At 39.7% G+C, this 118,331-nt stretch overlaps 1 protein-coding gene across 1 annotated transcript; it reads left to right on the top strand.

Moving 5' to 3' along the window:
• Positions 1–27,139: 27,139 nt before the first annotated feature.
• SUCLA2 (succinate-CoA ligase ADP-forming subunit beta) lies at positions 27,140–75,114 on the top strand. Its single transcript, XM_082675723.1, has 11 exons — positions 27,140–27,268; positions 34,059–34,239; positions 43,585–43,684; positions 43,878–44,040; positions 54,270–54,398; positions 57,318–57,456; positions 63,798–63,959; positions 64,054–64,196; positions 68,883–69,003; positions 69,731–69,819; positions 74,338–75,114. Exons 1-11 carry the CDS (start codon positions 27,179–27,181, stop codon positions 74,410–74,412), a joined length of 1,392 nt encoding a protein of 463 aa, XP_082531849.1. The 5' UTR covers positions 27,140–27,178; the 3' UTR covers positions 74,413–75,114.
• The last annotated feature ends 43,217 nt before the right edge of the window (positions 75,115–118,331 follow it).

Here is a 118,331-nt window from a genome sequence, read left to right as displayed (position 1 = left end):
CTTCTCACGCTCCCCACACTGAAAGTATACATACTCTGCCCAGTCAGCAGATGACTTACAGGTTCCCTGGCTATAAAAACAGACCAGAAACCCATGCTCATGGTCAACTTTCCCTGGCTACCAGGAATTCGGCCCACTGTTCTTGCAGCAACTCTTTTGAATAAACTATATCTTCCTTACATTCTGCCTTGTGTCTGGAAATTCTTTTCCAACCTGTGCTCGGACCATGATGAATAAATGTTAAAAAATTTTTTTAAAGTAAAATACTAAAAGGTAAATTTAGCAAAAGAGGTTCAAGACCTGTACACTGAAAACTATTAAACCTTACTGAGGGAAATTAAAGAAGATTTAAAGAAATGGGGAGAAATACTGTGATCATGAATCAGAAGACTCCATATTGTTAAGCTATCAATTTTCTTCAAATTGATTTGCATAAACTCAATGAAATCCTAACCATAATGCCAGAAGACTTTTTTTTTCCAGTAGAAACTGACAGGCTGATTCTAAAATTTGTATGGAAATACAAAGGGCTAGAAAAATCAAAACAATTAAAAATTTTTGGAGGATTCATACCACCTGATTTCAGACTTAGGATAAAGCCACACTAATCAGGAGAGCATAGTACGGGTAAAAGCATAGACACATAAATCAATGGAAAAGAAGAGAGAAACCAGAAATAGACCTATGGATTTTTGGTTAATTGATTTTTGAAAAATTTTCAAAGGAAATTCAAGAGAAAAGATAGTCTTTTTTTTTAACAAATGGCGCTAGAACAATGTGACATACAAATGTTAAAAAAAAAAAAAGAGCCTTGATCTATACCTGGCACCATGTATAACAATTAAAATGGATTGTAGACCTACATAAAAACAGCTGAAAGTATAAATTTTCTAGAAGAAAATATAAGAGAAAAGCTTTGTGATTTGGGGTTAGGCATAAACTTCTCAGATATGACACCAAAGGCATGATCCATAAAAGAAAAATTGTTAAGTTGGACTTCCTCAAAATTTAAAATTTACTCTCTCTGAGAGACATTGCTATGGACTGAATTGTATCTCCCCACAGACTTACACGTTGAAGGCCTACCCCCCAATATATCTGATTATGGAGCCTTTAGGAGGTAATTAGATTTAGATGAGATCATGAAGGTGGGATCCTCATGATGGGATTAGTGACTTGATAAGAAGAGACCAGAGAGCTTGATCTCTCTCTCCCCACCATGTGCGGAAACAGCCAGAAGGTGGCAGTCTGCAAGCCAGTAAGAGAGCTCTCACCAGGTGCTGAATCTGCTGGCATCTTGATCTTGGACATCTCAGCCTCCAGAGCTGTGAGAAATAACTGTCTGTTGTTTAAACCACCCAGTCTACAACATTTTATTATAGCTGCTGAGCTGCTAAGACAAAATAAGAAAATGAAAAGACAAACTACAGGCATGGGAGAAAATATTTGCAAAGCATATTTCTGCTAAAGGACTTGGATCTAGAATATGTAAGGAATCCTCAAAACCCAGCAATAAAGCAAACAAGTTAATAAGTAAATAGGGGAAAGAATTGAAAATATATTTCACCAAAAAGAAATATGGGTGGCAAATAAGCACGTGAAAAGACTCGAGTCATTAAAAACTTAAACTACACTGAGGTACCGGTACACATCCATTACAATGAATAAGATTTAAAAAAACCAACAACAACAGAAAAACTGGTATTACTCAGTACTACTGTGGATACAGACTAGTTTGAACTCTCATACATTGTTGGTAAGAATGCAAAATGGCACAAACACTTTGGCAAACAACTTACTATTTCATATAATGTTAAGCATATGCTTATCACACAACTCAGCAGTTCCATTCTTAGATATTTACCCAAGAGAAATGAAAACTTATCTTCATTCAAACACCTGTATGCAAATGTTACAGAGGCTTTATTTATAATCATCAAAAACTGGAAATAACTCAAATGTTCTTCAACTGGTGAATGGATAAATCTACTATAGTACGTTCATACAATGGAAAATGACAGCAATGTAAGGAGTGAACTTCTGATACACTTAACAACATGGATGAATCTCAATTGCATTATGCTAAGTGAAAGAAATCAGATATAAAAAGCTACCAGCTGTTTGGATCCATTTGTATGACATTCTGAAGGAGGTAAAACTATGGACACAGAAAACAGGTCACTATCTGCCTGGGGCTGAGGGTATAAGGAGGTTGACCACAAAAGGACACGAGGGATTTTTTTGGGTGAAGCAACTGTTCTATGTCCCGATTGTGGTGGTGGTAACATGGCTATGTGTTTGTTAAAACTCAGAACTGTACATTAAATGGGTGAATTTTACTATATGTAATTAAATCTCAACAAATCTGAGTTAAAAAAAAAAAAGAATAATGCACTGTGGACTTGAGAAAGGAAAAGTCAAGATGCCATTCAGCAGTGGTGAGATTCAAGACATCGCAGAGCTAAACTGCTCTTTTAACAATACCGGAAGTTGTCATCCTTGTGGGTGGAGTTGTGTAGATGATGATGTCTCCCAGAAAGCTAGCCTTAGGCTGGAGCTGAGGGGGAGACAGGTTCCTCCTCTCACTGGGCCTTAGAGGATTCAAGGAGCCTGAGCTCTGGGGAGGTGGGGAGTGATGTTCATGGTCACAGGCATCTCCTCTGTTAAGGAGAGTAGGCTACTCCTAAAACATAGTAGGAAGTCCGGGGCTAAAAGGAGTGGGTAGGTAAGGACATTGACATTCAGAAGTCACATTTAGTACAGTTTAAAGTTTTCCTTTACTACATTGTAATTCCATTTTGCTATCCTGAAACCTTCCATAAAGTCTAGTTATATGTTACAGCCTGGTCCTAACTTGCTTTGAAGGGTTGGGATGGGCCTGGGCTTACCCTCCCATGAAGAAGTGAAAAAAGAAAGGCATAGGGCCAGAGAGCTTTGAGGTCAAGGAGAATGTCTTTGATCTCACTGCCCCGTGTACTCAGAACAGTGATTAACACATGAGTACCCTATAAATGAATACTTGAACGAAAGCTTCTCTCATTATCATTTAAGCAAACTAGAAAACAACTTCTCTCAAAATCTTTATGCTGATTTATGTGAAATACAATGGTTATGAAAGGAAAAAGGCACCAAGCTGATGATGTTTAGGACTCCTACAAGAGAAACATAATCAACCCACATAGATGTTACTTATTCTAATTAGAGAATCCACACACCAAAATTCCTTTCTGCGGGACCCCCAACCGGTTGAACAGGGTATACCAGTAGTTATTGCAACATTAGAATCTGACAGAGCTTTTTATCACCACATCTCCTCCTAGTTTATCCAGATTGCCAGCTGAAGGGTAGGTCACTCAGGCCCAGGGGCCCCTCCCCTGCCCAATTCCGGGACTTTACCAGGAGAGCACCCTTCTCCTCCTGCCCATCCACATGGAAATATTGCACACTCAGCCTGGAGGGTTCCCAAACTGATTATTTTGTCAAGCTTCAGTACATCATTTTTTTTTTTCCCCACACTGCGCAGCATCTGGGATCTTAATTCCCTGATGAGAGATCAAACCCACGCCCCCTGCATTGGAAGCACAGTCTTAACCACTGGACTTCCAGGGAAGTCCCAGTTCATCCTTATTTTAATGAAAGCCTGTTTAACTTATTTTCCATACCTCTTCTATTTATTTATTATAATTGAATCAGCTTTTTACCAGAAGGTTATCTGATCTTACTTCACAATTTATACTTAGGCTGAGAATATTCCTAGCAATGAATTATGAAGTAGACCTTCCTTTATTTTCTGAAAAAAAAAATCTAATACAGTTAGGGCATAAGATGGAATGATACAGTTAAAGTAATGCTTTTTCCTCTTTCCTTCACCCGTAACTCCTACTCAGGAGCTTGATTTGGAAGAGAGAGCCCACTGTAGCTGGATCAAGTCCTTCACCCCACCCTGCCCTAGGCAGCCCTGTGCTGATTGGATGTCCTTAGTTCTTATCCCACACCCTTATGTAGTATGGTATGGTATGTATTGCAGAAGAATCACAAATATAACTCATACTGCAGCTCAGACGTGCAAAAATAATGACTTTCTTTCCCTCCCTCCCTCCCTCTTTCTCTTTTCCTTCTTCCCTCCCTCCCTCCCTTTCCCCCTCTCTCTCTTCCATTTTTCTCCCCAAACCTTGCTACTAGTTAGGGTATGAGTCTGTGCAGAGTTCATTAAATGTTCAATTTAATTCAAAACAGTTCAGTCTAATAAATTTAATCAGTCTCTTTAAATCGCGTTCAGGCTGTCTTAGTGTTTTTTTTTTTTTGGCTGCACCCCACAGCATGTGTGGGATCTTAGTTCCCTGACCAGGGATCGAACCTAGGCCCCCTGAAGTGGAAACACAGATCCCTAACCACTGGACTGCCAGGGAAGGCCCCAGGCCGTCTTAGCTTAAACAACTGACCTCTCAGTCAGCTTTCTCTTCTTTATTTCCATGGAAGATGTCCAGATGTATGAGGTTGATGTGTGTGGTTTGTGCCATATTGTAACATTTTTGGAAGACAGTTTTCTTGAATCCATGTGGACTCAACGTGGTGCCCAGGGATCAGGCAGGCAAGAAATCTCAAGTGTCCGCACAGAGGAACCAAGGGTGACTAACCCCCTTCTCCCTATCTACAATTACCAAGTATGCTTTGGTTCAAGGGACTCTTCAAGGCAACCTTCTCTCAAAGCCTCAAAGGGGAAGTGTGACAAGACTGGGGCAGGACAAAAGAATCTTCCTCCACCTTCACTCACTCCTTTCCTCTCTATTTCCAACTATCCTCAAGGGACAGAAAGAGAAGGTTGCTACCTTCCATTCTTTACAATTTATGGACTAGCCCTAGTCTTTCAGATTCTTAAGGAAGAGGTAAAGGTCTGATTTACAATATGATGTAAAGCATGGTGACATACTTCATGATTCTATTTTGAATGTTGGAAACTGAATATTCCATTGGTCTATCTCTTTGCATTCCTTCTGTAACACACACTAATTTTGTCCCCACAAAATGAATGTATCAGGTGGATATTACCTAGTGATAGATTAAAGATAGTATTAGCTAAATTCTTTGCTCTTCCTTCCATTGGGATGTGGAGTTTAATTTCCCTTCCTTTTTAGCTGGGCTAGCCTTAGCGACTTTCTTGACCAATAGAATGTAATAGAAATGATGTTCTGTGATTTCCCACGTGAGGGCGTAAGGATCCTTGAATTTTTTTTTTCCCCAGGCTCTTAGACTGCTCACTGTAGAGAATGCTGGGTACCATGTGAAAAGTCTGATTACCCTGCAACAAAAAGAGGCCACTTAGAGAGAGGGAGAGAGATGCTTGGCCATCCCTAGCTTTCCCAGTCATCCCAACACAGGCAACCAAATATGTGAGTGAAGAAGCTATCTCTGACATTTTAGCCCAAGCAGACATGACGTAGAGAACTGAAGAACCCAGCTGACAATGAGAACTGTGGGACTGACTACATATTTTGAGGGACCCAGTGCTAAATGAAACTGTGGAGCCCTTTTTAAAAAATTGTTCTGAAGTTCAAGATGGTGACAACCCAAGAATTAAACCAGGCATGATTTAATGAGTACGGGACCCTTTTATTTTTGAGTCAGCATAGGTCACACACCTGTGAACCCAGACCTTCTCCACATATATAAGCCATATAATGGCTTCTTCTGTTTGAAGCCATTCTAGCAAATCTCTAGCCTTTTGAGCCATCCTAGTTATTATAAATCAAGAAAAATTCCCTGCTGTGCCCTGTGCAAATTCCTTACCCACAAAACCATGTACATAGTAAAATGGCTGTGGTTTTATGCCACTAAGATTTAAGGTGGTTTTTTACATAGCATTACATTAGATACACTTCCATTACAGAATGATATCTGTCTGTCCCAAATGTTAACCTTTATGTGTATTTAACTAACAAAATACAAAATATTATAAAACCAGTTTGTAGCAATCATTAAAATGTTAGGCTGTGTTACAACACTGGATGACCCTTGAAAGCGTTATGCTAAGTGCAAGAAGCTAGACACAAAAAGCCACTTGTTGTATGACCCCATTTATATGGAATATCCATAAAAGAGAGATTCATAGAGACAGAAGATAGGCTACTGGTTACCTAGGGTTGGCGAAGGTTGAAGGGAAATGGGTAGTTATTGCTAATGGGTAGTGACTGCTTTTGTGGGCCATGAAAGTGTTCTGAAATTGTTGCACAGCACAACTCTGAATATACTAAAAACTATTGAATTGTACTGTTTAAATGGATAAAATGTATAATACGTGAATTATATATCAATAAAGCTGTTATAAAAATGTTTGGCTGGGCTTCCCTGGTGGCGCAGTGGTTGAGAGTCCGCCTGACGATGCAGGGGATACGGGTTCGTGCCCCGGTCCAGAGAAGATCCCACGTGCCGCGGAGCGGCTGAGCCTGTGAGCCATGGCCGCTGGGCCTGCGCGTCCGGAGCCTGTGCTCTGCAACGGGAGAGGCCACAACAGTGAGAGGCCCACGTACCACAAAAAAGAAAAAAAATGTTTGGCTGGTGGGAATTCCCTGGTGGTCCAGTGGTTAGGACTCTGCACTTTCACTGCCGAGGGCCCGGGTTCAGTCCCTGGTTGGGGAACTAAGATCCCACAAGCCACACGGCATGGCCAAAAAAAAAAAAAAAAAAAACCTCTACTACTTTGTATTCAGACCACATGCTCTTCCAGCTTCTTTGAGTGTCACTCAAGAATCAGCTCTGTTGCATATACCCTGCTTCTGCCACTTGTACTCAATGTAGTACTGGAAGACCAAGCCAGAGCATTTAGGCAAGAAAGAAGAAACATGGCATTCCAAATAGAAGGAAGAACTAAAATTATCTCTGTTCACAGATGACAGGATCTTATATGTAGAAAACCCTAAATATTCTATAAAAAAATGATTAGAACCAATAAATGAATTCAGAAAAGTTGTGGATACAAAATCAACGTGCAAAAATCACTTGTATATGAATACATTAAAAATGAACAATTTGAAAAGGAAATTAAGAAAATTACATTTACAATAGCATCAAAAATACTTAGCAATAAAACTTACAAAATGTTGTTGAGGGAAATTAAAGAAGACACAAATAAATGGAAAGAAATCCCGTGTTCATAGGTTGGAAGACTTAATGTGGTTAAAATGTCAATATTATCCAAAGAAATCTATAGATCCAACACAATCCTTATCAAAATGCCAATGTTGTTTTTTTGCAGAAATAGCAAAATCTATCCTAAAATTCGTAAGGAATCTTAAAGGATCACAAATAGCCAAAACAACTTGTAAAAGAAGAACAAAAGTTGGAGATCTTACATTTTCTGATTGCAAAACATATAAAACTATAGTTATCAAAACACTATTGTACTGGCATAAAGACAGACATATAGACCAATGGAATAGAATAGAGAACCAAGAAATAAACCCTTGTGTGGTTAGCCACATTGTCCAGCCGTTAGCTTCTTCAGGGTCTCCCCCCTTCAGTGTTTGGCTGAGGTCACATTCTTCTCATGGTGTTCCTCAGCCAGTGACTGAGGTCACAGTTAGAGTCAGAGGTACAAGGCATTTTTACCTCATGTAGAATTTATCTAACAGGCCATTTTTGCTCCAGAGTACCCTATTGGGTTAGCAGTCTTGTGGTCAGGTTATTGCTTGATGGTTCTCCTGCCCAATATTTCTCCCTCACTTTTTCTTAAGAAGCATCACTCTCCAATAAAGCTTTTGCACTCCTAACTCAATCTCTATATTTGCTTCCAGGGGAACCTAACAAGCACAACCTCCTTAGAGGGGCCTTCCCTGCTCGCTGGCAACTCTACATAAACTACAGCCCTTGCCCTAACCCCGTCTCTTTCTCCCATCCTACAAATTTCTGCTGTTGATACCTAATTATGTTGGTGTTCTTTATATCTCTTATCACAATTAAAAATAATAAATTCTTTGTGTATTATTTGTTGTTGCTTTCCCTCTAGCCGTGATACTGTAAGCTCTTAATGACAGAGGCTATTTACTTCTTGTTCAATACAGTGAAGGTAAACATAGTCAAGTGCCTGACATAAGCTAGGCTGGTCACTCATCAATATTTGTTACAAGCATGTTGCATGAATGAATGGCATGCATGACTTTTCAAGGTCCCTCTTCCACCCTAGAGAAGAAGTATAGCTTAGCAGAAAGAACAGGGGCTTTGGAGACAGACAGACTTGTACCCAAACTCCTTTCCTGTTCTCTCTTCCTGCGTTTTAGTTAGCTTTTGCTTCATAACAAACCACCCCCAAACTTGGTGACTTGAAACAACTATTTATTTAGCTAATGATTCTTAGACTCGCTGGATGGCCATCTCAGCTGGTCTCTACTGGGCTGTCTCATGCAGCTGTTGTCAGGTGGTGGTTTGTCTAGTGGCTAGATGATTTAGGATGGCCTCACTCACTTGTCTGGTCATTAGATTAGCAGGCTGTTAGTTGGAACAAGAGGAGCAATGAACCACATGTCGCTCATCTGGAAAGGTAGCCTGGACTTGTTCTCATGGCACGTGATTCAAGAGCAGCAAAAGGACAAGCCCCAGTGTGCAAGCACTCTTCAAGCTTGTCACATGTATTAATGTCTCATTGGCCAAAGCCAGCCACATGGCCAGCCAATCTGATTTAAGAGTGGAGAAATAGTCTCCATTCCTTAATGGGAAGATCTGCCAAGTGACATTGCAAGGTGTTGATGCAGGGAGAAGATTGTGGCCATTTTTACAATGGACCTTGGAAGAGTTAGCCAACTCCAGTTTTCTCTTAAATAAAATGAGAAAAATGAGTACCTATAATTCCTGAAAGTGTTACTGAAAGGCTTAAATGGGACACAGTAAGTAGAGGATCTAGTGTAGTATATGCCACACAGCAGGCACTCTGTGTAGCTCTGCACTGAGCTCCTAAGAATACAAATGATGTTTTTCATCTTCTCTGCATTTTTCCAGTTCTCACCATCATAGTAATTGCTCAGTAAGGGAATACATTTTGTGAGAGATTGTATTATTATTCCCAGATATCCACTGATCCCTTCCTTGTAAAATGATTATACACTTCTGCCTACTGCCATGTAGTGCATCCCTTGGAAGGAGTATAAGTCACTGCCTTATCACTAGGCTTAGCCATGTCTCTTTAACAATAACAACAACACAACAAAACCCCACAAAAACCAAAAACAAACAAAAGGAAGATTACAATATGCCAGTTCTTAGCAGAAATGTTAAGAGCCATTGTTGTTTCCCACTAACTCACGTAATATTTTCCTCTGCCATGAGAATGTCAGCTCCAGATAAAGACCATTCCTTCAGCCCGGGTCTTAAAATGAGAAGAAAAATGGAGCAGAGCCACAGCTGACCTGCAGCCCCTCACGTGTAACATGTATGAGAAATAAACTTGTTGTAAGCCATTGAGATTTTGAGGGCTGTTCGTTACTGCAGCATGATCTAGCTAAATCAAATACATATTTCTAGTTCTTAGTTGTGTTGGAATAATGGATGTATCCTTATAGGTACTTCAAGTAAGGAAAAATTCTGTTTTAATTTAAAAATTTCTCATCTAGTTTCAAACTAGTATCACTCTGAGACTATTTATAATAATAGCTATTTAGTTATTTTCCCTTGGGTAGCTTGTCATGCAGATTTCCTAAAATGTGTGTCTTTCTCCCATTAAAAGTAGCAAGGTTTCTTGTGGCCTTGAATCTTCCTTCTTGTACGCTGTAGATCAATATCAATATTAACTCAGCTGGTGTTTTGCATGTTGTTTGCTTTCCTAACAACTTTCATTTTATTAAATTTACTATGTATTGATTCTTCACAATTACTGCACCACTGCTGAAATTACTAGAAATAATTCCTTTTGAAGCCTTATAATCCCTTTAGTTTGCAACTAATTTTGCCCTAAAAAAAGATATTCTGGGCTTGTGAGAAATTTAGAAGAGGCATAATATATTTCTACAGTTTTTTCTAAGAAAATCGAAGTCAGATATATACAATATAGAATACGCAGACATGAAGAAATGTACAAAGAGGAAAAACAAGTCTACCAGCCAGAGGTAACTACTGTTAATATTTACGCTGTGTCTCTCTCCAGTGCCTCTCCTAAGATACTACTGGAAAATTAATAAGCATCTTATGTATCTACTGCTCCTTCTAACTTCATATAAAACATAGGATAAAATCAATACGGGCTTGAATTTCCATCTTTGAATTTAGATGAGTACTAGTTACACCCTCTTCTAATAGAGACAACGCTCTCTCTTTTTCTCTCTCCCCCATTTTAGTTACTGCTCAGCCTCTACTGTAGTACTTGAGAACTCATCTGGGGAGGAGGCATCCTGGGGTACAGTCCACTTCTGGAACAATGACTTCAGAAGTCAGGGGACAAAGGCACTTTGCAAAGCTTCTCTTGAGGGCATTGACTTTCAATCTCCTTTGTGCTCTATATCCACACCTTATTTCTAACTATGGAGGTTTCAAGTATTGCTGCTTTGCTCACCCATTTCCCTTCCAAACTACAACTCTAGTAATAGGAAGTTCATTCCTACTTTTAACTAATGTTATTTCAGGAACTTGCTCTCTGCTAGAGATAGTGCTGGGCCCTGGGGCGACAATGGTTAACAAGCCGCAGCTTGTCCATCCAGCTTTCAATCTAGAGATAAAACCTTAGAGTTTTCTCTTAAATGACTGAATGACTATTTATTCTACTGCACCCTTGGCTAATCCATAATCAGCCTTTCTCTGCCATTCCTTCCATCTCCTTGCCTTCACTGAAATCTGACTCTTCCTTAGGTCGGCACTTTCTCAGCCAAGGTCACAGCCAGTCTGGAGGGTGCATTCGGCAAATCTGAAAGACATGCCTTTGGGCTGATACAGTCCACTGGGGCACAGCTTAGGGAATGATTCTTCTAATGTGTCCCTTTCACTAGATTGAATGTTGACTGTTGATGCCCTTATACCCACTGTCCTCAGGAACCAGCATTAGGTTTTGTGTCTGCCTTCTTTCCACTGCTTCTTCCAGACCATTACTCCCTCACTCTCCTGCAAAAAAATCTCCTTTCCTATGGGTCATGTGTTGTCCCATCTGTCTTCAGGTCCCTGTCATATGCCCACCTTGGGGTTACACTCTATCATTCAATGAAGACGTTTATGCTTAACTCAGCCTTCTCTACCAAGTGTACCATCACCCTGCACGGATGACCCTCCAAGATGCTGAATTCCTCATTTCCAATGGCCTTTCTCCACTTCTGCCACCCACTCCCACAGCCATACCCCGAATTTTGTAACCATTTGAAACTGTCCAGAATAACGAATTTAAGCATTGATAAATGTGTAATGACCTGTAATTGGGTCCTTCCCTCCTCACCAGCCTAGTCAGGCTCCAACACTGGGGAGACGAAACCTGGGAGTGGGCAGGGTGTGGGCTGAGGTCTGGGGCTTATGCTAATGGTTGACGGCGGAGCAAAAGTGATGCTAAAAAAACACCACTCTTTTATCACTTTATTGATGGGTCGTGGCTCTCACTGCCTTGCTTTCATGCTGCTTCCTCTAATATATTTTCGTCATGTCTTAATATTTGATATTGTTGAAGAGGTTCTATGTTTGGAGGATGTGTTCAGGGATAGTCCCCCCATCCTGCCGTCTTCCAGCTGTGCTCTTGTCCGTCCTTCCAGCCTACTGTTCAATCACCCTCACTATAGTTGTTCTTCCATCTCCTTGGCAACTCCAGTCCACTGACACCCCTCCCCTTTTTCCAATTAATCAGGCTTCTCCTCTTGGATTCTGTGGTCCTTTATTCTTACCAATTATCCTCAACTCCCTTGACCCACTGGCACTTCCTCATCTCAATTTGGCAAATCCCCAACCCTGAATGAAACCAACTGTATGCTTTCTCTGTGGTTTCTGGGGGAAATTACACGATAGGCAGACTGTTGTTAGTATATAGTCACCATCACCTATCTCAGATGGGTTCTTCTTAACACACCCCAACCATTCTGCTGCATTTCTCAGTTGACTTGCTTTCCTGCAGTCCATGATGAAAGCTTCAAACCCTCTCCAGACTCTTTCAGATGTCTGACTTTCTCCTCTTCTGCCTTATTTCCAGTAGACAACTTTGACTCCTCTCCCTCAGAGAAAATCCAAGCTTTTGGACAGGACCTCATTCAATTTTCTGGTACAAAACCTGCCACCCCCCTACTTCTGTATCCACTCTCTCAATGTTCCCTCTTGTGGCTTTAGAAGACGCCAGTCCCTCCCTGAGGGGTGTAAGATCCTCCTTATGCTCTCCAGAAACGTGCTCTGTTATTTAATCCTTTTCTCTCCTGTATATTATTTAACCTCTTTCACTCACCTGAATTGTTCCCATCCAGTCTACATATACTCAGATCTATTCCATCTAAAACCAAACAAACAAATACAAACAAAATAAAAGAGATAAATAGTCTAGATCATGGTCATTTTTAAAAAAAATTAATTTATTTATTTTTGGCTGCATTGGGTCTTCGTTTGCCATGTGTGGGCTTTTTCTAGTTGTGGCGAGCGGTCTACTCTTCGTTGCGGTGCGCGGGCTTCTCATTGCGGTGGCTTCTCTTGTTGTGAAGCATGGACTCCAGGCGTCCAGGCTTCAGTAGTTGTGACGCATGGGCTTAGTTGCTCGCAGCATGTGGGATCTTCCCGGGCCACGGCTCGAACCCGTGTCCCCAGCATTGGCGGGCAGATTCTTAACCACTGCGCCACTAGGGAAGTCCCAATCATGGTCCTTTTTAACCGCTCTCATTAAACTGTGCTCCTTATTTCAAAGCACACATTTTAAATTTCTTTATTTTTTGGTTGCGCGGTGCAGCATGTGGCATCTTACTTCCCTGACCAGGGATCAAACCCACGACCCCTGCACTGGAAGCATGGAGTCTTAACCATTGGACCGCCAGGGAAGTCCTAAAACATACATTTTAGTTTCAGTTATTTATTCGTTACTATGGGTATTTAGCTCATGCCTCCTCCTCCACATGAGAGGTAACGCTGTGCTGATTTTTTGCTTGCCATTGTTTCCCCAGGTGCCCAGATCCACAGCTTCTAGAACAGACATTCAATCAATAGATATTTTGTGTTGAACTCCTTCATCCATTCAACATGTAATTTTTGACCAGCTGCCAGGCACTGAATTAAGCACCAAAGATAAAAGTATAGACCTTGCCTCAGAGAGCTCAAGTCCAGTGAGAAAAAAAGATCAAACACTTCAGTGATTTCGATATAATGCTATATGTGCTATGAAAAGACATATACAGTACAGGGGCTTCAGCCTCAGCCTGGGTGGGAGTGGGGAGTGAGAAAGAGCAGGTAGAGGCAATTGGGAAAGTGTTCCAAGAAGCGTTGCCCATTGTAGAGTCCTAAAAGCCAACTAGGAGGCAGTTGCCCACTGAGAGATGAGTAAGACAAGGAGCAGCATGTACACCGGCCCAGTGCCACGGCCTTTCATTGCAATATACTTTTTTTTTTTTTTTTGCGATACGTGGGCCTCTCACTGTTGTGGCCTCTCCTGTTGCGGAGCACAGGCTCCGGACGCGCAGGCTTAGCGGCCGTGGCTCACGGGCCCAGCCGCTCCGCGGCATGTGGGACCCTCCCGGACCAGGGCACGAACCCGTGTCCCCTGCATCGGCAGGCAGACTCTCAACCACTGCGCCACAAGGGAAGCCCTTTTTTTGTTTATTTTAAATTGATCTTGCCCTTGAAGGGCTTGGTTTTTTGTTGTTATTGTTTTGTGGTTTTGCTTTTTGGTTTTTTGGCCACGGGGCTTGAGGGATCTTAGTTCTCCGACCAGGGACTGAACCCGCACCCTCGGCAGTGAAAGTGGCGTGGAGTCCTAACCACTGAACCGCCAGGGAATTCCCAAGTCTAGTTGATATTTAACTGGTAACATTAGAATAGCTTCTCCCCAGGCCAGACAGTTAAATCTTCAGCTTGCCATCTTTCAACATTTATTAAAACCTCAAATGAGAGATAAATGATGTTCTAGGTCAAGAGATTAAAAGACCTACATTCAGTTCACCTCCTAATCCAGACTCCAAAATACATCCCTGCACTGGCCTGGGTATTTGGATTATCGTTGTATTATTCTCCCCACCTCCCCAACCTCTGTTTATTTTTGTTCTGTTTTTTTATTTTTTGTTTGTTTGTTTTAATATTTATTTATTATTTGGTTGCACTGGATCTTAGTTGCAGCAGGAGGGCTCCTTAGTTGCGGCATGCATGTGGGATCTAGTTCCCTGACCAGGGATCGAACCTGGGCCCCCTGCACTGGGAGTGTGGAGTCCTATCTGCTGTGCCACCAGGGAAGTCCCTACTTTTGTTCTGTTTTGTTTTTGTTTTTTAAGTTGAATTGACCTATGAATTGAGGACTATAAGAAACAGCTCTGGGGCTTCCCTGGTGGCGCAGTGGTTGGGAGTCTGCCTGCCGATGCAGGGGACACGGGTTCGTGCCCCGGTCCGGGAAGATCCCACATGCCGCGGAGCGGCTAGGCCCGTGAGCCATGGCCGCTGGGCCTGTGCGTCCGGAGCCTGTGCAGAGGCCACAGCAGTGAGAGGCCCGCGTACCGCAAAAAAAAAAAAAAAAAGCAATAACCAAAAACCCTCCACCAAATTCATAGAAAAAGAAATCAGATCTGTGATTATCAGAGGTGAGGACTGGGGTGGAATAGGGGTAGGGGGAATTGGAGGAAGGTAGTTGAACAAACTTCCAGTTAAAGATAAATAAATACTAAGGATGTAATATACAATATGATGACTATAGTTAACACTGCTGTATGATGTATAGGAAAGACATTAAGAGAGTAGATCTTAAGAGTTCTCATCACAAGGAGAATTTTTTTTTATTGTATCTATATGAGATGATGATGTTAGCTAGACCTATTGTATCATTTCACAATATATGTAAATCAAACCATCATGCTGTACACTTAAACTTATACAGTTCCTTCTAGGCAGAAGGAATGACAATTGTCAAAAGCTCAAGGCAGAAACATGCCTGATGTATTCCAAGAAGAGCACAGAGGCCAGTGTGCTTGGGGTGGAAAAAACAAGAGAGAGTAACAGGAGATACAGTCTTATTGGTTATCAGGTCTAGACCCATGGCTTTGCAGGACATTTTGAAGAACTTTGGCTTTTACCCTAAGATTCAGAGAAGTGGCACGATCTAACTTATGTTTTAAAGGACCATTTTGGCTGCTGGGAGCAAGGGTGTAGCTGGGATGCCAGTTAGGAAGCTGTTGCAATAATGCAAGTGAGAGTTAATAGTGGCTTGGACAGCAGTGTTATTAATGGAAGGATTGAGAAGTGGTTGGGTTCTAGATATATTTCGAAGGTGGAGGCAACAGAATTTGCTGATGGTTTGGATATGCAAGAAAGTGTGGGATGTGAGCAACTGGAAAAGTATACTTGATATTAAGTTTCAAGAGGAGCAGGCTTGGGAAGGAAACTCAGGAGTTAAGTTTTGGACACGGTAAGTGTGAAATGTCTGTTGTACACAGAAGTGGAGATGCTGAATGGGTGCTGAATAGGTGCTGAATATATGAGTTTAGACTCTGGGGCAAGAAAGAGCTGGCTTGGAGAGGGAGATGTGGGCATCATGATCATATTGATTATATTTAAAACTAAGAGGCTGAATGAGATCACCAAGGGCATGAGTGCATTTGGAAAAAGGGAATGGTACAAAACCTGAGTTTTGGTCAGAGAGATGTGGAGAAACCAACAAAGGAAACTAAGGAGATGCCAGAGAAATGGGAGGGAAACCAGTGGAACGTAGTATTCCAGAGACCTAGGGTACAGAGTGTTTCAAAGAGATTGATCAAATACTGCTGATAACCTGGTAAAGAGTACTGAGAAGTGACCCTTTGATTTAGCGATGTGGAGGTCAGAGGTGATCGTGATAAATGCAGTTTCAATGAAATGTAGAGGTGTGGGGAGGATCACCTTTGTGGGTACTAAAATCATGAAGAATTATCATTGGATGAGAGTGGGGAGGGGAACAGTGAACCAGGAACTAAAATCTTGAAGAAATAAGAGTGCATTAATCAGGGTAAAACACGGCTGTTATAACGGTGAAGGGGCTTAAACAATAAAAAAGTTTGTTTTTCTCATTTAATAGTCCCGATGTGAAACGTCTAGGCTGGTGGGGTACCTCTGATGTCTGGGGGGTCATCTAGGGATACAGATTGCTTACAAGCAGGTGTTCTGTCAGGTTCTAGAGCATCGTCATGGTCAAGGAGAAGAGCATTGAGTGGTCTGCTGAGATGTCTTCTGTTTACCATTTACCATCTTCATGGAGGCAATTTCTGCGATGTATCAATATTTTATTCCCTTTGGAGAAAATCTCCCAAACTTCAAGCCCACTCATGGGCCAGTTTCTGCAGTTCCCGATCCTGTCTCATATGTGAAGATTCCTGTTAAATTCAGCACGAGGCGTGGATTGGGGATGTGGATGAACAGAGGACAGGCTACAGACATATTAAGGAGGAAAAAGAGAAGCAGATCTTTGTTCCAGGGTAGAGCAGAGAGGAAATGTGGTATTGTGGGAAAAACTCTGCACTTGGAGTCAGAAAGTCTAGATCTGAATGCTAACTCCATCACTTACTAGCTAAGATGACAAGTTGTCATTTCTGTTAACTCAAAGGATGCTTCCCTATGTGTGTGAAAAACAATACCAGCTTCACCTAACACCTCAAGAGGGCCTTGTGAAGGTCAAATGAGGTAAGGCATGAGAAATTATGTTGTAAGTTCCTACATAAACACAAATTCTTATTTTGTCATTATCATTTATGGCTTGACTAGTTTATTTCCTTCTGCAGCCGTTAAGTCTAACAGATCCATGAGGCCAAAACTATTTTCATAATAATACAAAGATTTGTTTGGTTTGTTTTTACCTTGTGCTGATATCTGCAGTGTTGATCAAAAGCTATGGTGGTTAAAACTTTTAGAACTTAGTAAGAATCAAGGTATTGGCACAAAACCATAACGATAGTCATTAGTCTTTTAATTCTTCACCATGACACACATGTTATTATTAAAAAAAGAAAGCACAAGCCTTGAGAACATCCTTGATGAAGCAGTAGAAACTATTAATTTCGTTAAAACTCAACCCACGAGTACATGTCTTTTTAATATTCTGTGTGATGAAATGGGATGTGTTCATGAAGTGCTTTTTGCTGCAGCGGGAGAATGATGGTTGTCTTGAGGAAAAGCAATTGTGGGAATGGGGCTGTGAGCTGAACTAGCAGCTTTTTTTTGTGGCTCATCAGTTTTACTTCAAGGAAGGAGTGATAGACAAACAGCGATTTTCAGATTTGGGTATTTAGTACATATTGTCTCAAAAATGAATGAAGTGAACCTGTCACTTCAAGGTAAACAACTGATACTCTTTGTTGTTAAAATCCTACAATTCAAGCTTTCAAATTAGAATTTTGGAAAACTTCTTATCTGCCACCCTGAGCTGGACAGCTTCCCAATATTTAAAGGCTTTTCTGATGAAATAAGTGGTGATATTAACAAATGTCATTGTAAAAATATTTCATATGAATACGTCAATATTTGCAAATGCTACATAGCTCAGTGAACAAATACTTTTTCAAATGATCAATACATACTGGTACAAAGTCATGCATGGGTAAAGATTCATTCACCATTTACAATAGATCAGTGGATTTCAAAATGACAGGCTGAAAAGTTTGTTGATATAGTTTCAGATTGTACGTTGCAGCACATCTTTAAGAAACTACCACTTGTTGAGTTTCAGTACAGTGTCAAAGACAAGTATCCATAATTATCTGAAAAGGCTAGTAAAATACTCCCCTCTTACCCAACTACATATCTGTACATATTTTCTTCATACACTTCAACCAAAACACATATTGCAGCAGACGGAATGCAGAAACAGATATGAGAATCTTGCTGTTTCATGTCTTCTATTAAGCCAGCCATTAAAGAGATTTGCAAAAAATGTAAATGCCACTCTTCTCACTAATGTTTTCTGTTTTGGAAACAGTTATTTTTCACAAAAAAGTACACTATTTATGTTAACATGCAATAGGTCATTATAGTTATTTTTAAAGTAAATCTAAATTTTCTCAGTTAAATCAAAATTAAGATGGTAAACGTTGATAGATATAACCACATCAACAAAGACTCTTTCGGATCCTCACCAACTTTAAGGGTGTAAAAGCATTCTGAGATCAAAAAGTTTGAGAATTGCTGGTTTAGTCTGCTTTGCATAGCTAGCCTAGATTCTTACAATGATTATAAACTTACCTCCTTTGGAAATCTTGATCCTTATCAGGACCGGAGCCAAGGAGTTACGACTCACACCAGCTGGCATTGTTACTATTCATAGAAGATGGAGTAGACATTGGAGGCTTTCCCTTCACTTCTGTATCCTTCACTTAGGGTGCAATGGGCCGAAGAGTACAACAGCCCTTGACCATGGCCAGTAGCCAAAGGGAAGCCATTCTTCATGTTAATGAGATGGATTTCACCTTTTAAAACCAGCTGGAACTGTCTTATGGAGCGATTTTAGATAAGCTTTCCTAAACAAAGAAATTATTTCAAGGCTCATTTAGAATAGGATGTAGGTACAATTTTGATACCCCACACTCCAGTGAGGATTAAGTAAGCCTCTTTTGTCCGTTTTTCAATGGGGTTGTTTGTCTTCTTTTTCCTTTTAGTGCACTAATTATACAAATGTGTTAGAGTGCTACAGGTCAATCTACAATAATTAAAATTAAATTTAAGGTCTGAAGGAATTTATTTTCAAATGCCTGCTCACATCAACTGATGAGTATTATTTCATTTATCAAAGTTAGATACAACCTCAGAAAGGTAACGCAGAAGATGCAACAATTAATTCAGGTATATACTAGCTTCTATAGATTTGATAGAATATCATAGAAATGATACTTCTGTTTCACTTGATGCATAAATTCTATGAACAATTCCTGACCAATAGATAGGATGGCTGCAAACCATTTCTTAACAATTTTTCCCAATGCTTGGATCACACTTTGAAACACTTTGGTTATAATGCACTTACCCAAGGCCTTGCAATGCCATGATGAAATGTTCTACTATTTATCAGAGTAAGCTTTATAAAATTCTTGCTCAGATAATAAAAAGACAAGAAATTAAAATGACAAGTTTCCTTTACCAGTTAATTTCAAGATAAAATTCTTAAACTAAAAATTGATATTTACATTCAAATCAACAATCTGAAAATTATCCATGTGCCTGGCTAACCTGCTGTCTAATTTTAGATTAATTTCATTAATTAGGTCATTGACTTATTCAGTGAACATTTATTGAGTGTCCAAAATATGTAATTGACTCATAAACATCCTATGGTAATGAAAAAGACAAAACCCTCCTGCTTATGTTCTATATTCTAAGCATAATCATGTAATTCCTAAGTGGTTTATTTATTTGGAAACTTAGGACCTACAAATAAGAGTAATGATAACAGGGATTTCCCTGGTGGTCCAGTGGTTAAGACTCTGAGCTCCCACTGCAGGGGGCATGGGTTTGATCCCTGGTGAGGGAATTAAGATCCCGCATACTGCATGGTGTGGCCAAAAATAATAATAATAATAATAATGACAACAATAATAAGTAATATATTTTGAGAGCTATGTGCCAAGCACTGTTGTAAATGCTAAATATTTATGAATTTATTTGGCCCTCATGACAATCCACTGAAGTAGGTACTCAGCAGTCATCCTCAGCTTGTCAATGAAGACACTGAGGCACAGAGAAGTTAATGTCCAGCATCACATGGGTTTCTTTTTTAACATCTTAATTGGCATCACATGGATTTTAATGGTAGAGCTGAAATTGTAGCCCAGGTTGTCTGGTTTTGTAGTCCATGCTCTTCACTACGACATTGCTCTGCTTGGATGGGCACTAAATGAATGAATAAATGAATGAATGAGTATCTAGTTTAGCCCTGGTACATAGCCAAGAATTGCATACCTAAACCTGGCCAGCAATCTTGCAAATGCATACCTCAACTAATAAGGGCCTCAGGCCTGTTGTAGCGACTAGCATCATGGCCAGAGGATGGACAGTATGCTCTACTTTCAGTTGGCACTGTCATGTTTGCACAGGAAAGAGAACTCATTTTCTATATTCAATACCTATCTCCACCTAGGTGTGCCGTTCTCCTTGGACAATGTCTCTCAGGAGTGGGGCATTGTTTTCTCTGACAGATCACAGGGCAGGCTGGTCAGGAAAAAGAATGATCATTTGTAACATGTAATACTTTGGTGGAGCTTTTCCGAATTTGTTAAAGAAACAAAGGAGAGCTAGCAGGGGTTTGGAAAGCCTTGGATTTGAGGAAACAACTTTAGTTTGTCCTGTGTTGGTTGTTGGGGGAATAAGGGATAATTTATGATGGTTTACAGAATGGGAGCACTTTAGTACCCAGAAGGGAACCCAGAGGATACCTAGTCCATTCTCTCATGTTACACATAAGAATCTGAAGCATGAGGTGGTTACTTGACTGCCCCAAGTTTACATTGCTAGGTAATGGGAAAAATCTGTTACCATTGCCAGATCCTCCCCTCCCCTGCATCTTAAAAAATTACTTTTTGCTCTTTGGAGTCCTAGGACAACTTAACAGAAGACAAAGATCACTATGGCAGATACTCCCTTGGAAGATTTTATTTTCCTACACTCAAAGAACCACATGAGAAACAGCCATTCTAGTGAGCTAAGCTGGTTTCAAACGTGTACCTTTTTTTTTTTTTTTTGCAGTACGCGGGCCTCTCACTGTTGTGGCCTCTCCCGTTGCGGAGCACAGGCTCTGGACGCACAGGCTCAGCGGCCATGGCTCACCGGCCCAGCCGCTCCGTGGCATGTGGGATCTTCCCGGACTGGGGCACGAACCCGCGTCCCCTGCATCGGCAGGCAGACTCTCAACCACTGGGCCACCAGGAAGCCCTCAAAAGTGTACATTTTTGACAGACATTCAGCTCACAAGGAAATTCTTCTCCCAAAACATCACTGCACACTGTTCTAGTTTCAGCCTCTTCCTAACATCACACCCTCATTGTATCAGGGTGGGGGATGGAGGAAAGACAAATACTGTTCTTGCTGTGACTTCTGCCATTTACCCTGTATGTATGTGTGTGTGTGTGTGTGTGTGTGTGTGTGTGTGTTGGGCAGGGGCTGGAGAGGAGGGAGACTGGATTCCCTTTTTATCTTCTTGGGCATTTTTTGTATTGTATGCTCTTTCCCACTAACTCACATTTCTGGTTTTACTAGAAACCTCAAGTTAACTTGCCCTTAATACTGCCTAGGGGAAGGGCAAAGAGCACTGAAGACAATGGGAGTAGAGTTATTTATAACAGGCGGCTCTACTTAATAACTAAACACAGAAAAACATAGCATTGTTTAATCTTGTAGTACCCTGGTACCACTCTTCTCCTATTTGGGGGGAGAAAAATAAAATATAATCCATTTTTCAATAGAGACCATCCTACCAGAAATAGATCTGGATTCCAGAACTATTAACTTTGTATTTTTTTCATGTTCCTTCACAATTTGGGCTAACATTTGTTGAGCACTTACTCCAGCCACTATTTCAAGTACTTTTACCCAGTTTAACTCATTTCATTTACATGATGACTTTAGGGCTGGTATTGATGTACACTTATTTTTTTTCACTATTGTGTATGTGTGTGTGTGTGTGTATTTTTGGCCACAAGGCATGTGGGATCTTAGTTCCCAGACCAGGGATTGAAACTGCGCCCCCTGCATTGGAAATGTGGAGTCTTAACCACTGGACCGCCAGAGTAGTCCCTGTACATCTATTTTAAAGGTAGAGAAACTGAGGCATGAAAAGTTGAAGAAACTTTCCCAAAGTCATAAAGTGGTAAAGCCAGGATTTGTGTCCAGGCAGTCTAGCTCTATATTCCACACTATTATCCACATGCTAGATGCATGCATAATTGTGTCCTTTTCATTGTATCACATGTGTGTGATTAGTGCACTCACAAAAGGTGCATGTTCTGATGACAAATTGAAATTATCATGGAGTAATCACAGTTCAGGTAGACAAAAATAGAGTCGGGCGGCCATTGAGAATCTGGTCTCAGATACATCTCTGCATCACGGAAAACCTGAACTTTCTTTGAACTGTACCAGACCTAAGGACACCACCAGCTGTATTCAGAATAACGCCTGCCAGCTGCAAACTTATGGTCTCGAGGTCTTCCCTTGTAACTATGCCACTATTTTGGACCCCAACCAATTGTTACTTACCAAGCACCCTTACTTCTTGCCATCTCCAATTATAACTGTTGATACACAATTCATGTAACTATCATTTATAGATTAAACTAAGATTTTGAGATGAGGAGATCATTCCGGATTATGGTTGGCCCTAAATGTACATGTATCCTTATAAGAGAAAAGCAGAAGGAGATTTGACACAGATAGAAGAGAAGGAGGCAGAGGTTGAAGTAACGTGGCTACAGGCTAAGAAGTGCCAGTATCCACCAGAAGCTGGAAAAGTCAAGGAACAGATTTTCCCCTAAATCTTCCAGACGGAGCATGTCCCTGCTGACACCTTCAATTTGGCCCAATGATAAGGATTTTGGACTTCTGGTTTCAGAACTGAGGATTAATGTCTGTTGTTTTAAAGCCACCAAGTTTGTGGCAATGTGTTACAGCAGCTATTGGAAGTGAATACACCCACGTTTACAAATGTAGAACCTGAAACTCAGGGAGAGTAAAAAACTTGTTTAAGACCATACTGCTAGCAGGTGGCCAAACTGGAATTCAAATCCAGGTCTATTGACTTTAAATCCAATGCTCATCCGCGGATGCCTCCTCCCTTACTGAGCTCCTTCCCTCAGTGAGACAGAGAGGATCATAGAAAGAGCAAGACAGAAGTGGTTGTCACCTTTGGGTGCTTATCAGAGACATTAGGGGAACTTTTACAAAATACCACTCTAGGACCCACCCTGGACAACTGAATTAGACTCTTTGGTGGTGGGGCCCAAGTAAAGGTATTTTTAAAAGCTCTCCACGTGATGCTAGGGGCAGCCAAGGTTGAGAACCAGCGGTGCAGTGATTCCAAGTTCATTCCATATATTCATGTTTATGAAAATATTTGTATATTTTTCTACATTTGAATTTGAATTCTATTATTAACTGTTATTGCATCAAGTGCCAGAAACTTACCCTTTGTTAAATTAGGATCTCTCTCTCTCCCTCCTCTTTAGATCCAGGAGATACGTGCAGGACAGATCAGCAGGGAACATCTAGTCCTTGGCATATACTTAACTAAGCTGGCATACACTGATACACCCTCTTCTTGTATGCTCTGGGTCATTTCTCCTTACAGGTCTATCCTTTCTTGTTCTGGCCTGCTGGCTCTCCATGCTTGTCGACATAACTCTCAAGGGTTCAGAAAGCCCTTGTAGACTTTCGCAAATCCTGAGAATATTATTCAGCTCCATCTGTAGGAGTGCACCAGCCTGCCAGAGGTTTCCACCCCTGTGCCATCCCTGTACTCAAGGGATTTTGAATCTCCCTCCAGTGCTCCTTGTTTTAGATTCCAGAATCTCTTTGGGGGTGGAATTGCCTTTTGTCCTGGAGACAGTGGCATTGGCAAGTACACAGCAAGGGGACCTTCCTCAAGGAACCACCAGACAGTGTCTTGCTTCCCTTCTACTCTCCTGCCCATTGTCTCAAGGGGCAAGGTAATTCCAATTCTATTTCTGAGGCATAAACCTTCCTTGAGTCCTACTGGACTTTGACTTAAAGTTCAGTCTCTTGCAATTCAAGGCTCTTAAACTTGCAATTCAAAACCTGTCCTCTGCTGGTCTGCACTATCATTTTTTTCTTTAGGTGATGAATACTTTTATCTAAATGGTGTGAAAGGTAAAGGATTAAAGAAGAAGATTTGAATCTCAGTTGTTATCTCAAATTCTCATCCTGCCACCCAGAATTGGGTTCAAATATTGTGCTGCAACAGCCAAGTAAAAGCTGTGACACTGGGCAAGTTACTTACTGTTTCTGAGCCTCAGTTTTCCTTTATGTAAAATGCAGGATTTGTTGTGAGGATTAATATGCAAATGTATGTTTCTCTCTCTGTTGCCACTGCCATTCAAGGGTGGGCTAGATGAGGTTTCTCCTTCTACCATTTCTGAGGCTTCAAGAGAACTAAGAGAAATCTTGTGTAAACATCCAGCTGTCCCATGTTGTGTTACTGATCTTCCTTCACCCCCAAACTTTAGTTCAAGAGACTGTATATATCTGGTTAGTTTCTTTCTCTTGCAGAGGTTGGATGTGTAAAATGGAGTAAGATGAAAACCAGAGAATTCTGAAAATGTCTCACGGCAAAATAAAGGATGGGGAAAAAAAGAAAAAAGAAAGAAAATGGATGTAAGAATCTGGCACTAGAAACTAAGTGTTCAGTAGATGGCTGTTATTCATCTTAGCCCTCAGAAGTTTGGGGTAAGCAGATATGTTGCAAGTTGTTTCTACAGCACTTTGTAATTGTATTAATTCTATAGTTAACAATAGGACAGTTTAGCTAAGGCTTTGCTCTGGGCATTGAAATGTAGAGGGTGTAAACCTTTAATGTTTTTAAAAAACTGTGAAAATTTTAATTTAAAAATTAAAATTAAATTTCCCTCAGGAAATTTCTTTTGCCTTTCTTCCTGCATACCATCCTACCATTAATCACCTAGTAAAAGGGAGAGACAGACAAAGTGGGAGACTAAAGGTTAAGGATAGGAATGCCATTGTACCCGAAGAACAATTCTTCCTCTCCCCTCTTCCTCAAGGATTCTCCCTCCTACCTCTCCCAACTTAAAAAAAAAAAGCAAACCAAGACCTCAGTGTCTATTTTCCTTAATCACACTCTGCTATCCTTTACTGCTCATTACTAGTTTCTAAGATCCTTGTAGATAAGGACTGCACAAGTTTTTGCTGTGCAAAAAGTAGTTTCTTGATAAAATGATTTTATTTTTTAAGGCTCGTTGTGTAGTGGTGAAGCACTTAGCAGGTATGACGCCCATCATCATTTTACCTACCTATCTAGAGGTACAGAGCTCTGAGCACAGCCAAGAAATGCTGTGGGACGAGTTTGCTGCCACCTCCTTGCCTACACTTCCAAAGGAGCTGGGGCCCATGGGACCTGCATGTGCTCTCTCTCACTCCTCCTATTCCCTACTTCTGCTGTTGCTGTTCTCGTTTTTGAGCTAGTATTGCAGAGGGCACGGCAGTGGAGATGTTTTCTTTAATGAATCACCTATGACCGACGTGAAGCTTGTGAAGCCAAGTTAACCCAGTCAGGATCTTAGCCGGGCTATAGCATTACATCTTATTTTAGTATGCTGACTTATTCTGGGTTTACCCACGTGCCCTTTAAATAGCTGGCCTTGGACTCAGATGGTTGGTGGTACTTGGTAGCTCAACTACTGTGTCTACTGTCAATTAAAAAGAGCTGGCTTGAAAATAAGTAAAAGCTCTATTCGTATCTGATGGGATAGCTGTTCCTAACAGAAACTGGTAGGTCTCAATGCTGGGTTTTGGGACATTATCCAGATTTTATTTGATTGGTTAGATTGGGCAGTAGAAAGGTGGAGCAAGAGACATATGAACTACTAATGTCTGTTTCCCCTCTTCCTGTTTCAAACTGCACAAAATATCAATTAGCGATGAAAGGAGCCTTGAGGTCAGTCCCCGCATGAGTGTCAATGAAACAATAAAGTCTTTGAGAAAGTCCTACCTTTAAGAACCTAAGAGATTTGGGTGGGGGGGGGGAAGGGGGGATGCAAAAAGCTCCTTTCCATTCCCTAATTCAATAGGCTGCTTGTTTTAGATTCACTTTTTCTTTGCACAGTGCTGTTCTGTGGATCGGGTCACTGTGCATCAGAGGTAGGTGCCAGAGCCTGGCTAATTTCTGTCAGCAACGCCCACTTACTCTTAGGTTAAGATCTTGCCCACAGAAATCGCTTTGACACATTTTAAAGCCCACTGTTCAGAGCAGAATAGGCACCCAGTCATTTGTCCAGTGGTCAACTCTTCGGTGGGGCACATGTCATCTCAGGGTTTTCCATGCACAATGTGTGCATGTGATTCACCTGCAGAACTCTAAGAAATACAGATGCCCTGACTCCACTCCTTAGATGGGTTCTGGTGAAAGTATTTTTTAAAAAAGCTTCCCAGGTGATTCTGATACATCTTCTGGGTTGGTAATGTGGATAGCGGATGTTGTCCCCCATTCCACTTACTCAAGGATCAAGCCATCATCAGCCACCGGAGCCCCGGACACACACACCTCCTCTCCTGGGTGTGCCCCGAGGGGAATTCAGGATGGAGAAAAACAAGAAGCATTCTGTGCTCTGGATACTGGTCCTAGTTAGTTAAGATGCATTTCTGAGGAATAATTTCAAAGAACCCAGATCCTTGCATCTTCCCATACCTAGAAAGGCACTAAAATCATTAACTTGAGATGTCTGCTCTTTGTGATTAGCAGTGATCCTTTTACGTTCGACTACATGTTTTTTTTTCCCCACCAAAAAACTCCTGTACAACCTGGCTCCTCCCTTACATTTTTGGAGCAGTTCCTCAGATCTGAGAGGTGTCTCCCGGCAACAGTTCTCAGTAACCAGTGGCTGAGCATCTTCTCTTAGAGGACAGAACCGCTCTGTTTTACTCACTGCTGTATCCCAAAGCTCAACTGCAGTGTTTGGCACAAAACCGACATGCAGTTCTTATTTTCTGAATCTTAAAGAGATGAGGCACCTGAGGCTCAGAGAACTTAAGATCACACAGGTGGTGGCGCTAGTCGTCTCCCTATTACATTTCGCTAGGAAAACTTCAGGTTGCTGAGCGATGGCCGAAGGTCGTTTATTGAGGCTGCGGTGAACAGTTACAAAGGTCAAAGTTTGCTCTACGCCCGCCAAGCCCAGCTTCTCAGGAGCAATTCCTGCTTTGCCTGCCTGGGGCGAGCCGCCGCAGCAGTTAACCCTAGACTCCGCCCCATGGGCGGGGCCAGGGGCGGTCCGCGTGTCGGGAGCCGCTGCGTCGGCAGCCGCCTAGAGCTTCTGCGTCTGCGCGCGGCGCCCAGGAGCCTGGGTCGGACTCAGAAATGGCGGCCTCCATGTTCTACAGCCGGCTCTTGGCTGCCGCCACCCTTAGGAGCCACTGGTCCCGGACGGCGCTGCGGGCCGCTGCCCAGGTATTGCGGCCCAGCCCGCCCTCGCTTTGAGGGTCGGCAGGGGAAAGGGCGAGGTGGGGGACTGGCTCCTGTGGGCGAGGTGTGAGGGGGTCCGGGGCCCGGTTCGGGGTCACTCCGCAGTCGGTGACATTGGGTATCAGGGGGTGCCCCGCCGAGCCGGCGGGCGGCTTGCCCGGGAGTGCTGCCCGCCAGGACTGCAAGCGGGCTCTTGTTTGCGCTTTTCTGTTCCAGGCTTAAGTTTGCGAGGAGCTCCAGCATTCTGGCGAGGGCTGCTCACCCAGTTATTGAGGGGGCGGCGGGGAGCCAGGGTGGGCTCCGTGTGGAGAGGTGGCGGCCGGACGCTTTCTCCTGCTGCTCCGGCGTCCGGCGCGGTGGGCCGAGGTTTCTGCGGCCCCTCTTTGGGGAGGGGGAAAATGCCCTTCAGATGTACTTTTGTGTCTCTTGGAAGCTGTCACACGTAGGAGTGGCTTCACAGAACCAGCCGTGCTTGCTGACTGGCCTTTTCTGGGACGAGGCCGGGAAGTTTCCCATCTCCGCCAAGTAGTGGTGAACTGTTCTGTTTAATAGCGGTAATGACATGATGTTTACCAGCTTACCAACTGGGGAAATAAGATAGTCTTTTGGATCACTTCATTTTTGCATGGAATATAGTATAATAGACGCAGGGTGTGTGCGTGTGTGTGTGTATAATAGACGCAGGATATGTGTGTGTGTGTTTATGATAGACGCAGGGTGTGTGTGTGTGTAAGTGTGTAAGTAACGGAGCAAGGGCTTGTGTGCCCGTGGCACAGAAAGCGAAACTGTCAGGGGTTGTTTGCAGCAAAGTAAGCGTTTATTTGCAGCGCGCCAAGCAAGGGAGTGTGAGACAAGACACAAATCCACTACAACTTGGTCTTTGAGTTAGGAGTTGTTTTTAAAGGGGAAGAACAAAGAAGCTGGGATTAATCATTGGCTTGTGTAACTTCTGTGACATTTCTTAATTCTAGTTTCAGAGGGTCAGGTTGTCTCCTGTTTATGGTTCTCTGGCCAAATGGTCCATGGCTTGGGGGCCTATTAGCTCATCTTGCCCTAGAGAAACAACCTGAGTTTGTACTTTAATGATGGTATCTGCAATAGCAGTTTTAGTGCATTAATGATGTTATCAACACAGCAATTTTAGTCATTTGACTCTGGTTGATCAGTGTTTAGTTAGCACAGGATTGAAGTTGGAGGGGACAAGAAAGGGAATAAGCTTTTGGGTAAAGAGATTAATCATAAGTTCAGTAAGGGAACTTGGTTGTAGGAGGGCTCAGTTGGAGCATTTATTGTAGGCCAGGGACTGTGCCAAGCATTTTACATGTAATCTCTCAGTAGGCTTTTCAGCAACACTGTAAGTCAGTCATTAATTTCCACATCATTGATGGAGAAACCTTGGCTAAGAGAACGAGTAATTTGGTCTAGGTCACCAAGCAGGTGAGGTCATAGCTGAGGCTTAATTCCAGAAGTGTCTGGCTCTAAAACCTGTGTGCTTGAATCTGCTCTACGGTTTTTCCTAGAGCATAAGAATTAATTCTTTCCAACATTGACACTGATAAACTTGTGGAAGGGCATGATTAGCTTCCTAAGTCAATTCCAGAATTTTAGGTTGTGTTCTGAAGTAACCTCAGACATGTCGTAAATGAATTGATTTAGACTTTTTTTTTTCTTTTTAAAGCTATTCATACTTTCAACCTAGTGAATTCTGTGAGTTTGCTTCTTAATAGGAGAAGTGATACTTTTTTGGCCTTGAACTTCCCTCTTATGGGTCTTAAAGGGGGCTGTCTAGTTTTTAGAAAATGAGACTTTGGTGAACAAATATGTTTCCATTCTTAACATTGTTTTTATACTTTTGGAAATTTACCTTTAAAAGTCTTTATCTCTCCATATAGAGATGCCTATTATATTGTCTTAAACACCTTCTCTTCCACCCTCACATTAAGTAATATAGCTTTAGAGTTTGGAATCACCTTAGTCTAACCCCTTGCTTTTTTTTAAATTTAATTTTTGTCTTATATTGGAGTATAGTTAATTTACAGTGTTGTGTTAGATTCAGGTGTACAGCTAAGTGATTAATTTATACATATATCCATTATTTTTCAAACTCTCTTCCCATACAAGTTATTACAGAATATTGAGTAGAGTTCCCTGTGCTATACAGTAGGTCCTTATTGATTATCTATTTTATATATAGTAGTGTGTATATGTCAATCCCTATCTCCTAATTTATCGCTCCACCTCCCCCACCCCCACCCCCAACGTTTTGCCTTTGGTAACCATAAGTTTGTTTTCTGTGTCTGTGAGTCTGTTTCTGTTTTGTAAATAAGTTCATTTGTATCAATTTTTTTGTTTTTTAGATTCCGCATGTAAGTGATATGATATGGTATTTGTCTCTCTCTGTCTGACAGACTTCACTTAGTATGATAATCTTTAGGTCCATCCATGTTGCTGCAAATGGCATTATTTCATTCTTTTTTTATGGCTGAGTAGTATTTCATTGTATATGTGTACCACATCTTCTTTATCCATTCGTCTTTCGATGGACATTTAGGTTGCTTCCACGTCTTGGCTATTGTAAATGGTGCTGCAGTGAAAATTGGGTCTAACCTCTTGCTTTTGTACATGGGGACATAGAGGTGCAGGGCCTAAGGAATCTTGTTCAAGGTCACCCACTGAGTTTAGCAAATTCTCTTAAACATTTTGTTTAGTTCTCTGACCCTTTTCCAGTTTCTCTGTATCTTTTGTCCAGTGTATATTTGGTAAAAATAGTTCAGGTTAAATAATTTAAGGTATCTCCTTGTTTGTTGTGAATCATACTCCCCAGTAACTACATTTTTCCACTTTTGACTAAGTATTATTTAAACTAGGTATGTGATTGGATAGGTGGTGGGGTAGGAATTTGGCCAGGAATTTGTGGCCTTTTGGCAGTAGGAGTCTTCTAAGTGATAATATCAGGAAAGAAAAATACTTAAATGTGGGAATCTTTGTGATTATGCAGTGATTTGTATTACCAACATAATTCACAGCTGATGATATTTCAAGTTACAACTTCTAGTGGTGCAAGGAAAGGATTATCAAAATATTTCAGATATTTAAAAAAAACTTTAAAGTGGTATAAAAAGCTATCAGCAATACCTTATGAGTACTACTAATTCTTTGTAAATAAAGATATTTGAAAATACATATAGATATTTGAAAGAAACCATAAAAATAAACTTAGAGTTTTTTCTTTTCTTTTTTTTTTTTTTTTTTTTTGCTGTACGCGGGCCTCTCACTGTCGTGGCCTCTCCCGTTGCGGAGCACAAGCTCCGGACGTGCAGGCTCAGCGGCCATGGCTCACGGGCCCAGCCGCTCTGCGGCATGTGGGATCTTCCCGGACCGGGGCACGAACCCATGTCCCCTGCATCGGCAGGCGGACTCTCAACCACTGTACCACCTGGGAAGCCCTATACTTAGAGTTTTGCATCATGGATTTATCCTCAGCCTTTTTTGGAAAAATTTCAAACTGATAGGTATGTTCCAGCCAGTACATTGAACACCCGTATTGCCTTCACCTACATTTAACTTTATGCCACATTTGCTTTATCTTTAAAAAAATTACATGATATGTATGTATGTATAAATTATATTCATTTATTTTTGCTGAACCGTTTGAAAGTAAGTTGCAGGTATCATGGCACTTCTTCACCCTTAGATGTTTCAGTGTATGTCTCTTAAGAATAAGGACATTCTCCTAAATAACCACAATATAGTTATCATACTTAGGAAATTTAAAATTGCTGAAATACTTATATCTAGTGTATAAGTCAGATTCACATTTCCCCAGTTGTCCCCAAAGTGTCCTCTATAAATGTTAGATTTTTTTTTTTTTTTAACTAGGATCAGGCCTCTATGGTATTTTTTTCTGGTCTGTCCAGCTAATTAGGTGCCACTTAGTGACTGTGATTGCTCTTATATGTGTTGCAGCTGTTTATTTATACATCTGTGAACTCTGTGGTTGGCCTCATTCTTTATGTGTTCCTGGTAGTGTCTGGTATATAGGCATTCAAAAATGTTTCAGTGTATGACTATTTTCGTCAAGCTTATGCTAGGTACTCCCCCTTTCCCCCTTATTTTTATTATTTTGAGGTATAGTTTATGTACAGCAAAGTGCATAATTTATGTACAACTTCAGTGGATGGCTAGATTAATTTTTACGTAGGTGTCCATGTACATAATGGTGTAGCCACCATTCAGATCAAGATATACATACAGTGTTTTTAGCCCTCAGAAGGCACTCTCTTTACCAATACTCACCAACAGAAGGTAACCACTTATTCTGACTTCCATCATTGTATGTTAATTCTGACTGGGTCCGAACTATATAAAAAGAAATCATATATGTATGTATTCTTGTGTCTGTCTTCTTTCCCTTAAAATTATATTTGTGAGATTAATCCATTGTTTTGTGAGCAGTAGGTTTTTTCTTTTTTGCTCTGTAGTATTCTATTATATTAATATACTACAGTTTACCCATTCTTCTATTGATGGGCAATTGAGTCATTTCCATTTTTTTGTCTATATGAATAAGCCTGCTATGAGCATTCTTATATATGCCTTTTGGTAGACTAAGCACTCATTTCTGTTGAGTATATACCCAGGAATGAGATTTCACAAGGTAGATGTATACTGAAGTTTGGGAAGTTGTTGGTTTTTAATATTAAAGTGAAACTAAATCAGGGAATTGAGCTACCCAAGAGAAATGTTATCCAGGATTTTAGCTTACCAGATGAATCAGAAATAGCTTGCTATTCTATGTGATTGATTTGTTAGACTAGTGGTTCTCAAACGGTAGCGTGCTTAAGAATCAGCTGAATAACTGTTTACAAGTGCAGATTTCTTGTGGCCCAGTCCAGAGGCTCTGATTTTGTAGATGAAAGGGGGACCCTGGAATCTGCATTTTTAGAGGCATTCCCAGGTAATTTTGATGCAGACTTTTCTCTTTAAGAATCAGACTGTTTTGTATAAGATTTCTTTGAATTCAGTTTTTATGATACTGTTTTGTATGTACAACGTTTCAGTATTCTGTATTCTGTGTGGAGATAATGGGAATGTATGGGTGGATAACACTTAAATGTGTGATTCCAGTGCAGTTTTCCAAGGCTTTCATAGCACTTAATTTGTTCTGCATATTGCCATATAAAGTTGATAGGATTGAGGAGTTTGAAAAAAGGGAGGGAGGTGTTTCTGTGTGTTGTTAATGATGGGCTAAGACTAGGCTCTGACTTAGTGGAGCTTTGCGACCATAGATGCTAGAGATCTTCCTGATTGCATCCTTCAATAGTTCTCATTGTTGTGGCCTTGCCACCGGTGGCTGACAGCTCTCATACTCATTTGTCTTTCATCAGTGACTTATTCAGCTGGTAGAGGGACACCGTATTTGTTTCCTACTTATTTCTTTTTGAAAAAATAATTCTTACTCAGCTCTACTGAGGGATATTTTAGTGGCGAAAACTCCTCCAGCTGTATGAAATAGCACTTATTTTTTTATTTTCTATCTCCTTACTCTTACTACTACTGTTTGATGTATTTTGTTTATTGTCTCTGCCTCCTCCTCCCCCCGACACACAAATACACACTAGATTGTAAGCTTTAGGTGCAAGGGTTTTGTTGGGTTCACCTCAATATTTCCAGTGTCTAGGTGCTCAGTAAGTTTTTGAATGAATGAATGTTCTACGTAGATTGAAAAAGGGAAGTTTGTAGGGCATTTCTTTCTTGGAAGCTTTCGCAGTCCAGTTGTGAAGGACATACACCTGAACTGGGTTTGTAAAGGAGACACCAGTTAAAGGAATCATTTAGAAGGAATGCATTAAAGATGATGTTGCAGATTGGTTCTCTGAGCTGTAATTTGCAGACTGTTAGATGGAGAGTTTCATGGAGGAAGTTTACTAGAAAGTGATCTCTGGATCAACAACTGCGGGAGAGTGAAGGAAGGAGGACTGAATAGAGGGAGTCATAGAACTGTGGTGCAGTGCATTGGGGACCTCTGCTCTTCCTATGGAAGGTCTGCAGCTAGGATGGTCCTGAATTGTCCCAAATTGGGGTGAGGTGCCAGGTCTTTACATCCTTCCCTTAACCCTCATTGGCCAGTCATTGGCTGCAGGCTGACAGTGGGAAAGGAGGTATGACTTAAGTCAGGGAGGCTCCAGTGAGGGGACTCAGCTGAGACCTGTCAGCTGCCAACACTCCCAGCAGCTGGGCTATGAATGCCTTGGTCCCAAGGGAGGATCTGGGCAGCACACCACAATGTGCACTACAGATGAAGTAGGGGTTTGAGCTTTGAATGCATGAAAGCTTAATGCTACCAAATCATTCAGTTATCTCTGGTGTCAGGCAATTTGTTAGGTGCCGGAGGAAGGGTGGAGAGAAGAAAGATGGGAAGGATTTTTGATTTGGTGGAAATAGGAGATTGGTTTTAGATCTGCGAAATTTGGCGTTGAGGTAGAAATGCTCTGTAGATCATTAGAGATGCGGTAGTAAAGCTCACATAAAAGATAAGGACTAGAGGTGATGAGGAAATAGTTAAAACTACAAGGGTAACATCTGATATTAGCTAGTAGATTAGCTCTTAGTTTTGTGTTATAATTTACTCTGAATATTATATTTTGATGTCTTAATATAACAATTTTGTTATAGTTTTGAAGAACGGAGTACTCTAAAGTATTTTGAGAAGGTGTTTTTAACAAGAATTACTGCTAAATCACTCTCTGTATAAATATGTCCCCAATTTCTCTAGGTTCTGGGAAGTTCTGGATTATTTAACAACCATGGACTCCAAATACAGCAGCAACAGCAAAGGAATCTCTCACTACATGAATACCTGAGTATGGAATTGTTGCAAGAAGCTGGCGTCTCCATTCCCAAAGGACACGTGGCTAAGTCACCAGATGAGGCTTATGCAATTGCCAAAAAATTAGGTACTAAATTAAGAAAAACTTATGCCATCTCGACATGGGATATTTGATAAGATATGAACTTTACTTTTGGTTTAATAACAACTTTTGGCTTTTATTTTATATTTAAAAAATAAGTTTTATTAACGTAAAAGAGAAGGTGGAACTTATGATTTTTGGCATTCTAAAATTATTATGAGATTATTCTGCGCCCCATAGTGCTGATAACTTAAGAATCAAAGCTTCAGGAAGCTGAAGTCCTGTTTTTTTTTTACATCTTTATTGGAGTATAATTGCTTTACAATGGTGTGTTAGTTTCTGCTTTATAACAAAGTGAATCAGTTATACACATACATATGTTCCCATATCTCTTCCCTCTTGTGTCTCCCTCCCTCCCACCCTCCCTATCCCACCCCTCCAGGCGGTCACAAAGCACCGAGCTGATCTCCGCTATGCGGCTGCTTCCCACTAGCTATCTATTTTACATTTGGTAGTGTATATATGTCCATGCCACTCTCTCACTTTGTCACAGCTTACCCTTCTTCCTCCCCATATCCTCAAGTCCATTCTCTAGTAGATCTGTGTCTTTATTCCTGTCTTACCCCTAGGTTCTTCATGACATTTTTTTTTTCTTAAATTCCATATATGTGTGTTAGCATACGGTATTTGTCTTTCTCTTTCTGGCTTATGAAGTCCTGTTTTTAGTTACAACTATGGGGAAGAAAATTCTGGCTGTGATGATTCTTCAGGGAAATGGTGACAGAAAATCTTACCTGTATATGCGATTGTAAAGAGAGGTCCAGTATTTCTCCCGTCTTTTTTTTTGGACATGAAAAATAGAGAGCCAGAAGGGCGAAAAAAGAAGTTGAGCATTAGAATGTAAGCTCTATAAGAGCAGGGTTTGTTTGTCTTATTTTGTTCACTGATATATCCCAACCTCTTAGAAGAGGGCCTGACGCTTAGGTAATCAATAAATGTTAATATTGTTAAATGAATTAAATAGTTGCCTATGTTTATTAGATTATTTTATTGATAACAGAAACAATAGGTTTTGTTAATTTGAATTTATATTAATCTTTTAATTAAAAAATAAATTTTGAGTTTGGAAAGTATGCTTCACTTTATATTTTTAAGGATTTAATAAGAGAACATGATAATGAGTAATGTAATAGCTATACACTGCATTTTCTTCGTAGTAGTATTTAAAATCCCACCAATTTTATGTAGATTACCAAAATTAATCTCTTTTGTATGTACATTTGATTAATATGGTTTTAAATGTGCTTTGGTGGAGACTTTTATTAGTTTTTCAAGAAAGATGTGGAACATTTTAAACTGTTTAAAATTGTAAAAGTCTTCATCTCTATTTGTACTTACTTGTTTCTACAATGGGTTTTTCTTTCAAAAGTGAGAGCATGTAGAAGATCAGAAAGTTGTCATATATTATATGATATGTTTTTGAATGAGGTAGCCTTGATTTCCTTGACTTGGAAGCATGATTTTTTTTTTAAACATCTTTACTGGAGTATAATTGCTTTACAATATTGTGTTAGTTTCTGCTGTATAACAAAGTGAATCAGCTATATGTATACATATATCCCCATATCCCCTCCCTCTTGCGTCTCCCTCCCACCCTCCCTATCCCACCACTCTAGGTGGTCACAAAGCACTGAGCTGTTCTCCCTGTGTGATGCAGCTGCTTCCCACTAGCTATCTGTTTTACATTTGGTAGTGTAAATATGTCAAGGAAGCATGATTTTTAATTTACAGTTTTGTTTATTGTTAATCAGAGAAACAATTTTTTTTTTTTAAGGACTGATGGTTTTATTTATTTAGTACAGAATCCCAGGAGTGAAACTGCTGGCTTGAAGGGCGTATACATACTTACTTACTTACTTAATTTATTTAACATCTTTATTGGAGTATAATTGCTTTACAATGGTATGTTAGTTTCTGCTTTATAACAAAGTGAATCAGCTATACATATACATATATCCCCATATCTCCTCCCTCTTGTGTCTCCCTCCCATTCTCCCTATCCCACCCCTGTAGGTGGTCACAAAGCACCGAGCTGATCCCCCTGTGCTATATGGCCACTTCCCACTACCTGTCTGTTTTACATTTGGTAGTGTATATATGTCCATGCCACTATCTCACTTCGTCCCAGCTTACCTTTCCCCCTCCCCGTGTCCTCAAGTCCATTGTCTATATCTTTATTCCTGTCCTGCCCCTAGGTTCTTCAGAACCATTTTTTTTTTAAGATGCCATATATATGTGTTAGCATATGGGATTTGTTTTTCTCTTTCTGACGTAATTCACTCGGTATGACAGTCTCTAGGTCCATCCACCTCACTACAAATAACTCAGTTTCGTTTCTTTTTATGGCTGAGTAGTATTCCATTGTATATATGTGCTACATGTTCTTTATCCATTCATCTGTCGATGGACACTTAGGTTGCTTCCATGTCCTGGCTGTTTAAGTAGTACTGCAATGAACATTGTGGTACATGACTCATTTTGAATTATGGTTTTCTCAGGGTATATGCCCAGTAGTGGGATTGCTGAGTCGTATGGTAGTTCTGTTTTTACTTTTATAAGGAACCTCCATACTGTTCTCCATAGTGGCTGTATCAATTTACATTCGCACCAACAGTGCAAAAGGGTTCCATTTTCTCCACACCCTCGCCAGCATTTATTGTTTGTAGATTTTTTGATGATGACCATTCTGACCGGTGTGAGTTGATACCTCATTGTAGTTTCGATTTGCATTTCTCTAATGATTAGTGATGTTGAGCATCCTTTCATGTGTTTGTTGGCAATCTGTATATCTTCTTTGGAGAAATGTCTATTTAGGTCTTCTGCCCATTTTTGGATTGGGTTGTTTGTTTTTTTGATATTGAGCTGCATGAGCTTCTTGTAAATTTTGGAGATTAATCCTTTGTCAGTTGATTCATTTGCAAATATTTTCTCCCATTTTGAGGGTTGTCTTTTCATCTTGTTTATGTTTTCCTTTGCTGTGTAAAAGCTTTTAAGTTTCATTATGTCCCATTTGTTTATTTTTGTTTTTATTTCCATTCCTCTAGGAGGTGGGTCAAAACGATCTTGCTGTGATTTATGTCATAGAGTGTTCTGCCTATGTTTTCCTCAAAGAGTTTTATAGTATCTGGCCTTACATTTAGGTCTTTAATCCATTTTTAGTTTATTTTTGTGTATGGTGTTAGGGAGTGTTCTAATTTCATTCTTTTACTCGTAGCTGTCCAGTTTTCCCAGCACCACGTATTGAAGAGGCTGTCTTTTCTCCATTGTATATTCTTGTCTCCTTTATCAAAGATAAGGTGACCGTGTGTGTGTGTGTGTGTGTGTGTGTGGGGGGGGGGTATCTCTGGGCTTTCTATCCTGTTCCATTGATCTATATTTCTGTTTTTGTGCCAGTACCATACTGTCTTGATTACTGTAGCTTTGTAGTATAGTCTGAAGTCTGGGAGCCTGATTCCTGCAGCTCTGTTTTTCTTTCTCAAGATTGCTTTGGCTATTCGGGGTCTTTTGTGTTTCCATACAAATTGTGAAATTTTTTGTTCTAGTTCTGTGAAAAATGCCATTGGTGGTTTGATAGGGATTGCATTGAATCTGTAGATTGCTTGGGTAGTATAGTCATTTTCACAATGTTGATTCTTCCAGTCCAAGAACATGGTATATCTCTCCATCTATTTGTATCATCTTTAATTTCTTTCATCAGTGTCTTATAGTTCTCTGCATACAGGTCTTTTGTCTCCTTAGGTAGGTTTATTCCTTGGTATTTTATTCTTTTTGTTGCAGTGGTAAATGGGAGTGTTCCTTAATTTCACTTTCACATTATTCATCATTAGTGTATAGGAATGCAAGAGATTTCTGGGCATTAATTTTGTATCCTACTACTTTACCAAATTCATTGATTAGCTCTAGTAGTTTTCTGGTAGCATCTTTAGGGTTCTCTATGTATAGTACCATGTCATCTGCACACAGTGACAGCTTTACTTCTCCTTTTCCGATTTGTATTCCTTTTATTTGTTTTTCTTCTCTGCTGTGGCTAAAACTTCCAAAGCTATGTTGAACAATAGTGGTGGGAGTGGACAACCTTGTCTTGTTCCTGATGTTAGAGGAAATGGTTACAGTTTTTCACCATTGAGAATGATGTTGGCTGTGGGTTTGTCATATATGGCCTTTACTATGTTGAGGTAAGTTCCCTCTATGCCTACTTTCTGGAGGATTTTTTTCATAAATGGGTGTTGAATTTTGTCAAAAGCTTAGGAAAACAATTCTTTTTATTCAGATTACAAGCAAGCTTCTTTTTATTCAGCAAAAGCCTTATGTAAATTCATACTACTTTTGCTGAAATTTTTGTTAATTAATGGTGTCTTGTAGTTTGAACTTGTCCATGGTAAAAGATGTACCTCATTTTAACCTTTAAAATTCTATCTATGTTAGAGGCTCTTAAGGGTCAAGACTTTAAGAAAACTCATGATTGTATTTCTGTAGTATTTCTTGCAAAGGCACTTTATTAACTACCTTCTTGAGATTCAATCTTATACATATGACCTAAATGTTAATTTCTAAAGAAGACCCAGCTAAATAAGAAGGAAAATTTGGAAATGTAATTGAGAAAGTATAAGGTTTTCTTATCCTACCCTTCTATCCTTAAGGATGAATTTCAGACCCTTGACTTTGTTCTTTTATTTTGTTAGTTTAATCTCTTGAGTGATGCATATTTTGTTTACCAGTTCTTTCCTTCTTAATAACGCTGAAGGCATAAACTGTTTTTCATACCACTGATTAAAGGGCCTGATTTAATGAAGTCAGTGAAAGCTAGTATTTCTTTTTTTATTTCCAAATTATTATAATTGGTTTTCTTAATTAGTTTTCCATGTTTTCTCATTTAGTCAAATTTCACTATTTTGTCAGAAAAAAATAATTTGTGTACAAACTTTTTCATAAAATGAGTAGGATTTATTCAGATGCCAGTTTCTTGATTTCTTTACTCATTGTAAAAATCTTTAATGATTTTTAGCTGTAGAAAAAGGAATAGTTAATATATATAGGATATACTGTAACTGTGAGTATTTCTGGCAAGTTCTCTGGAACCAGGACTTACAAGTAGTAAGGAGCAGATAGGCAGCTCTGATTTTCAGCTCCTTGGAACAGAATGTATCTTGTTTATCTAGAAAGTGTGTCTTTGTCAAAGAAGGCTGCAAATGATGATTGTAGTATGGGAGTGGGATTAGTGACTAATTAAGGACCTTTAAATCTAGAGGAGCAGAAATACTACTTTTTAAAAGCTGTATTTCCTAGCTACTTTGAGGATGTTGAGCCAGTTGTTTTTTTTTTGTGGTGAGTCATTAATATCAGAAGATATTGATTATGGGATATAATTGCACAGGGTGTGATATGAGGTGCCCTAGAAATATACCTGGTTTTTTCCATCTAGCTAGCAATTCCCAGTGCTGACTTTGGCTAATTTTTGCTTCTCAGTTACTGCAAAATTCATAAAATGTTAATTCCCATTTATTTAAAAAGTCTTATCTCATCAAGCAATATACTAGGGCATAAATGCATTACAGGTGTGACAAACTATTGCTTGTCGTTGTGGGTGGCAAGAGAAGCTGAGTTAACATGGAGACTGGGGCCACTGAGCCCTATAGCTGGTAATTCCTCCCAAAATAGCTCTGACCTCTTTCCCCAGGATTCCCTACAAATTCTGTCATTTTCTGTGTGTGTCATAACGTGACAAAAGTTGGAAAACACTGTCCTGGAGGCAAGTTTTACCTGCTGTGAATAACTGAAGTTAGGGATGGAAGAATGGTTAGAAAGAAATCTAATTCCAATATTTTAAAAGACTATATGAGTCCACAAATGAAGGTTGATGAGCTGGAAGATCATGGAGACGTTTCTGGAATGGATTATCAAAGGGATGGTTGTTAAGCACAGAGAAATGAAGTAGTTATAATTTGGGGTCAGTTCTAAGAGCAGATTCCCACCTCCTTCTTGTAGTTACAAGAAAATATGATTTCAGTAAGGCATTTGGCAGAGTTCTTATGATTTCCCTATTGACTGTGGAAATATAGTTTGGATTCTAGTATAGTTAACATAGAATTTCTCTCTGGGTGAATAAACATGCAGAGAGTGTCGATTAATGAATGTCAGCCCAGAGGGAGATTTCTAATGGCATGCAGTAGGACTTTGCCTTCTTTTTCCTTTTTCCAGTGTTTTATTAGATGACTGTAAATGAGGAATACTTACAACATTTGTGAATGACTAAAGCTAGGAGGGATGGTGAATATATTTTAAAGACAATCTTGGGATCCATAAATGATCTTGTCTGGCTAGAGCAAAGGGCGAAATCTAGCAAGACTGATTTGCTCATCGTTGTATCTACAACTCCAGTGCAGTGTCTGGTATGTAGATGTAACTGTTGACTGAATTAATGGAATTGAATAAAATCTTTGTTTTAGTCAGTTGTCCTCAGATTTATCTTCTAATTCTTCTCCCTGTCTTGATAGTTGATGAGATTGTATGTCATTACTTTTTTTTGTTTTTCTTTTGTTGTGAAGGTCTTTTTTATTTTATTTTTAAAAAATTTATTTATTTATTTATTTAGGCTGTGTCAGGTCTTAGTTGAAGCACATGGACTTCTTAGTTATGGCATGTGAACTCTTAGTTGCGGCATGCATGCGGGATCTGGTTCCCTGGCCAGGGTGGACCACCAGGGAAGTCCCCGTGAAGGGCTTTTTTAGAAGGAATTTTTGAAGAATCATCTGTGCCCTTACGGAGTTTATTTTCTTAAAAAAAGAAAATTGATGCTTTAGGGAAGAGCCTTCTTCTTATAAAATGTTTTTGAAAAAATAGAGCTTCATTACTCTTACTTAATAGCTCAGTATGTTAAGTTCCTAGCTTAATTAATAGGAATGTTTGAATTTAGCCCAGCAGAGCACCAGTTTAACTGTTGTCCATTTTTACATTACATTTACACTGTTTGGATTATAGGTATCCTTTTTGGAGATAAATGAATATTGCTGAAGTACTAGAAAACTGACTTGACAGGTAACCAGAAACAGGTAGAATGACTAGTGGCTGCTCCTTTTAGTTCGGGCATGAACTCTCTAATTTGCCATAGTCCCTGAGACTACTTGTTGTCTTCTCAGTAAGAAAATTATTGTTACTTTTAAGGAAATTTCTAAACTTTCTCTAATCTTCATCTGATATTAGTTGTGGCACTTGGGAATGGTGGGGACTATGGCAAATTGAAATGATGTCTTGTGTAACAAGGCACTTGCGGTCAGTTCCAGTTGCAGGGCCCAGGATTTCCAGTTCTGTGTTTCTCAAGAGCAGTGGAAGATCTAGATTCATAAGAATTCTCTTGATTTCTAAATGTTCTTTTATTTATCATTCAGAAAATATTATGTGCTAGGAACCCTCCCAGGACCTTGCAAACATCAATGAACATAACAAAGATTCTGCCCTCCTGGAGTCTATATTTTAGTGGGGGAGCAAAACAAAAATGATAAACATGGGAAGATTATATGTTATGATTCGAAGGTGGTGACCTCTGTGGAAAAAAATGAGCGGGCTAAGGGGGATTGGTCATGGGTGGGCAGTTGGTAGTGTTAAGTAGGGTGATCAGGGTAAGTCTCATGGACAATTTAGACTTAAAGAAAAACTGGAAGGGAATGAGGACCTTTCCCAAACAGATACCTGGATGAAGAGTATTCAGGGAGAGAGGGAACATCAGTGCCAAGTCCTAAAGGAAGGGAGGGACATGCCCAGGAACAGGAAGATTAGAGTTGCTGGTGTGGGGTGAACAATGAAGAGGTCATGATACAAAGGGCAAGGGTGCTGGGGGATTACACAGGGCCTTGAGGCCATTGTAGGGACTGTGGCTTTAACTCGGAGTGAAGTGGGCATTCAGTGCAAGGTTTTAAGTAGAGGAGTTATATGCGCACTTTGGCTGCTGCTTTGAGAATATTCTTTTGGGGACAAGGGTAATCTAGGTGAGATGTAATGGTGGCTGGGACCAGGGCCTAAAATGGAGGTGATGAAGAGTGGTCAAGATTCTAGATACATTCTGAAGGTGGAACCACTATGATTTCGTGACTGAATGGATGTGGAGTATGAGAAAGAGGGGTTTTTTTTAAAAGAAACTGCCTGGACTGATTCATAGGGCTGTCTTCTGACTTAAGTGTACATTTCCAGTGTGGACACATTTATATCATTAATTTTCTAAACGTTTTGTAGTAATTGTTTAAGTGTTAACTTTTGGTCATTTCTTATTTGTTTGATCACAAACTATTTGTTACCTCCTTGATCAGCTCTCGTTCAGCTTGGTATATGTGCATTAGAGAGTGGCCTTTCCCCAGTAGTAGAATTCCCATCTTTAGCCTATTCAGATACACATTTATGGAGTGGTGGTTATATCCCAGGAACTGCTTTGTGCTAGGGATACAACGAATAAGACAATGTCCTTAACCCTGACCTCAAAGTTTAATTGTTTTTCATAATGTAATATTGGTGTTACACTGCTAGTATGGGCAAAATACCATGAGAAGCGACACGAGGAGGCTTTGAAATTCTGCCTGTCTTGGGAGACAGAATGCCCCTCTAAGATGTATTGCTCTGGGTCATGGAGAGTAGTACCTAGGCTTAAACAGCTAGTTTGGTAATTTTCTTCAGCATGTTAGAAAGGGGAAGAAAAGAGAGAGACCAGTTTACCTGTTAAAGAAGAAAAATTCAGAGTATTTCTTAAAAAATGTTTTAAAGACTTAGAAGTGTAACATTCTAGAATCTTTTGATAAACATACCTTAACTCCTGATAGTCCTCTCACAACAGTACAGCTCAAGAATGTATATTAACAGGACTTTCTGTTAGTGAGACAATGTGAATTGGTATCAATAGTGGCACTTTCCCTGAAAGTCATGGTACATTTCTACTCAAAGCAGCATTTATAACTCAAATTGTCATAGTGTAGTAAGTTTACGTATCAGTAGAGGGAAGAAATTGTTAGGAAGACATTTGACCCTCAATTTTGTACTTTTAGTACCTTGCAAAGTACTAGATATTTAAAGTATCAGGGAAAGGTAAAATTATTTTCAGTATGCTTTAAGAAATGGCTTAATATGAGTGGCTCATTTTTTTAAGTTTGTGGGTCTTTAGGTGGTGAATGTTTTAGTGTTCTAATCTAGAAAATATATATACATGGAATGCCTCCTTTTTTGACATTGTGGGTAAATGAGACTTTACTACATTTAATAACACTGCTTAATATGTATTTTTAATAACAAAATATTGTGTGTTGCATGCTGCTCCATGCTTTGTATCTAATAGAAGTGTTTTTCTTCTAGGTTCAAAAGATGTTGTGATAAAGGCACAAGTTTTAGCTGGTGGTAGAGGAAAAGGAACATTTGAAAGTGGCCTCAAAGGGGGAGTGAAGATAGTTTTCTCGTAAGTTATGTTTTACACATATAGACACCATTATTAAAGAAAACAATGTATATTTGTAAAAGATGCCCCTTATTATTGAATTGATATAAATACTGAGATTTAAATATTAGATGAGGTAAGATTTTGGCTGTCATGTGCTTTTATTTTTCTCAGTTGGAGGAGAAAAGAGTTTGAGTTCTTTTTCTTATTTTAGTCCAGAAGAAGCAAAAGCTGTTTCCTCACAGATGATTGGGAGAAAGTTGTTTACCAAGCAAACAGGAGAAAAGGGCAGAATATGCAATCAAGTATTGGTTTGTGAGCGAAGATATCCCAGGAGAGAATACTACTTTGCTATTACAATGGAAAGGTCATTTCAAGTGAGTAATTGTAGACATGATACATTTAGGATGATCTTATTACATTCAAGTTCAAAAGTTGATTATTATTTCTATTTGTATGGGAAGGGTTAAAAAGGTATGGTCCATAATCTATTTGTATATGTCATGGGAACAATATTTTTGTGTCATTTTTAAAAACCAACATGATTAATGCCATCAGACTTAATACTATAATATTGTGGTAATAAAAACTGTAGGCAAAACCATGCTGAAATAAAATCCACAGAATTTCCAAATTGTTAATTTGCTAAGAGCAGCTTAAATCATTTCTGATTCACCTTTAGATTCCATAGACTGAGAAAATAATTTCTAGCACAGTAAGATATTCTAACCAAAGAGAAAGTCTCTGGAACCACTAAGAGAATGTGTGTCCCTGGCTTCATCTTTTTCTTTTTCAACCTCTTCGTATTTTTGATAGTTTGCGGTTTGTTTCAAAAGAGGATTTGATACTTGGTAAGTTCAAGGATGGCATTCAATAGGAAACAGTATGCTTCTAAGGAGCATAACCTTATTCTGCTCTGCTCTCTTTATGGAACTTAGAATGCTAGCAATGAACTTAAGGCATCACATGAAGAGAAAATTCCTTCATAGACCTAGGGCTTGGAAAGGGCATTGACAGTGATTTTATGGTGTAATTATCTGGCTTTTTGAGTGCATTGGTTAACTTTTATGAGCTGAATCTGTGTAGTAACTAGCTTGTCTTTTGAAGCAGGCTGGGTACATATTTGGTAGCCCTAGTCAGGATTTGATGTAGAACATCACTAATTACGTAATTAGTAATGTAACAAAAATTTTAAGGGGTCATGAAAATGTTTTCTTATATAAAATAGCTTTTTTAAAAATAGCTATTTTCCATATTGTGATTTTTTTTTACAGTTCATTAAGTTTTCTTGTAATGTTTGAGTGATATTATAAAATATCTTCTGTAACTTTGAATTTTTATAAGAAAGTATTTTTTAAGGTATAACACTAGATGGTAGTAAAAACCCACTCAGAATATAAGATTAAAGAACATTGTTTTGTTTGTAAGTGATGTCTTTACCTCTGTAGGTTTCTTTATGTGGTAGAATTTAGTTTTGTAAGTTACTTTAGAAATCCCATGACAATAACCTTATATATTACAAATATTTGCAAAAATTATGTTTTTACAAATTCATTTAGTTTCACTACATTTTCTTTTCCTTTTCATTGATGTTATATATCAACATCTATCATTTTGTTAGTTGTTAATGTTTTTACTTTCTGTTGTAGCCAGGAACAAGGTGTATGTGCCTCGACAGTTTGAGATATGAGTCCTGTAATATTGGATAGAGTAGCTCATCTTGATGAGAATAAATGTAGCAAACTGAATATGTGTTATTAAAGATATGAATATAACACAGTGAATATATTGTATTAAAGATATGTTAAAGCATTATGAAAAATGGTCAAATTTGATTTTAAGAACTTGAATTATTGGAGAACTCTGAGTCTTATTAAGGAAAAATGTTTTTATTTCATTTGCACCAGTAATATATAGTTGTAATAATTCATGCTAAAAATTCAGTAGTACTAGTTGAACTATCTGGCCAAAGACATTATAATGTGCTTTGATGCTATCATATTAGGCCAATGTGGAGTTGTTGGTGTTACTTTTGGGGTAAAAAGAACTATTTTGGGATTCCCTCTGGACAGGTTCCTATTAAACGACAAAAAATAAGTCGGCTATTTAAAAAGAAAAGCCCATTTTGATTGAATTAAAGTCATATGCTTAGGACTTAACTGATCTTTTTTTATTTTAATATGTGGGCTTAAAAAAAAAACCTATTTATTTTTGGCTGCGTTGGGTCTTGGTTGCTGTGTGCAGGCTTTCTCTAGTTGCAGTGAGCGGGGGCTACTCTTTGTTGCCGTGTGTGGGCTTCTCATTGCGGTGGCTTCTCTTGTTGAAGAGCACGTATGGTACGCGGGCTCAGTAGTTGTGGCGCATGGGCTTAGTTGCTCTGTGGCATGTGGGATCTTCCCGGACCAGGACTCGAACCCGTGTCCCCTGAATTGGCAGGCGGATTCTTAACAACTGCGCCACCAGGGAAGTCGAGGACTTAACTGATCTTTAAAAATTGCTTTTGTTGCTTATCTGTTTTCAGAAGATGAATCATAAACTCTACTGGTATTCTTTGTATGTATTGCATCAGGAAGCCTGGGCAGATATGTACCATGGGGTTGACATGCCAAAAAAAAAAATCAATTTAAATTCCTATTCTGTGTTTTGGTACTTTTAAAAAATCAGATTTCTTAACATTTTCCCAGTGCCTGTTGGGAACTTCTGGACTGAGACAAATCTGATTTAACAAATCACATTTGCTGCTTTATTTTCCTAGTAAAACATTGCAATCTGCTGTAAATGAATGGTACGTTTAACTGTGTCAGTTTTTTACTTTGCTTGGATTAAATATAAAATGTGCCGTGAGAATTCCAAATTTTATTTTCCATACTTTTCTTAAAAAGAGATACTTATTTTAAGTGGCCTCTTTGTCATACGATTTTAAATTCAAATCCATTTTAAGGCAAAACCTTTTGTAAGACCAACAAGAAAAGAGGAATTTAGGTTAAGAAGGTGAAAATAGCATTATTAATTTATTTGAAATTACAGTTCTTTGCTAGAACTTAAATTGTTCTGAAAGCTTATTACTAAGATTTAAAAGTTAAAACCAAATCATTTAAACAGAAGCACCAGTTCATTCAGCAGTCATGATCATATGCAAAACTACAGTCATTGTTTTAACTGATCTCTATTTTATTTACCTATGTAAGCTTTCTTCTGACTAATTGGCTATAAATTTTGGGGTTTCTTTCTAGTTAGTCAGGGAATTAGTACAAAGAGAATTTGTTCACTTTCTTTTATATATTTATTATTTCATATGTATTTTTTTTTTAGACTTTTCTCTAACTTATAGCGAACTCTTGGAGATCTAATCATTACTTTAGTGAGAAACGTTTTTCCCCCAGTAGTGCTGCCTTTTATGTGGCTCTTCACTTCTCTTAGCAGTAGATATGAAAAGAAAAGGACAGTAAAACTAGAATAAAATGTTCAAATACTTTAAAAGTTTGTTGATTCTACCTTTTCAGTTGAATAAAATTGTATTTGGGGGTTATCTGTAGATTAATTTACTTATATTTTACTTCAGTAGCATGACAGTAGATTCATTTATCTATATTTTACTTTAATAGCATGATACTAGTTGATAGATTCTTTTTAAATCTGAGTGTTTTCCTCTCTCTTTAGATCTCTTTAAAAGCTTATAATTTTGAATTGCCTTTCTAGGGGAAAATGAAGAATACCTTTTCATTTGAAGTTTATAGAGAAAGTAAAAATTAGACTTTAATTTCAAACATTTCCCTTGACTTAAGCTTGCCATTGTTCTCTTCTTTAGTCTCAGAAATGCACAATGAATTCTTCTATTAAATATTTTTTGTGTTTGTTGCAGTGAGCTCTGACACCAAGTAACCAGAATTGAGCCAGACTTCACAGGTTAAGGGCACAGTCCTCCACATAACTGCCCTCACTTCAGACGTCAGCCTCAAGTTTGGGGGTCCCGAGGTCACCCTCACTTCTGACGAGCTGGCAACAAGTTTGGGAATTCCTAGTACCCCTCAGGTTTCATAATTTGCTAGAATGACTCACAGAACTTAGGAAAATACTACACTTGTGATTACAGTTTTACTATTGCCAAAGGATACAAATCAGAACCAGCAAAATGGACAGATGATGCATAGGGCAAGGTCTGGGAGAGTCCCAAGCATAAAGTTTCCATTTGCCTCAGGGGTGTGTCACCCTCCTGACATATTGATATGTGACAATACACAGAATATTGGCAACCACAAAAGCCCACTGAGTTTCTAGTCGAGTTGTTTTTATTTTTTAAATTGTGGTCAAAACATAGAATATGAAATTTACTATCTTTAACAGCTTTTATGTGTACAGTACAATAATGTTAACTTTGTGCATATTGTTGTACAACAGATCAAGGACATTTTCCATCTTGTGAAACTGAAACTCTGTATCCATTGAAAAACACCTTCCCCTTTATCCCTTCCTTCAACTCCTGGCAACCACCATTCTTTCTGTTTGTAAGATTTTGATTATTTTAGATACCTCATATCAGTGGAATCATGCAGTATTTGTCTTTTTGCGATTGGTTTATTTTGCTTATCATAATGTCCTCAAGGTTCATCTATGTTGTAGCATATGTCAAGATTTCTTTACTTTTAAAGGCTGAATAATATTCCACTGTATGTATGTACATTATTTTCTTTATCTTTCATCTGTTGGTGGACATCCAGGTTTCTTCTGCCTCTTGGCTATTATGAATAATGTTGCAGTTAACATGGGCATGGAAGTATCTATTTGAGGTTCTGTTTTCAGTTTTTTTGGATATATACCCAGAAGTAGGATTGCTGGATCATATATTGAAGTTTTTGAGGAACCTCCATACTGTTCTCTACAGTGAGTCTACTATTTTACATTTCTACCAACAGGGTACAAGAGTTCCATTTTCTCCACTTTCTCACAAAGACTATTATTATTATTGACAGAAATTATCCTGATGGGTATGAGGTTATATTGTGGTTTTGATATGCATTTCCCCAATGATTAATAATATTGAGTACCCTTTCACATGCTTGTTGGCCATTTGTATGTTGTTATGGACTGAATGTTTATGTCTCCCCCAGAATTCATATATTGAAGCCCTAACTGCCAATGTCATGGAACTGTGTAACTGGAAGAGTTTTGAGGTGCATGCTAGAAAAAGCTGAGATTGCCATGAAAGGACTTTTAAAGTTGATTCTGGTGAGGACTCAGAAAGAAAAAAGTAGAGATACAGAGAAAGCTTCCATCTTCTTCGAGATTATATAAATAATCATGAACAGAATGTTGGTAGAAGTATGGATGGTAAAGACCATTCTGGTGAGGTCTCAGAAATGAAGAACATGTCTTCAGATGATGCAAAAAAGATGATCCTTGTTGTAAAGTGGCAAAGAATTTGACTGAATTGTATTCATGTTCCAGTGTTTTGTGGAAGGTAGAACTTGGGAGTGATGATATTAAATATTTAGCTGAGGAGATTTTTTTAACAAATTTATTAATTTTTAAATTTTTGGCTGCTTTCGGTCTTCGTTGCTGTGCATGGGCTTTCTCTAGTTGCGGCGAGTGGGGGCTACTCTTCATTGCGGTGCACAGGCTTCTCATTGCGGTGGCTCCTCTTGTTGCAGAGCACTGGCTCTAGGGGCGCAGACTTCAGTAGTTGTGGTGTGCAGGCTCAGTAGTTGTGGCTCGCGGGGTCTGGAGTGTGGGCTTAGTTGCGCCGCGGCACGTGGGATCTTCCCGGACCAGGGCTCAAACCCATATCCCCTGCATTGGCAGGTGGATTCTTAACCACTGTGCCACAAGGGAAGTCCCAGCTGAGGAGATTTCTAAGCAGAGTATTGAAGGGGTGGCTTCATTTCTCCTTACTGCTTATAGTAAAACTTGAGAAGAGAGAAATGAATTGAAGAAGGAATTATTAAGCAAAAAGGAATCAGAATTTAAACATTTGGAAAATTCTCACCCTGCCTATATTGCAAAAAACTAGAAAGCTATTTGGAAGATAATTATGAAGGGTGTGGCTGAAGAACCATTTGATAAGGAGATTAGTATGGGTATGAACCATGAATTGTGAGAAATAAATGTCTGTTGTTTAAGCCACCCAGTGTGGTATTTTGTTATAGCATCCTAAGCTAAGATGTGTATTTCCTTTGGAGAAATGTCTATTCAAGTCTTTTGCCGATTTTTAAATTGGGTTGTTTCATTTTCTGGTTGAGTTGTAGTTCTTTATATATTCTGAATATTAATCTCTCACATACAGTTTGCATATATTTTCTCCCACTCTCTAGGTTGCCTTTTTGTTGATTGTTTCTTCTGCTGTGTAGAAGTTTTTAAGTTTGATATAGTCCCATTTGTATAGTTTGCTTTTGTTGCCTGTGATTTTCTCTTATTCAAGAAATTATTGCTAAATCCCATGTCATGAATCTTTTCCCCTGTGTTTTCTAGGAGTTTTACAGTTTCAGGTCTTACATTTAGGTCTTTCATCCATTTTGAGATAATTTTTGTATATGTATAAGGTAAGGGTCTAACTTCATTATTATGCATGTGGTATCTAGTTTCCCTAATACCATTTGTTGAAGAGCCTGTCCTTGCCCCATTGTGTAGCCTTGGTACCTTTGGAAGACCATTTGACCATATATATGAGGATTTATTTCTGGGTTCTCTATTCTGTTCCATTGAGGTCTGTCTTTATTGTCAGAACCATACTGTTTTGATTACTATAGCTTTGTAATATGTTTTGAAATCAGGAAGTAAGAGGCCTCCAGCTTTGTTTTTCTTTCTCAAGATATTTTGGTTATTCAGGGTCCTATGAGATTCCATGTGAATTTTAGGAATTTTTTCCCCTATTTTTGCAAAAAAATGGACAGTGGAAAAAAGATTGTATTGGGGAAAAAATACCATTAGGATTTTAATAGGGATTGCATGGAATCTGTAGATTGCTTTGCGTAGTATTGAACATTCTAATAATATTAAGTCTTCCAATCCATGAACACAGGATGTTTACTTATTTGTCTTCTTCAGTTTCATTCAGCATTGTTTTGTAGTTTTTAGTGTACAAGTCTTTTGTCTCCTTGGTTAAGTTTATTCCTAACTATTTTATTCTTTTTGACTCTATTGTATCAATAAATTGGATCATTGTCTTAATTTCCTTTTTAGATTGTTCATTGTCAGTGTATAGGGATGCAAGGCATATTTGTGTGTTGATTTTGTGCTGTAACTTTGCTGAACTCATTTATTCTTAGCCAGTTTTGGGGGGGATTCTTGAGAGTTTTGTATATGCATGATCATATCATCTGTGAACAGAGGTAATTTTATTTCTTCCTTTCCTATTTGGGTGCTTTCTGTTTCTTTCTCTTGTCTGGTTGCTCTAGCTAGGACTTCCAATACTATATTGGATAAAATGGTGAGAATGGGCATCCTTGCCTTTTTCCTGATCTTAGAAGGCAAGCTTTTAGTTGTTCACCATTGAATATGATGTTGGTTGTAGGCTTTTCATCTGTGGCCTTTATTATGTTGATGTAGTCCTTCTCTTCCTAGTTTGTTGAGTGTTTTTATGAAAGGGTGTTGAATTGTTTCAAATGCTTTTTCTGCAGCAATTGGGATGGTCATGTGGTTTTTTTGACCTTGATTCTATTAATGTGGTGTGGTACACTGATTGATTTTCCTATGTTGAACCATCCTTGCATTCCAGGAATAAACCCCCTTTGATCATGATATATAATCCTTGTAATGTGTTATTGAATTTGGTAGGCTAATATTTTGTTAAGAGTTTTTGCATCAATATTCATCAGGGGTATTGGTCAGTAGTTTTCCTGTAGTATCTTTGTCTGATGTTGTAACAGGGTAATGCTAGCCTCATGGAATGAGTTTGGCAGTGTTCCCTCCTCTTCAGTTTTCTTTTTTTTTGGAATAGTTTGAGAAAGATTGGGGGAATTCTTCAGTGAAGCCATCTCGTCCTGGGCTTTTCTTTGTCGGGAGGTTTTTGATTACTCATTCAATCTCCTTGTTATAGCTCTGTTCAGATTTTTATTTCTCCATGGCTCAGTCTTGCTAGATTGTATGTTTCTAGGGATTTATTTCTTCTAGGTTACCCAATTTGTTGGTGTTTGATTGTTCATAGTAGTCTCTTATGGTCCTTTTCACTTCTGTGGCATCAGTTGTAATGTCTCCTCTTTCACTACTGATTTTTGTTGTTTGAATCTTTTCTATTTTTCTTAGTCTAGCTGATGGTTAGTCAATTTTGTTGATCTTTTTAACAAACCAACTCTTAGTTTTGCTAATTTTTTTCTGTTTTTTAAAAAATTTTCTATTTCATATGTTTCTGCTTTAATCTTTATTATTTCCTTCCTTTTGCTAACATTGGGTTCAGTTTGTTCTTCTTTTTCTACTTCCTTGAGTTGTTAAAAAGAAAGCCATGAGTTGGGTGCTTTCCTTCAACTTTGGTGAGCTGTGTTGGCTTCTGTCTATAGTATTACAAGTTCTCTGGTGCTGTCACAAGCTGCTGAGCTTTATTTTGTTCTCAGTGCCTCTCCCCCACAAGACATTCAGAGTTTGCAGGTTCCCTGTTAGCCCTCCAAGTCAGGTGAGACAGAAACCAGTTCCTTGGACAGACCCCTGAAAAGCAGAAATGTTAGATGCACATTTCACTCTTCTCTTTCCCTCCCAAGGGGGAAGCCCCACATTGGGCTATTTCTCAGATATTGAGCTGTGTTGGCTTGGGGGAGGGGCTCACTTAGATGAAATAAAATGACTTTTCTTACCCATTTCCTTGCAGCTGAACTTGCTTGGAGTACTGCAACTTCTTAACTGTTTTCTGGTTTTCTCTAATAGGCATTTGGGGTCATATATTGTTGTTGTTAAGTTAGTGTTTCTGTGGGAGAGCAAAATCTGGGGCTTTCTTTTCCACCATCTTGCTGACCCTGATGTCCAGAGTATTTTTGGGTAGTGGCAGTGGGGGTGTGCAGGGGTTATGAAGTAGGAATGATTGACTGAATCATTGCCCACTAAGTTAAACTTAATCTCCAGGCCTCCTTCCCTCTTGGAAGTGTAGGCTGATATCATGTGGCTCAAAGCTCCAACCTTCTAATCACATCATTAGTCTTTCTGACCTGGTCAGTGCCCACCTGAGTCATCTCCTTTGTATTATCTAGGGGTCCATTGTGAGTCACCTCATTAACATAAACTCTCAGATGTAGGGGAGGGTTTAGAAGTTGCCTCCCATGCACTGGGGACAAAGGCCAGCCAAATTCTTTATTACACATGTATATTGAAATCTAGTCAGGCAGTATAAAATTTAAAAGGTACAAAGATGTACAGGGAAATACAAATCTTCCACCCATCCTTGTTCCTCAACCACCCAGTTTTTCTCCTGGAGGGCTGATACTTAAATCTTTTTTTGCCTAAATAACAGTTAACTCTCTTTAAAAAATAATAAATTCCGCCGCCGCCGCCACCGCCGCCGCCACGCCTCCCCCACCCTGGTCCCTTTGGCTATTGCCATATTTTGAGGATTTGAAGGACTGTATTGTTCTCCAAACAGTAATGAATATAATATTATTCCTTTACATTATACCTTGAAATGAATTTGTTACTGAAACACTTAGGTACTGGGATAGAAAAGTGAAATTAGTCTTTTGAGGTTTTTTTTTTCCTGGATTAAGAATAATATATTCACTGTAGAAATTTTTTTTAAAATAGTGACACATAAAATAACAAAAGTCTTATGATTTAATGTTTTATTTCTTATCTTTTTTCTGCTTGTGTGAATAGTGGGAGGGTGCATATTTAAGCACACTTTATGTTAAAAAAAACACAGTTGAGAATAGAATCTAAGGTTTTGTATCATTTTTTCCCAGATTACACTGCTGAGATCATTTTCCTTTCCAGATGCATTAAATAATCTTTAGTAGCATGGTTTTACCATTTCCTTGTTTTTGCATGTTAAGATTATTTCTGGTTTTGTGCATAAATTAGCAAATCTATTAGATAATTTTACTTTGTTTTTTTCTTGATTGATTTTAGAAGACTTAAAAGTTAACTTAATTGTTTGGTATTTATCATCTTACCTTCTTATATTGCTCATGATAATAGCCAGAACTATTCTTTCAAGGTAGGTAGCTTTCTTTTTTACTGACTTCTAGTAGGGCTAGAGCTTATAAAATCAGGACCTTTTGTTCATTAGGCTTTCCCTATTAAATATCAGTAAACTGTTTTATGATTTTTTTAATGTTCTTTAAACAATACTTTAATGTCCCTTCAGTTCTTGTGAAAAATGCATAGGTTATATTTCACATATGTATATGATTATATTAAGTTGTTTGGTATACATTTGTATCTGTTTTTAATCTTTTTCCCTCACAGGTGAGCCATTGTCTTCCTCTTCCTTTTCACTTCTTTTCCATTATTTCAATTGAACACTTAGCGGGGGCATTGTGCAGGTGATGCAAGGATAAATTCTCAAGGGAATTTAAGAATAGTGGGGAGTGATAGATGTATAAGTCTGATAGTGTACACAAATAGATTTTAAGATTTTATTGATGGTTCCAAAATAAAATCTAGATATTTTGGCTGTTTCCCCTCCTGCTAGGGTCCTGTATTGATAGGAAGTTCTCAAGGTGGTGTCAACATTGAAGATGTTGCTGCTGAGACTCCTGAGGCCATAGTTAAAGAACCTATTGATATTGTAGAAGGCATCAAAAAGGAACAAGCTGTTCGGGTATGTTGTACTCCGAAACATTTCTAGCTTTTGATTGGATAATTACAACCCTTAAAGAGAATTAACTGTGTAAGTGAAGTGATTGACAAAACTTCTTAAAAAATTTTTTTCTGTCAAGGCATGTTAATATGTAGTTTGAAATTGCAACTTTTTAGAAGTATCTAAAGCGTTTTTCTTCATATCCTTCATAAATATTTTACTATGTATCTTTAAAAGATAAGGATTCTTTTAAAATAGCCACTATACCATTCCATCACTAGTAAAACTAACAATAACTTCAACTTCTTAATATCATCACTTACCCAGTCATTCAAATTCCCTAATTGTCTCAATTTTTTTTTTCTTTTACAGTTGGAGTTGGGATCCACTAAGTTTTTTCATTGTGGTTGGTTAATAGGTCTCATAGGTCTTCTTCTAGTTTATAGGTTTCCTTTCCCTCACTTTCTTCATCCATTTTCTTTCATTTTGTTGAAGAACCTGGGTTAATTATACTTTATTGTTTTTCACAGTCTGGATTTTACATCCCCATGGTGGCATTTAACATGTCCTATCCCCCCTTTATTTCCTGTAAGTTGTATGGAATGGTAGGGACACTGTCTCATATATCCCTACGATAGATCAGTGATTTTATTTTTGGGGGGTTTTATGGACGCTTTTAAGAATCTGTTTAAAGCTGTGGACTTTCTCTCAGTGTACGTACATACTCGGTAAATTTTGCCTACAGTTTCAATAGTTTTCTGTACCATCCTTCTTGTGTGCCTCTTCCTCCCATTCGATTCCCACCCCACCCAAAAAAAGCCCCCCAAAAGAAAAACTTAACCATGAAGTTTAGTATTATGGCCTGTGAGAGTTGCTTGTTAATGTTTGTAATACTGCTATTAAATTGTTTAGCTTATATATAAAAAATGAGTGACCCATCTTAAAAAGAAGTTTGAATATTAAAGTTTGAATGAAATTAACATCTCTTATTAGGAAACTGTCAAAAGAAGCTTATGGTATCGAAGTACAGTAGAGCAGGAACTTTGACTGATACAAAGATTTCCCTGCTAAAGCATGAAGAAAGTCATTTAGGCAAGTGAATGGTATAAATGTTTAAAGGGGACAGAGATTTGATTCATTAGGTAGTTATGTGAGAGTGATGACTGGAGACTTAAATTTAAATGAGAAAGAAAACACTTGATTTACAAGAATACTTGAAGGAATAATCTACTAAGATTGTACCTTTTTGAGTGATGGATGAACAGAAATAGTTCCCAGCACAGTGCTAGACAAACTAATTTCATACTGGGCTGATCAGAATTCTTTTGTAATTCTCAGGTGTTTACATTTAAAACAGTAGATTGTAACCTAGTGAAAATCTTTCTAAATGAAATGGTACTTTATTTCTCATCATTCTTTGTTTTGAAATGTTTTAACCCAAAATTACATTTCTTAGTTTGATCATCCACTTTATTTTCATTTGATTATTTGCATTTGTCTTCTTGCAAGAATCACATTCACTTTCAAAGAATTTAATATTTTCTGTTATTGAAAGTCAGATGTATTGTAGCCTTAGATAGCAATTGGAAGAGAGGAAAAAGCTACTCCATAGGTTTCCTGATCAGCTGCAACAGTTAGGATAAAAAAAGAGACATGTGGCTTCTATACCAGTGGTTCAGAATTGCTTATACAACTTTAAAATATTATGGAGTTTTGGTCCACTATAGAGCTTGTGAACCACAACTTCTGGGTTGAGACCTTGGTGTATGCATTTTTAAAAAAGCTCTTCCGGGCTGCCCTGAAGAGCACAGTGGATAAGAATCTGCCTGCCAATGCAGGGGATACAGTTTCGATCCCTGGCCCGGGAAGATCCCACATGCCGCAGAACAACTAAGCCCACGCGCCACAACTACTGAAGCCCGTGTGCCTAGAGCCCGTGCTCCGCAACAAGAGAAGCCACTGCAATGAGAAGCCCGTGCACCGCAATGAAGAGTAGCCCCTGCTCGCCACAACTAGAGAAAGCCCATGTGCAGCAACGGAGACCCAACACAGCCAAAAATAAATAAATAAATAAATAAAAATTGAAAGAAAAAAAAGCTCTTCAGGTATATTTAGGGAGGAATCTCTGCTCAAGACTGTAAACTTTTCTACTAGATTAGAAGCTTAAGTACCTGTATATCTTTTGAATCTAGCATATATTAGGTGTTCAGTAGATTTTTGAATGAATGGGATAATACTTGTTTGACTGGATGTGTCTTCATTGCTTGGTAGACACTCTTCATAAATTACCTAAAAGGTAAAATAGGGTGAATTAATATTTTGGCCATTGGACCATTTGGATTATCAGTCTGCCTTTTATATGTAGTTTTAATAAAATATAAGTCTCTATTTTCAGTTTAGGTTGGCCATAAGGCTTAGTGGTAGTATGGAGGCTATGGAATAACACAGGAGGAACAGGAATTGAGGTGAATGACAAGTCATTTGACCTCTCTGAATCTTTTTTTTTTTTTTTTTTGCGGTATGTGGGCCTCTCACTGTTGTGGCCTCTCCCGCTGCGGAGCACAGGCTCTGGACGCGCAGGCTCAGCGGCCATGGCTCACGGGCCCAGCCGCTCTGCTGCATGTGGGATCTTCCCGGACCGGGGCACGAACCCGTGTCCCCTGCATCGGCAGGCAGACTCTCAGCCACTGCGCCACCAGGGAAGCCCTGAATCTCTTTCTTTGTAAAATGGGCATACTACCTGCTTTGTGAGGATTTTGAATAAAAACTTTTGTTTAACCATTTAGTGATAGTAGATGCTATTTTAGTGATTAATGTTTAACCATAAATGAGTCATGTTTATTATTTAAATGATAAACTACAAGGTTTTTTATTTGTAATAATTTAATGTTGATTGGATGTATACAGCATTCCTATAATAAAGAGACAAATTAATTTCAGCTTGCACAGAAGATGGGATTTCCAGCCAATATTGTGGATTCTGCAGCAGAAAACATGATTAAGCTTTACAACCTTTTTCTGAAATATGATGCAACCATGGTAGAAATAAATCCAATGGTAGAGGATTCAGATGGAGCTGGTAAAGTATCTTTTATCAAACATTGATTGTCTGTTTATCCACTTATCATATTCTTCACTGAGGAAGTTGAACTCATACGGAAGTGAACTCATTTCTATGTAGAAGCTTATTTTATAATGAAAAGAGTGAATGTGAACAAATATTAAAGAGACCCTTTAAAACAAACACCTTAAATATATATTTATGTACACACAGAGGGGTTAAAGCTGCACTGTATGGCAGCTACCAGTCACATGTGGCAGTTAAAATTAATTGAAATAATATAAGATTAAAATATTTCTCAGTTGCACTAGTTACATTTCAAGTGCTCTGTAGCCCCATGTATTGGACAGCTCTGTATTGGACAGCACACATAAAGAACAATTTCATCATTGCAGAAATTTCTGTTGGGCAGTGATGGATTAGAGTATCCACTACAGTAGTGAATAAATAGTTGTAGTTTTGGGGAATTAGCCATTTTAGTCTCCCCAGGTTTCAAACTTCAGAGACACCATGATTGTTATTGTACAAAGTGTGTATTCTGATGCTAGAGTCATTTAATATTAGGGAAGTAAGATTAGCTTGTCACTTTGACAGCTTTTCTTTTACGTATGTTTAAAAGGTAAATCAGGTTTTGAATTATCATGCCTTCCATGTATAGTTTTTCTAAAACTATAAGTTGCTTTATTGTAGCCTAAATTTTTCTTGATATTTTACATTAATTGCTTCTGTTGCTATAATTTGTTTGATTTTGTTTCAAGTCTCTTTGGACATTTCTAATCTTCTTAAGCATTTGTAGATCTCTTTCACTTTTATACTTCTAATTAGTTATATTCATTATTATAGAAGTCAATTTTTAGCTGGTCATTTATATGGTTGTATAAAGAAAAATGAGTAAGTTTTCTTGTGATTGTAGAGGTAGTTTATAAAACTAAAAATAATTAAATTTTTTTAAAGAGTGAGGGCTGATGCACATTTTAAAAATGAAATGTCCAGTGAAGGAGAATTATCTGTATGAAACCGATATTTTTTTTTAAGGGAGGCAGTTCTTACCTATTTATTCTTTTAGATTGGCATTACTTAATCCTTTGTGGGTCAAGGACAAATTTTAAGAAATGCAGTGAAAATTGCATGAAAGCGAGTAACCCTCACCAAGGAGTCTGCACCAGTGTTCCCATGTGTGCATGTGCATATGCACTGTTTTTCATGCAGTTTAGGGGTTCTCAAACTCCTTGAAGCCTTTGGTCCTGCATTTGGTACTTGGATGTCCAATTACTAACTCCTATTGCTAGGCAACCTTTAGAATCCTTTTGTCAGGTTTCAAAACCGATCATTCTGGAATTTTTTTTTTTTTTTTTTTGCTGTACACGGGCCTCTCACTGTTGTGGCCTCTCCCCCTGCGGAGCACAGGCTCCGGACGCGCAGGCTCAGCGGCCATGGCTCACGGGCCCAGCCTCTCCGCAGCATGTGGGATCTTCCCAGACCGGGGCATGAACCCGTGTCCCCTGCATCAGCAGGTGGACTCTCAACCACTGCGCCACCAGGGAAGCCCCATACTGGAATTTTATTGGAATTGTATTCATCCTATAAATTGTTGGGGAGAAATTAACATCTTCCTAGTAATCAGTTTTTCCAACTAGAAATACCTATTTTTCCATTTATGTAAGTCTTGATTTATACTTTTTTAAGTAAGACTTATTTTCTTTGGGTAGGTATTATATTTCTTTTTAGATTTATTTGTAGAAGTATTTTTTTGTTGCTATTTTGATTGGGATCTTTTCTACCATTGTATTTTCTTACTGTTTATTGCGGTATACAGAGACTGTTGATTTTGTTCTTCATTTGAAGATTTTAATTCTATTGTTGTATTTGTTTTCTAAGTATTCTAAGTATACTTTGGTTTCCTATAGTAGGAAATAGTAGGTTTCCTCTATTTAACAAAAACATAGCAAATACCATATGCTAGGCACTATTGTAAGAACTTTTCAGATATGGACCCCTATAGTTCATTAAATGTTTATAGCAGTTCTGTGAGGTGGATACTATTACTATCCTTATTTTATAGGTTAGGAAACTGAGTTACCAAGAGGTTAAGTGACTTGCCCAGGGACACATGGCTAGTGGTAGAACTGGGCGGTGAATCTAAACAGTCAGCTGCAGAATTTGTGCTCTTACATATGACACAGTTGTATGACAGGGATATTTTGGGTAGAGAGTAGTATATCAGCATTATTGGAGTAGGAAGAGATTAGCAATAAGGTATATCTTTTAGGTTAGGAAGCTGTAGCAGTAGTCCAAGCAGGAGGTAACAAAGGCAGTGGGAATGGAAAGGAGAAGGCTTTATTTTACAGATGAGTTCAAGCTCAGGCTCTGTTAGCAGATCTACATTTCTCACAGTACTTTCTTTATATATTTTGAATGGAGGCTTTAGACCAATGCAGACTATGTAGTTATAAACATATGCAGATTGATACGTTTTATTTATAAGGTTCATATTGAGTTTCAAAAGTAATATTTTTAAAAATAGAAAATATAGATATTTGTCTCCTTTTGGTACCAAGTTACCATATGACAAGATAGAATATACATTTGGGAAAATTATCATAGTATTCCTTAAAATAGTAGTTTAAGGATATTTTGAATGACTAAATTTGGAGTTATTTCCTTTGTGCACAGTTTTTTTGGAACATATATGCTGCATAGAATGAAGTATACCTCTTAATTTGTACCGGTTTACTTGTTTGAATAATTGTAAGAGGAAAGCATATAGACTCTAGACTTATTTTCCTAGTAATGCTCTGAAAACATAGGGTAATATAATATATATATATGTATATATTTGAATACAATTGCTTAAATAGCTTATCATACCATTGCCATCATTGGGGTTTCTGAGAGATCTTCCAGTGATTACTGATCTTCCCTGACAGAGTTCTAACTAAAATGGATCTGACAACTAAATTACACCATTAGACAGACTTAATAAATCTATTCAAATATGAGGCTTTAACAGGGCAGGCCTGTCAGGGATAGACTGTGCCTTGGGAATAGCAGTTGGAAATGGTTGCTCGCTGTGGGAAGCTTACTCCCAAGAGGAAGAAGGATTGAGCAGAATTATGCATGCCTAGTTTTATAATATCTAGATTAACTAGACAGATAATTTGTGTCCTTTCCTCTGGGAAGAATTAAGTAGAGACAGTGAGAGACAGATCTTATACTAAGTGAATGTGAAAGGAAGCATCAGGAGTGGGGAAGATTTGATCCCGCCGCCTCCCCCCCAAACATTCCTTAGTATTTTCTTTACCCACTGAGCTCAACCATCAAGCCTGTGATCTATCAGGGTGGATGTGGAGCTCTTGAGGGAGGAGAGGTTAGCTGTCTGTTTGGGTAATCTTGTTCTGACTTTGAGGCTGCCTTTCCAATCCCAGCCATTGTTCCTCTGGCTATTATATGGGAGCATCTATAGGTAGTTTGGATTTTTACCCCCAGAAATTTCTAAAATGGGTCAAAATAGTACACCAGTATCAGCTTTAAGAAAGTGTTATGCTCAATTCTGAAAATTTATTCTTTTCTGTTTCTGACACCACATTATGTCCAGTCAGGTTGTCTATCGGAATTTCAAAAGTTCATCAGTGAGATTAGATTATGGCATTAAAATACTCTGAAATACTCTAATAGTAGATTACATAAAGACACAGCTGGATTTAAAGTCCAAATGTGATAAAAGTCCAGAGGACCTAGAGAACTGAAGTCCCAAGTCACATTCTCTTATCTGAGTTAGAAGTTCAAAGAAATTAATGTTCTTTCTAATTTTGTAAATATTTTGATTGAATGAGAGGTTATGAATTCTAGATAGTTTTAAAATTCTTTTAGCCATGGCAGTTTGGACTGTCTGTCACAGGAATGGGTAGAGTTTCTTTGTGATTTCAGAAGTTATATTATTTGAATTTCAGATCTCTTATGTGCCTGAATTCTAAAAGTGTACAAAAGGTTAATAATACATATAAGTTTATCACAGCTTTGACCCTCAATTACCAAATTTGGAGAAACCCCTCCCCCCAAACTCAAGCCATTCCCACTGCCAGGACAGTGATCCCACTGCCAGGCACAATAATATTCTCAGAACCATGTACTTCGTTTTATCAAAGATCGTGGCAGAAACTCAGTGAAAGCTGAATGAAAGAGAATGGACTGATATTAGTCTCCCCAGGATGCCAGTTGTCTTGATTATCTTACCTGTGGACCTGAAATCAGTTGAGAGAAATCTCCAAGTAAGGAATTAATTTTGGCCTGGTGCATTTGTGACTTCTGGGGGGAAGAAACCCAAAATGTACATTTCTTAAAAGTTTTTCCTCTTTTGAACACTAGGAATTGAGTATGGGCTCTGTTTACTGATATTACACATACCCTTGCTGTTAGCAGAATTGTCAGTGGCTGGTTCTACTGACTGTTGCAGGGCTCAGGTCTAGGAAATACGCTTCCTAGGTATTTCACCCCAAGTATGTTTTTATTGGAGAATCACCATCACCTGAGTGAACCTGTCTTTATCTTCTTGAGTCTATATACTTTAGAGGCCTACTAAGGATTAATGCCTTTACTATGTGTTCCTCATTGTTTTTTGAATGGCATGTTAATTTTATTAATTTAATAGATATATGGTTGACTCTTGAACAACACTAATTTGACCCATGAGGGTCCACTTATAAGCAGATTTTTTTTTCAATAAGTATGTACTACAGTACTACATAATCTGTGGTTGGTTGACTCTTTGGATGCAAAACTGCAGGTATGGAGGGCCAACTGTAAAGTTATATGCAGATTTTTTTGCTAACATATCTTGAGCACTTTTTGCATTTACTAAAGCATTCTTCTAAAACACTTATTTTAATATTTGTAAAATTTGTCATATATAGATATGCCACAATTTATAACTATAAATTTATAAATGATTATCAAAATACAAGGGATCTGAAGGATCACAATCCAAGAAACATACATATTATCATTCACCAGTGATTTCAGATATTGTACTTTTTAGTTCCAAATTTTCAGTATGGTTCCTTTCATAGTTTTATTTTCTGCTGAGATTACTTATGTGGTGCTTTATTATGACCATATTTTCCCTTAAATCATTAAACATGTTTAAAATAACTATTTCACAGTCCTCTGATACTTTAAAATTTGAGTCATCTTGAGTTTGGTTTCTTTTGACTGCTTTGTCTCTTTATTTTTGGTTACATTTTCCTGTTTCTTCACAGATCTGATAATTTCTAGTTGTATACTAGACATTTTGGGAGACTGAATTCTGTCAGCTTCCTCTGAAAGAATGTTGGTTTTTGTTGTTAATAGTTAATTTGGCTGACTCTAAACTTTGTCTCTTGTTTTGTGCAACAGCTGAAACTGCTCAGTTCTTTTAGCCTCTATCTGTTCAGGAATAAGGAGAAAGTTGTAGTTACATTGGAGCAAGGAAGGGATAGAATACATATTGAAAGCTAAAGTCAGAGAATTAACCTTCATAAGGGCCATTTTGGTAGAGTGCTGGAGGTAAAAGCCTGATTAGAGTGGATTTAAGAGAGAATGGCAGGAGAAAAACTTGTACTGGTATAGGGAGTTTTTTAAGCAGGGCTTGGCAGATGTAGTCTCAGTTACTGCTATTTCTCTACTTGTTCTTCTCCTTCTTCCTTTACCCTTTCTTTCTTCTTTCTTCTTCATAACATGTTAAAAATATAAAACCCTTTGTAGGCTCACAGGCCATAAAAAAACCAGCACAGGCTGAATCTGGCCCATAGGCCATAGTTTGCTGACCCCAGGTTTAAAGAGACAGCTCTTTCCGTGAGTTATGTTGTATAGAAAGAGGAGAGTAAGGGGGTGGGGGGAGGTAGTGAGTAAAGAGTTTTTTCTTTCTTTTTATTGAGGTGGGGGAAAGAACAGCATTTTTACAAGTCAGTTTGATTTAGCCAATAGAAAAGTGGGGTGGGGTGGAATTTACAGTGCAAGAAAGACAGAATTAGCGGAACAATCCCCTTGAGTTGAGACCCTGGGCCCAAGCAAAGGAGTTAGCTAGGAGCATGGACGGTTAATTCTTGGTAATTAAAAAGAAAATTAAATGCTTTTGAGGTTTTTTTTTTTCCCTTCTTTATCTGTTGCTTAGGATAGGTGTAGAACCAGTAACTTTGATGGGGCAGTTTTAATTTTCACATATTCTTTTTCAAGAAACAGTTTGAATTAATTGTGAAGATAAATTGAAATACTTTAGTAAGTAACAAAATGTGTTTTTCTTCTGAAGTCAAAAATATTTGATTACTGTATAGTTTATTGTGTCTATCTTGAAATTAACATCACTTTATTTTTTTCCTTCAAAGTGCTATGTATGGATGCAAAGATCAATTTTGATTCTAATTCAGCTTATCGCCAGAAGAAAATCTTTGACCTACAGGACTGGACCCAGGAAGATGAAAGGGACAAAGATGCAGCTAAGGCAGATCTCAACTACATTGGCCTAGATGGAAATATAGGCTGTCTAGGTACCACCTGTTTTTATGTTAAGAGTTGGATTGGCTAAGCTTAATTTATTTTCTTTGTTTGTTGCTTATACAAATCATTTTCCCTTCTTGATAGTAAATGGTGCTGGTTTGGCAATGGCCACAATGGATATAATAAAGCTTCATGGAGGGACTCCAGCCAACTTTCTTGATGTTGGTGGTGGTGCCACAGTCCATCAAGTAACAGAAGCATTTAAACTTATCACTTCAGATAAAAAGGTAGGGGCAGAACTTATGTTTTAGAATTTGAATGGAGAGAAGTAACTTGATTAATTAGTAAATGTGGTCGTTATAGTAGTTGAGCGTTAAAGTTCAAAAGTCCTCAATAGTTTGGAAAAGTTTGCTGAAATCAATAAAATAAAAGTTAGCAAGAAAGAAAGATAAACTTTCCCATTGTGATTTAGAAAACAAGGTGAAGAAATACTGGATGGTATTAGATAATACTATAAACGGTAGTGATTTGGCATGAGAACCCATTACTATAGAAAAAATTTTGGAGCTGTTAGTTGACTAAAAAAGCCAGAAATCTGGAAAGTCTGTAAAGCTAAAAAGAAAATAAAAATCATCTTTAATTCTATCCAGGCATAGCTTTTGTTACTATTGATTTGATTTATTTTCTTTAAGACTTGTTAATGCTTATATATTTCACACATACACTCATACACATTGCATATGTATCATTCTAGAAACACCTTTATTAAGATATAATTCATGGGGCTTCCCTGGTGGCGCAGTGGTTAAGGATCTGCCTGCCAATGCAGGGGACACGGGTTCAAGCCCTTATCTGGGAAGATCCCACATGCTGCGGAGCAACCAAGCCTGTGTGCCACAACTACTGAGCCTGCACTCTAGAGCCCGCACACCACAACTACTGAGCCCGTGTGCCACAACTACTGAAGCCTGTGCACCTAGAGCCCATGCTTTGCAACAAGAGAAGCCACCGCAAGGAGAAGGCTGTGCACCACAAGGAAGAGTAGCCCCCGCTCACCGCAACTAGAGAAAGCCCACACGCAGCAACGCAGACCCAGTGCAGCCTAAAATAAATAAAAATAAACCAAAAAAACCCCCAAAAACCTGGCTTCCAAAAAAAAAAAAAAAGATATATTTCACATGCCATATATTTCACCCATTCATATATATATCTTTCAATACACACATTTTGAGTCTTTTTTTGCTAACATATCTTGAGCACTTTTTGTGTAAAGTATTATTCTAAAACACTCATTGTAATGTTTGCATAATCTGTCATATATAGATATGCCATAATTTATAGTTACGAATTTATAAATAATTATCAGAATACAAGAGATGTGAAGCATTGTGATCCAAGAAACAGACATATTATCATTCATCAGGTATTTTTTTAAGGAATATATCTACTGTGTGACCAATGTGGGTTTTTGTTTGTTTTTCTTTTTTGCGGTACGCGGGCCTCTCACCGCTGTGGCCCCTCCCGCCGCGGAGCACAGGCTCCGGACGCGCAGGCCCAGTGGCCACGGCTCACGGGCCCAGCCACTCCACGGCATGTGGGATCCTCCCGGACCGGGACATGAACCTGCGTCCCCTGCATCGGCAGGCGGACCCTCAACCACTGCACCACCAGGGAAGCCCCAATGTGGGTTTTTTTAAGGCTTATGGAAATAAGATAATGGCCTTCATGTAACTAGTCTTACTGAATTTAGACTGAGAATTTGTCATTGGTAGGGATCAAGATACCTTGAACTGTGTTGAGAATTGAATGAGTTGGGCAAGGGGAAGGAAATGTGCAGAGGCATGGGGTCCAGAGAGGGCCACTGTGTTCATGGATTGGTAAGATGCTTATGCATAAAGATGTAGCATTATTGGGATGAATGATAAGGAGTAATGTTGGCAAATTGAGATCCAAGTTGTGAAGATCCCTGTATCTATAGCTAAGGAGTTTTGAATTTAATACTTCTACCCCAGCACATTTACAAATATATATATCAACTCCTTACCTTTTTGTTTTTTTATTTTTAAAAAAGAAGTTAATTCTGCTAGTAAAGTGTGAAATGGGGAATAGGGAGACACTGGCAGAAGATATCAATTTGGTTATTATACCTGCTTGTTGGGAAGGATGAAGAGGTCCATAACAAAGGCAGTGTCAGTAAGAATAAAGCAATGAAACCTACACTGCTGAGATAGAATCCTTAAGTTCATTTTTTTCCTTTTTGGGCGTGGCATGGGGAGGGATTGGTTAGGACTTCTGGCTGCAGAGAATCATTGGTGATATCTTTTGTGCTGTCAGAAGCAAAGTAAAGAAATTTGGTATTTTTGAATGAATGTGTTAAGTTTGCCCTGTGGTGATTATACCTGGTAGATAGTTGTAAAGATATTCTTTCTATAATGGTCAGATGTGTATTTGAGAGTCCTCAGTATATTGAGAAAAGTTGAAGTGTTAGGCGTTGGTGATATGACTCATGCAAGTGATTTGAGGAAACCAAGAATAGAACCTGGCTCCTCCCACCCAGTGCTGAAGGACTGAATAAAGAAGGAAGACCCAATAAAAGAGGGAGAGAACAAACTGACAGAGATGGTTGCAGATCAGGAGAGAGTGGTGACATCAAAGACCAGGGTGAAGAGTTCTGGGAAGTAAGGGAATGGGCAGTAGTGTTAGATGCTGAAAGAGAGGAGAGGGGGACAGAGGCCAGGCTGCAGTGGGTTGAGTTGTGATTGGGAATTGAGGGTGTGGAGTCATACAGGAGAGTTACTCTTTCGGTGGTGGGGTCTGAGGAGGCACAGGAGGACGTAGTGCTCGCAGTTGAGTGGAGGTCGGCTTGAGAAGAGCTGTGCAGTGTATGCGTGTTTGTGTAGAAGACCAAGAAGATGGGTTGTTTCTAGCTGGAGAAGAGATTTGAAGATAAAGAAGAGAGTGAATATAGCTAAAGGAATGGAGAACTGGAGGAGACACAGTACAGTAATTAGTGATGAGGTTAGTTTTGGAGAGGAGGTTACTCCTTAAGGTATTACTGGAAAAGGAAGATCATATGCTAGAAGTTAGAGAGTTTGAAGTGGGATAGGAGGCTCATGAAGAAGGTTGAAAGGTATGAGTCAGACTATTGCTGATGAATCATTATTATACTGCTCTTCAGGTTATGCTCGTGTTTCACAGGTTTGGTGTTTGGTTTTGTTTTTTCCCACTCTTTTACTTTTCTTGAAGTTGGAACGGATAAACTAATAGGCTGGAATCATGTATTATTTGAATGGGGACGCAGGTAGACTGGGTATGAGAGAGGAGTGGCTATGAGGAAGCTGAGTGTGCCCACGACAGTGTCATTGGTTTGCTCAGCTGTGGCTTCTAGGCTCTATAGTGAAGCACGCCAGATTGGGGGAGAGCTGATAGACTGGTTGATTAGGAAGGGGTTGAGGGACTAGAGACTTTAAAAGATTGGATTTGTTAGAGTTAGAGATGAAAGGCGTTAAGTGAAAGGAGAGGAGGTTGAGCAAGAGTGGGATTTAGACATTTGATATTGTAGAGACATTCATTCTGGCCAGGTCAAGGATTTGTCCTTGGTAGTAATCAGTTGATATGGACTGGAGGTAAAAGTGACATGGTAGAGCTCCAGTCACTTGAGGCTCAAGTGCTAGATGATGCCTGTGGTGCGTACTGTAGCTATCCCACATGCGGCAGGAGGGGGTGAGATGGGAGGGTGCCAGAGTCCACTGTGAATTCTGTTCCATTATGAATTCTAGACCTTTATTTCTTGAAGTATAGAAATAATAGTGGTAAAGATAAGGAATGCTTAGTATAACTCAGTGTGTCTCAACTTTTTTCCTGTCATGGCATTCACAGAAAGTAACATTTCAATGGGGCATGGGAGGTACATGGGGAAGGTTGCTTGTTGTCAGAGGCCACTGGCTTAAGGTGCCAGCCGTCCCAGAACCTTCCTAATTGCTCTAAGGCAGCGGTCCCCAATCTTTTTGGCACCAGGGACCGGTTTCGTGGAAGACAGTTCTTCCACGGATGGGGTGGGGGTGGGGGATGGTTCATGCGAACGACGGGGAGTGGTGGGAAGCGATGGGGAGTGGTGGGGAGCGGTGGGGAGCGATGGGGAGCGGTGGGGAGCAATGGGGAGCAATGGGGAGCGGCAGATGAAGCTTCGCTCCCTCACCCACTGCTCACCTCTTGCTGTGTGGCCCAGTTCCTAAGAGGCCATGGACCGCTACCGGTCCGTGGCCCAGGGCTTGGGGACCCCTGCTCTAAGGGGTGAGGGGAACAATATCTTGGTGTGTCTATAACCCATTTCTATCTCACTGGTTGAGAAGTTCTAGTGTAGCTGAATAAACTAAGCCTCTTTTTAAAAAACAAATAAGGTTTTTTTCTAAAGGATAGAAGAACAGCGATTCAGACTACTGGTGTGATGATGAAAGAATGCCAACCCAAATAGGCCCTGAGGTTTGGATGTGATGTGTAGCCAGGAGTGTCCATCCATACAGATGTTGAGTAATTTTGAGGGCCTGGTTTGTGTGAAGAGTTAGTAGAGTTGATGGGGAAAAATGAAGAGATGATAGTTAATGAGGACTAAATTGGAGCTCTTGCATATGATGTTGTCTTACAACATGGTCTGGGTTAGTAATGTTGGTAATGACTATGCTTAATAGGAAACAAGAAAATGGAATCAAGAGGTCTTGTTAATATGTGACAGGAGAGAAGAGACTGTGAGCCAGGTGTTGAAATTACCCAAGGAGGGGAAATAAGTTTTGCTAGGTGGTGGACTGCACACACTTCAGTGATGAGAGCTGCATGCAGAGAGTATGGCTGTTTGGTCTGAAAATGTTTCCATGAAGTTAACTTTTATCATAAGGCACAGATACTAGTGTTTTCTTGGGAAGGAAGGAAAAACAGTCATTCCTTTAAAATTTTAATCTAAAACATTTTATTGGCAGGTACTGTCTATTCTGGTCAACATCTTCGGAGGAATCATGCGGTGTGATGTTATTGCACAGGGTATAGTCATGGCAGTAAAGGATTTGGAAATTAAAATACCTATTGTGGTACGGTTACAAGGTAAGTGTAAAAGGATCTTGCAGTTGTTCTGTGAACTCTAATTGCTTAAAAGTTCATAATTCCAAGGGGTTTGGTTCATTTAGTTTTAAATTTAGTTTTAAATAGCTGTATATTTTTTTAACATCTTTATTGGAGTATAACTGCTTTACAGTGGTGTGTTAGTTTCTGCTCTGTCACGAAGTGAATCATCTATACGAATACATATATCCCCATATCCCCTCCTTCTTGCATCTCCCTCCCACCCTCCCTATCCCACCCCTCTAGGTGGTCACAAAGCACCGAGCTGATCTCCCTGTGCTATGTGGCTGCTTCCCACTAGCTATCTTTTATACATTTGGTAATGTATATATGTCCATGCCACCCTCTCACTTTGTCCCAATAGCTGTATTTTTAAAATGAGAGTATAGTAGGGAGTTTTTAAAACGTGGGTTAAAAAATTCTAACATTGGAGCAAAATTGTTCATAGTTTTGCTTACTATAAGTTGATACATTATTTATTTATTGTACGTATCTTGAATTTTGACTTGTCTGAATTACCATTAATGTGGTACGGCAAAGTATTTCACAAGGCAACTCCAGGTTTTTATAGTATTTGGTTTAGAAGCATTTGTATTAAATGACCAAAGTTAGTTGAAATTTCATATTTGTAAATGTATATTGTGACAAACATTTTAAATGGTTTTGTGTAGGTATTTAAAATGTCTATATTTGCATAAATCATTTCCAGGTACACGAGTTGATGATGCTAAGGCACTGATAGCGGACAGTGGACTTAAAATTCTTGCTTGTGATGACTTGGATGAAGCTGCTAAAATGGTAAACAGGTTATGTTGATCTGAGGATAAATTTGCAGTGTATGAAAGATTTATAAACATTTAGATTCTAAAATGAACCAGCTAATATTGCTAATAATGAGTGTTTCAGCTAAACACTAGGAGTATTGAACCCCATATACCTATCACCCATCTTAAACAATTACCAGTTCATGCTCAAGTCGTGTCTCATCTTATTCTTACCTACTTCCTTCCTTGCCCATGATTATTTTGAAGCAAATCCCAGACATTATATTATTTCATACTTCTCATCATTTATCTGTAAAAGATAAAGGTATTGATGCTATAAAGGGATTATTATTACTTGTTTCAGATGGGATAGTGGTATTATGTTTTATAAAAGAAAGAATTGAGTCAGTGTTGAAATTTCCCTGATTCTCTTAAATATTTTTTGCCTAGGTTCTTTGTTAGAATTAGAATCAAAAGTCTATGCTTGCAGTTGGTTAATATATCACTAAATTTCTTTTTATAGATTCTCCCTTGCCTCTTTTATTATTCTTAACTTTATTTGTTGAAAAAACCAGGCTGATGGTCTTGTAGTGTTTCCTGTAGTCTGGATTTTAATTATTGTATTCATGGGGTGTCATTTAACATGTTCCTCTGCTCCTGTATTTCCTGTAAACTGGTAGTTCAATCAATAGGTTTGATCATATATGTATTTGATTTTGAGGAGTGGGGAGCAAGAATATTTTATGGTTAATTTTGTGTAATTCCATAAGGAGGTATATAAATGTCAGATAACTTCTCTTTTTGTAATACTAGCAGTCATTGACATTCATAACTTAGATCCAATATTTTATTTATGCAAAGTGGTGATTTTGTAACTCTGTGATTATTTATTATATGGCATACTTATAAAAAGCGAAACTTTCTTGTATCAACTGTTTGTTGGCATGAAGTACATTTTTCATAGAAAAAGCAGGATACTTACTTAATTCTTTGGTTTTATTGATCAGTTTTCAAAATAATGGGTTTGTTCCATTATGGCCTACTAAAGTGACCCAGGCTTTTTTGTTTCTTAGTTTTTGTTTTTAGGTGTGTGTGTTGCATGCACGCATGTATGCACATGCTATTTTGAACTCATGGATTTAAATATATTTGATGTGGTTCAGTCCATTTTAGTTATTTTTATTGATGCGTAGATTATCTCATCTTTGGTCAGTGGGAACCTCTTCAGGTTGACTCCTGAGTCCTTCCTACATGCCCTGTGATATGCTTTCTGATATGATGAGATTTTTCAGGCTCATCTTTACATTTCTTGCTGCAGACCTGGAATCAGCCAGATGGTGTTTAGACAGCACAATTTAAGCTTTAAGGGTGCTTACAACTATTGGGTTGTTCATTGTTTCTAGATATTTTTAAGTGGCAAATCTAGGAAAATATGTATTTTTTAAAGAGATAAATACATGAGTACATAACTTCCAATATTTCCAATGCAAATCCAAGGTACAGTTTTTTTTCTTATCTGATATCTGTTTCTCTTTTTTCCCATTCTGTAGTAACATAAATATTCCTTTGCTTTGTCCCTCAATACAGACATGACAGTTTTAGAATAATAATACCAACAATATGACTACTGAAAGTAGTTCAAGACTTGTATGTGCAGTTCTTTTTGTCCTTTGAAGTATTTCCCATAATTTACTGGATTTTAAAATTCACATGAAACGGTTCTGTTTTATCCCACCTTTGATGCACGGTTAGCTTCATTTATTTATTTTAAAGGAATTGCTTAAAAATTTTTTTGTTATAATATTTCTAAATTCAAACTGTAAAACAAGGTGTACTTAGAGAATCTAGCCTTTATACCTACTCTTGTTTGTTCCTTCCCCATAGGTAACCAGTTTTTTTGTTTTCTTAGGATTTTTTTGTTCGTCTTTTCACTTTTTAAAAAACAAGCAAATAATGTATGTGTATACATATAGATTTATGTATACATATATGTCTCCACTTTCCCATATTATATGATGGTAACATGTATTTTACCTCATTTCTTTTACTTAACACTATATCTTGGTGCACACTCCCTAGTAGATACAGAGATGTTTTTAAATGAGAACTTCTGATTCTTTCCCACCTGTGCTTATAGACATTTCACAGAATACTCTTTGGGGCTATATGGTTTAATCAGTAACTAGGCTTTTGAGATTTGCTTTGTTAATGTGATAACTTTTCATAAGAATAATAAAGGTCTTATTTCCTTCTTTAGGACATAATTTGGGAAAAAACTTAGCTAGTAAATAAAATTCAACTGCAGTTTAGAGACAGAGGAATTTACACTCAGTCCTGAGTTTAAATTAAGATTTTGAGCAAGGGAATGAGAAAGTGTTTCAGAAAGCCTGTTTTGACTTTGAGATGTGGAGTCAATTGTTGAAGGGAAGAGTGAGGGACAGTAGGAATCTGGCTAGTGTAATAAATAGATGTGAGGTGAAGGTAATTGATAGGTTAGAACTTCTCTCTGAAAATATGCTTGTTTGCAATGAGAGCCTAAATTAAGAAAAGCTTTGTGGACATGGAGAGAAAGGAGAAGAATCAATAGGAGCTTGATCAATTAGACCATGAAAAATAAAAGTGAACAGTTGATTTTCGTTGTGTCTGTAGTCCTTCTCTACTGAGTAGGAGGTTATGGAAGTCATGACAATGTTAATAATATGAATATTAGCAACTGCTACCATTTATAATTTATTGTGCATGCAATGCTAAGCCTTTTTTTTTCTTCACGTATTATCTTATTTAATACAAGTTGGTGAAATAATCTCCATTTTTATAGATGAAGAAACAGAGGCTAGGTAAATTAACTTATTCAGGATCATGTATCATAAGCATCAGAGTGGGATCTGAACTCAAGGTGTCTAACTTTAAAACCTTCTCTTAACTACGCTGCTGGGGAGGAGAGAAGCTAAATCTGTTGTTTGGTTTTAGATATGTATAATTTGTATATGTTGTATGGTACCAGCTGGATATTCCCAGACAGATTATAGAGAGAGCATTGGAATTCAGCTTGATAATTGTTAACTTACTGACAGAAAGTAAAATACTAACTCCTAAACCCAAGCTCCTATCCCAACATTGTAAGTTAAGATTATTTACATTTCTTAAAAGATTTATTTATTTATTTATGGCCGCACTGCGAGGCTTGCGGGATTTTAGCTCCCCGACTAGAGGTTAAACTGGGGCCCGGCAGTGAAAGCGCCGAGTCCTAACCACTGGACCACTAGAGAATCGCTTTTATTTAGATATGCTTTGCGTTCTGTAGTATCCAGCTAAGACAGTCACTGTTTCTATCTTTAAAGATAAAGGCAGAAGATCTAAATAGACATTTCTCCAAAGAAGACATACAGATGGCCAACAGGCACATGAAAAAATGCTCAGCATCACTAATTATTAGAGAAATGCAAATAAAAACTACAGTGAGTTATCACCTCACACTGGACAGAATGGCCAGTCTGTATTTTAGTCTACAAATAACAAATGCTGGAGAGGGTGTGGAGAGAAGGGAACCCTCCTACACTGTTGGTGGGAATGTAAATTGGTGCAGCCACTATGGAGAACAGTATGGAGGTTCCTCAAAAAACTAAAAACAGAACTACCATATGATCCAGCAATCCCACTCCTGGGCACATATCCGGAGAAAACCGTAATTGGAAAAGATACATGCACCCCTATGGTCATAGCAGCGTTATTTACAATAGCCAAGACATGAAAGCAGCCTAAATGTCCATCAACAGATGAGTGGATAAAGAAGATGTAGTATATATATGCAATTGAATACTACTCAGCCATAAAAAAGAATGAAATAATGCCATTTGCAACAACATGGATGGACCTAGAGATCATCATTCTAAGTGAAGTAAGTCAGAAAGAGAAAGACAAATACCATATGATATCACTTATATGTGGAATCTAAAATATGACACAAATGAACTTATTTACAAAACAGAAACAGACTCACAGACATAGAAAACAAACTTAGGGTTACCAAAGGGGAAAGGGAGTTGGGGAGGGATAAATTAGGAGTTTGGGATTAACAGATACAAACTACTATATATAAAAAAATAACCAACAAGGACCTACTGTATAGCACAGGGAACTATATTCAATATCTATAAGGGATACAGAATCACTTTGCTGTACACCTGAAACTAACACAACTTGTAAATCAACTATAATTTTAAAAAAAGGAAAAAAATATGGATAAAATTTAGGCAATGATGAAGAGATATATACATATATCAGATATGTATTTATTTAATACCTTCTGATATTATATATATGAATAAAATCCAGTGTGGGTTATGGTGTGGGTTGTGAACAGTGTTAGATTTGACTATCCTTCAAGAGTGGCAAATGCTTGTAAGACTGTGAAGTGATTTATAACAATGTCAGAATAGCCCAGATATTTTAAATGAAAAAGACTGAACATGCAATTAATTTTACATTGACCAATCGTTCTGATTCTGTGTTTTTATGAAAATAGAGACAAAGCTTGTTTTTTTCCTTTCAGGTTGTAAAGCTCTCTGAGATAGTGACCTTAGCCAAGCAAGCCCAGGTGGATGTGAAATTTCAGTTGCCAATCTGATTTGAGAACCCAGTGGTTGGCTGAAGATGTTAAATGTGTTATAATTGTTAAAAATACTGAGTTCTGTATTATTATTGTTCCTTTTCTCTTTAGTGTGTGAAGATTGTAATTACCGTCTAGGCACAAAAACTTTTAAAAGCATTTGATCTGCGTTTAATTCTGTACAGAATGGGCTGTTTGTATAAAGTATGTGTAATGCAGTTATCTAGTTTGTTTTGTTGTAGCTTTCTTTCTCAGTTTTACAGAATGTCACTTGCAATATGCCAGTTTATTGTTGGGTACAGCATTCTTCATTGATAAGAGTCTTATGAATGAAATAAATATGAAGACAAAGCTTTATTCTTTAGTGTCAGAAATGTATCATATCTAATAACTAGTTTCATTAGTAGAGCAGTGTATTAAAACAATGTTTATATAAGAAGTGTTTATCTTCAACACCAAATACCTAACTAAATATATCAGTCACTATTTATAAACAGACCTTTCAAACACTCCCCAGAATATTCTTTTAAGTATTTCAGGAAAGTAACTTGTGAATTATTTGAGCATTGTTTTAATCATTACAGAACATTGATATCTGCAAGTCCTCATGATCTTGTGGTATTGAGAAGAACCTGTAGGTTTGTATCATGTAAGGATATATTTACTAAGGACCTTGGCAGACAAAATTAACAATGTCAATTTAAATTAATAAAAAATCTCCCAATGTGATTTGCATTAATGTTTTTTTTTCTTTCTTAAGTAAACACAGTGAAGGTGATGTGTTTATCATTGCACTAAACACCTCTCAGGAACTGATTTGTAAATCATGTACTGGGGCATGATATTACATATTATAAAGCGATCTACAGATATTTCAGTTGAATTCTACTGTTTATGTGTGTGCCATCTGGTACCTTCTCGAAAAAGTCCACATTGTCTTTTGTGTCCCAATTTGTGTATGTGTGTGTGTGTGTATGTATATATGTGCATGCCCATCTTTTCTTCATTGCATAGAACAGTTGATATTTAACTATTAACAATGTTCAGACCATGTGATAATAACAGTGTAAGTACCATGGAAGGAAATACCAGCCAAGCAGTAGACTATGTATGTAAACATACTGGTGAATTTGAGAACTTACACCTATTTCTTAAAACGTGATCTCTCTCTCTCTCCCTCTCTCTCTCTCTCTCTCTCTCTCTCTCGCTCTCTCGCTCTCTCGCTCTCTCTCGCTCTCTCTCACACACACACACACACACACACACACACACACAGAGTGAGAGGCCGCATAGCATAATTGATTATGAGCGCAGAATTTGAAAGTGAATCTGGTTTGAATCTTGGCTCCACTACTTACTAGCTATATAAGTTGGGCAAGTTTCTAAATTTCACTGTACCTCAGTTTCCTCAAGCTCCTTTCTCATCTTCACTAGAATTATTTAGAGGGGAGAGGGAGACAGAGGCAGAGAGAGGGAGGGAAATTATATAGAGAACACATGAAATATATATATATTGAAACCAACTATATGTATATCATATGTTTATATATTGGTCTGTCTTCCCTGCCTATACATTAAAAGACTAAGAGCCATTAAACCATTTAAAATTGTGATAAAGTTATAATTAAAAGTCCAAGTCTTTACCTTTTAATTAAAAAAAAATCATTCTAAAGAATGCCAGCCAATGATTAGCTCAGAAGATATTGGCATTTGTATTGGTTGGGTCTAGTCAGGAATTAAAGACAATGCTTGGTATTTCAGAGAGGATGTAATGCCAGTGTTCTAGTTATCTATTCTTGCATAATACATTATCCCCAAATTTAGTGATTTTCAAACAACAAAATTTTAATCTCATCATTTCTATGTGTCAGAAAAATGGAAGCAGTTCAGCTGGGTGGTAGTTCTGGTGATGCAGTTATTTACAAGTTTGAGTACTACTCCCAAGATGGCCCCCACACGTGGCTGTTAACCTCAGTTTCTCCTTGTGCCCGCCTGTCCTCGGGGCTGATTGAGTGTCCTTGTGATAGGGCAGTTGGCTCCCTCCAGAGCAAGTGATCCAAGGGAACAAGAAGGAAGCTACAATTCCTTCTGTGTTCTAATCTCAGATACTTGTGTTCTCCTCTCGTTCTCATTTCTGCCAAACTCTATTAGAAATGAATCACTAAGTCCAGGCCCCAAGAAGAGGGGAGTTCAGCTCCATTCTTTTTTTTTTTTAATATCTTTATTGGAATATAATTGCTTTACAATGGTGTGTTAGTTTCTGCTTTATAACAGGGTGAATCAGCTATAGATATACATATATCCCCATATGTCTTCCCTCATGGGTCTCCCTCCCATCCACCCTCCCTATCACACCCCTCTAGGTGGTCACAAAGCACCAAGCTGATCTCCCTGTGCTATGCGGATGCTTCCCGCTAGCTATCGCTTTTACATTTGGTAGTGTATATATGTCCATGCCACTCTCTCACTTTGTCCCAGCTTACCCGTCCCCCTCCCCGTGTCCTCAAGTCCATTCTCTAGTAGATCCGTGTCTTTTTTCCCATCCTGTCTCTAGGTTCTTCATGACCATTTTTCTTTTTTTTTAGATTCCATATATATGTGTTAGCATACGGTATTTGTTTTTCTCTTTCTGACTTACTCTGTATGACAGACTCTAGGTCCATCCACCTCACTACAAATAACTCAATTACGTTTCTTTTTATGGCTGTGTAATATTCCACTGTATACACGGGCCACATCTTCTTTATCCATTCATCTGTCGATGGACACTTAGGTTGCTTCCATGTCCTAGCTATTGTAAATAGAGCTGCAGTGAACATTGCGATACGTGACTCTTTCTGAATTATGGTTTTCTCAGGGTATATGCCCAGTATATATTTTTAAGCAACCTCCATACTGTTCTCCATAGTGGCTGTATCAATTTACATTCCCAGCAACAGTGCAAGAGGGTTCCCTTTTCTTTACACCCTCTCCAGCATTTATTATTTGTAGATTTTTTGATGATGGCCATTCTGAATAGTGTGAGGTGATATTGTAGATTTGATTTGCATTTCTCTAATGATAGTGATGTTGAGCATCCTTTCATGTGTGTGTTGGCAATCTATATCTTCTTTGGAGAAATGTCTCTTTAGGTCTTCTGCCCATTTTTGGATTGGGTTGTTTGTTTTTTTTGATATTGAGCTGCATGAGCTGCTTGTAACTTTTGGAGATTAATCCTTTGTCAGTTGCTTCATTTGAAAATATTATCTCCCATTCTGAGGGTTGTCTTTTCATCTTGTTTATGTTTTCCTTTGCTGTGCAAAAACTTTTAAGTTTCATTAGGTCCCATTCGTTTATTTTTGTTTTTATTTCCATTGCTGTAGGAGGTGGGTCAAAAACGATCTTGCTGTGATTTATGTCATGGACTGTTCTGCCTATGTTTTCCTCTAAGCGTTTTATAGTGTTTGGCCTTACATTTAGATCTTTAATCCATTTCAAGTTTATTTCTGTGTATGTTATTAGGGAGTGTTCTAATTTCATTCTTTTAAATGTGGCTGTCCAGTTTTCCCAGCAACATTTATTAAAGAGGCTGTCTTTTCTCCATTGTATATTCTTGCCTCCTTTATCAAAGATAAGGTGACTGTGTGTGTGTGTGTGTGTGTGTGTGTCTGTGTGTCTGTGTGTTTATCTCTGGGCTTTCTATCCTGTTCCATTGATAAATATTTCTTTTTCTGTGCCAGTACCATACTGTCTTGATTACTGTAGCTTTGTAGTATAGGCTGAAGTCAGGGAGCCTGATTCCTCCAGCTCCGCTTTTCTTTCTCAAGATTGCTTTGGCTATTCGGGGTCTTCTGTGTTTCCATACAAACTGTAAAATTTTTTGTTTTAGTTCTGTGAAAAATGCCATTGGTAATTTGATAGAGATTGCATTGAATCTGTAGATTGCTTGGGTAGTATAGTCATTTTCACAATGTTGATTCTTCTAATCCAAGAACATGGTGTATCTCTCCATCTATTTGTATCACCTTTAATTTCTTTCATCAGTGTCTTACAGTTCTCTGCATACAGGTCTTTTGTATCCTTAGGTAGGTTTATTCCTAGGTATTTTATTCTTTTTCTTGCAGTGGTAAATGGAAGGGTTTCCTTAATTTCACTTTCACATTATTCATCATTAGTATATAGGAATGCAAGAGATTTCTGTGCATTAATGTTGTATTCTGCTACTTTACCAAATTCATCGTTTAGCTCTAGTAGTTTTCTGGTAGCATCTTTAGGATTCTCTATGTATAGTATCATGTCATCTACAAACAGTGACAGCTTTACTTCTTCTTTTCCGATTTGGATTCCTTTTATTTCTTTTTCTTCTCTGATCGCTGTGGCTAAAACTTCCAAAACAGTGTTTAATAATAGTGGTGAGAGTGGGCAACCTTGTCTTGTTCCTGATCTTAGAGGAAGTGGTTTCAGTTTTTCACCATTGAGGATGATGTTGGCTGTGGGTTTGTTGTATATGGCCTTTATTATGTTGAGATAAGTTCCCTCTATGCCTACTTTCTGGAGGGTTTTTATCATAAATGGGTGTTGAATTTTGTCGAAAGCTTTTTCTGCATCTATTGAGATCATATGGTTTTTATTCTTCAGTTTGTTAGTATGGTGTATCACATTGATTGATTTGCGTATATTGAAGAATCCTTGCATTCCTGGGATAAACCCCACTTGATCATGGTGTATGATCCTTTTAATGTGCTGTTGGATTCTGTTTGCTAGTATTTTGTTGAGGATTTTTGCATCTATGTTCATCAGTGATATTGGCCTGTCGTTTTCTTTCTTTGTGACATCTTAGTCTGGTTTTGGCATCAGGGTGACGGTGGCCTCGTAGAATGAGTTTGGGAGTGTTCCTCCCTCTGCTATATTTTGGAAGAGTTTGAGAAGGATAGGTGTTAGCTCTTCTCTAAATGTTTGATAGAATTCACCTGTGAATCCATCTGGTCCTGGGCTTTTGTTTGTTGGAAGTTTTTAAATCACAGTTTCAATTTCAGTGCTTGTGATTGGTCTGTTTATATTTTGTTTCTTCCTGGTTCAGTTTTGGAAGGTTGTACTTTTCTAACAATGTGTCCATTTCTTCCAGGTTGTCCATTTTATTGGCATATAGTTGCTTGTAGTAATCTCTCATGATCCTTTGTATTCCTGCAGTGTCAGTTGTTACTTCTCCTTTTTCATTTCTAGTTCTCTTGATTTAAGTCTTCTCCCTTTTTTTCTTGATGAGTCTGGCTAATGGTTTATCAATTTAGTTTATCTTCTCAACGAACCAGCTTTTAGTTTTATTGATCTTTGCAATTGTTTCCTTCATTTCTTTCTTATTTATTTCTGATCTGATCTTTATGATTTCTTTCCTTCTGCTAACTTTGGGTTTTTTTTGTTCTTCTTTCTCTAATTGCTTTAGGTGTAAGGTTAGATTGTTTATTTGAGATGTTTCTTGTTTCTTAAGGTAGGATTGTATTGCTGTAAACTTCCCTCTTAGAACTGCACTTGCTGCATCCCATAGGTTTTTTTTTTTTTTAACATCTTTATTGGGGTATAATTGCTTTACAATGGTGTGTTAGTTTCTGCTTTATAACAAAGTGAATCAGTCATACATAAACATATGTTCCCATATGTCTTCCCTCTTGCGTCTCCCTCCCTCCCACCCTTCCTATCCCACCCCTCCAGGCTGTCACAAAGCACCGAGCCAATATCCCTGTGCCATGCGGCTGCTTCCCACTAGCTATCTACCTTACTACGTTTGTTAGTGTGTATATGCCCATGACTCTCTCTCGCCCTGTCACAGCTCACCCTTCCCCCTCCCCACCCCCCCCCATAGGTTTTTGGTCATCGTGTTTTCATTGTTATTTGTTTCTAGGTATTTTTTGATTTCGTCTTTGATTTCTTCAGTGATCTCTTGGTTATTAAGTAGTGTATTGTTTAGCTTCCATGTGTTTGTAGTTTTTACAGACGTTTTCCTGTAATTGAAGTCTAGTCTCATAGCGCTGTGGTCGGAAAAGATACTTGATACGATTTCAGTTTTTTTAAATGTATCAAGGCTTGATTTGTGACCCAAGATATGATCTATCCTGGAGAATGTTCCATGAGCACTTGAGAAGAAAGTGTATTCTGCTGGTTTTGGATGGAATGTCCTATAAATATCAATTAAGTCAATCTTGTTTAATGTATCATTTAAAGCTTGTGTTTCCTTATCTATTTTCATTTTGCATGATCTGTCCATTGGTGAAAGTGGGGTGTTAAAGTCCCCTACTATTATTGTGTTACTGTCGATTTCCCCCTTTATGGCTGTTAGCATTTGCCTTATGTATTGAGGTGCTCTTATGTTGGGTGCATAAATATTTACAATTGTTATATCTTCCTGTTGGATTGATCCCTTGATCATTATGTAGTGTCCTTCTTTGTCTCTTGTAATAGTCTTTGTTTTAAAGTCTGTTTTGTCTGATATGAGAATTGCTACTCCAGCTTTCTTTTGATTTCCATTTGCATGGAATATCTTCTTCTGTCCCCTCACTTTCAGTCTGTATGTGTCCCTATGTCTCAAGTGGGTCTCTTGTAGACAGCATATGTACGGGTCATTTTTTTGTATCCATTCAGCCAGTCTGTGTCTTTTGGTTGGAGTATTTAATACATTTATATTTAAGGTAATTATCGATATGGATGTTCCTGTTACCATTTTCTTAATTGTTTTGGGTTTGTTATTGTAGGTGTTTCCCTTCTCTTGTGTTTCCTGCTAGAGGAGTTCCTTTAGCATTTGTTGTAAAGCTGGTTTGGTGGTGCTGAATTCTCTTAGCTTTTGCTTGTCTGTAAAGGTTTTAATTTCTCCATCGAATCTGAATGAGATCATTGCTGGGTAGAGTAATCTTTTTTTTTTTTTTTTTTGCGGTACGCGGGCCTCTCACTGTTGTGGTCTTTCCCGTTGCGGAGCACAGGCTCCAGACGTGCAGGCTCAGCGGCCATGTCTCACGGGCCCAGCCGCTCCGCGACATGTGGGATCTTCCCGGACCAGGGCACGAACCCGTGTCCCCTGCATCGGCAGGCAGACTCTCAACCACTGCGCCACCAGGGAAGCCCAGGTAGAGTAATCTTGGTTGTAGGTTTTTCCGTTTCATCACTTTAAATATGTCCTGCCACTCACTTCTGGCTTGCAGAGTTTCTGCTGAAAAATCAGCTGTTTACCTTATGGGGATTCCCTTGTATGTTATTTGTTGTTTTTTTCCTTGATGCTTGTAATATTTTTTCTCTATTTAATTTTTGATAGTTTGATTAATATGTGTCTTGGCGTGTTTCTCCTTGGATTTATCCCATATGGGACTCTGCGCTTCCTGGAGGTGATTGACTATTTCCTTTCCCATATTAGGGAAGTTTTCAACTATAATCTCTTCAAGTATTTTCTCAGTCCCTGTCTTTGCCTCTTCTTCATCTGGGACCCCTATAATTCAAATGTTGGTGCATTTAATGTTGTCCCAGTGGTCTCTGAGACTGTCAAGTCTTTTCATTGTTGTTTCTTTATTCTGCTCTGTGGTAGATATTTCCACTACTTTAACTTCCAGGTCACTTCTCCATTCCTCTGCCTCAGTTATTCTGCTATTGATTCCTCCTAGAGAATTTTTCATTTCATTTATTGTGTTGTTTATCATTGTTTTCTCTTTAGTTCTTCTAAGTCCTTGTTAAACATTTCTTGTATTTTCTCTGTTCTATTTCCAAGATTTTTGATCATCTTTACTATCATTATTCTGAATTCTTTTTCAGGTAGACTGCGTATTTCCTCTTCATTTGTTTGATCTTGTGGATGTTTACCTTGCTCCTTCATCTGTTGTGTGTTTCTCTGTCTTCTCATTTTGCTTAACTTACTGTGTTTGGGGTCTGCTTTGCGCAGGCTGCAGGTTCGTAGTTCCTGTTGTTTTTGGTGTCTGCCCCCAGTGGCTAAGATTGGTTCAGTGGGTTGTGTAGGCTTCCTGGTGGAGGGGACTAGTGCCTTTGTTCTGGCGGATGAAGCTGGATCTTGTCTTTCTGGTGGGCAGGACCGCGTCTGGTGGTGTGTTTTGGGGTGTCTGTAGACTTATTATGATTTTAGGCAGCCTCTCTGCCAATGGGTGGGGTTGTGTTCCTGTCTTGCTAGTTTGGCATAGGGCATCCAGCACTGTAGCTTGGTGCTTGTTGAGTGGAGCTGGGTCTTGGCGTTGAGATGGAGATCTCTGGGAGAGTTTCGCTGTTTGATACTACGTGGAGCTGCGAGCTCTCTGGTGGACCAATGTCCTGAACTCAGCTCTCCCACCTCAGAGGCACAGGCCTGATGCCTGGCCGGAGCACCAAGACCTTGTCATCCACACGGCTCAGAATAAAAGGGAGAAAAAATAAAATAAAATAATAAATAATTATTATTAAGAATAAAAAAAATTTTTAAGTAATAAAAAAAGAAGAGGGCAACCACACCTAAAAACAAATCCACCAATGATAACAAGCACTAAAAAGTATACTAAAAGAAAAAAAATAGAACCCTAGGAAAATGGTAAAAGCAAAGCTATACAGACAAACCCCACACAGAAGCATACACATACACGCAAAAAGAGAAAAAGGAAAAAATATATATATATCGTTGCTCCTAAAGTCCACCTCCTCAATTTGGGATGACTCATTGTCTATTCGTGTATTCCACAGATGCAGGTACATCCAGTTGATTGTGGAGCTTTAATCCGCTGCTTCTGAGGCTGGTGGGAGGGATTTCCCTTTCTCTGTTCCCACAGCTCCTGGGGTTCAGCTTTGGATTTGGCCCCGCCTCTGCATGTAGGTCGCCGGAGGGCGTCTGTTCTTCGCTCAGACAGGACGGGGTTAAAGGAGCAGCTGATTCGGGGGCTCTGGCTCACTTAGGCCTGGGGGGAGGGAGGGGTACGGATGCGGGGCGAGCCTGAGGCGGCAGAGGCGGCGTGACGTTGCACCAGCCTGAGGTGTGCCGTGTGTTCTCCCGGGTAAGTTGTCCCTGGATCATGGGACCGTGTCAGTGGCGGGTGCACAGGCTCCCGGGAGGGGAGGTGTGGACAGTGACCTGCGCTTGCACACAGGCTTCTTGGAGGCGGCAGCAGCAGCCTTAGCGTCTCATGTCCGTCTCTGGGGTCCGCGCTGATAGCCGCGGCTCGCGCCCGTCTCTGGAGCTCCTTTAAGCGGCGCTCTTAATCCCCTCTCCTCACGCACCAGGAAACAAAGAGGGAAGAAAAAGTATCTTGCCTCTTCGGCAGCTCGACCTTTTCCCGGACTCCCTCCCGGCTAGCCGTGGCGCACTAGCCCCCTTAAGGCTGTGTTCACGTCGCCAACCCCAGTCCTCTCGCCGCGCTCCGACCGAAGCCCGAGCCTCAGCTCCCAGCCCCGCCCGCCCCGGCCGGTGAGCAGACAAGCCTCTCGGGCTGGTGAGTGCTGGTTGGCACCGATCCTCTGTGTGGGAATCTCGCCGCTTTGCCCTCCGCACCCCTGTTGCTACGCTCTCCTCCGCGGCTCCGAAGCTTCCCCCTCCGCCACCCGCAGTCTCCACCCTCGAAGGGGCTTCCTAGTGTGTGGGAACCTTTCCTCCTCCACAGCTCCTTCCCACTGGTGCACGTCCCGTCCCTATTCTTTTGTCTCTGTATTTTCTTTTTTCTTTTGCCCTACCCAGGTACGTGGGGAGTTTCTTGCCTTTTGGGAGGTCTGAGGTCTTCTGCCAGCGTTCAGTAGGTGTTCTGTAGGGGTTGTTCCACATGTGGATGTATTTCTGATGTATTTATGGGGAGGAACGTGATCTCCACGTCTTATTCTTCTGCCATCTTGAAGCTCCTCCCAGCTCCATTCTTGAAGGGGGAAGTATCAGGGCGTTTATTGACATATTTTAGAACGATCACAACTCCTGCTGGGTGCTGAAAGCAAACAGTGCATGGTGAGTTCACTCAGAGATTAGTAGCTGCTAGGACTGAGGTAGTAATGAGAATCTAGGAGCTTGGAAGAGTTCTGATGCTCAGACCACCGAGAGGGAGAGGGCCGTGGCTGCTGATGTTCAAACCCTGCTTTAACTGGTGGACCCGGAGCGATTGGTAGTATCAATTACTGCTGAGAAGTCAGGTAACAGGACAAAAACTATCTAGTGGAATTGAAACAGGCTACAACTAATCTTGGTAAGAATGATTATAATGTAATGGTGGGGGAGGAAGTCCGTTCTGTGGAGAAGGGAGAGTTGAAACAACGGCTGGTGGCTACTCATACACCCTTCTACCTCATCCCCCCAAGCACGCATAGAGACACACCTCAGCCATATCGTGGGTTTGGTTCTAGAAGACTGCAGTAAAGCAAATATCCAATAAAGGGAGGCACAAACGTTTTGGTTTCCCAGTGCGTATAAAAGTTATGCTCATCCTATACTGTCGTCTATTAAGTGTGCAATGGCATTGTATCTAAAAAAACAGCATACATACCTTCGTTAACATGTCTTTATTGCTAAAAAATGCAAACCATCTTCTGAGCCTTCAGTGAGACATATTAGTGACATCAGAGATCACTGATCACAACAGATCACCATAACAAATCAAATAAAAATGAAGAAGTTTGAAATATTGCAAGAATTCCAAAATGTGACACAGAGACACTAAGTTAGCAAATGCAGTTGGAAAAATGGCACCGGTAGGCAGGGATGCCACAAACTTTCAACTTGTAAAAAACAGCATCTGTGAAGCACAATAAAGTCAAGTGTAGTAAAACGCAGTGTGCTTGTATACCCATGAATATTCTTTATACCGTCTTGATGCTTCCTTCCCTACAGCTCTACCTGCTTCATGGGGAGAAACCTACTTCAACACTTAAATTCTCTAAGTTACAGTTGAGTAGATCCATATAAACGTCTCCAGTTTCTACATAGAATATAACCAACTTTGACTATTATATCAACTTTATAGCTACAGAACCTAGGACAGTAAGCCCAATAGATACTGGTGCTTTGTAGCAGATGGGATTAAAAAACCGACACATGTTAAGGGAGAAAACAAGCAAAAACCGAAAAAGAGAAACGACACTCACAACCCCAGCAGGACATTGAAGCTATTTACATTTTAGTGAGTTGTTTCTTCCTGGCAAAGATTTCTACTTTGAGAAGTTAAAAGATCACGGGTGTAAATGTTAGCAGGCTGTGGGTCAGGTGTGCAGGGCTGTAATTAGAATCATGCTCTTTGGTCATGTTGAAACGTAAAGGGTGAGAAAAACCTGTGGAAAAATCAATTTTCAGATTTATGTAATTTATCGTGTGGTGATAACCTGAAATGAGATTTAGAGGTTTGCAATCTAAAATGAAAGATAAGAGGTCGGTAAATCAATTTTTGTTTACAGTTTGATTTAAAATGAAGCGGTGAAGGGATAAAATAATAATGATGTGAAAGTTGGTGTCTAAGCGACAGCCTGGTGAGGAGAAAACTGAGCAATGAAGGCCTGTCTGTGATGATGCAGAAGAGACTGGAGATAGAGCTGACTGTCCTTGAGCGCCAGGATTTGACCTACTGTCTGAATGTTCTCGGATCGAGGCTTTGGCAGTCTTTGTTCTTTTCAAAAAGCCGGCTTTGTCAGCATCTTTTTCTGCTCTGAAGAAATTGAAGGGCTTTGTTATTCATAACTTTGCCTCATAAGGAGGTAAGATCGTGGACAACGTTTTGTTTCTTCACACATAACCAGCTTCTTTCCATTTCTCGTTTCTTTCAATTGTGTGTGTACTTTGCTGTTTTCCTGTGTATTGCCTCCCCTTCAGCTTTAGTCAGGGGGAGCCAGCGCCACTTGTCTTCCTTCCCTTGACAATCCCACTGATGGTGCAGTCAGCAGCGAACTCTACTCAGTAAGCAGCCATCCTGGAAAAATGAGACTGGAAGGGCCTACCTTGCCAGGGTCAGGTCAGTCAGCTTCCTGTGGGAGTTGGATGTGTCCTCCACGGTCACTTCCACTGTTTGTCATTCCATCATTATTGTTCATTCCTTTCATTTAGCCTTTAGGTTCCCCACCGGAAGAACAAGTATGTGAGGACTCCTGGACTTCACCTTGCCCTGTCTGTGGTTGGCAGAATAACGCCCCCTTCACAGATGTCCACACCCTGTGGTTCCTATCCCTGCACCCTGTGCCTGTGTTACATTACGTGGCAAAGGACTTTGTAGGTGTGATTAAGGCTGTGGCCCTTAAAATAGGAAGGTTATCCTGGATTATCCCTGTAGGCCAATTTTTAGTCTGTTTGGGCTTCTATAACAAAATACCATAGACTGGGTGGTTTATAAACAACAGAAATGTGTCTCTCACAGCTCTGGAGGCTGGGAAGTCTAAGATCAAGATATTGGTAGATTCATTGTCTGGCGAGAGCCCGCTTCCTGGTTCATAGATGACGCCTTCTCACTGTGTCCTCACGTGGTAGAAAGGGTGAGGGAGCTCTCTGGGGTCCCTTTTATAAGAGCACTAATTCCGTTCATGGGGGCTCCCCACTCATAATCTGAGCACCTCCCAAAGGCCCCACTTCCTAATACTATCACACTGGGCGTTAAGTTTCAACATGAATTTTGGGGGACACAGATAGTCTGTAGCAAGGCCCAGTCTAAATCACACGAGCCCTTACAAGCAGAATACAGTCGCCAGCTGGAAGCAAGAGCGATGCGGCTGAAGGGGAAGTTGAGAGATTCCAAGCATGAGAATTCAGTGCATCATTGCTGCTTCTGACAAGCAGGATCCACCTGCAAGGACCAGAGAGAGGCCTTTAGCTGAAGATGGCCCTCAGCTGACAGCCAGCAAGGGAAGGGCGACCTCAGTCCCACAGCTGAAAGGAATTGGATTTTGCTAACAGTTGGAATACATTCAGTAGTGGATTCTTCCCAGAGCCTCCTGATGAAAGTGTAGCTGGCTGACACCTTGATTTTGGTTTTGTGAGACTGAGCAGAGAAACCAGACAAGCCCACCAGGACTTCTGACCCACAGAAGCGGGAGATAATAAATTTGTGTTGTTTTAAGATGCTAAAATTGGTGGTAACTTGTTACGACAGCAATGGGAAACTTAATATGCTCACATCTCCATACTGCTGGAAATTAGTTTCACCCCTGAAACTGAGGTGAAGGGGCTTTCTTTAAAAGTTAGCAATTTAAACATTTCTCATCTGTCATGGACTGATTCTTTTATAACACACAATAAAAACTACTCCTAAAGAAATAAAAATTTAAAAAGCATACAAATGATAAGCCCAGATTCTTTTATTTAGTTTGGATTCAACAGCATAAAATTGCTCTTTCAAATTGCTATGAGAGTTTCTAATTACTCTTAACTATCTTCTTATGTCTTCGAGATTTGCGAACTGTCCGTGGATCAGCATCAGTTCACACACATCACATTTGGAGTAGGACCAAGGAAGACTCTGTCACACCGATCTGTGAGGATGTAAACACACGAATTGGAAGTAGGATGTAAACGAACATCTAGGGTTGAGAGGCTCACCATTGAATAGTCTCTAGTGAACATTATGGTACTTGCAGCTTTGTAAATCTCTGAAGCAATTACCATTCATCAAAAAAGCCACGTGACTTCTGTGTGCTCTAGAGTCTACTTGACTCTGATATAGAAATCGATCAGTTTAGTGAATTAGAGGGAGATGCAGTGAAAGCCAGGGGTGGCCTGAGTTTCATGTCTGGTTTGTATGATGCTAACTGAATACTAACATTATCAATGTCTTTGGTAGGAGTTATCTGACCACTAGTTGAGATCTTGCATGTTCAGGCAACATGTTCCAGGGTAATGGGATGGACATTTCATAAGAAGGAAACTAGAGACAAACCTTGAATAGTGCGTGATTATTCCTCTGATGAGTTCCAAATACAGAAAGCATATTTTTATTCTGGTTTTGATATATGTGTTTGATGAAACTAGCATCGTCTTACAAAAAGAGACCTTTGTTTTAGTGAAAATGATATACATTCATTGTAAAAACAAAACCCCCCAACGATACAGAAAGTGCAAGACAAGTAAAAATCACCTGCAATGCCAGATCCCAGAGATAACTTGTTAACAGTTTGGTAAACATACTTCTGGTCTTCTCTACATATGAACGTATGTGCACAGACATACGAATATACTTTTACACAAATGGGATCAAATTATATATAATGTTTTACAATTTGCTTTTCTTCAGTAAACACTTAGGTAACTTTCCGTGGTGTCCGATATAGGTCTGCATCTTTTTCAATGGCCACACACACAAGAGAATGCATGTACTATCATCTTACACAACCCAGTCTTGCATTATTGACATTTAGTTTCTACATTTTTAGCATTATAAATAACAGAGGTGAATGCCCTGGTGCCTATGTTTATCACGTGGTTAATTTCTCCTTCAGATAAAAACCTGTAGGTGGAATAGCTGTGTAGAATCATAACTGAATGTAATATTTTCATGGCAGTTGCTGAGCTGCTTTGCAGAAAATCTGTACTGGTTACTCTCCCATTTGCAGTGCATAATGGTTTTTCCAAACCTTTGGCAACAGCGCGTCACTAATTCCAAATGGGCAAAAACCATGTTCTTCCTGTTGAATGTTGACTGGGCTTTCATCTGTTTACTAGTCCTTTGTGGAGGAGTGTATGTGTATGACTTCCATTCCACGCTCTTTGACTATTTTCCCAATGACCGTTTATTCTTTGATATTTAAGAACTTTTTGCGTATTTGAGATTAACCATTTGTTATACTACATATGTTTTATCATTTGTAGTTTTTTATCGTGGTGAGAGCACTTAACGGGAAATCTACCCTCTCAACAAATTTTTAAGTGCACCTACAGTATTGTTAGCTGTAGGCACAGTGCTGTTCAGCAGATCTCTAGAACTTGTGCATCTTGTATAACTGAAGCTTTATACCCATTGAATAGCAGCTCCTCATTTCCCCCTTCCCCGGCCCCTGGAAAACCACCATTCTACTCTGTTTCTGTGAGTTTGACTATTTTAGATACCTCATATAAGTGGAATCATATAGTATTTTTCTCATATGTAATTTTTTAATATAATCAAAGGTACAGTCTTTGTGGTTTCTGGTTTCTGGTGACATATTTTGAAAGGCTTAATTTATTTTGGCATATGGTCTGAACTTGAGTTATGAATGCATATATTTATTCCCCCTAAATGGCTGGCCAACTTCACAAACACAATTTGTTTACTCTTTCATCCATTTCCCACCAATTTTAGAATACCATCTTTATTATATACCAACTTCCTGTGTGTTCTTGGGTGTACATGAAACTAGCATTTACAGACACCCTCTTTATTTAACTTTTACTTGCGGTTGGAGAATGTTGAAACCATGGCACAAGTTATCCCAGGCGAAGGAGTTTCCCCTTCAGTCATTTAGCTATCAAAGTCATCACTGTTTATTTGTGAAAAATTTAACTTTCCTCTTTCTGATGATTCAGATTCTACTAGAGGAAAAATAAGCTGTAATATTTGACACCAGATGTATAAGCCTGTGTGGGCAGATAAGGAAGAAATGGAAATACTGGTTTGAGTGATGATTTACTTTGTGTCTCGTGCACCAAGACTCTTGTGAAGGGGGAAGGCACAGATCTGAATCTTTCTATCTAATCCTTTTCTTGCTGTTGGAGGTCCTCCAGAGGACCAGGTAAGGAACCGTATCTGACACCTTAGGCAAACCCAGCATTCCTGACATTTGGTGTCCGGTATGATTCCTTTCTGTGGTGCTTCCGCCTGTGGTTTAGATTCTGCCCTTTGATACCTGTTCTGTACTTGACTGTGGACTGAGACCAGCTGCTTAGCTGAGCATTAATGCACAACAGGCAAAGGTTACTTTTTGCAATACAGCACTTGGCCTAGTGCCCATCTTACAGAGGTATCATTGTTGATAAGACCGTGTAGTGAGTGGGATTATAAAAATCGACATCCCGGTTTACCTTGTCACTGCAATGCCAAATAACTTCTAGTAGTGCACTCAGCTTGCTTACTTGAGCAGGGCTTGGCAAGACAGTTATTTAGGGGACTTGTGAGTAAAATGCTATTTGAAATAAGTCCATCGTTTTGAAATTTCCTCAGTGAGAAAAAGGCCAGTTGAATTTCAGGCTGATTCTAAGGTGAGGAAGTTTCATTAAAAAAAAAAAAAATCAGGGACTTCCCTGGTGGTCCAGTGGGTAAGACTCCAAGCTCCCAATGCAGGGGGACTGGGTTCGATCCCTGGTCGGGGAACTAGGTCCTGCCTGCCGCAACTAAGACCTGGCACAGCCAAAGTAAATAAATAAATATATAAAAAAAATCAAAACCAAAGAAACCATTGTTTCTCACTTCAGTGTAATCAAATATCCAGTATCTTACTGAGAAATGGGCTATCCAGTGCCAAGAATCCTTTGAGGTTAATGGCAGTTAAACATGGGCCAGGAAATCATCATACATTTGGTTTGTTTAAACAATAAATGGTAGACAGACTGTAGGGCAAGGCCTCTTTATAGATTAAGCAGTATTTGCATCAGTTGATCAGCTACACTGTACTCACATAGTTTCTGAAATACGTGTGGCAGGGACACAAACTTCTTTGATGCCCACTTTTGGCTTTTATTTTTGTTTCCTTTGCAGCTGTAAAACTGTGTAATAAGATCTCTTCTGCAGTCTCGGCTGACCTAGTCCAGTGGTTCTGGATTTTAGTGTACATAAAAAAATCTTTCAGATGCCTGTTAAGCATGCAGCTTCCTAGTTCCCATGCCTAGAGATTCTAATTCAGTTGACCCGGCAACGTGTATGTTTATTAAACCCCTTAGGTAATTCTAATGTAGGTGGTCCTTTGCAAAACACTGGATTGGGGCAGCGGGTAGGAGAAAATGAGTTGATACTGATTTACGCCCCTACTAAGTACCAGACTCGGTCATGCCAGGATACCCCATTTCAGTGGTTCCCTCCCAAACCTCAAGTACTGTGTCTACCTTCTAGAAATGATATTTTTTTTGTGTTAGAACCCCTACCTAGGGAATTGTTTCTTTGGTTTTAAGCTTCTTATTGTCCTTTAGCCCCAGGAGGAGATGCCATTTTATGCCTTAGCACAATGCCATTCTCTGAAGCTATTTATTACTGATTTGCAACCAGGCAAGGATCTTCTGCCAAGATGTACATCAGTTACATCGCTAAGCACACTATTTAGTTCAGCTGATATGTATTTTTGTCTTGGTAGTAAGATTTTTCCAATGAAGGAAGCTTCAGTGCTTTCATTTATGTTCTGACGTAAGTTCTTACCTTGTTGCATAGACTGGTAACAGATTCAGGGACCAGCTTACAGACATTCAAGCTTTCTGAGGGCAAAAATAGAACAGCTTTGAGTGGAGGGATGGAGAAGAGTCTGAGTGGGAGAGTTCCAGAGAGACAGCACTAGAGCCAGACTCAGGAGTGCTGGCTTTTATTATAGTTGCCAAACTCATGCCCATAATTTTTTTTTTTTTTCGGTATGCGGGCCTCTCACTGTTGTGGCCTCTCTCGTTGCGGAGCACAGGCTCCGGACGCACAGGCTCAGCGGCTATGGCTCACGGGCCCAGCCGCTCCGCGGCATGTGGGATCTTCCCGGACCGGAGCACGAACCCGTGTCCCCTGCATCGGCAGGTGGACTCTCAACCACTGCGCCACCAGGGAAGCCCATGCCCATAATTTGACTTGATTTATTTTCTTTGCCCAGCCTGTCCTCCAGCAGAAGTGGCAATGAGAAGAGAAACCCAATTAATTTCCCGGAGAAGAGGACTAATTTAGTTCATCTGTAGCCCCCGGATTGACTGTGAAATCGGCTTGCAGATGGAAGTTGTAGACTAGTAAAACATTTCCCTCAAAGAACTTGAAACAGTCTTGGTTGGGACTCTTATGAGAACTTCTGAACATCAATTAAGAAGAAATATCCTTGATAGTACTATTGCATCTTTGCATGGTCAGGTCACTGTGACCTGAACCTGGCCTTTTGACTTAAATGCCATGTTTTTTCAAACGATATTTCCACACACTTCCTCTATACCTTGTTGGTTTTAAAGTGAAAGTGATGTTAGAATATTCTGACATTTGATGGTAGAATATTCTGTCATTTATATTCTGACAGTAGTTGCTGGAAGATCTCAATTCAGCAAGATTCCCTTTCTGAATAGGAGGAGAACTCACACAGGGGCTGTTCCTGCTGGGGCTCCCCTATTCCTCACGAGCTTCGTGCTGTTTCAGTTCTTCCTCTTCCCCTCTTCCCTTTTGGTTGCCCACCTGTCCTCTCTATTCTTTAGTTTTCTTTTTGCTCTTTCCTTCTGCTAATGCACAGGCTTTCATCTCCCAGACTGGAAAGGTTGACGACCTCAGAGCTAGAGCATTTTCTGTCATCAGCAGGAGTAGGGGTCAGACTCAACCCTGAATCTGCAATCTCTGGGGTGCAAAGATAAATATACTCCTAAAGTCACCAAATCAAAATGTATTTGGAGTAGATTTTATGCCCTAAGTTAGGAGACAGTGAGAAAAACTCGCCCAAAGGAAAATAAGCTGCTTGGCAAACTATAGCAAAGCTGGAGTGAGCATTAGTTAAGAACACAGATAGCAAATGTATAAGGGGGCGGTGCTTTTATAATCACATTCCAAAAAAGCTGTTAACGCTGCGTAGGGGTAGGAAGAACACCAGACCTTGTGTGAAGAAACGAGACATGAACTCCTCAGATGTGGCAAAATCAAATGAACATCTCCCTCCTGAATTTGTAAGGATAAGACATCTCTTCTTGTGTCTGGCTAAAAGTAACTCAAGTAGCTCACTGCTGCTGTGTCTTTAATCAGCAAAGAACACAAGTTTGGGCAGTAAATAACTTACGGGGAATATGATTTGTGCTTAAAATTGACTTTAATGTTCCTACAAGCTGTCACCTTAGATCAACACAGCTCAGTATATTACTTTTACCATTTCTAGACAAGACAGTGCTATAATTAAGCACCCAATAATTAGCTGCTTTTTCTCACATGAAAATCTCAGTCACCCTGAGAGATGGCACTAGAGGTTGATTTTCCACGAGTCAAACCAGCCAGTTCATTATCAGATAAAATCCCTTCCTTATTTTCTACTGTGACACCTACGATTCACAAAGGAAATTTCTGAGAAGGATTGTTCCTTTTCCTGAGAGGCAGAGCTACTTCCTTCCACCCACCAAATTTCATATTTCCTATTTATTTATACTCTTCTTTCCGCAAAAACTCTTCGGTGGCTTACAACAAAAGACATGGAATTCAGCTGAGTTGAACGAACATTTGTCAATTGCTATACTCTTTAGTAAGTACTGGGGATACAAATGTGACTAACGTCTCTGTCATTTTAGGGGCTTTAAGGGGAAAATTTACTACATTTGCTAGAATGTAGTTTCCACTGTGATAAGGGTGTGCTCAGGGCGATGAAGGGGAAGAGATGGTGCAGAGAGAGAGGGGGCAGTACTTCACCACCCTGGGGAGATCAGGGAAGGTTTGGGCAGCCAGGTCTTCAAGGAGGAGTGGGATGGGGACAGGTAGGGCAAGGGCATTCCTGGTGAAGGAGCGGCCTGAGCACCTGCGCAGAGGTGAGGCAGGCAGCTCTAGTGCCGGCACCACACGCACGGTGACATTAGTTAGCTTGGGAATAGAAAATCACAGTCCAGGCAAGGAGGTGCAGCAGCTATGTGAAGCATGAAGGTAACTGTGTTTCTCAACTGGTCTCTGAGCTTCCTGGCAGCCTGCAAGGCCCAGGGTTCAAAGGACCTTATTAATGGCTTTTTTTTTTTTTTTTTTTTTGCGGTACGTGGGCCTCTCACTGTTGTGGCCTCTCCCATTGCAGAGCACAGGCTCCGGACGCGCAGGCTCAGCGGCCATGGCTCATGGGCCCAGCCGCTCCGTGGCATGTGGGATCTTCCCGGACCGGGGCACGAACCCGTGTCCCCTGCGTTGGAAGGCGGACTCTCAACCACTGTGCCACCAGGGAAGCCCCTCTTTTTTTTTTTTTAATTGAAGTATAGTTGATTTAAAATATTATATTAGTTTCAGGTGTACAGCATAGTGATTCAATATTTTTATAGATTTTACTCCACTTAAAGTTACTACAAAATAATGGCTATATTCCCTGTGTTGTACAATATATTCTTGTTACTTATCTATTTTATACACAGTAGTTTGTTCCTCTAATTACTCTACCCCTGTCTTGCCCCTCCTCCCTTCCTTCTCCCCACTGGTAACCACTAGGACTCACAGATATAGAAAACAAACTAGTGCATATGAATGGTTCTTTTCTTGTTTTAAATTAATTAATTAATTTATTTTTGGCTGCGTTGGGTCTTTGTTGCTGTGCGTGGGCTTTCTCTAGTTGCGGCAAGCGGGGGCTACTCTTCATTGCGGTGCACGGGCTTCTCATTGCGGTGGCTTCTCGTTGTGGAGCATGGGCTCTAGGCGTGCAGGCTTCAGAAGGTGGAGCACGTGGGCTCAGTAGTTGTGGCTCGCAGGCTCAGTAGTTGTGGCTCGCAGGCTCAGTAGTTGTGGCGCATGGGCTTCGTTGCTCCGCGGCATGTGGGATCTTCCCGGACCAGGGCTCGAAGCTGTGTCCCCTGCATTGGCAGGTGGATTCTTAACCACTGCACCACCAGGGAAGTCCCATGAATGGTTCCTGAATGCCAGCACAATTGAAAGTCCCTTCTACTTCACACTTAGGAAGGCTAATTTAAATTTGTTTTGTAGCCACTTGATGTGGGATCTGGGATCATTCTCATTGCCCTTGAGTCTCACCTCGCCTTTTAAATGTGCTTCAGATTTACTTGGTCTCATGTGGCATAGATGTATAGTGGCCTATGAAAAGCACTAGAGGCCCAACAAACTGTTCAAGCTGACAATAGAAAGGAATCATGTCACGGACGGAAGCTGTTTTTGAATCTGAATCAATATTCGAATGTCCTTCCTTCCACAATGAGAATCATGTATTTCAACAATATCAATATATTCACTCTTTTTCTTAGTCTAATACTGCATCCAAGGTAGTTTCAGAATTGTTTTGCCCATCCCACGGCCATAAGCCAAGCTACTAAAAAGAGTTTGGCTTTGTTTGCACTCCTTTCCCTTACTCCCTATCCTACCTGTCCCAGGTGGGGGGAATATAGCCAAACACTTTGCTGTACTGTGTTCATAAGTTACCCAGATTGGTTCTTTTCATTTTTTACTTTCAGTGTGATTAAACTATTCATCCATACGGTTAGGTTCATTTGTTTCAATTTGCTTTCAATTTTGGGGTTTTTTCCTTCCCATTCTTACTGATTCCACTTTATCTTTTGGGACAAGTAAGAGATCAGTTGACGCTTTCAAAAGTGAAAGCTACACAAAAAGACAAATACAGAAGCACCATTATTTCCCATTGCTCTCCCCTCCCCTCTGTAGGTAACCAGTTTCATTGTTTATTGGTTTATTAGTTCTTGGGGTTTTTTTGAATAATAATAAGAAAATCTGTGCATTTCTTTTCTTATTTAAAAAAATTTACACAAATCGTGGCATGGTATATATGCTCTTTTTGCAACTTGCTTAAAATTTTCTTTTTAACTTAATACCTCCTGGAAACTGTTTTACTTCAGTTCATAGGCATCTTCCTCTTTCTTCTTTATGTGGTACTCACTTGGATGTACATACCATAATGTATGCAACCAATTCCCTTGGTCTGGACATTTAGGAAGTTTCCAGTATTTTGCAGGTACAAGTAATGCTGTAATGAATAACCGTGTGCATGTATATGTTAGTGTTATTGGACGTGTGTCTTTAGGATACATTCCCACAAATGGGATTACTGGTTTGATGTAGTTTTAAAATTTTTATTTATATATTTTTTTTTTTAAAGATTTTTTTTTCATGTGGGCCATTTTTAAAGTCTTTATCAAATTTGTTACAATATTGCTTCTGTTTTATGTTTTTTGGTTTTTTGGCCACGAGGCATATGGGATCTTAGCTCCCCAACCAGAGGTTGAACCCACACCCCCTGCATTGGAAGGTGAAGTCTTAACCACTGGACTGCCAGGGAAGTCCCAATGTAGTTTTTTAGATATTGCCAAATTCCCCTCCATGGGTACTATTCCACTTTTCTTTCCCCTCAACAATGTACGGAAGTGCCTGTTTTCCCCACAATCTTGTCCAGAGAGGGCATTGCAACTTCTTGATTTTTTTTTTTTTTGCCAATCTTATAAGTGATAAATGCTATCTCAGTAAAGTTTTAAAGTTTTGCATTTCACTTATTATGAGTGAAGTTAAACATCTTTTCATTTATTGAAAGTCCATTTTAAAATCCTTTTATGAATTGTCTGTTCATGTCTTTTGCCCATTTTACTTATAATTTTCCCTCAATTTAAAAAGTTAAAAAAATAGATTGGGGATATTAGCTTTGGTATATGTCGCAGGTATTTACTACCAGTCTGTCCTTTGTCTTTTGACTTTGCTTAAAGTATTTTTTTTTAACATCTTTATTGGAGTATAATTGCTTTACAATGGTGTGTTAGTTTCTGCTGTATAACAAAGTGAATCAGCTACATATATACATATATCCCTATATCCCCTCCCTCTTGCGTCTCCCTCCCACGCTCCCTATCCCACTCCTCTAGGTGGACACAAAGCACCGAGCTGATCTTCCTGTGCTATGCAGCTGCTTCCCACTAGCTATTTTACATTTGGTAGTGTATATATGTCCATGCCACTCTCTCACTTTGTCGCACCCTACCCTTCCCCCTCCCCGTGTCCTCAAGTCCATTCTCTACGTCTGTATCTTTATTCCTGTCCTGCCCCTAGCTTCTTCAGAACCATTTTTTTTTTTTTTTTAGATTCCATATATGTGTGTTAGCATATGGTTTTCTCTTTCTGACTTACTTCACTCTGTATGACAGTCTCTAGGTACATCCACCTCACTACAAATAACTCAATTCCATTTCTTTTTACAGTTGAGTTATATTCCATTGTATATATGTGCCACATTTTCTTTATCCATTCATCTGTCAATGGACACTTAGGTTGCTTCCATGTCCTGGCTATCGTAAATAGTTCTGCAATGAATATTGTGGTACATGACTCTTTTTGAATTATGGTTTTCTCAGGGTATATGCCCAGTAGTGGGATTGCTGGGTCGTATGGTAGTTCTATTTTTACTTTTCTAAGGAACCTCCATACTGTTCTCCATAGTGTATCAATTTACATTCCCACCAACAGTGCAAGAGGTTTCCCTTTTCTCCACACCCTCTCCAGCATTTATTGTTTGTAGGTTTTTGATGATGGCCATTCTGACTGGTGTGAGGTGATACCTCATTGTAGTTCTTTTTTTTTTTTTTTTTTTTTTTGCGGTATGCAGGCCTCTCACTGTTGTGGCCTCTCCCGTTGTGGAGCACAGGCTCTGGACGCGCAGGCTCAGTGGTCATGGCTCACGGGCCCAGCCACTCTGTGGCATGTGGGATCTTCCCGGACAGGGGCACGAACCCATGTCCCCTGCATCGGCAGGCGGACTCTCAACCACTGTGCCACCAGGGAAGCCCCATTGTAGTTTTTTTTTTTTTTTTTTTTTTTTTTTTTAATGGAGAGTTATTGTTTAATGAGTACAGAGTTTCAGGTTTTTTTTTTTTTTTTTTTGCGGTACGCGGGCCTCTCACTGTTGTGGCCTCTCCCGTTGCGGAGCACAGGCTCCGGATGCGCAGGCTCAGCGGCCACGGCCCACAGGCCCAGCCGCTCCGCGGCATGTGGGATCTTCCTGGACTGGGGCATGAACCCGTGTTCCCCGCATCGGCAGGTGGACTCTCAACCACTGCGCCACCAGGGAAGCCCCCCATTGTAGTTTTCATTTGCATTTCTCTGATAATTCATGATGTTGAGCATCCTTTCATGTGTGTGTTGGCCATCTGTATATCTTCTTTGGAGAAATGTCTATTTAGGTCTTCTGCGCATTTATGGATTGGGTTTTTTTTTTTTTTTGATACTGAGCTGCATGAGCTGCTTGTATATTTTGGAGATTAATCCTTTGTCAGTTGCTTCATTTGTAAATGTTTTCTCCCATTCTGAGGGCTGTCTTTTCATCTTGTTTATGGTTTCCTTTGCTGTGCAAAAGCTTTTAAGTTTCATTAGGTCCCATTTGTTTATTTTTGGTTTTATTTCCATTTCTCTAGGAGGTGGGCCTTACCTTTAGGTCTTTAATCCATTTTGAGTTATTTTTGTGTATGGTGTTAGGAAGTGTTCTAATTTCATTCTGTTACATGTAGCTGTCCAGTTTTCCCAGCACCACTTATTGAAGAGGCTGTCTTTTCTCCACTGTATATTCCTGCCTCCATTATCAAAGATAAGGTGACCATATGTGCATGGGATTATCTCTGGGCTTTCTATCCTGTTCCATTGATCTATATTTCTGTTTTTGTGCCAGTACCATACTGTCTTGATTACTGTAGCTTTGTAGTATAGTTTGCTTACAGTATTTTTGACCATGTGAAAGTTTTTATTTTTTTCTTTATGTAGTCAAATTTATCAATCTTTTCTTTTATTGCCTCTGAATTTTAAGCCATAATTAGAAAACATTTCTCTACTCCAACGTTAAACAGGATTCACTCATGTTTTCTTCTCATATTTGTACAGTTTTACTTTTTGCATTTAGATCTTGATCCATTTGAAGTTTATTCTTTTCTCTTGTATGAGGAGTGGATCTAATTTTTATTTTTTCAAAAGGCTATCCAGTTGTCCCAACACCATTTATTACAAGTGACTATCTTTGCTTTAGTGATTTAAGATACTACCTTTATCATATACTTGATTTTTATATGTAGTTGAATCTGTTTGCGGGCTTTTCATTCCATTTCTTTCATTTGTTTTCTGTTCATGTACCAGTACTACACTGATTTAATTATAGAAGCTTTGTAGTATGTTTTAATACCTATTTGGGCTAGTCTTCCCCAGAACTCTTCCTTGTCAGTGTTTTCTTAACCTTTATTTTCCCATGTGAATTTTAGTGTCATCTTTTATGACTTTTATTTCTTGATTCTGTTTATTCCTGAAGGTGTTCTGCGACTCTTTGTTGGAAGCTGTCTATCTCTAGGAATCTCCCTCCCTCTGCCCTATGAAAGTAACTGTAGTCATGAGAACCTGTTACTGATGGCATACATCACAGCTTGAAGGTATGTCAAAGTATTAGAACAATAATTCTTAACCTTGGCTACACATTGAAATCACCTGAAAATCTTTTAAGAATTACTGATGTCAGGGCCTTCCATTAAATTAGAATCTCTGAGGTTGAAGCCTTGGCATTTGCATTTCAAAAAAGCTTCCCAAGTGATTCTAAGCCTTGAAATCCATGGTTCAGAGATGTAACTGGGAATATCGTTGTTTAACCCTTAAGGTCCACAAGGGAACAGAAATAGTATGTACTAGGCTATGATACAGGCATACAGCCACAATATTAGTCCCATAGCAGAATGGAGGTGACTCTGAGCTAGTGGAAAGTGATATAATAGTGATATCTGTGAGGGAAAATTATGGGAAAGAGAAGATGGTGACTGCCTAGGTGGCCCAAGAACTCTCAGAGTGGATATAGAACAAAAACTTCATGCTTAATATCTATATCATGTGGTGTGCTTTATAATTACACTTATTGAAATCAGTCAGGTACAAATGTTTTTCTTAAACTTCACATATTCCCAGGAATGCTAAAAAGTGGTTTGGATTTGTGTGGGGAGAGGGCAAAGGTATTTACCCAAATAATAGCTAGAGGGAATTCACACAAAGTTATACTAACCAGAAGTGACTCGCATGATACAAGAACCTTACCTTTATTTCTGAAGGGTATGGTACATGCCTCATGGTTTTCTTCTGGAACATTTCCAAAGCATACTAGGTTATCATATGTCTTAGCTCAGGCTGCTATAACAAAAATACCATAGACTGGGTGGCTTAAACAACAAACATTTATTTCTCACTGTTCTGGAGGCTGAGAAGCCCAAGATCAAGATGCTGGAAGATTCACTGGCTGGTGAGGGCCCGCTTACTGGTTCTTGGTTTTTTCTGTGGGCCCTCCCATGGCAGAAGGAACAAACTCTCTGGGGTCTCTTTTATAAGAGCACAAGTCCCATGCATGTGAGCTCTACCCTCATGACCTCATCACCTCCCAAAGGCCTCACCTCCAAATACCATCACGTTGGGGGTTAGGATTTCAACATATGAATTTTGAGAGGATGTAAACATTGAAATCACAACATCATCGTCGTAAAGACATAATTTCTGACGCTTGCATAAGAATAATCATTCTAATGTTCATGCCACATGCTCCTGTTTTGTCACTTATCCCTCTTTAAAGAGTAATCCTTGTCCTTCTACTTACAGTTTTAACAACTGCAGTTGAGATATATTCAAAGAGAGATAGAAAAGAAGAATGAGACTGTTTTGAATGAAAAAAAAATTGGACACTGCTTCCCAGGAACATGCTTCTCACTATAAATCTTTTGCAGGATTATTTCAGCCACATTGTCCACAAGTTGATTTAAAAAACCAATCTCTCTAACTGTATTTTTCCCTGAAGCAAATCCTCTGGGGGAGCTGATGATTGAGCTGTTCTTCTCTTTTAAATCAGAGGGTTAGCATCAGAAATGGTATGTTGCTTTTCCTTCCCTTTTATTTTATCCAGTCTTTGGCACAGTATGTCAATTAAAACAAGTATAATTTTATATGACTTTCCCTCTTTTCATGGCTTATTATTTTTCCTCCAGTCTAGGAAATTGCTGTACACATCATTTCTTATTCTTCCTCTTTCTCATAGAAAATGACCAATTTGAAAGACATTTTTAGTTTACTTCTATAAAAGTCATCTAGTGATCTTCCTGCTTGCCAACAAAAGAACCGTCTCCTGTCCAGCATCATCAATCAACTCTTTTACAGTTGATTCCGTTGGAGGTCCTTGCTGGCCTATAATATAACATTTCAATAAATATAGCTTTAAAGAAAATGGAGATAATGTGTGAGAATGCAAGTGAAATCTCACATCACAGAGTAAAGCAGTTCATTTTCTGATGTTTTTAAAGCAGTAGCCAACGGTGTGGTGTGGTCTTTTTAAAGAAAGCTCGCACTACCTTGGAAGCCACTGGCCACATCCTATGACCAGAAAGCTCCTCTGTATCTTGTGCTGGGTTATTCAGTTCAGTTCCTCCCAATGTGAAGTTTCAAGAGAGATGCTGAATGTTAAGGGAGCCGGAAAAAGAATATCTTGTTGAGAATATTGCAAAAGTTTAGCTGGGTATAGAAAAGATAGGGCGGACATGATGACCCCTGTCATATCTTTGAAAGGGTAGTTTGTTATGAGAGGTAGTCTTTTTTAAAAAATTGGAGACCAGTTCTCAGGAATATGCTTTTCACTATAAATCTTTTGCAGGATTATGTCATCTACATTGTCCATAAGTTGATTACAAAAACCAGTCTCTCTCACTGAGTCTTTCCTTGGAGCCAGTCATCTGGGTGAGCCAGTGATTGAGCTGTCTCTCTCTATTTTAAATCAGAAGGTTAGCATCAGAAATGGTTCTTTTTGCTTTGGAAGCATAATAAGTACCAAAGGATATAAGTATAAATATGGCAAACAGTAGTAAGGATACCTGTAAATTAGTGAGTAGGTCCCCATCACTTCAACGTATTAAGTGAGAAACTAGATGGTCATTTGCAGGACTGTTGTAAAGGGGTTTCCTGTGCTGGGTGGGTTTCTATGATTCTCATGTGAACACACTGTGTTTTTCATGATGCTAAAGAGGAAATCCCCACTTTTTCAGTTTGAAATGGTTTAACTTAAAGAAAACTTGAGTCCTTTCCCAACATAAAATGTGGGCTAGAATTTTAGGTTGCAGATACATTCTTCATTTACCTAAGGAAAAATTATTCAGTATAAAATGCTAATTATATGTGGGCAGTTTATAAGTTTTTATAAACAAAATGCTACTCTAAATTTGAATGTGATAGACACACATGTACCAGTTTCTGGCAGACTCTGTAGATGGAGCAATTTCTCTGGCCTTCATTCAGCCTCAGAGAATGGGAATTATTACAGATCCTAATGTGAGCAAGAAGTTGGTTGTTGGCTGTGCTGGGAATTCTAAGCCACAATATGTCAAATATGTTAAACTTTAAGAGACTGTCCTTTTCTTTTAACAAGACACTTTCTCAAGGCCCTGACATGCTGTGTTCAAAGTCAATATCTGTTGTCTTTGTTTTCTGAAAATACCATCTTGCTATTAATAACATGAAGCCAATGCATTCAAGGTGTTAAATCAGGATGTATGTTTGAGATACTCCAGGATTTCCTAAAGTAAGAAATGGTCTCTTCGTTCTATGAAAATCGAGAAAAAGAAAGAAGTACTTCCCACCTGCCTCTCCTGCCAACCATAGTCTGATAAGCTTTTCGGTCTCTTCAGATCTTTCTTATTTATAGCTTATCACTGACAACTTACTGCTTATCATTCAACAAATCCAAACAGCCTAAGGATGAAATTTACTGCTATCTGCATTGTAGGGAGGGGTTAGCTTGGGTACCTGAAGCACGTTACACTCTCAGCCTCTCACTTTTTTTGCAGCAAGAACTAAGGTAACTCACATGCATCAATATTTTTTTAATGTGTTTTTAAAATATAAATTTATTTTATTTATTTTTGGCTGCATTGGGTCTTTGTTGCTGCGTGCAGGCTTTCTCTATTTGCGGTGAGCGGGGTCTTCTCTTGTTGGGGAGCATGGGCTCTAGGTGCGCGGGCTTCAATAGTGTGGCACATGGGCTCTGTAGCTGTGACTCGCGGGCTCTAGAGTGCAGGCTCAGCAGTTGTGGCACACGGGCTTAGTTCCTCCGCGGTATGTGGGATCTTCCCGGAGCAGGGCTCGAACCTGTGTCCCCTGTGTTGGCAGGCGGATTCTTAACCAGTGCACCACCAGGGAAGCCCAATATCTTTTTGAAAACAAATTTTTAAGAGCATGAGATGCCCCAGTGAAATGCCATAAATTAGCAGGCTGCGTAGCTAATGATTTCCCATGATCAAAGGATTGGTTAAGTTCGGCCACGTGGTAGATGCCCATCAGATTGTTGTCCACCATCTCTTTTCTACTAGTTTCTTCTTCCCCCATCCATTCACCTGATTGTGGTAGGAGATGCCCTGATTAAATGTGATCCTGACCCCTGCCACATTTTTTGGGTCTAGGGGCATTTGATCCAAGCTGGCCAATCAATCCTTTCCTGGAGATTTTGGCCTTGGGAATAAGAGCTAGAGATGGGCTTCTTATTGGACATATGAGTTTGAAACGTATAACCGCTGGGAGCAGTATGGCTGCGTCCCACCAAGTGTATGAAAGAGCCGAGGAGGCTGGTCTGTAGTAACAGGGAGAAGTAGGGCAGATGTGTAGGGAAAATAGAGGAAGCGATGCAGAGAGAGGCCCCCAGGCTCCCTACAGGGCTCTAGGCCATGATTCCATCCTGGGGCTGTGTCTCTAACAAATTGGGTTCTTTTTACTGTAGCCAAGAGCTCTAACTGTTAACAACACAGGTTTGATTGAAAAGATCCTGGGGCAGTTCACAAAAGGGGAAGAAAAGTGGTGCAAGCAGTGTGGGAAAGGCAGGGAGCCGGCAGCCCTGTGGCCTTGGCCACAGGAGTTCTGGTCCTTGAATGACAGTGTGGCTCTAGTCCCTCTTGCATCCTTGTGTCAGCACTAGTGCTTCATGTGCCCAAGGAAGAGACTCTGACGGGCTCTGCTGGGTCACTGTGAAGCCTGTTCCAGAAGAAAGGAAGGAAAAGTGCTGGCTGACAAAAGCAGAAGCCAATCATATCTGGACCTGATTTGTCCCCTTAGAACATTCTTCATTTTCATGTATTGATTGCTTGGTTGCCTAGGGCAGGAGTGGAGTTTCTGTTTCTGAAGTTTTGCTTAATCTCTTACCAAGAAATGTAAAGACCCAGAGCAGGACTTCCCTGGTGGTGCAGTGGTTAAGAACCCGCCTGCCAGTGCAGGAAACACAGGTTCGAGTCCTGGTTTGGGAAGATCCCATATGCCTCGGAGCAACTAAGCCCGTGCGCCACCACTACTGAGCCTGCACTCTAGAGCCCGCGTGCCACGACTACTGAGCCCATGTGCCACAACTACTGAAGCCCACGCGCCTAGAGCCTGTGCTCCACAACAAGAGAAGCCCGCGCACCGCAACAAAGAGTAGCCCCCACTTGCCGCAACTAGAGAAAGCCCGCGCACAGCAACAAAGACCCAACACAGCTAAAAAAAAAAAAAAGACCCAGAGCAGAGGAACCTGGAAAACCCATTTTTCCCCCTCTTGGTTAGTGTCCTGGCTTTGCCATGCACTGCAGCATGACCTTGAGTGAGACATGTCATTATTCTATAAAATGGAGATAATACCAGCACCTACCTTATAAAGTTGTTGTAAGTATTAAATGAGGTGTTTGTAAAATGCTTTGTCTAGAGCCTGGTGCCTGGAACGGGCTTCACACGGTTACGATTATTCGCCTGCAGATATTTCCTTCAGTTACAGCCTCTGAATCCAGAGCCTGTATCCAGATGCGGGGCCTGAGGGCGCCAACCTGAGCACCTCTACTGGAAATCTCCCCTTATTCCTCATCATTTTAAGACTGAAGTCCTGGGTCTCAAAAGCCTTTGCCTTATTTTTTAAAATAATATAATATTCATACAGAAATATACAAATTATTTGAATTTTCACCTACATATATACCTATGTAATCACTATTAGGACAAATATCCAGGACATTTACAGCATCCTGGAAGGTTCCTTTATGTTCCCTCCCAGTCGATACCCACCCTCTGTCCCTCAGACTTGACCCATATTCTGACCTCTTTCACTACAGATGTGTGTTTCCCCTTCTTGAACTTCCTATAAATGCAGTCGTACAGTATGCACTCTTGGTGTCTAGCCTCTTTTCACTCCATGTTATATCCATCCATACTGTTGAAGATAAAAGTGGTTTACTCTTTCTTATTGCTGTGTAATAATGTATGAATATGCCGTAGTTTGTTCATTGTATTGGTGGACTGAGTCCGGTTTTTGCTCATTATGAGCACATGTCTTCTGGATGAGACATGCACACATTTTGGTTGGGTGGATACTTAGCAGTAGAATCACTGGGTTATTGTATGTTTTGCCTTAATAAGTTCAAACAGTTTCCCTGAGGCTCTTTTGAACCTTGGACTCTGAGCCTTTGCCTCGTGTCTCAGAACTCTCAACTTCCTCACGATATGTACGAGCCCAGAGGTTGGAGAGAGACTAGGAAGTAACTAGGAGTTAAATGGTGGCTTAACTGGCAGGTCTGTGGGAACTTGCAGGGGTGTCAGGAGCAATCCCAGCCTCAAAGGTCAGGCAGGGTAAAGCAGGTGACCTCACACTCTGTGAGAAAACCAAGGCCTGGAGAAGGGATGTATCCCATCCAACCCAGGCAGGGAAAGAGCTCAGATGGACTTAATTCCATTCTTACTGTGGGAGGGGATGACGGAGCTTAATATGATTCTGGGTGAACATACAGGGAAGTACCTAGTTTCAGCACTAAATCCTGCAAGAGAGGATTCCTACCTGAGATTGGGAGGGCAGGGTCCAGCTGACACAGCTGATCCCCACTTTAGAAGCTCCAACAGACAATTTTTTACTGTCTCCTACTCTGTGGGCTTCTTCTCAATATTTTTTCAAAAATGATGCTATGATTCTGATGGTGACATGGCTGCCAAGCTTGAGAACGGACATTTGTTCGGATACTTTGGTTTTCACAGTTATCAGAATTTCTTGCTGAACAAGATATTTTATCTCTTTTCACTGTACATATTTGTTTTTCCAACTGTTCTCATTTGCCAAACAGAAGCTTTACAAAGTGTCTCAGAATTTGTAATGGCTAACACTTTTAAAAAGGAATTTGGTTTTATAAGTCAAGCTGACACAACACAATTTCTCAGATAAATTCCCCAGCTTTACTGCCTGAATAATTTGTGGCCTAAATTATTTAGCTATTTACATCAATTTCCTTTGGACCATTCCCAGAAAAGTAGGGAGTTCCTAGTTCATTTCTCTTCCTTCAGGGAAAGAAAAGCACATGTAACTTTTTTCAGACAAATAGACATCAAGGCAAACTTAACATATTGTTCTGTAACTAGTTCAGAATCAGAACCTTTGAATTTTTTCTTAATACTGTCATTTAAAAATTTCATTTTCAAAAAGGTAAATACCTGAAAGTTTAAAAAACTTTATTATCAGTATTGCTCCAGAGAGCTCCAGTACATATATTATAGTCAGAACGCCTGGGTTCAAATCCCGTATTTGCCCTCTGCTAGCTCCATCTCTTGGCAAGTCTCCAAAGATGAGTTTCCTCATCTATGAAAGTCAGAAAGCCTAGAGGTGCTGCCGTGTTCAGGTAACAAACAGGGAGCTTGGTAAGGGCCCGCTACATGGGCTGTGTTCATTAAATGCCTAATTGTTATTTTGATATTCACAAAAGATATGTAGTATATTAAATTGAATTGTTTTAGAAAGTTGTGTGATTTATATTATACCACTCAGTTCAGGGTTTATTCAACACTGACAAATACTAGAGACCTACTTACTGCGTGTCAGGAAGTGTTTTAGGCTGGCAGCAGAAACCTACTCTGGTTAATGGAAGTAGAAGGGAAATTTATGAGAATGCATTGGGTCACTTAGGAATCTTCAGAAGGGCCAGACTCAGAGTTCTCCCTGGTGTCAGGATGCAGAGTTCGTCCTGCAGAGACACCACTGCCCTTGCTGTCCGACCCAGCCCTCGCCGTTGGCACTGCAGTTTCCAGCTGGATGCGCTGTTGCAGCTTCTGCTGTAACTGCCTCTGCGACCTGTGTGTAGTGGCTGCCACTGCCACCGCATGTCATCTGATGGGATTTATACGGTCTCTGCTTCTCTGCATCGCTAGCTGTGCAGGTGTTTCTGATCAACAGAGCCCAACCACAGACAATGCTGGGAAGATGGGGAGCTGGCATCTTCAGCTTTACAGCAGGAAATGGGTTTTACCTCCTCTATTAGTTTGCTAGGGCTGCCATAACAAAGTATCACAAACTGGGGGGCTTAAACAACGAAAATTTATTGCCTCACAGTTCTAGAGGCCAGAAGTCCGAGATCAAGGTGTCAGCAGGGCCGTGCTCCCTCTGAAGGTGCTATAGGGGAAGGGTGTGTTCCAGGCCCCTCTCCCAGCTTCTGGTACTTCCATGGTTTATGGCAGTGTAACTCCCATCCTCGTGTGGTGTCTCCCTATGTGTGTCTGTCCCTTTTTATAAGGACACCGATTACATTGGATCAGGGCCTGATTACTCCAGGATGACCTTATCTTAACTGATTACATCTGCAACGAACTTATTTCCCAATAAGGTCACATACCAAGGCACTAGGGATTAGGACTTCAACATAGGAGTTTTCGAGGGACACAATTCGACCCATAACACCCCGTAAGGTGGGAGATTGCTCCAATACAGGAAGGGCAGCCCCAAAAGAATGAGAAATACCAAGTGTAAATTAGGAAGATAGTATTGCCAATCCATGACAGTTTAATAACTTATTGTTGATGAGAGTCATAATCTTATGTGGGCTAAATATTGTTTTCTATGATTATCAACCAGAGCAAATTGAAGAAACTGAAGCCCTAACACATTCAGAGCTGGAAAGAGACTTAGGGATTGATCTGACACTTGCTTTCTTCCAGTAAAAAACACAGACGTCCAGACAAGTTAGGTGACTTGTTCGAGGTCACACAGCAAAGATGGAGCTAGACCCTAGAGACTCCCTGTCCAGTACTCTTCCCTCTAGAACACACAGTCTCTGTTATATGTTCGCTAGCAATTGGGTTTCTTTCAGACCAAACCACCAGCTTTGCATGTACACAAATTCCAGACTCTGATTCTCTAAGAGGATTGTCCACAGGGCCTCCCCGTACCCCCATGCTGCTGCCCAGGTTCAGGCAGGTGAAGCTTTCCTGCCCAGGGCTGCAGGCCTGTGGTGGTCGGCAGCCTCGGTTTGGCCTGGGGTTGCTGAGTTCCCTGAGGATTTGGCCGAAGGTCCTGGCGTGGGCTGTGGAGTGAGGGTGGATTCTGGGAAGTACAGACCAGGTCCTGGAAATGACTGCCAGCTTCTCTTGAGAAAGGAGAGAGGACCCCAGAAGGACAGCAGCTGCCTTTCTCTGCTGGAGAAGGATATAAGGACAGAGAATTTCAAAAGGAACTTTAAGAAAAAAAATCTTTATGCTGTGCTCTCCTGCTAGGAGCAGGCTCCTAGAATTGAGCTTAGATCTTTGTCACTTGAAAAGCAAGAGATGAGAGGTCACCTTCCTGAGATCTTGGTGGAGCCTAGGTTCCCAGTGGGTATTCCAGAAGCCTTTCAGGGGTATGTGTGGGACTTTGATGTTTAAGATAGAATAGTTAGCCTCTGTGTTTTCATTTTAATGTTGTTGAGGGCTGAAAGATTTGTGATAATAGAGTGGCTTCTAAGGATGTTCATCTCTGACAGGACATTAATTATAAGAATAAAGCAAGACCCAGATCTTTCTTTCCTCCTTGCCATTTTCCAGTCCTCTTTGTCTCCGTTTCATCATATTTTTATCCAAAGAAAGAGCTCCGATGTGAAATTTCCTTCTTCTCCACACTTTTCTGGGCATATCTGAGAAAATGACCTAAGGGCTTTCTAAACAATTCTTTCCTATTCAGTGGATTTCCACCTTAGTGAAAGAAGCTGCTCTGATGATAAACGCTGGGAAGTTTTCATAGGTCCTTACCCTTCCTGAATTTTCTTTTCCCTTTGAGATGGGGACTCCCTCACAGGGAGCAGCCGCAGCTTCTCCTTTGTTGGGACAGCCATTCTGAGTCTGTGCATGTCTATACTTTCTTCCTTCTCATACTTATCAGCACCTCTGGGAGAGACTGGGCTAGTTCTGAGGGCCGGGAATCCATCAGTCGTTTCAGCTCAGGTTACATATGAAGGAGGGAGGGGTTTGGGTTTTTTGGCTAGTGTTAGATTTTTTTTAAATTATTATTTTTAAAAATTTTTATTGAAAATTATGGTTGATTTACAATGTTGTGTTGTTTCCAGGTGTACAACAAAGTGATTCAGTTGTACATATATATATATGTATCTCTTCTTTTTTTTAGATTCTCTTCCATTATAGGCTATTACAGGATACTGAGTATAGTTCCTTGTGCTATACAATAGGTCCTTGTTGGTTATTTATTTATATATAATTGTGTGCTTATTTTAATCCCAAACTGCTAATTACTCCCTCCCCTCCCATTTCCCCTTTGGTAAGCATCAGTTTGTTTTCTGTGTCTGCGATCTATTTCTGTTTTGTAAATAAGTTCATTCACATCATTATTTTTTAGATTCCACATATAAGTGGTATCATGATATTGTCTTTGTCTGACTTATTTCACTTAGAATGATAATCTCTAGGTCCATCTATGTTGCTGCGTACTGTTAGATTTTTGATTGACCTGTCCTTTCTTCCTCCCCGCTTAATCCCCATAACTTTGCAGGATTAGATGTGTACCGCAGTGCCTCTCATTGTGACTGTCGCTTAGTCAATGTTTGTTGTATTGAGCTGTGTCTTATTAGTCATGGCACAGAGCCCCAGGTGAACTGGCTAAATGTCAGAAGAACCAGAAGCTGTTTTGCTTGAGGAAGTTCTCTCCCTGGACAATTTAAGTTTTTAACAATTGTTCTGTTACCGTATGTATCCGCTTGCTAGGGCTTCCACAGCAAAATACACGGACTGGTGGCTTACAAAAGAGGAATTTACTGACTCACAGTTCTGGAGGCTGGAAGTCCAAGATCAAGGTGTTGGCAGGTTTGATTTCTCCCAAGGCCTCTCCCTGGCTTGCAGATGGCCGCCTTCTTGCTGTGTCCTCATGTGGCCTTTTCTCTGTGCATCCCTGGTGTCTCTTTGTGTGTCCCAATTTCCTTTTGTAAGAACATCTGTCAGACTGGATTAGGGCCCACCAATATGACTCATTTAACCTTTTTTTTTTGGACTCATTTAACCTTAATTACCTCTTTAAAGCTCAATCTCCCAATACAGTCACAATCTGAGGTACTAGGACTTATGAGTTTAACATGTGTTTGGAGGGGATACAAGTCAGCCCATAGCACCGTATATCTCTACACATGTAATGGATCCTAGATCAGAGAGTCAGAGACTAGTAGGATTGGAATGGACTTCAAACACCTGGTCCTTCCACCCACTTTACAGATGAGGATCCTGAATTCAAAAAGGGGAACTGGAAACATCTGGATTAAAAAAATCGGGTATCCCAACCTCCTTCCTCCACAACCCCAAACCTCGTTTGGCTCCAGTCTGGGCCGGAGTTACAGGCCCTACCTGCCTCCCTGGGGACGAATGACAATCAGGCAGAAACCTCCTCAGAGTGATACCACGTCCCAAGGACAGGAGGGCAGCGGCTCCTTTCATCATACGCGGGGCTCCTCTCGGCTCCAGGCGAAGCCTCCCAGCTCTCAGCCATTGCTCACTCCCGATGTGTTCCCCCCAACACCAAGCCACCAGCCCAGCCTCCTTTTAGGGTTCTCCCAGGGGGACATGCAGAGGGCAAGTTAAATTTGTCTTTAGCTACGCAGCCCCAGCCTTGACATTTATGTTCTTCCTTCCTCAGCACCTGTAGCTCTCATGCTGGCACCCTCCTGTCCAGCTCCTGTTTCCCGGGACGCCGCTTCCTGACCCGCTTGATGGCCCTTTCCTGAGAGTCTCTCCGCCTGCTATTCCTTACCCCACCGCAGGTTGGCTGTCCCTGTCTGAAATACCAGAATCTTCTGTGGTGCCCATATCCGTTGCTCCCAGAGCCCTCAGCTCACACCTGCTCTGTGGCTCTTTCCATCCTGTAGTGTAATTGTAGGCTCACACGCCGGTCTCCCCTCCTAGACTGTCAGCATCCAAAGCACGGGGCATTCCATTTCCTTTGTACCCTTAGGGTTTAGTACAGTGCCTGGGGTTTAGTACAGACTAGGGTTTAGTACAGACTAGGAATTCAATAGGTGCTTCTGGGATGAGTCAAATCCTTAGTTCCCCGGCCACCACTCAGCAAGGTCACAGCTTGACTTGACCTAATGATCCGCTTGCCGTGGGTCTGAATGTTGAAGGAGAGGCCCCCAGTGATTGGCACGCAGACCTATGAGGCAGGTGCTCTGGGCCTTCATTTCTTCAGTCATTCATCACTTCGAACATCTTTTTTTTTTTTTTTTTTTTTTTGCGGTACATGGGCCTCTCACTGTTGTGGCCTTTCCTGTTGGGGAGCACAGTCTCCGGACGCGCAGGCTCAGCGGTCATGGCTCACGGGCCCAGCTGCTCCGCGGCATGTGGGATCTTCCCGGACTGGGGCACGAACCCGTGTCCCCTGCATCGGCAGGTGGACCCTCAACCACTGCGCCAGCAGGGAAGCCCCACTTCAAACATCTTTTAAGCACCACCTGTTGTCAGGGATTGGACAGTGAACAAAACATATTCTGTTCTCAGTAAGTTCAACACAGGGCATGGCAGAGCTGGAAAATTTCCCTTTTCCACTTGACACCACATGTGCGGTAGGATAAAGACTTGAAGTTACATTTCTGGGTGAGTACCAGGCTCTTAAAGGTTTGTTGATAACTTATTTTGGTGTGTGTATGTCCAATATCTTGGATGAACACTCTGGTATCATGGTGCAAAGTGTCAGCCAAGGGATAGAGGCTGACTAACCTGTTCCTTTGTGGTTCATTTGATGCTATTGGAAACCCATTTTGGTTGTCTGCACTCTCCTGGCCAGTCACAGCTTCAACATCCTCCATTGTTCTCTACCTTAGAAAAAAAAAGACTGAAAACCTTTTTGTGACAGTCCTGCCACTTTTGCTTGCATCCTCTAAGTAATATTTAGGCATTAAAAATGTAATTTGCATTGTGATTTGGGGGAGTGATAAATCTTGTGCCAAGGACCATTTTTGGATAAGAGATCACTAGAATTATGAAATTCTCAAGGTGTGTGACAGGAAACGGGCTGGGCTGTGAGGAGAGGAAAGAGGGCAGTGAGTCTGTACTTTGCTCTGGTGGGAACAGCAGCAATGGATGAATTTATTTACATTGATGAATATATTTACACACAGATGTAGTTTTGGGCTTTTGTGTTTTTTTTCTCAATAATTTGCCATTTCTAAGATACAGTAGAATCACTTTTCCAGAGTTTAAAGCACATCCTGTAAATGCATAAAAGTTAATCCCTTGATTTAAAAAAAAATCTACTTTAAATAGGTAATGCATGCCTATGATATGAACGTACAGAAGAATATGCAGTGAAAAGTGTGTTGTGGGTATTTGCAATTCTTTCTTATTATTCTGGTAAAAATACATATTTATCATTTTAACCATTCGTAAGTGTACAATTCAATGACATTAAGTACATTTGTAAGGTTGTATAATCATCACCAGTATCAATATTCACAACTTCTCCATCATCCCCCAAACAAACACTCTGTACCCATTAAACAATAATTTCTCCTTCCTCCCTCCAGTCTTTGGTAACTACTATTCTACCTTCTGTCTCCAGGAATTTGACAACTCATAAAAGTGGAATCATATACTATTTGTCTTTTTGTGAGTGGCTTGTTTCACTTCGCCTGCCTTAGCGGTTCACCCACATTCTAACATGTATCAGAATTTCATTTCTTTTTAAGGCTAAGCAATATTCCATGGTACGTATGTACCACATTTTGTTTACCCATTTTTTCATTGATGGATATTTGGGTTGTTTCCACCTTTTGGCTAGTGTGGGTAATGCTGCTATGGACATTGGTATAAATGTCTGTTTGAGTTCCTGCTTTCAATTCTTTTGGCTATATACCTATAAGTGTAATTGCTGGGTTGTGATTCTTTTTGGTTACTTAGATTCTAAGCCACTGTGCTGTGTTGGAGGATTCTTCCATCCTTTTGAGGCAAAGCCTGCTTCTCACGGCAGAAGATAGAATTGATTAGGGGAATTGTTTCTGACATTTTAGTCCCCTAATTCGGAACTATCTAAGCCTTACAATATCCTTCTAACAAACTCCCTTCCTACTTAAATCAGCCAGGGTTGTTTTTGTTGCTTGCAATGCAAATGCTGACTGACACAGGTTCGCTCAAATTCCCAGCACAGCAGTTCCACTCCTTCAGGCAGCTGTTGCCATCAGTTTCCTGTGCCTCCCTCCAGATTATCCTTTAGTATTTGTAAATGTAAAAGAGAGTATATTATTGCCTTGTTCACGAGCCCACACCTAAGACTGAGGCCTTGAGGATGTAAACTATGGGCTGTTAAGTGTTAACTCAATAATTTCCCATTATCTATGCTTGGGGGCGGGCAGATGCTTTGTCAGCTCTCTGATGAATTAACATGCATGGCAAGGCTGTCCTCAAAGAGCTCAGCAGGAAGGGCAAGAAGGGAAAAACAAGATGGGGAGCTATGAATGACATCAGAGCCTACAGAGAGAGGCAGAGAAGACGGATGTCAAAGAGACTTTGCTTTGTTGCCGGGTTCTGTGGCTCATCTCTCACTAGAGCTTTGTCAGCAGGTTCCATAACTATGGAAATTCTTGATTTTTAATCCCCAGTCCCAGTGGGATAGAGAGCTGAATGGAGCTGGTTTGGGTCCTAGGTACCTATGTTACCTTGGGTTGTATCCTGTGAGTCTCTTTTCAGGCAACTTCTTAGATCTCAAGCTGGGACGCCTACCTTGATGTGTCCCACCTAGTGGCTTTGCACCTGAACTGTTCAGGAAGGAAAGGGAAGGAAAAAGGAAGAGAAAAAGAATGAAGGGATTTGTCTTTTGCAAAGGGCACTCTTGCCATAATGTGGAAGGCAGATTGAAGGGAGCCCAGAGTCCATGGGGAGATCCCGTTAGGCGGCGGCTGCAGTCATCAGGTGAGAGATGGTGGCAGTTTGGACAAGGGTCGAGATGGTGGAGGTAAAGAGCTGTGGGTGGATTCAGAATTCTAGGAGGGGAAGCTATTAGGATTTGGTGATGGATTCTCAGGTGTGTGTCAGAGGAGGCTGTGGTTGAGGAGATGCCTAAGTTTCTTGCTTGTGCCAGTGTTGCTTGGTAGGCCATTCATAGAGACAGGGAACCCAGAAGAAGATCAGGCTCGGTGGGGGAGTGATGACCTGTCCAGGGAGCTCCTGGAGGTAGAATATGACAACGACATAACAACAGAGTAAATGCATTAGAATTCTTCATTCATTCATTCATCCATTCATCAGTTAGTTATTGACAACCTGGTGACTGAACCTTTCTGAAAAGGGGCCTAAGTACAGTCTACTCCACGTGACTGTGGTGAGGGGTTATGAACTATTTGGGGGTAGTTTTCGTTTCCTCATCTGTGAAAATGAGGCCATCCAAGTAGATGCTCTTAAATGTGCCTTCTAATTATTGCACTATGAGAAATGAAAACCATTTCTTCTCTCTGCCTCTGTCCTAACAGACTATAAGCTGGAGGAGGTCAGGGCACGGTCTGTTTTTGTTCACCAGAGTCTTCTGTATGTTAACTTCTCCTGGAGCGGGGACTGGAGTGTTTACCTGTCTCCTTTACCCACCAGCCTCCATGGGGAATGGACATTATTCAGCTGAACATTCATTACAAAAAACCCAACATCTTTCTTGTTTTGCTTTCTGACATTAAATAGGAGACCCTTTTCTGTGGGCTATTCCAAGTCCCAGTCTCTTGAATATATTTTTATCTGCAGTCATTTCTGGCAGTAAACTTGTTTCAGATTCAAGAGAGCAAAAAATAAACAGCAAGTTTATATTATCCTATCTCTGTCTCTGAATAATCAGGAGAACTAGATCCAATTTAACTATTCTGAGCTCCTTACCAAAATATCCCCTGGGGAAAGCATCTTGGGATACAGTCAAAACAACTCAGGGTAAAACAAAAGACATTCAGGGGCAGAACCCACTGCATGGAACAAAACCCAAACCCCCAAATCTGCCCCAAACCACAACCTCCAAACAAACAAAACCAGGTCCCCACCACCTCCCACACACACACACACACACACACACACACACACACACACACACACACACACACACACACACACAGCGTGCTTCCCTCAGTTGTGCTGTGTTTGGGGGACTCTGATGCAGCCCAGTCCCAGCGAGGGGCTGGAACACTTTCCAGGTCGGGTTCTCTTCTGTTTGTCAGAATCTTCTCCCCTCTGCTCTGCTGTCAGTGACTTCTGAGGACTTTCTAGTGCTGGACATAATCGTAAGCAGTTCAGATGCTTTTGTTGGCCCCTCCAATCTTCTACAGTCATCTCTTGCCATCCTTGGCCCTGAGTCACCACAGTTGTCACCTTGGTGACATGAATATCTAGGTCCTTGTTTAACAGTCTCTGGAGGCAAGACTTTCTTCTTTAAGACAATTGGACTTTTCTTCCATGTTTCTGAGCTGGCGTATGGAGAAGAGAGAAGAGGAACTAAGGGGTCTTGCTATAGGTGGAGCCTCGAGGGAACTGGTCGTCTTTTCAGGGGCCCCTCAGCAGTGAAGCAAAGTCTTGGCCAGCTCTCTGTTTGAGGTTCCTAGGGCATCTTTAAAAGTGAAAACAAGCCCAACTTGTATTAGAATTCACATGTTTACATTTAATAAGAAAATACTTTAGCACATGTAAGTAGAGTTGTTTTAGTCGTAAGATAATATTTATTATAAAATTAATAAAACATTAATTAGTAGTTTTTATAATATGGTTCTAATCAGTGGAGAAAAGATGGATGATACAATGAATAGTTGAGATACACTGTTACACCAAAAATAGTTTCACAATGGAGCAAATATTTAAACTTGACCCACTTGGAAAAACTATGGAAGAGTTAAAATGATTATCCTAGTGGGAAAGGCTTCAAAATGTGACACAAAACGCAGAAGCAGAAAAGATATTGTTGATATTTTTAAATATATGAAAGCATAAAATTTCTGCGAGGCAAAATCCTGTATAATCAAAATCTAAAGACAAACAAATGAGAAAAGCCGTTTGTAACTCATATCATAGATTAAGCACTGATGTCCCTAATATATTAAGGGCCCCTATGATTTAATCAAGGAGCAACAAGCCCATAGAAAAGTGGCCAAAGGATATAAACTGAGGTAAGGAAATGGAAATGGCTCAAATATATAAATAAATGCCCAACTTTACTCCTAATAAGAAAATGTAACCTGAATTCTAGGACATCATTTTTCACCTATTAAACTAGAAAATATAAAACTGTTTGATAACATACTCTGTTAGAGAAGCTGTGGGAAATACACACTCTTACAGATGGACGGTGGGAGTACAAACTCCTTGGAGACCAATTTGCTACCATGGATACATATTACAAATGCATGTGCCTTCTGGCCTGCATATGCCACTCCTAGAACTTTATCCTGCAGTTACACTCATGCAAGTATAAAATGACAGATGTAGGCAATCCTTCATTGGCGCACGGTATAGAATATTTAAACCATTTAAATGTCTACCAAGAGGGGATGGATTAAAATAAATATTATAAACGTGTACGATGGTACATTATACAGTCATTAAAAAGTGAAGTATATCTTTATATACTGATACGGAATTACCTCCAAAACATATTGTTAAGGAACAATAAAAAAAATCATTTCATGATGTATGTAAATCAAATCATTATGCTGCACACCTTAAACTTATACAGTGCTGTATGTCAGTCATAGCTCAATAAAACTGGAAGAAAAAATCAAGCAACGTGCAGAACAATTTGTATAGTATGTTTCCACTTTAAGAATATATATTATGCATATAATACCACCTCCCACCCCGAACACACATGTTTGCCTGCAGATGTATAGAATATCCCGTTTACAAACAAACTCTCTTGGGAAAGCAATAGGATTACTGGGAGACAGAGATGGGAAGGAGATCTGTTTTTTACTGCTGCACTAGAACTTTCTAAATTTTTATATCATGAGCATGAATTACAGATTTAATAAATAAGTTAAAATTAAAAAATTGTTCACTCCTAGAAGTACAGTTCTATAATGGGACACAGCTTAGACTTTATTTATTTATTTATTTGAGAGTCTCCAGCTGACTTTATTTTATTTTATTTTTAACATCTTTATTGGAGTATAATTGCTTTACAACGGTGTGTTAGTTTCTGCTGTATAACAAAGTGAATCAGCTATACATATACATATATCCCCATATCTCCTCCCTCTAGCGATAGGGAGAGTGGGAGGGAGATGCAAGAGGTTAGACTTTTAAATTGACACCTCTCCCTTCCCTGCCACACACACACACACACACACACACACACACACACACACACACACACACACACACACACACACACACACACACACACACACACACACCTAGCTAGACCCTGGGACAGGTCCTGGAAGTCTTCACAGCCCTTTCTCCTTATTCTGCTGCTCGCTCCTGGGTGATACCTGAGGGTCACTTTATTATTACATTCCATGGTACCATTACATTTAGTAGCTTCCAAGAAGATGCTGCCTTTTTTGACCGAGAGGTACCAGGACCCAGAGAGAGTTTTTCTGGCTTAAAGGGAAGCTTTTCTTTTTCTTAAGAACCTCCTTGTGCAGGTAGATGAAATTGCTTTAGTGGTGGCACAAATAAAAAGAGCTGCACCTTGTGACTCTTTCTTTCTGATATATTTTTTGGAAAAAGGCTGCTGTTACTCATGCATTATAAATGACTTCTTTGACTTTCATCCTCCCTCTCTTCCTCCCTTCCTCTTTCCCTTCCTCCCTTTCTTTCCTACTTTCCTTCCTTTCCTTATTCATTCTCTCTTTGTTCCTTCCTGTGTAAATCCATCTTAGAAGTAGGAAGTGTTGGAAGTTCTATTTGCCTGTGGTTGCAAAATCACAGCCCTCATTTGGTAACACAGGGATTCCC

This window comes from Grampus griseus, assembly GCF_964374135.1.
Source record: "Grampus griseus genome assembly, chromosome: 18".
NCBI classification, from domain to species: Eukaryota; Metazoa; Chordata; class Mammalia; order Artiodactyla; family Delphinidae; genus Grampus; species Grampus griseus.
Note: the sequence above shows the minus strand (reverse complement) of the source record. Positions and strands in the feature narration are given on the sequence as shown.

Excerpts from the sequence above, each read along its gene's own strand:
- SUCLA2 (XM_082675723.1), top strand. The coding sequence starts at position 27,179 with ATGGCGGCCTCCATGTTCTACAGCCGGCTCTTGGCTGCCGCCACCCTT. Across the intron at positions 43,685-43,877 it reads GGAGTGAAGATAGTTTTCTC|TCCAGAAGAAGCAAAAGCTG; the intron begins GTAAGTTATGTT and ends TTCTTATTTTAG. Across the intron at positions 54,399-57,317 it reads AAAAGGAACAAGCTGTTCGG|CTTGCACAGAAGATGGGATT; the intron begins GTATGTTGTACT and ends AATTAATTTCAG.